Here is a 119,672-nt window from a genome sequence, read left to right on the forward strand (position 1 = left end):
CGTTTATGTTCAGTTAATGGCAGTACACGTGTCGTCACGTCCAGCAGTGGGAACACGCTGGGTGAGTGATCTGTTTTTAACACCGCTGAGGTTTTTCGCCACCAAGGAGACAGCGATGTCCAATTAACCCTTTCCAACCACAACCTCATTCATCAGCTTTACCTGGAGCACAGTCAGCTCCGCCTGAAAGCACCTCCTCTCATCAAAGTCTATAGCTACAGTGTTGTGTAATTATGATGTATTATGGCTTGACGCTGAAAGCTTGCTTGCGCTTGTTAGCCACGACAGACACGCATTATTGATGACGTGGTATTTGCTTAAGCGCGATTAGCCAGATGAAATATTGAAATCATCTTACAGTACTGTACATCCCTAATGGCCAGAAATCAGAAACAATGTGGTCAGTGCACATGTGCTTCTATATACTTTTACAAGCGAGAGACCTTTTCGGCAACGGTCACATTTGACTTATGAAATGAAACAGCGGCCTCCCTCCCACCCACGTGCACAGATTGATTTCCAGCGTAGGGGAAACTCAGCGGCTTACTGTGTCCAGTGTTTTCAGAACACTGATCAAATGGCTGCGCCGATGCCTTCAGTGATTCAGGAGGGATCATGCCGCTGGGTCATCTGCTGGGCTCCATACCACCTCCAGGTTGGGCCGTACCACCGGTGAGGCAGTCCCACAACGGGGCCCTCTCCATCAACTTTGTATTTACCCCGTCCCCCCGGTTCACCCACTCGGCCTGCACGGGGTCTCTGTTCAGCCTGCCAGCCCTGCTGAGAGCAGAGGCCTGTAAAGGCAGCTCTGTGAGAGAGAGCCATAATCCATCAGACTTATATGTGTGTGTGTGCGTGTGTGTGTGTGTGTATGTATGCTACAGTATGTGTGTGTGTATACAGGCATGTCTGTCCAAGCTCTTGTGTTTGTCCATCTAAGTGTGTGGGTGTGTGCAGGCATTATGTGCTACGTAGCTAGTGGGTGCACGCATGTGCGTGTGAGGTTCATGCGCCTGACTGCTCAATCAAAAGAGTTGTGGCTGAAGGTTCTACAGCACACAGAGCTGGTTCCCAGCTGTATATGTTTGTACCGCTACGCTTTGCTCGCTTCATATCACAGGCTGGCAATGAACATAGACTGAAATGGACTTTAGATGTCCCGGGGGGCGACGGTATGTCATGTAATTTTAGTTCACTTACTCAGAAGAATTTTATATTACCTAAACATGAAATCCGGGCCACTTATTTGTCAAACACTTACTCGGACGTTGTTGAATCGGTCCAACTTCTTAAAATGTCTTTCTGTAGTGCCGGGTGGCAGGAGCTGCCGCGATGGATCGAATGCGACTCAAAGTGAAAATAACACATTTTACCTTCTAATCAAGACGTCAGCCCCCAGTAAACACACAGACTCTCCATTGAAATATGAACCATTTCAACGACTTCTGTGTAAGTGTTTGACAAATAAGTGGCCCGGGTTTTATGTTTGTTAATACAAATGCTTCAGAGTAAGTAAAATATAATTACATGAAATACCGTTGCCCTGGGTGATCTGAAGTTCATTTCAGTCTACAGTATGTTCATTTGCCAGGCTGTGATATGAAGCGAGCAAAGCGGAGCACTTCGTATACAGCCCGGGAACCAGCGATATGGAGCCAAGTCTTGTACTCAGGCAGCTTAGAGGAGTGTGAACTGAATGTTTATAGTTCAGTATGTGTGTGTGTGTGTTTGTGTGTGTCTGTCCATCTGTACTACAGTATGTGTGAATGTGTGTATGCTTGTGCATAGGGGTGCATTCGTGAACATGTGTGTTGGCAGCTCAGAACTTTCCAACCAGATAAATGAACTCATCCTTGACCCCGACCTGAGCAATCACCCACTTACTCTGCCCACAACGCACCCCACTGTCATGTTTTATTATAGGCTCCCACAACATCCCCCCCCCCCCCCCCCCCCCCACACACACACACACGCACGCACAACAAACAAACACACTGTACTGTATCACACTTAGCCGTGTTGGGATCCAGTACATACATGCATACATAGCATACAATACAGTATACATATTATCTATACATCTCTCACTACTTATGTCCACGTATGTCCTCCCATCCCACCCACCGAGCCTGTCCTCCCCCCCGGTGCGGAGTGATCGACGAGCCGGGCCCCCTGTCCCAGTGCTGCGGCCGGGACTCTACAGAGAGGGGGAATAAAAAAAAAACCCTAGCCTGTTCTGTGTCTGACTCCAGAAAACAGCTCCGATGGCCAAAACAAACACCCCACTAAGGCACCCAATGGCAAGCCGGGTGGCTGCTCCTATCGTGGTGTGAAAGGTTTCCCACGATGGAAAGAGGAGGATCCTCCAAATAGCTGAGGCGACGGACGGACGGACGACATGGCCGAGAGACGGAGCGAGGTCAGGAATGAGAGGTGAAGTGGGAGGCGGAGCTTCAGGGATCACTGAGTTTAATTGTGTTTCTTTTTTTGCTCCAGTTAATTTGTCTGTCGTTGAGGCATACAAAAAAAAGTACATCACGGTTATCAGGAATGCGACCTTTGCCCCACCGGCGTTTTTGATGTGCAGTGGGCATGGACGTGGCTAGATTATGGTAAAGCAAGGGATGTCTTTGCCTATAGTCTATAGGTTAGCCTATAAATTAGGTTTAGGCATGAGGTCTCCAGTTAAGTTAAGGTTAGGGTTACAGCAGGTGTTACGTTTTGGGTTAGCTATGGGTTAGGTTTATTAAGATGGTTTTATATGAAGAATTATGAGCCACATAAACCTGAGCCAGATAGAGCAGTCCAGATGTTCAGCATGTCATGTTAAACCCGAACAGACCTGACTGGTCAAATGATAAACATGTGGATTGAGGTATGACAGGTCTCGAGTAGAATCCCTGACAGTTTGCCCCAGTGACCTGTCAGAGAGCATGATGGATTCATTGCTGCTCTTTTCTTGGGATTTCTGGTCAGGTCAGGTCCAGTCTGCTTTTAGACACACGGGGAAACAGGAAAAGAGCCATTGTGGCTTCATTCTTTGCACCATATTCACTTTGACCACACAAAGAGCCCATTCGAAGGAGACTTTTTATGTGTTGTGCGGTAGGCAGCACACACAAAAACGATTTATGGTGCGTCTATTCAGGGCCGATGATGTTCATGCTGTTTCTGGTAGGTGGTCACGGGGGGGGGAGGGGGTCATGGCGATTGGTAAATTATAACAGGTAAATATTTATCATAACAGCCTCATTTGTATATTTTTTAAATTAACAGTTTTTTTTGTTTTTTTGTTTTTTTACATTTCACATTCACTTACTTGGACATTTAAGTGGAGAAATTCAGGTTTTGCACTGTAAAAATATCATGAATTGTCTCCATTTATATTTGAGATATACGATTCGAGATTTTATTTTTAATGTATTTTCTTTCCTATTATATTATTTTCTTTCATATTTAGTTGATACAACAAAAAGGCCATTGCAAAAAAGTTACTTTTAAATATAAGTTGAGACAACACATTTGTTTTTACAGTGTAATAAGGGGTTAGTGAATCAGGATTAGGAGTTACATTAAGTGCACTATTATTACAATGAGAATACATACTGTAATCACAACATACACATTTCTGCTGAGATCTATTTAGAAGAGTGATTTAGAACAATTGACAAAATATCCTAAATACCAAACATCTGGTGTTGGATTTAATAACTATATCCTATAACCTAATAATAATAATTTAGCCTATAAATCAATACTTATTAAAAAGTCTTCTACATTTTCTAAAGAAATATTGTGCTTGTTTCTCCTTGAAATATTGAATCAGTTACATTATTAAATCCCTCTCTCGTGGCTCTTCAATTTAAAACATTTGAAATGTTTTAGAAATGTTTGATCTTTTATTATAAAGATGTCTCTATTTTCAATATAACAAGGTAGAAATAACTATTTTCTGACTTGTTTGGGGTTATAACTTCTTTTTTAACTTCTTTGTTTGAAATGTTGAAACATAATTTTTTTTGATGAAATAGAGCTTGTCTGTCTGCAGCAAATAATATGCCTTAAAATTCACATTTTCAGTTCAATCCAAACACTTCGCAAATCAAATCGTCAATTTACAGTAAATTTAAATAAACGACTGTTCATGGGCAAGTCATTATTATCCTTCTGAGTCTTACTATTATTACTATAACTAAAGTAGATAGAAAATAACCAAAATGAAACATTTGAATTTCTGGATTTTTTATTTTATTTTTTTTAACTTTGCTGCTGTGACAGAAATATGGCAAGTCATGACAGATCTATGTGTGTACATGTGTGTGTGTGTGTGGGGGGGGGGGGGGGGTATGTGTGTGTGTGTGGGCATGGTGGGAGAGAAGGAAGCTGTAGTGAGGTATATAGGAGAGGACCAGGTCTGACTAACAATGGCCCACACACATCCTCTGGCTGTCAGAGACTTGAAGACCCTACTACACAAACACTTCTGACTCAGGACCTACAATCCCCCCCTGTTCCCCAGTCTTCCAGGGTTTGTTTCAGGTTTGGATGCTTGTCTAAGAGGCTTGAATGCATTCCTTCGCTTTTTTAATTTTATTCTGCTGAAAAGGGTCTGGTTTATTTTTAGAACTATCTCTCTCTCTTTCAAACATGTCCCCCCTGACTTGGCAGAGATGGTATGAGAGCATTTTTGGTGAAGGGGGGATAACCACACAGATATACTGTAGCCAAATAGGAAAGCTTCCTGTCTGGTAGACAATCGAGGAATGCTCGGTCAGTAGGGGAAAGTTAGGGGAATACGATGTCTACTTTTGTTTTCTACTGCCTGTTCCCCTACATACCCCTTTGGGAGATGTTCAGAGTCGGCACCCTCACTCCCTGAAAGTATATATCCAACACACAAGCAAGATTATTTTTAAAGGTCTCATATTGTGGAAAAACTGCTTGTGCTTGTGCATTTTGGGTCTCTGATGGGCTTACTAACACTGTGAAATAAGACAAGCCAGTCAGACTTTGCACCCAGCCCGTATTCACAAACTGTGCCTTTGGACGTAGGTCTTTATGTGATGTCACACAAAAAAAGCTCATCGCAATGCGTGGTCCTTGACTCGTGTGTACATGTGAAAAACATGCATGTACAAAATGGGGCTTCCTCATAAAGATTCTCTTTTCTACCTAAAGTTGGACCTAAAATATGTTTCTGACAACATTTCTTGATATAATTTTTATTCAATGTTTTAACACAGATACAAACAAAGCAGACAAAGTCAAGACATCACGACAAATAAAAAAAATATATATACCCCCCGGCCCCCACCCAAAAAAAAACAAGACAACCAGTCACTCCTTCGTGTCTCTTACCAGTGTTAGACATATCAAATCAGAGATTGAGAAATATATCTATAATAGACAGTCTTTTTACATGGCTTTGTGTAAGGGACAGCTTCACAGTTGCCATTCAGTCCACATAGTCCAGATATAATCTTTGTACAAAGTACCATCAGGCCATCAAGAGTCCCTTCAGTTGATGCCTTTAGACTCGAGCAAGGAGCCAAGGGAAGAAACACCACACAACAAACACATAGCAAAAACAAACAAAAAACAGTGCTCTATAAGTTCACATTGTTTTAGATATCTACAATATGTATTGTATCTATCAGATCGCCCAGTCGTTTGTTAGTTTTAAGATAGATAGTCAAGAAAAGGTTGCCAAATGTCTTTAATTTGCTGGGCTGCCCTGCGTTCTCATAGCGTTGAAAATGCATTTCTTTGCAATTACCATACCATACTGTATAGTCTGTATCTCAGAGTAATTGAAATTCTAAAGGCGCGTTGGATATGATATTGCTGGATCTTGAGTCATATTTGATTTGCAACACCTGGTTTGACAGTTTGATCTGAATTCTTTGACGATACAGGCTCGTACAGCATTGCTAGATGTACGATAATTATTGTATTTGTACCATCAAGGCAGCTCGCTCGTTTACACACAGAAACAGCTTGTTGAGAACAGGAATGCAACAGAAGGTTATAGAGGCTGCTAGAATACATAATTTTCTTTCCAGCTAAAATATTTAAAGACATGTTTAGGGGACCTCAAAGACCTATTTAACTTGTTGAAAAGGACTACAATAGGTAACCTTTAATGTTTGAAAACAGGAGCCATCCACCTCTACTCTCCCTTCCCCATACACACACACGCTGCAGCAGAGCACACATCAGCATTGGGGAAAACACTCTCCTGATCGCCGCGCCGCTCAAAACCCACTTTTCCAGAAACTCAGCAGAAAATTACTGCAGAGTGGTTCCATGCTGAGGGTGGGTAACGCATCCACACCTGTATCCCCCCTTCAACCCCCTGCCCCCCCCTCCCTTTCTCTCTCTCTCCTTCCTCCTTTTACATCTGAAACCTTCTCCCTCTCCATGTCTGGATAACTGCCACCCTTAGTTCTAAGACAGCTCTCTCAGACACCAATTTGCAGGACAACGCTTCCAAAACAGAAACCAGCATACCGTTTGACTCCCTTTCACTGTTTTACAATGTCGGCCTTCTCCCTCAGAGAATGCGATGTCCTGCCAGTGAGCGCCGCTGTGAGAGAAGCCCTCAGCGTTTTAATGCACCGCTTGGCCCATACGCTTCTCTCTGACGGGTCGTTGACAGGGTGACCTGAGCAGAACTCTTTTTTTCCTGCCCAAAATCTGACTGTTACTAAAAAAAAAAAAAAATTAAGTTGGGCCCGTCAGTGAGTCCAGGCAATGCAAAGTCGACCACCCGTGCTGCAACGGGCAAAAATAGATGATGGAGTTTGCTGTGGTTACATAGTGCTGCACTAACACGGCAGAATGCTGACAGAGGAAAAGAGAACCTTCCTCTCTTAAACCAGCAGATGGCGACTTCAGCTCTGGAAAAAGAGAGGGAAAAAAAAGATAGATTATTAGGCCAACATGACCTCCTGTTTTCTCCAAGTGTCAAAAATAACATCTCCCATTACATTCATGGCTACAAAAGAAATTTAAGCAGGATGGTATGAAAAACGCCTGCCAACCAGAGCGGAGACCAACTTTAATGGCAGAGGCTGGTAATGGTAATAACACTAGAATAAATTGCTCATATTCATTGCCTGTTGCGACCAAGAAAAATAACATTTACTTAGTCAAGGTCTGTGTCCTGCGGGCTGACAAGAAAATGGCATTAGCTGACTTATACTTAATATTTCCCACAATGCCTTTTGTGTTGGCATAGTTAACAAACTAAAAACGTGTGATGTCCCAGTGGTGCCCTGTAGCTCGAGCAAAGGTCACCTGACCACCAGTGTTGGGACTAACGCGTTACTTCTTTGTAACGCGTTACAGTAACGAAGTTACTTTTGGCGATAACTAGTCTCTAACGCATTACTTTTGAAATTCAGTAACGCTACTTACGTTACTGAATGGTTTGTTAGTTCGTTACTGCGGTCTTTTTATGTAGATTCATAGCGAGCGTCCTTATTTCGCCTGTGTTTGTTTTGTTTACTGTAGAGAGCGTCTATTTCTTTCCGTAGCCTCATTTCTGGTTTTCGCATTTCTGATTGGCCACTGACAGACGTTCTCTGACGTTCTCTGACCAGAGAGCGTCAGTCAGTGGCCACTGGCCAATCAGAAATGCGAAAACCAGAAATGCGGCTACGGAAAGAAATAGACGCTCTCTATAGTAAACAAAAGTCAGGAGGACGCTCGCTATGAATCTACATAAAAATAACGCAATAACGAACTAACGAACCATTTAGCAACTACTTGGAGAGATAATTAATATACAACATGGAAACGAGATAAAGAACATGTTTGAGGCGGGGCTGCTGGAGTCAGCTGGACTAACGTGTTACATCTCGACCGGACCACCGCAGACTTTGGTGAGTGCATGCCAATGTGTTCACTGAAACTCAAGTTGATCAACGGATTTTGACTGTACGAAATCTGCCAGGGAATCTCATAATACTAATCAAACAATATAAATATAGTCCTTTCATGCACAATTGATATCCTAACTATTCTAACGTTGCAATGCTTTGATTGATATCTTAAACACCGTTGCAAGATGGTTATAATGAAACGCTCCGGCGACATCAAGGCTGTTCCTTCAACCGGCGCACTTCTTATTATATCGACTCGGGACAACATTTGTTTGTGTCAGATTTGTGAGTACAGTATGTCTTTGATGCAGCTTGGTGAGATCAGTATGTAGTGAGTACAGTATGTCTGTGATGCAGCTTGGTGAGAGCAGTATGTAGTGAGTACAGTATGTCTGTGATGCAGCTTGGTGAGAGCAGTATGTAGTGAGTACAGTATGTCTGTGATGCAGCTTGGTGAGAGCAGTATGTAGTGAGTACAGTATGTCTCTTATGCAGCTTGGTGAGAGCAGTATGTAGTGAGTACAGTATGCCTGTGATGCAGCTTGGTGAGAGCAGTATGTAGTGAGTACAGTATGTCTCTTATGCAGCTTCGTGAGAGCAGTATGTAGCGAGTACAGTATGTCTTTGATGCAGCTTGGTGAGAGCAGTATGTAGTGAGTACAGTATGTCTCTTATGCAGCTTCGTGAGAGCAGTATGTAGTGAGTACAGTATGTCTTTGATGCAGCTTGGTGAGAGCAGTATTTAGTGAGTACAGTATGTCTGTGATGCAGCTTGGTGAGAGCAGTATGTAGCGAGTACAGTATGTCTGTGATGCAGCTTGGTGAGAGCAGTATGTAGTGAGTACAGTATGTCTCTTATGCAGCTTGGTGAGAGCAGTATGTAGTGAGTACAGTATGTCTGTGATGCAGCTTGGTGAGAGCAGTATGTAGTGAGTACAGTATGTCTCTTATGCAGCTTGGTGAGAGCAGTATGTAGTGAGTACAGTATGTCTCTTATGCAGCTTCGTGAGAGCAGTATGTAGCTAGTACAGTATGTCTTTGATGCAGCTTGGTGAGAGCAGTATGTAGTGAGTACAGTATGTCTCTTATGCAGCTTCGTGAGAGCAGTATGTAGTGAGTACAGTATGTCTTTGATGCAGCTTGGTGAGAGCAGTATGTAGTGAGTACAGTATTTGTGTTTGTATAGACCACATTGCTTAGCAGAGTTCAGTGATGTGAATGGAAACTGTAACTGAGGGGTACAATTCCCTGACTGTATTAATCAAGTACTGATATCATTGAATCACTACCGTCTATGTACTCCTGGCCAATACTGTACATAAGTATTTTAGATTAGAACACTCCAACAATAACACGGTTTTCCACACAAAATACTCGGTTACAATATTTATTACATAAAAGGGATTATTGTTACATGACTTAGTTGCGCTTATAAGGCAAATAGAATGTGCAGGTAAATCAATAGTGCATATTAAGGATTATCTCTATGGTTATTCTGGGATAGGGGGTACTACCGGTTGTAAGCCAGCAGAGGGAGGCAAAGCTCTAGGCAAGTCAATGGTTCACGGGGGCGATGTCATCCCTGGAGCAGCGGGGAAAGCAACCTGGTCCCAGGATGCGCGCCGTGTAGGTGAGAGCCGTGGAGCCTCTGGTACAACAGAAGCGGGCTTGAGTGATGTCTCCACGGGCACGTGGATCCCACAGCAGTGGGTGTAGGCGGTTCTTTGCTTCCAGCAGCTTAGTGAAGAATGAAGAATAATAATCCTTGCCCGGAGAGTGGCACCGCTGGCAGGGTGTAAATCCTCCGTGGTGCTGCTGCTCCGGTGTAAATCCTCCGGTGCGGTAATGCACGGCTGAACTTGACGTTACTATACTATTAGCACGGGCAATAAGTGCTCTATTATAGACGCACAATTACTCACTCCACGTGGTCTTTGACTCGTAATGAAGGTTTACTAATAAATAGAGAACGATACGACAAACAGACGTATTAGGATAACACGAGACTATCTTGAGGCAATGCGAGCCCTGCTCTGCCCACGTTGCGTAGTGGGTGAGACGTTGCTTGGATAACTGAACCAGACTGAACTGAAGGCGAACTGGAAGAGAACGGCAAGGGGAGTTCTGTATTCGCCGCGCTATATTTATATGTGCGGGGGGTAAACGATGGTGCCAGCCTGCTCACTGTCTCGTAGCCTTGGGCGAAAGCGGGCATGTTTGGGCAAGTCCTGGCGGTAGCTTTCAAGTCAGCTCGAGGGGGTATGGCGCTGGCGCCTAGGGGTCGCTTCCAATAGGAGAACGAATATTATGGTCTGTCCTGCTACCAGGTAAAGGGATATTCCGTATATATTGTACAAGGAATATACAGGGGATATCAAACGATATGCAGATATTATACATGGGATCTCAGGCAATAAATATATATATTCGGTTTAATCTGACCCTTTGTAACAGCCGCCCCCTAATTAGTCCCACCTAATTAGCTAAGCAGGGACAGATTAACCGCACTGTCCACTACTCAATGTCTGTGAGGGGTCGGGCAGTTCACAAAGTCAGGGGTCATGGTCGTCGTTAGGCGAGTCGGGGAGCCTTGGCGACTCTTATCAGCCTCGCCACGGGTCGGTTGTAGATCCGCCCTTGGCCGAGCACTTCTGCCACTCTGACCTTTCCGTTGGCACCGGTGGTCTTATCAGCCTCGCCACGGGTCGGTTGTAGATCCGCCCTTGGCCGAGCACTTCTGCCACTCTGACCTTTCCGTTGGCACCGGTGGTCACTTTGCTTACGCGGCCGGCCGGCCACGCAGCTCGGGGTGGTGACTGGTCTATGGTCATGACGACTGGACGGGATGGAGGGGGGCTTAGGAGGAAGCGGGCCTGAGACTGCTTTGATCTGTGCTTGGCTGTGCTTTCTCCTCCTCCTCCGTCTGTTTCGTTTGTTCGCTCTGTACCCCGTGTGAGGAGGGGCCGGTCCCGGCCGCCCCATCAAGGAGTCGCTTGGGGTGCTGGGTTCGAGGTCAGCTACGTCTGAAGCGCAGCTGAGGGGGGTGGAGTTCCGAACTCCCTCTGGTACCCACGGTTCTCTCACGGGCCTCTCGCTTAATGTCAATAGCCTCTGCTGTATGGGGGAGAGGCCGGTGTCGCTCGCCTCTGTGTGTAGGCAGCTAGTGGCTGCTGTTCGGTTGAGAGATTTAGCGAGGGGGCCTTGTAGGGTCCACCCTAGGCGGGTCTCGACTGCTGCAGGACAGCCTCGGGTTCCGGTATGGACCCGGTCTATCGGGACGATGAGGTCTGCATGGTCTGAGCCTATCAGCAGGGTCGGGGTAGCGCCGTCTATGAGCGGGATAGGTAATTGGCGCAGGTGCACATATTTATCCATCAACTTGGTGACAGGGTAGGTGTACTGCGATAGTCCTATTTCTTGGCTGGTGAAAGCATTTGTGATCTTGTACCGTCGCTCTGGCTGCCCGCTTGCTGCGATAGTGAAGGAGACATTCTCGCCCTTTATCGTCTTTAAATCTCTTCTTATTGTCCGAATCGTCATTTGGTTCTCGCTCCCCCGCAGTCCCAGCTGGGCCGCAGCGGACGCGAGCAGAAGGGTCTTCTCTGACCCGTCATCAAGGACGGCGTAAGTGTCCATGACTTTGTCCCCGTGGCTCAGGAGCACTCTGACCACTTTGAGGAGCACTCGGGGGGTCTCGCTGTGCTGGTCAATGTGGAGCACTCCTGTGGGTGGTGACGTAGACTCTATGTGGCACGAGTCGCACCTTGACTCCCAGTGTCTGCCGTAGCAGTCGGGACAGAAGGGAGCGGTCTGGTGGAACTTTGGTGCTGGTGCCACCGCCTCGGCGTGGTACATTACCGCGACGGGCCCACTCTGTTGTCCTGGGTGACGCTTGTTGATGTCGTGCAGGACCTCCAGGTGGGTGCCACCGCACCTGCTGCACTTTTTCTTCAGGTGGCACTCAGCTGCTAGGTGGCTGCGCGCGCAGCGGAAGCAGCGGCGGTGGTCCTTGACCCACTGGCTCACATCATCCGTGGTCAGCTTCTTGAAGTCTTCGCACTGATGGAGCCGATGTTCTCCCTCACAGTACTGGCACTCGATCTTCCACTGGTCCTCTTTCGTCGAGGGGGTGTTGTGGTTGGAGTGCTGCGGTACTGCTTCGGCTTGGTGCATAACAGTCACCGATCTTCTTCCATCATTTATTCTCCTGGGTCCCTCTCTGGAGCTTGGCGTGCTCCGCCCGAAGGTGTCCAGTCGTAAGCTGCTGACCTCTCTCGCCAGGAAGTCGGCCAGATCAAGGAGGGATGGCTCGGGGCCGTCGGGGTCGCGGTAGTCCCTCTGCCGCCGAAAGCGCTCCTGTCTTGCGGGTGGCAGCTTCTCCAAAATCCTCTCGACGTTAGAGTTGGCGTATAGCTCATGCCTGCCCTTCTCCCGTTGCGCTCCCAGCATCCCCACCAGGGACTGCACTTTGATTGACAGGTCGTCTAGTGAGCGATTGTCTGTGGCTGGGGGTAGGCGGTCAATATGCCTTATCTCTTCTATTACGTAATCCCATATACGTCCATATCTCTGGTCCAGCGCTGCAAGGGCCGCTGTGTATGGGGTCGTAGAGGTAGCATAGGCTAGCGCTATATTGTGCGCTCGGGGCACTTTCAGGTGCTGCAGTAATATTGCATACTTGTGGCGTTCATCAGCGACATCCACCATCATTGTCTCTAAGCACATCCGGAGCTCCGTATACTGTGCTCGATTCTCATAGGCGAAGTCGGGAATTGACGGCGTGGCAATGTATGATGTCATGGATGACTGGCACATCGGTGAGCGTTGGGGGAGAGGCCTCCTAGGCGAGTCTCCTCTTGCGTGTCGTCTTGGGGTGGTACTTGGTGGGTACCGAAGGTCGGGTACCCAGGTGCTGTTCCTCGGGGCTGACGGTGCGTCAAACTCACCCGTGGGTTGAGTCGGGGGTTTGTAGCGCAGGGCCTCAGGGCTGACTTCTGGGCTGTACTGGACCTCCTGGTCCTGAGTACGTTGCTGCTGGTCGGGGCTGTACTGGGCCTCCTGGGCCAGAGCACGTTGCTGCTGGTCGGCTTGACACTCCTCCTCTTCCTCCTCATCTCCCTCTGCTAGGACCTGGAGTCGTCTGTTCAGTCTCTCGGCGTGGTTCGGTTCTGTACCCCGGTTGCTAGGTCTCGTATGGACCGGCTGGGGAGGGGGTTCAGAGACGTGGACAGGCTCCTCCTGTTGGCGGGGTCCCGGGTCGCTTCGTCGGGTAGGGGAATGTGTCCTAGACCCATGTCTGGACGATCTCTGGGAGCTCCGTGCGGAGTGAGGGGGTGTCGCCATGGCAACCAGTTTGTCCATCAGCTCCGCCTGCAGCCGGTCGCGCTCTGCCTCGCGCCGGGCATGGGCTGCGTCGCGCGCGGCTTCGCGCTGGGCATTGGCGATGTCGCGCTGCGCATTGGCGCTGGCCTGGGCAGCGTCGCGCTGTGCGTTGGCGGCGTCGCGCTGGGCATTGGCGCTGGCATGGGCGGCGTGGAGCTGTGCATTTGCGACGTCGGCGCGGCTTCTCTCAACGTCGCGCTGGGCATTGGCGCTGGCATGGGTGGCGTGGAGCTGTGCATTTGCGACGTCGGCGCGGCTTCTCTCGATGTTCTCTTCTGTCTGGAGGCGTCTGGTCTCCAGTCTTATTCGGTCGTCCTCGCTCCTTTGTTGCGCCTGGAAGCGCTCTCGCTCACCTGCGTAATGTTCGCGCTCGCACGTCTGTTGCGCTTGAAGTCGATCGCGTTCGGTGGAGGCTGCCAGGGTGGCGATGAGTGCTTGCGCCAGCATCTTGTCCGCCTCGCTGGGGGAAGACGCCGTTCGGGGCGATCGGCTCCCGGCAGTACTGGTTGGAGATCCATTCTCCTGTTGCGTACCGAGGAGATCCGTCTCCTGGGTGCGCGTCTCTTTAGGGTTGTCTTCCTCCCGGAGGTGATCGGGGGCTATTTCTTCGGTATTGTCTGGGGGTAAAGTCGTGTCAGTTCCCTCCTGGTCCCCACCGTGAGCTTGGTCAGTTACATTAGCACCCACTAGGGCCTCTGTGGTCGGGGTAACCTGGTTGTTAGGGTCGGACATAATTTTACTTTCTACTTTTTCCGCGTTTAACTTCCCTTTAAAGCTAGGTATTGGACTGACAGAGTATGCCTCTAGGTAGGGAGGTGGCTGTCGTCTGCGCTGCGGGCGATCTAGCTTAGGAGAACCGTTTGTGGAGTGTTCGTCATCGGCCATGTCAATATTAATATTATATCAATATTACGCTAATTATTATCTCGGCTATCGAAGGACCAATTGTAACTGAGGGGTACAATTCCCTGACTGTATTAATCAAGTACTGATATCATTGAATCACTACCGTCTATGTACTCCTGGCCAATACTGTACATAAGTATTTTAGATTAGAACACTCCAACAATAACACGGTTTTCCACACAAAATACTCGGTTACAATATTTATTACATAAAAGGGATTATTGTTACATGACTTAGTTGCGCTTATAAGGCAAATAGAATGTGCAGGTAAATCAATAGTGCATATTAAGGATTATCTCTATGGTTATTCTGGGATAGGGGGTACTACCGGTTGTAAGCCAGCAGAGGGAGGCAAAGCTCTAGGCAAGTCAATGGTTCACGGGGGCGATGTCATCCCTGGAGCAGCGGGGAAAGCAACCTGGTCCCAGGATGCGCGCCGTGTAGGTGAGAGCCGTGGAGCCTCTGGTACAACAGAAGCGGGCTTGAGTGATGTCTCCACGGGCACGTGGATCCCACAGCAGTGGGTGTAGGCGGTTCTCTGCTTCCAGCAGCTTAGTGAAGAATGAAGAATAATAATCCTTGCCCGGAGAGTGGCACCGCTGGCAGGGTGTAAATCCTCCGTGGTGCTGCTGCTCCGGTGTAAATCCTCCGGTGCGGTAATGCACGGCTGAACTTGACGTTACTATACTATTAGCACGGGCAATAAGTGCTCTATTATAGACGCACAATTACTCACTCCACGTGGTCTTTGACTCGTAATGAAGGTTTACTAATAAATAGAGAACGATACGACAAACAGACGTATTAGGATAACACGAGACTATCTTGAGGCAATGCGAGCCCTGCTCTGCCCACGTTGCGTAGTGGGTGAGACGTTGCTTGGATAACTGAACCAGACTGAACTGAAGGCGAACTGGAAGAGAACTGCAAGGGGAGTTCTGTATTCGCCGCGCTATATTTATATGTGCGGGGGGTAAACGATGGTGCCAGCCTGCTCACTGTCTCGTAGCCTTGGGCGAAAGCGGGCATGTTTGGGCAAGTCCTGGCGGTAGCTTTCAAGTCAGCTCGAGGGGGTATGGCGCTGGCGCCTAGGGGTCGCTTCCAATAGGAGAACGAATATTATGGTCTGTCCTGCTACCAGGTAAAGGGATATTCCGTATATATTGTACAAGGAATATACAGGGGATATCAAACGATATGCAGATATTATACATGGGATCTCAGGCAATAAATATATATATTCGGTTTAATCTGACCCTTTGTAACAGAAACTGTCAAGTTGATCAACCGATTTTGAGTATCTGGGGCATGGGACTTGGGAGCAATCTTTTTTTTTTTTTGTTTTTTTTTTTTAAATAACGAAATAGTTACTTTTCACAGTAACTCATTACTTTTAGGTGTAAGTAACTAGTAAAGTAACGAAGTTACTTTGAAATGAAGTAACTAGTAAAGTAACTGAGTTACTATTTTTCAGTAACTAGCAATGTACTCCTCCTCATAGACACCCCCCTTATGTCAGGGACTGGTCACGTTTTAATCATTCCTTCTCTCTCTCTTTCTCCTTCTAGCAAGCCTGGTCCAAAATGTAAAAAAAACTCCCGACCGCTAAGAGCCACGGTCAGCGCCACACCTCCGCCCACTCCAGCACCTCACCCTGTCGTTCCCATGGCAAGGGCCACCGCTGGGCCAATCTGAGACCGGCCACCATGGACCTTGGTGGTCTGGAGTTCCATCCGAGGTGGCACGGCTGCAGGGAGTAAACAGGACACTGTGTGAATGGATGGAGGGAAGGAGGGATGAGAATGTAGAGTCAGCAGCCTCCTCTCTTTGCCTGCCCTGGGCAGAGGAAAGCCTATAAACCTAGAGATTGGGCGCTCACACACAGAGTGGGCTGCCCTGAAACTCAGCTTAGAAGAGAGGGCTTTGGCTAGACAGAGGGGGTAGTCAAAGCACTGGGGGTATAAACTTCCTGAAAGCACATGTTCACGTTTTCATTGTCTATAATAGATGCTGTTGATTATGATTTAATGATTTGATCACAGCAAAACCATTTTTTCCCCCCCATTATGGATATATTACTGTGCATGTAAACAATACGGTTCCTTACTCATATGCTCCACAAACCCAAGCTTTTATGATTCTGACTTGGTTAGGCTTTTTTCTCTTGACCAGATGGATAACTAAACAGCCATGTGAAAGTTATTATGTAAAGAGACAACTTTGAATAAATTGTCCAGGTCTATATGAAAAAGCGAAATCAACTTGTTTCTCTTGATGAAAGACATTGCATTGTCCACCAAAATGAAATACACTTCATGGATAATCTATACAGAGGTTTGGAATTCATGGGTGCGCGGGTCCAGGGGGACAGCGGAATGAGTAGCCGGTATTCACATATTATACACGCCGCCTGTTTCCAATAATATTACCCTCACGGGTGATGACAGGTTGAAAAGTGATTTACCTGAGCGAACTTTTATTACAAATCTTTTCTGCACCATTCCCTCTACTGCCTGAGGAGTCTAGCCGGTATCACGGCGGAGCTAAAGCTCAGTACTAAATAGCTCAGGTGGGTTCCAACTGCTTTTTTTTCTTCTTTTTTACACAAGCGATGGAGATAGATGAGGTGAAATCAGACAGAAGATTAGCGACCGGGATTGTCCCTGAGGTGAGGCAGACGGGTTTAAGAAATGAAAACGGGGTCATCTTACTTTACCCCTGTATGAGGAAACTGAAAGCTCTGAAAGTTCAGTTCCTATACCAACTAATATCCCTGCTTTCACAGCAATATAACTGCTCGGATTAAAAAAGACAAGAAAAAACATATAAATCAAATAGTTATAATTATTATTAAAGGAAATGAAGAAAAAAAAGGAATTGGCTTTAATAGCCGAGTATGACAAGCAAACTGTTTCCCCTCAGTCCAATTGTCCTTTGAGGAACACATTTTCCAATGGCTTTTTTCATTATTTTCTTTGAGAATCCACATCCAAAGCAGTGTACTTAGTCTGTGTTTTGATAGATTCCGAACCCGTCATCTGGGTTTTGTCTCTGTATTTAATACGCCGAAGGGGAAGACAGAGACGGAACCCCTTCCACCAGGAAATATAGGTATCTATAGGCCTTACTCCCCACTTGAATCCTGACAGCAATGGCAGGTCTGGTGAACTAATGACATACTTGTCTTTCTGGCATGGGGAGGGGGCATACACCACCACAGGGGCAGCCACAGTCCTAATAGGCAGTTGGAGAGAGAGAGGCAGACATAAAATAAAACGACTGGGCCACTCACAGAAGAATGTAGAAAATAATGTAAATGAATACTCAAAAAAAAAAAGACAGAATCGCCAACGATTTTTCGGATTGACTCATTGAGAGGTTATGAATTGGGGGGAGGGGGTTGGGTCCACACAGTTAATCTGAAATCGATCATATTTCATGTGGACATGTGCTTCCTCTTTCCTGTATTACTGAAGCGTGTAATAGAACGCACACTGTTCTGACTTGCTTCCTCTGAACCCTAAAGCCCCCAGAAACGGTGTGTAATATGATGTGAATGCTTATGAATTTCATATTTCAGTGGGGGGTCGGGGGGGGTGAAGGCAGGTGAAAAGAGGGCTAGAAAGTTGAAGGATTAGAACCCCCCCCCATACTTATATTTACTGCATATTAAGGGACGTTCTTCTCTTGCCAATAAGACAAAGAAGTATCCTGATATCTTTGTGGCTGTTGGATCACTCAATGATACGTACCCCTGGGGTTCTGGTTGACCATTCTGCTGACCTTTGTTATTCACATACAGTACAGTTATCTCAATATAATTGTTGGCCATACGGTCCACAGTTTTCTCCTTCTCTATAAAAGAGAGGTTTTAGCTTTGTATAATTGCAAACAGTCCTTAGTGGAGGACTTAATGAATGTAATGGATGCAAGCATCATTAGGAACGTGATTCAGGCAATTAATTTGATGAAACATTGCTCTGGCACAGTGCCCGTGTTTGATGTCAATGGGAGAGAGGTTACCACAGGGTGATTCAGAAGATGTTGACGTCTGCAGTATCAGGGAAAATGTCACTTATACCAATCAAAGTTCATCGCAGTGATTCTTCGACAATAACGTTATGTTTTCCCCCCAGTCCGCCATGAGTTGGGCCGACTGATCCTGATTCCGATAAGCATTTCAACCCCTTGGGCTCCGAATGTCATACCGTTACACGCATGCGGTTGAGGTGTGTTGAGCACACTAATTCATGCATGTCAAGATAGTTTTTAGTAATTAATGACCTCTGCAGCGTCCGTTTGACTCAGGAAGAGGCGGGTGGGGTGCGGTGTGTGTGTGTGTGGGGGGGTTCGAGGCAGACAGGGAAAATTAACAGCTGTGTTTCATAAGAGAAAGAGCAGAATCTAAGGCATGCCTGATTTGAGAGCCCATAAATTACTTCTCTTCTGGTGTGTGGCCTCCGTGCTGTGGCCCCTCGTGTGCCGGAGCGCAGAGCATGAAATGACTCTAAATTGGCTGTGTTTGCCCTCCGAGGAGAACTCTTTTAGATCCTATCCTGGTCCCTTGGAGAGGCAGTCCACAGGGTCGCTGCTTATTCAATTAGTGCTGAACCCGACGGTTCTGAACAGGGGAGGGCAGGAGAAAGTGTGAGAGAGAGGAGAGATCTGTCAGACACTGATTTAGCATATTTGATATTTAGGAGCGGAGGAGTAACAAACAGCTGAGACAGGAATGTTGAAGGGAGAATTTTGAGAAGACAGTTTTTCCTCTGGTGTGGCGGCGCTACCTGTATGCACAGGTTAGGTCTCTGGCCAGAGGGTGGCGCTTTGATGACACCCACGACTGGGTGTTATTAATGACTTGGAAGAGGCTTGACATGAGGTTCACCGATCAAGGATCCACTGGTTTGATGAATAATTCATGTTTCATGCAGGTTTTGTTATTCATTACAGATTGTATGCAGGATTCACAATTGGCCTCCCTTTATGTGAAAGTGGATTTTAATTGATAAGTATTAACTGCATTTAGATTACATTGGTGGGAGCAGGGCTGATTTAGAATTGTTTTCTTTTTTCATTAATTTCCAGAAACAATCCTAAGATTTCATTTGTATGAATCCACGTCTAACTTTAGAAATACCCCGCTGTCCCCATGCCATTCACCAAAATACGATACGTCCTTGAGTCCGTCTCACTTTACCCTCCTGGATGTGATTTTCACAAGACTGTCTCCTTCCTTGTCTGTAGGAAAAAGAGGAGTATTCCTGTGTTACGGTGGAGCTGATAGACAGTGACACTCAGACTAAACACGGCAGAAGTGATGACAAGGCCTGTGGAATCCGAGCACGGAAGGCCCACACCCCCGGCCACCGCTCTGGTGTCACTCTGGACCTTTACTGCGGCTGAGTGACTAGATGCCACGTTTGCTGCTACCTGCAGCTCACTTACCCGGCGCCCGCCCTGCCGCTCCCGCGAGGTATGCAGACAGGCGCGGAGCGAGCCGTGGTTTAACTAAGAGATTATACTGAATATACTGTCAGAAAATATACAGTAAAATTTACATTTCACTGTATATTTGTGGACTGTATATGTTTGAATGTATATACATATATATATAATCTTTTTTATCCACTTTTTCTCCAAATTGTTCTATTTTTTTCTCCCATCCCAATTTCGTATTTTCCGATTCTTCCCTCCCCTGTTTTGAACGTTGCTAGACTATGCCTCCCACTGGTCGGCTGTAGTGAGGATAGAAGCCTTGCATCACGTGTCCCCTCCGGTACACGAGGAGGCAGCCTGTCGCATCTTTTCACCGCAGCAGCTCGAACTCTCGTCGAGGAGTAACGCGTGGGAGGCTCACGCTGCCCCCGATACTTCCTGTTTCCGCCGCACCGGCGTCACCCAACCGACCTGTAGGAGTCGCTGTCCACAACGTCCAATCCCCACCCACCGGCTTTCCCACCCTCTAACACTGCCAATTGTGTTAGTATGACGGCCGGCCAAGCCGGTAGCAACGCTGAGAGCTGGGCTCGATAGTATATACATATTTTAGAGTGTATATCTCTGACTGTATATTTACCGTAGTTTTCGGACTATAAGCCGCGGCTTTTCCCCCCATTTATCGACCCTGCGGCTTATATAGCAGTGCGGCTAATCTATAGATTTTTACAGCTAACTGGGCGCACTCCCTCAGCTCTGTGACCGTCAGATCAGACTCCTAAATCTGCTGCAGCAGTGCACGCCTTGCCCCTCCTCCTCCGCCTCACATAACCACGTCAACAAACCATTATGGCAAGAGGAGTGCATGAGCAGCTCAGGGCTCCTCTTTCAACATGCTGCCTACCTACTGTACCCGGCGCTGCTAACTGGCTATCGTTATGAGAGCCAACGTTGCTACCTACTGTACCCGGCGCTGCTAACTGGCTCTATCGTTATGAGAGCTAACGTTGCTACCTACTGTACCCGGCGCTGCTAACTGGCTATCGTTATGAGAGCTAACGTTGCTACCTACTGTACCCGGCGCTGCTAACTGGCTAACGTTATGAGAGCTAACGTTGCTACCTACTGTACCCAGCGCTGCTAACTGGCTAACGTTATGAGAGCTAACGTTGCTACCTACTGTACCCGGCGCTGCTAACTGGCTAACGTTATGAGAGCTAACGTTGCTACCTACTGTACCCGGCGCTGCTAACTGGCTAACGTTATGAGAGCTAACGTTGCTACCTACTGTACCCAGCGCTGCTAACTGGCTAACGTTATGAGAGCTAACGTTGCTACCTACTGTACCCGGCGCTGCTAACTGGCTAACGTTATGAGAGCTAACATTGCTACCTACTGTACCCGGCGCTGCTAACTGGCTAACGTTATGAGAGCTAACGTTGCTACCTACTGTACCCGGAGCTGCAAACTGGGAGCTGCTAACTGTCTAACGTTATGAGAGCTAACGTTGCTACCTACTGTACCCGGTGCTGCTAACTGGATAACATTATGAGAGCTAACGTTGCTACCTACTGTACCAGGAGCTGCTAACTGGCTAACGTTATGAGAGCTAACGTTGCTACCTACTGTACCCGGAGCTGCTAACTGGCTAACGTTATGAGAGCTAACGTTGCTACCTACTGTACCCGGAGCTGCTAACTGGCTAACGTTATGAGAGCTAACGTTGCTACCTACTGTACCCGGCGCTGCTAACTGGCTAACGTTATGAGAGCTAACGTTGCTACCTACTGTACCCGGCGCTGCTAACTGGCTATCGTTCCTGTTTAAACACATTTTAATAAATGAGAGCTTCCTCAAACAGCCATCTCTTTCCCGACAATCGCCTCTGTGCACAAACCCTTACATATGGTAATTAAACATTAAAACACCTGCAGTTTATAGTCCAGTGCGGCTTATATATGTACACATCATTCAATTTAGCTGCTGCGGCTTATATTCAAGTGCGGCTTATAGTGCGAAAAGTACGGTAAATTTTTTATTCTTATTTTAGATTTTTGACTAACTGAAAGTTCATTGTGAGCGATCTGTGGTGCTGAATTTCCCTCGGGATCAATAAAGTACGTATAGCACTTGTGTCACTAACAGTAACAGCTTGACGCCACAGACCAGTTCTAAGGAGGAGTAATATATAAAATGAGTAGTAGACCAGAGACAGCAAGAACAATAACCGACAATTTATTTAAGAAACACAGCGCTATGAGACAAGACAACATAAAACAGGTATGTAACGTAAGGTATCCCTTTAGTTCCTTAACACTTTGAATGCCCAGCAGGGGGTGCACATTTAGTGCTTGAATGCCCAGCACCACTTCAATGTTAACGTTAATATCGCCTAATCTATGTTTTAAATTATGTGTCTAATCTGCCCGTCGCATTATCAATGACCCATTTCCAGTCAACATTGTCGAAGCGGATTGTTTTTTTTATCGGTTCATTTCCGTTTTATATCATTTTGAAAAGCCCTCGTTTTCACGGAAAAAAGAAGAGATTCCATGATAATCTCTGTGTACTGGAATATTCTAGAACGTTGTAATTTTTCGGCCTATTTATGAATAGTTTTCAAATAAACACTAGATTATCGATAGTATATGTGTACATGTGCACGCTGGTGCCGCGCCCTGAAAATCGATTCTCTCAGTTCCTGATCGCTTTTACAGTCAAAACAGCCATATCACATAAAGGGGGAAAGCTTATATCTCCGTGAAAACGGGTCTGATTATCCTAATACTGGTAAAATAGATTCCTTACCTGAGATCAGATGGTATCCAAATGGATTATTCCAATTCCTGATCGCCATTCCGAAAATCGATCCTTTTTTTTTATCCACTTTTTCTCCCATTTTTCTATTTTTCTCCCATCCCAATTTTCATATCGTCCAATTCAACCCTCCCCTGTCTTCGAACGTTGTTTCTTGCCTCCCACAAGCCGGCTGCAATGTGGACTAAGTCATACATAGCACGAGTCCCCTCCGATACTCGAGGTAACAGCCGTTGCATCTTTTCACCTGCGCGGCTCGATCTCTCAGCGTCGGGGGTCTGGGCTTTGGAGGGGCCCCGCCCCCGTCGCTTCTTGATTCTACTGCGCAGGCGCACCAACCGACCTGTAGGAGTCGCTGTCGACAACGCCCGATCCCCACCCTTCAGTTTCCCTCCCCGTAATACGTGTAATGTGTATTACTGTGGACGACCAGCTAAACTGAAAGCAATGTGGAGAGCGGGGCTCGAACAGGAGGCATCCTGTTCGAGCTTAGTCTCCAGCATTTGTTGCGAGCGCCTTGCCCACTGCGCCACGTAGCCGCCCCGAAAATCGATCCTTTTATTGATCCACCGCGTATACTGTACAACACATAATCCAGAATGAAGCTGATCGACTCCGGTCACATGCGTGAGAAGTAAAATGTGGAGTCCGGGTTTTTTTTTCTCATGCCTTTTCATTGAGTCCAATCCAAAAGGGTGAATTACCATCTGGGAGACGATAGGGGGCGCTTTTTTCACATCTGAGTGCCTGGAGTGGCTGATTTACCAACGGTAGACTCGGTTGATGAAATATGAATTCAGATCGCTAAAAAAAAAATAACGAATATTCTCGTTATGGGCATTCAACCCGCGGGGGGTAAACCCGAGAAAACTCGGGTTGGGCATCCAAAGTGTTAATTAACCCTTCCTTGCCTTAGGAAAGTTTTGTTTGGTATCTGGTTTCTTGGTCGATCAAATCAACCTATTTTGTTTCAGACATCTGATGATAATCACTAGCTAAAAGCTAGATTTAAAGTTGGACGTTAGTTGTATCCTTTTTGTGAGTTAACTCATTATCTTTTCTTCTGCAGGTGCAGATCGGTTATTATATTATTTTCAGTTAGTAGGTAAGTATTTTAACTTAAACCTTTAAGTATGCAGGGAATGCAAGTACCCTTTTAGGTGAAATTACCCTTTAAACTCTTTCAGGTGAAATACCAAGCAAATCACCAATGAAATTCACCTACAATCAATATCAATATAAACAATGTACATCAATCAAAATAAACAAAATACAAAAGGTATAAAGGTTCTTGGAAGTCCTTGTGAATCAAGTTTGTTAATCCCAGATCCACTTCCCTCACTGGTAGGCCTTTCACACCGGCCGTGCTCCGCACCGGTTAGGTTCCCGAACGTAATCTCGAACCGGCCGGCACGTTCACACCGGGAATAATTGGTTCGGAACATGAAAAATCGGTGCTCAGTGTTTTCTTAGAGGGCTGAACTAAAGCCCCTGTCATGTTCCGAACCAATAATTCCCAGTGTGAACGCGCCAGCCGGTTCGAGATTACGTTCGGGAACTAAGGCTGAGCCCGAACGTTCGTTCGTTACGCTGACATTCGGACTTTAATTAATAGGTTCGAACGTTCGGTGAAAAAAAATAAAGGATGCGCACAGGGTTGAGGTGATGTGAATGCGAGGCGCTCGGCTCAAACAGTATGGTCTGCCGGGCTGCAGCGGGATACTATTTCTCAACCAGAGCTCTATTTTGATTGACAGGCGATTCTGCCAATTACGTCACACACCGCTTGCACCCGCCTCTGCTGTTACCACCAATCGGCAAGCGTTTATTCGTTTTTTACTTCAGGCAATGCCGCCATTGTTCTGCTTGCGAGAAGCCTCAACAGACTTACCGTAGCTACCGGGGAGCCGTAGTTAGCTCCCCGCCGAGGAAGTAATCGGTAACAAGGTTTCCGTAGGTGAACCTGCAGAAGGATCATTAATGAATACCAGCCTTTTTCGGCCACGGAGCGCGAGCTTCATGGCGGGAGGTGGTTGCGTTGGAAACAACAACAGACCCGTCCACCGTCTACCTCGGAACGGTGGTAGGGCGGACGGGCGGCAGGCGTGTTGGGAGCCCGTCCGACGGGTCTGTTGAGGAGCCGAGGCGTGCGCCTCTCCTCCCGGCTCCCCGTCGACCAAGAGTGAATACCTGTTATTGAACGTGTAACACTAACTATATAACGTTAATGCCACAAAACGAATGCCTTTGTTTATCTAGCCCCTTACGTGACTGCAAGGGCTATTGTTTATCATAAGTAGTAACTTTTGATGCAGTAGCTTGTTTATTTTCTTCTGAGTGCTTTGTTTAATTACATGTTTACATGAACAGCCACCACTGTAAAGAACATGTTTTTCACCAATAGACTATGCAATGCCGCCCTCCGTAGGATCTATAATAATACAAAAAAAAAAAAAAAATTATTTTAAAAAATCGGAACCGGCTCCGGCACGGAGCCCAGCCGGTGTGAAAGGCCTGTGGGAGTGAGAAAGGCAGTTCACAATCCTACCCGATTGTTGAGGCAACGGTCTGTTCAGGTAGGCCAAACCGTATGCAGTAACTGAGATGTCTGTTCTGGGTTAGGTCTGAGGTCCTTGGGTGAGGCTCGCCATCTAGTGTCGGCCCGACACACTGTCTCCTCCCGCATGCGCACACGTGATGAGTGGTCGGTCGTCAAACTCCTGGGAACTCTTCCCGGGGGTAGAAAACCTGGCCTGCATAACAGGCCATGCAGAATAAATAGACTGCATTTGACTTATGCAAAAGTAGGCTACATTGCCACAGCACGTGGAAACATCCCACATTCTATAGTAAACTCTCAAAGGCAAAACGAAAAAATATATATGGACCATGTCCTTATCATACAACATATCAATACAATTATAAACACTCTAAAATAGTTTATTGTTTCCATTTAACCAAAATGAGCTTAGAGCTTTGCTAGCATGGCTCGTGGTGAAGCTAACGTTATTAGCTAGTTAGCATTGCTTGCTAACAAGGCTCGCGCTGGAGCACATAACGTTATTAGCTAGTTAGCATTGCTTGCTAACATGCTCGTGGGGAAGCTAACGTTATTATACTGTAGCGACCCTGGGATTTGGGTGGTTGGTCAGTCGAGCATGAGGACATGTGCCGAGGGTGCGGAGCACACAGCGAACTGTGTCGTGTACAGAGCCGTGGTCGAATGGAACTCTCTGCATTGGTAGAGCCATGATGGAAATGGAACTCTCTGACGGGGTACTGTGAACTGTGTACGGTGTACGGGGTACTGTGAACTGTGTACGGGGTACTGTGATCTGTGGGTACTGGGTACTGTGAACTGTGTACGGGGTACTGTGAACTGTGGGTACTGGCCGGGTACTGTGAACTGTGTACGGGGTACTGGGTACTGTGAACTGTGTACGGGGTACTGGGTACTGTGAACTGTGTACGGGGTACTGTGAACTGTGGGTCTGTGAACTGTGTGGGTTGGATTTAGCTACTGTGTTTAGCGGGTATTGGGGTGGGGCTAGCAGTTAACGTAGCATCTCCCCCGGTGGTTAGGTGTAGCCTAGCATTGTGTGGGGTGGGAAGCAAGACGTCTCTGTTATTTGGGAGGGCGTCTCTCTGTCGGTCTGGGAACAGGAGGACGCGAGCAACCTGGAACCAATGGGATTTGGTGGTTGTCGTCTCTTGGGGCCTGACAGAGAGGGTTGCAGCCGGTAACCAAGAGCACGACGGGGCTAGCAGTGAGCGTGGCGTCGTAACCGGTGGTTAGGTATAGCCACCGGAAGTGTCGCGTGGCTAGCTGCTGGCCTAGCATTGTTGGGGGGGGTTCATTTTGTGGACTGGGGGTGGTTTTGGTTCGTCCCTCGGGGCGAGGGACTTTGTTGTGGGGGGGTAATGTAGCGACCCTTGGATTTGGGTGGTTGGTCAGTCGAGCTGTCACTCTGCACTCCGACGCTATTGGTCGCGCCAGCCGCGGGTTGACAGAGTCGAGAGTGAGTGGGCTAACCTGGGGAGGCTACCTGGGGTGCGGCCTCTTAAGGCATGGGAATGTGTAGAGATGAGTCACTTGTACTGCAACCTGTATGAGAACCGTTGTAATAAAGCAGTGAACTGAGAACTATCAACCTGCCTCGAGAGTAGTCAATAACGTTGGCTAAACCAAGCAACGTTACAATACATTCGACAATGAAACAGCACAATATTGATAAAACTCACCAAAATTGTCTTGGGAAGTGGTATGTCTTAACAGGTTAAACTAATCAGTTCTACCTTTACCACATTACCTGTGGTTATTCACTTGAGTCTTTTTAAACGAATCAGTTCTACTTTTACCACTTTACTTGTGGTTTTTCACTTGAGCCAAAAATGTGTTTGTCACCTGTCATCTTTATTAGAGATGTTACTTAACACTTCTGCGCCAATAACATATACTCGTTATTGCCTGCCATCTCTTGAGTGCCAAAAATGAGTATACTCGTTATTTGGTCCGTTTTTCAACTTTAACACATCCAGTGCCAATCACGAAAGGTCGCTGTGGGCCGTGTGTGCCAGCGCTTAATGAATGGGGATACATGCCGGTGTTTGCAGTGCTAAAACTATATTAAATATTATAGCTATGGATCTAATAATATAGTCGATTGTCATTGGTCATTTGATCATCACCAACGGAATACGTTACACAGTACATTACAGACACACGCTCCGATCGCGGGGAAGGAATTATTGGATCAACGCAAGATTGATAACATATAGCCCTTACCTTGTCTATGATGTACTGCAAAAAGAATATTCCAATTATCTGATCGCCATTCCAAGTACTGATCGCGATTGTGTTTCCAACGTATTCCAGCATTGAACATGAACGGGGAGGGCCCGACCCTCGTCGATGCATCCGTTATAAGCGGTTGCCTTGCCCGAGTAGTTAGACCCCGCCCGCACGCCGCAGCTCGGCCCAGACACCAAGCCACATCGTTTCAAATGGAGTGCAATAGCGGCCGCAAGGCGTTAGGCGGCGGTATTGGACATTTGCGAGGCTGCCCAATTAATTATCAATGGAAATAGCGAATAAAAGAAATAACGATCGAGAAACGTGTTAATCCGTGAATGGCACTCAACCGTCGGGCGCCAGGAACAGGTTAATCCGTGAATGGCACTGGATGTGTTAATATTCTATACACTCTCACGGACCTCTGTGTTATCATTGGAACTCATGCTGAGACCCCGAGAGTGCAATGCCGTGGTGGTGTGTTACATTTTATATGATCCGGGCGGAGATTTTTGACCCCGGCAAGTGAAACGGTTCATTCGAGCAACTTGGCGCGTTTAGCACACTTATGAATATGCATATTTTGTGCCATTTCATGTCAGGGACCCGATGGACATCAATACTGGAAATCGCGATCAGACAATTGGAATATTAATTTTGGGATACCTCCTAGTAAAGGTAAGGACTGTATGACATCAATCCTACTTTGATCCAACAATGATTTCACATCGATCGCAACGATCAGCGTATGTAGTACCTCGGAGCCTACATATCCGAGGACTTGACATGGACCACACACATTAACAGTGTTGTGAAGAAGGCACGACAACGCCTCTACTTCCTCAGGCGCCTAAGGAAGTTCCAAGTCAGCCAGAAGATCCTTAAGAACTTCTACTCATGTACAATAGAGAGCATCTTGACCGGCAACATCACCTCCTGGTTTGGGAATAGCACTGCACAAGACCAAAGCAGACTACAAAGAGTGACACGTTCAGCCGAACGCACAATTGGAGGGGGGCTCCCCACCCTCCAGAACATTTACTACAAGCGTTGCAAGGGCAAGGCTAAGAGAATCATTAAAGACTCCAGTCACCCGAACAACTGCCTCTTTGAACTGCTGCGGTCAGGCAAGCGATACAGGAGTCTCAAGGCGAGCACAGAAAGACTCAGAAGAAGCTTCTATCCCCAGGCCATCAGGCTGCTAAACGAACAATGAATGAACACTACACAACAACAACCACCAAACGCACATAGCACACACATCCACACGCACACACTCACTTTAAACAAACACACTGTAGCACCCACTCCACACACTTATAGCACACACCCACTTTAAACAAACACACTGTAGCACCCACTCCCCACACTTTATATTTATGGATGAAGGATTGCACTACAACTCGTACACCTTACTGTAAATTGTACCTAAAATTGTACCTCATCCCATTTCTGCTTTGCACTAGATAGTACTGTACATTAGTACACTGCATAGTATTGTGTATTGTATATTATATGGTAACTCAGAACATTGTACATATGTCTATACCGAACACTGTGACCTCATTTTCTTCTTCTAAATTCATGCTATATTATGTTATTATGTTATTTGATACTATCTTGTCTAGCACAGTCTCTGGAGCGTAACAGTAAGAAGCATTTTGTATGAAAGTATTCTGTACTTCTGTATGACAACTATTAAAGAACTTGAACTAGTATTCAAAACGTATGCCGTTGCTGACTATCAGAGCATCAAAAAATGACCCCCCCCCCCCCTTTGATGCATTCATGATGAAACATAATATATATACCTTTGATTTGGAAATAGTAACGTGTCCAGGCGAGCAACGCGAACGCCTTTAGCAAAATTCACATAGCGCTCCATAACGCAGCTTCCAGGAATTAGCCCGGATCACTCTGAAACTATACGATATTCACCACGGGATAACAGCGAGCGTATACATGAACAAATTTACTTTTTTTTACATGTTGGAGAGATAGCGACTGTCAAATGAGCCATAGTATTGTCTCCATAGCTATAATATAGATATAGCTCTGCAAACATTGTGACGCACAGTGAAAATGCCTATCTTTTAGCGTAGCCCATTGACTACAGGATGAGGATAATAGCTGGCACTGAATGAGTTAATGTTGTAATTTATTTATATATAATTTTTTACAGTATCTCTACTGTATGTGTATATGAGTGTGCACGTGCAGGTGTGTGTACACACACACACATCTGTCTCATAAATACATACAGTACAAGGAATCTATAGCCACGTGTAAACATATACATATGTGTCGCTCTCTACTGGTTCAATTAACGTTTAAGTAGCAAAAACAGAGACTGAGTCCATTTTATATATATATATATATATTTTTTTTTACAGTGCATTTTGTTAACAGAGGCTGAGAGTCCACTTGATTGTTTTTGGTTGTTTTATTTATTTAGGATATTTAAAATGTCTTCCAATTCCTATGTTAAATATTCTTTTGTTAATATTCTCTAGAAATAACTTTATTGCACTTTGAAACGGTTTCCTTGCATTATTATGCTATTATCATTATATTAGTGAAATTTCTTCTCAAAACTGCAATAATATCGCTTATCGCAATAATTTCTGGGACAATTAATCGCCCAGCTAAATGTGTTATCGTGACAGGCCTAGATGAAGGTGTAACATAGTAACACAGGAGGACAACAGATGAAGGTGTAACATAGTAACACAAGAGAACAGATGGTGTAACATAGTAACACAAGAGAACAGATGGTGTAACATAGTAAAACAGAACAACAGGTATAACACAGTAACACAGGACAGATGAAGGTGTAACATAGTAACACAGGATCAGATGAAGGTGTAACATAGTAACACAGGACAGATGAAGGTGTAACACAGTAACACAGTTGAACAGATGAAGGTGTAACACAGTACAGATGGTGTAACATAGTAACACAGAACAGATGAAGGTTTATACAATGGCATGCACATTTCTTGATTCTGATTGGCTGAAACAGTCAAGTTAGACGTTGTTATTTCGTATAACACACTCTACGTATGTGGGGTGGAGGGGGGGGGGTTGGGTAGGTGGGGAAACTGTACATTGGAGGTGGTTGGGTAGGCGGGGTGGTAACTGTACATTGGATTATCGACGAAACCTTACTTGGTCCCAAGAAGAGGGTCTCGTGTATTATTGGGTTAGGACATTTACTGTACATTGGAGGGGGTTGGGTTAGGACATTTACAGGGGCCAGTTTCGAATTGCAGTCTCCCGTAGGTGCTCTTTGAGAGTGGTTTTGAAAGTGGGTAGTGATTCACATTCCTTTACAGCTGTGGGTAGGGCATTCCACATTGATGTGGCATAATTGCGAAACGTGTTTAGTCCCTTGTTTGAGCCGTATCTGGGTTTAACATGGTTTGTGGAGCTCCCTCTGGTGTCTACTAGTAACTAGTGGATCTACTATTGGATCTACTTTCTCTGTGGATGGTTTTGTGAATAAATCTCCATTATACACAATTACTGTGTTTATTGTATAGCAATAAGGTTGGGTGAATTGGGCCATTGTATAAAAGCATTACATCACTTGAAGTTGTGTGTTATACTCATTAGATCACGCTTAGGGGGGGTCTAACGACCCTCCACTGCGTTTTGGGCCTAACAACCACCCCTAGGCGTGATCTAATGAGTATAACACACTCCTGCACGTGATGTAATACTTAATTGTAGCACCTCCCTCTGCTTCTAGACACGGAGGCAACTTTTTTTTCTTTTTTTTTCTACTTTTTCTGTGGATGGTTGTGTGAATAAATCTTCATTATGCTTCAATTACTGTGTTTATTGTATAGCAATAAGGTTGGGTGAATTCGGCCATTGTATAAAAGCATTACATCACTTGAAGTCGTGTGTTATACTCATTAATCACGCCTAGGGGGGTCTAACGACCCTCCGCTGTGAGTCGGGCCACGTGTATGCCTTCTACGAGTTTTGCGCTCTGATTGGCCAGGTCATGTGACATGTGCGCCAATCGTGGGACAGCAAGTTCTGCGCCTATTTCCGGGTCCAACAGCCTGCAAACTACCTGCCGTTCTATCGCCATGCTCTAAGACAAACTCTAACCTTAACCAACTTCGAAAGAGTGCCTAAGCTTAACCGTCGGAATCAGGGCAGGCGTTCTATCGCCATGCTCTAAGACAAACTCTAACCTTAACCAACTTCGAACGAGTGCCTAAGCTTAACCAGTGTAGAAACTTGCGGTCCCACGATTGGGCGTACATGTCACATGACCAGAAATGACCTGGCCAATCAGAGACACGGAAACGCAGTTCTGTTGTAGAAGGCATTCAGGCAGTCGGGCTTAACAACCACCCCTAGGCGTGATCTAATGAGTACAACACACTCCGTCACGTGAGGATCCGGTCCCAAAACGGCATCTGATCATAAATCAAATCAATATTTGAGTGTTGCAATAAAGTTTGCGATTTTAAAATCAAACGTATTCAAGTATTAACATCACCAACATGTCATAAACGCATGTAGAATGTATATTATCATCAATACGTTAGCTTAGCAATAGGTTAAAAGTGCCATTAGATAGTTTTACCTTCTCGATTTGCTGAAGTCTATTCCAAGACGGCGACCATTTAGAAATTTTTGAACCATGCCATTTTGTCGAGGGCATGCATAGCTGTGGATCAGCATTGGAATTATTCCGAACTACACTTCCTGGCAAGTTCTATGGGGGTTCAAAGTTCAGCGTTCTGAATGAATTATGTCAATAACTGTTATTATTCGGGATAATAAGCCACAAAAGGTAACGTTTTTGACAAATATTGAAACGCAGTTAGTTTCTCCTCCCTATTGTTAGCATGTAGCAACAATTAGATCTGAAATTAGTTTCAAATGGTTGCACTGTGGTGAAAATAAAAAAATACAGTAAATTACAGTAGATCATTATCTGTTCTTATGCACGCCTGGTGATACTAAATCCAAATTGAACTCGGGCATTTGAAAGATAATATATGTATATATATATAAATGTGCGAATTGGCTATAATAAGGTAATTTATAAGCATCGTATTCTATAATAATATTTCAAATTGCATTGGTCCGGATGGGAGAATTCAGTACTGTATCTACAGAAGCATTTTGTATAAAAGTATTCTGTACTTCTGTATTAACTATTAAAGAAACTTGAAACTTGAGAACCTTTTTTTACACACAATCTCAAGAGGGTACTGAACGAGATCAGTGGCAGTTTTTTAAGTTTGGTCATTATTATCATGGTGTTATTCACTGTCAAAGATGCAAAGAAAAATCATAATTCATATTCTCCTTTGTTTCATCACAATTTAAGCAAGCCTAGTAATAGACACAATATTTCTGACACTGTGAATACATTCCCTGAGGTCCATAGATGTCCCTAGATACCAAGAATATGCAAATGGCCCTTGTAGAAGTGGAGGAATATTCCATTTACCTAGGTATATATTTTAGGCGCAAATATTCCACGGGTGGAACAGGTTAAGTAACATAGTAACACATAGGGCTGACCTTCGAATTTTTTTTGGCATTCGAAGCTTCGGGGCCGAGATTCTATTTTAATTCGAAGCTTCGAGATAAAAAATTAAATAATAATAATAGATTTTTTTATGTTGTGGGATTTGTACAGCACTTTGTTCAACTTTGTCAGTGCTGTAAAGTTTAAACCTTTTTAAATCTTAGACAAACTAAACACTTTGCTTTCATGAAATATTGTAAGCCGTCATTTGAGGCTTTATTCAAGATTGTTTATTGTCATATGCAGTTAAACAGACAGTTTGCCATACAATGAAAATCTTAATTTGCTAGTCCACCCTTCACACAAAATCACACAATACTTAACTTAAACATATTTAAATTAGAGGTGGGCATAGATAATTTTTTTTAATCTAGATTAATCTATCTGCAATCCTGGATTTAATCTAGGATGAGCCCATCTCCCGTTTCCAAAATGCATTACAGACTGTTTGAAAAAGCTGTTTTGCTATGATAATTGGTAATGAAATATCAAAATAATGTCTTGTGTTTAATAAATTGTTTTATTCAGAAGTTAACACAAATAAATAATATTACCAGTACAGAACAGTACAGTATCTAGCACACTCTCAGGAGCAAAACAGAAAGAAGCATTTCAAACTTGAACTATGTGACATGGCTTGACTCAATCAGTCCAATCTCTATCTCTATATGATGTCTCGGGGCGGTCCTCGTTGCGACGGGTGGGAACTCCGCCCCGACATAGTCAGACAGATCTGGGATCGGTTCGGAGGCCTCGGTAGATCTGTTTGCGAGCCGACACTCTCACAAGTGCCCCTTGTGGTTCTCGGTCAGTCGAGCAGATCATCCCCCTTTGGGGGTGGATGCCTTCTCGACCTTTCCATGGCCGCCCGGTCTTCTGTACGCCTTTCCTCCTGTACAGCTGTTGGGTCAGCTGTTGGAGCGGATACGGAGGGAGCGCAGGACGGTGATCCTGGTCGCGCCGGACCGGGGTATGGCAGTGTGGTTCCCGGTCTTGATCCAGCTTCTGGTCGCTCCTCCTTGGGTTATTCCTTGGTCGGCGACCTCCCTTTCACAGCACAACGGGTCACTGTTCCAGTACCCGATGTTGGGCCAACGCCTGTTGGTGTGGCTGGTGGGAGGGTGAGTCTGGAGAGGATGGACCCTTCTGTGGTTGATACCATCCGGAATGCACATGTTCCCTCCACTGTCGCGCTTTACGCGGGCAGATGGCGTATGTTCCAAGAGTGGTGTAAGGCGGGGGGCTGGGACCCAGTCTCCTGCCCCCTGGATGCTGTCCTGAGTTATCTCCAGTCTCTCCTTGGTAGACTGTCGGCTTCGACGGCAGCGGCTATATCCTCCTATCATGAGGGGTTTGAGGGGACTGTCTTGTTCAGCCACCCTCTTGTGAAGCATTTCCTGCTTGGCGCTCGACGCGTTAAGCCGGTGCACCGCTCTTTGGCTCCGACTTGGGATCTTCAATTGGTGACTTGGGATCTCCCCATTTGAGCCGCTCGAGCAGGCACCGTTGGGACAGCTGTCCTTCAAGACCGCGTTCCTGCTGGCTGTCACCTCCGCTAAACGCGTGAGTGAGCTGTTGTGGAAAATGTGTATACGGGGGTGGAGGTAGGAAAGGGGTTAGTCTTGACTAGTTTAATATAGGTCAACTAGCAGGGCTCAAAGACACTAGGGCGACAGTCTGGCTGATGTTCTTAAAACAGCCTCAAGATAGGCAGATGGACATTTCAGTACATCATATCGTGTGCTCTAATCTTGTGTCTTTTCTCTCTTTCATACATACACAGCACACACACACAGACACACATACACACACATACACAGCACACACACACAGACACAGCACACACACACAGACACACAGACACACACATACACAGCACACACACACAGACACAGCACACACACACAGACACACAAACACACACAGTCACACAGACACACACACACACACACACACAGACACACACAGTCGCACAGACATACACACCGACACACACACACACACACACATTCCCTGTGTCACAATACACACATACAATACACACACGTCTGTACACAGACGCACACACACACAGACACACACACACAATACACACATACAATACACACACGTCTGTACACAGACGCACACACACACAGACACACACACACATACACACACACACACACACAAACACACACACACACACACATCTCACTCTCTCTTCGATGTTCTTAATGTTTTACATCATATCGTGTGTGTACATCATATCTTGTTTATCTCTCTTCGATGTTCTTAATGTTTTTATCTAAATCTATGTTCTTCTTAATGTCTTTATCTCTCTTCATGTTCTTAATGTTTTTATCTCTCTCCGATGTTAAATCTACGTGTCATCTTAATGTACGTCATGTCATATTTGACATGATATGACACGTCATCATATCTGTCATGTGGGGGCAGGACTGAGAGGGGATTTAGGGGACAGGCAGAGGGATTGAGGGTAGAGTGTTTTTTGTTCAAGCTGTGGTGATCCTCTGCTCGATCCATAGCTTTTGCTGTTAAGAACTTCTTTTCCTAAATAAATTACCTACTTGTTACAATTGGAAATATCGTCTCCTGCTGTGTTAAACAACCATCAGCCACAACATTTGGTGACCCTTGACCTGTAGATCGCTCCACCGGGCCTTTTCATACGGCCAGTTCCTGGAATCTCCCGTAGACATTCTGCCGGTTGTCGACAAAAAAGGTAAGCGTTGGGCTTGTTATTATAAATATCCGTCAGAGTTTCTGCGGGAGGAAAAAGTGAGCTGGCTGTGTGAACTGGTTTTCGGATATGGACGACTAGAAAATGAACACGAGTGGTGAGGTGTTTACACTAGGGCGATTCCTCTTTTAACGGGCTATAAGTGCGCCACTAATCAATTTTAATTGCATGTTTTCGACCTCTGGTCAAATTTTGCTCCATCTGTTCAAACTTCTCCTTGATCCCTTTCCCTGATTCCTTTACGACACTCTCCACATTCCTCACCACCTTGTTATAACTGTGCCTTCTGTCCTCTGTAGATAAGACTCTCAATTTTCAAAACAAAAACCGGTGCCGCTCTGCTGTTATTCAAAACACACTATTACAGCTGGCATTCTCTGTGTCAAACTAATTACGTTTACGGATACACTATTGTTCGTTTTCTTATTGGCTTGTGAGGTTGTTGCTACAGAGAGGCTAGCTGTCCTACACACACACACACACACACACACAGTCACACATACAATACACACACACACACACACACACACACACACACACACAGTCACACACACGTACACACACACAGTCACACACACGCACACACACACAGTCACACACACACACACACACACAGTCACACATACAATACACACACACAGTCACACACACACACACACACACAGTCACACATACAATACACACACACAGTCACACACACGCACACACACACAGTCACACACACGCACACACACACAGTCACACACACACACACACACACACAGTCACACATACAATACACACATACAATACACACACACCCCCCCATCGCTTAAAAAGTTAGCTATTACACCCCAATAGGACGCACCAGGTTGGGAAAAAAGTAGGGTTTGGATCAGAGATCAGGCCCTGATCTCTCTCTCTCTCTCTCTCTCTCTCTCTCTCTCCTGGGTTTGCTGACCCCTGTTGGTGGGCCAAGGTGTAGCATACAGACTCATCACATCTCTTTCTCTCTTGGGTTTGCTGACCCCTGGTGGTAGAAAACACACACACACACACCGACACAGTCACACACACACACACACACAGTCACTACACACAGACACACACACACACACACACACACACACACACACACACACACACACAGTCACACACACACACACACACAGACACACACACACACACACACACACACACCGACACACACACACACACACACATTCCTGTGTCCCGGTAGACAGCGGGTTGTGACGCACACACACACAGTCACACACACACACACACACAGTCACACACAGACACAAACAGCACACACACACACACACACAGACACACACACACACACACACATTCCTGTGTCCCGGTAGACAGCGGGTTGTGACGCACACACACACAGTACGCACACACACACAGTCACACACACACACACACACACACAGTCACACACACACACACACACAGTCACACACACACACACACACAGACACACACACACACACACACACACAGACACACACACACCGACACACACACACACACACACATTCCTGTGTCCCGGTGGACAGCGGGTTGTGACGCACACACACACAGTCACACACACACAGTCACACACACACACACATACAATCACACACAAACACACACACACACCGACATACACACATACACACACACACACACAGACACACACACCGACATACACACACACACACACACACACACACAGTCACACACAGACACACACACACCGAGTTGTAGTAGCGTTGTAGTTGTAGATCTAGGTTAACTGTGTCCTGGTAGATCTAGGTTAACTGTGTCCTGGGGTAGAGTAGTAGTAGATCTAGGTTAACTGTGTCCTGGAGTAGAGTAGTAGTAGATCTAGGTTAACTGTGTCCTGGAGTAGAGTAGTAGTAGATCTAGGTTAACTGTGTCCTGGGGTAGAGTAGTAGTAGAGTAGTAGTAGATCTAGGTTAACTGTGTCCTGGAGTAGAGTAGTAGTAGATCTAGGTTAACTGTGTCCTGGAGTGGTAGTTGTAGAGTAGTAGTAGTTGAAGTACAACCACACACACACATACACAACACAATAAACACACATACACACTAAACAACGATGCATACAGCAGAGGACATACTGTTAGACCGGAACCCGCTCATAAAGAACCTAATTCTCAAGGTTGGTGTCCGGTGGCAGAGGCGTACAAAGGCCGGGGACACAAAATGGCCTTCCGGAGGTACTTTTGATCTCGACGTATGCGAAGAGATGAATGTAATGATTCGTAACCACAAGCCAGGCGACAGCAGCAAAAAGAGGTTGAAAAAGAGGACAGAAGAGTTGGGGGTAATGAAGCTCTACGCCCAGAAGGGGAGAGCATACAGGCAGGAAGCTTTAGCGCTAAATCAGAGAGAGACGGATATAGGGAAACCAACATCCCCACCTTATGTCACGCAATTGCCGGTGGGCACTGTGACAATAAGAGGAGAATATGAGGAGACGGAATTAGGGACCCCCGCTAGGTCAGAAACCCCCGCTAGGTCAGAAACCTCCGCTAGATCAGAGACCTCCCTTAGGCGAGATACCCCCCCCAAACTGACCCCGCAGGATCTCTATCCGAAAGTCCTGGCGGCATATGGCGAGACAGTACGTCGGAAGTTGTATGATGCAGAGGAAGAGGAGGTAGAGAACCTGGGCAGGCAGAGGGAGGGAGTCGGGAGGAAGATAGAGGAAGAGGCCCGTCAAAATATGGCACAGCAGACATCAGGGAAACACGGGGCGTGTGGCCACACCAAACTGTTGACTGATGAGGAAGATGAGAACGACACGAAACCAGCACAGGAGAAAGGAAACATTACAGGAACCCTGACTTTCGCCCCTACATTCCTGGGAAGTGTGACAAGTACAGGCCAGTTTCCCCTGCTAATAAAGGGGAACGATATCTTTCACATGCCATGGTCACCTCTAGACATCGATGGCATAATAGCAAGACTACCGGACCTTTCAGAAGGAGCCTCCAGGTGGATCACGCAGTTTGAGGAAAATACGTCATCTTTTCTGCTAGCAGTGGGTGACGTCAAATCCCTGTTGACGCGCTTGCTAGGAATTGGTGCCTGCCGGGACATCATGGGTGATACATCGATGCGAGTGGCATGCGACACGCAGGCCCATGATGGAGACATATTCAACGCGCATAGAGCGGCGTTGTGGTACAAACTCAGGAATCAATATCCATCACGTATTAATCCGGCAAAACTGGCGGGCAACCCCATAATGGAGACGGAAGGGCCTGGCACCTATGTGAACAAAATACTGAAGGAGTGGAGAGGTGAGCTAGGACACAACCCAGAAATAGACCCGTTGCAGAGGGCGATGTTTAGAGAAAGTGTGATGAGAGGGCTTCCAGAGGTGGTTAAGAATAGACTGGAAGACGTGGTGGGGTTAATGGACATGACTTATCCTTTGTTCTGTGCACATGTAACACATAGTGTGGAGAAGCAAAGGGCTCAGGAGCAGAAAGTCAGGGATCAGGATAGAAATGACTCAAGGAAGTTAACTCAGCAACAACTGCAGCCCCAAAGGAGGTTGCAGGCAGTAATGGTGTCATCTGCTACCTCTCCACCCATGCAGGACCAGGGACCCCCGCCTACACCTCAGGTAGTGAGAAGCTATGGCTATAGTTCACAGAACCAGGCGTCCAGGCGGCAGGCAGGGAATGGGCAATCAGGCCCACGGTTTACACAGGGACCGGGGAACGAACAACAGTTTCCCCGTTTCCACTGTTGGAACTGCGGCATGCAGGGACACAGGGAAATGAGATGTAGGCAACCATACCGTCCCGGCTCGGAGTATGGAAGACCCGTGCGCCAGGGGGAGTCACAAGGGCCCCACGACCAGGGGGAGACAGGAGGGCCCCGAAACCAGGGGGGTAATCACTAGGGGTGCCCAGAGAATGCGACGGGGGGAAATCAAATGATTGTGGTTTCCAAGGGAGCTGAGCAAGAACCTATTCTGCAGGTCCTAGTGGAGGGCAAATTAACAGAGATGATGGCAGACACTGGAGCAGGTTTTTCCTGCATAAAGCAAAAATACGCCGCTCACTTACCCCAGTCTGGACAGTATGTTCGGACGGTCGGATTCTCGGGAAAAACACAATTAATACCCACATCAGATCCAATCTCTATGACGTATAACAACAAGACCATAACAATACCTGTATTAATTTCGGACAGCACCCCGCGCAATCTCTTGGGACGAGATGCAATGTGTAAACTAGGCTGTAAAATCCTATGTACGCCTGAGGGGATTCAAATTGAACAAGACGTGTACCAAATGATGCTACAAGGGACGGGGGAGAAAGAGGCCACTGTGTTCTGGCTGGGCAACATAGATGCAGAGCTGCAAAGGGTCTGTGACCCCTGGGAGCCATTTCTGAAAACCCAACTGCCTCAGTCTAGACAAACAAACATGGAGGCACATTGCACACTACAATATTTGACGAATAGTGACCTAGTTAGGAACAAGGCATGGTTGCAGGGACAGCCCGAGCAGGTGCAGATTAACTCATCTACGATAATTGTAGGGAGACAGGGCGCGGCGTTGAGGGTTAACACGGGTAAGTATCTACGGGAACAACATAGACTAAGAGACGCCGCCCCACACATCACTCTGAGAATAAATCCTGGTTACGAATCCGAACATCTAGGTTCAATGATACAGGAATCCGAGACTCAAAGGTGGGTCTCCACGGAATCTCCGCTAATTTGGAACAGCGCAGATGGGAGTTTCATAAAAATAATGATTTCCTTTTCAGTTTTGGCAAAACCGCAAGTAATCAGATTACCAGGAGACCCTTGCGTTATTCCAGAGGCGGATGCTTTGCTGGAACAGGACATGTTGGCGCGCACCCCGGAACGGTTGTGGTCAAAACACGACACAGATGTGGGTCTAATATTGTCGGCACAGCCAGTGAAGGTCAGGTTAAAGAAGGGTTGTAGACCACCCTTTATCAGACAGTATACAATGAAGCCAGAGTCGGAGGAAGCTATATCACATCAGATTGAGGGACTGTTAAAGGGGGGAGTGCTCGTCCCTTTCAAATCCAGATGTAATACACCTATCCACCCAGTGCTAAAGGCGGACAGGGCTAGGTACAGACTGGTACACGATTTGAGGGCGGTGAACGACGTGGTGTCTGGACCAGAGGCGGAAGTCGCTAATCCACACACCCTCCTGACAAACATCCCGAGTAGCTCGCAGTACTATACGGTCATTGATCTCACGCAGGCATTCTTCAGTGTTCCATTGGAAAAAGAGTCTCAGTATCTGTTTGCTTTTACCCACAGGGGGAAACAATACTCTTACACCCGGTTGCCACAAGGGTTCGCGCACTCGCCGCATTACTTCTCGAAGGCGCTCAAGGAAGACTTGCAAGGAGTGTGCGACACACTACTCAGCACGGTTTTACTGTATGCAGATGACATTCTAATCTGCTCGGATACACGTCAGCAGTGCCATGAGGACTCCATCAAAGTTTTGAGTGGATTGGCCGTGGGAGGCCACAAGGCATCCCGTTCAAAACTGCAGTACTGCCAGCCAAAAGTTGAGTACTTGTCTCGCGTCATTCAAAAGGGCATAAAAAACATCTCACCCACGCAACTCGAAGCTGTATCCAAGGCACCTAGGCCATTGACGGTCCGACAGATGATGACGTTTTTAGGGATGACTGGGTACAGCTCTGAGTGGGTGGAGGACTATACGATAGCGACAGCGCCGTTGAGGATGATGATAAAAGAGGCGGGTACAGACAAGCTTCGCGCTCCCTTGACATGGACCGAGGAGGGGGAGGACGCGTTCATAAACATTAAGCGTCTGTTGTTACAGGCCCCTGCCCTGGCGCTGCCGGATTATGAGAAGTGTTTCCACCTATTCGTCTCACATAGAGCGCAGCATGCGACAGCTGTCCTGACTCAAACACAGGGGGTGAGTGGGAAAAAACAACCGATAGCATATTACTCTAGAGCTCTTTCGCCGGTAGAGCAGGGTCTGCCACCTTGTTATCAGGCCCTGGCCGCAGCACATTTGATGTATGAGAAGGCAACGGCCGTGACAATGGGATATGACATTTGCATTTGGACACATCACAAATTGGCAAACTTGATTGAAAGAGGCAAATTTGTTCTGACCAGCCAACGGCAACAGGCTTACATGAGGCTCCTGCAGTACTCGGACGTTACGATAAAAACATGCCACGGCAGTAACCCGGCGGATCTGGTACCACTCCCGAGCGAGGGTCAACCGCATGAGTGCGAGGTGGAGGTACAGGCTTTCGTGAAACTCCGTCCTGATTTGGGAGTCGACCCGCTCGCGATAGCAGAACTCTCACTTTTTGTGGATGGGTCCTGCTATCGGGAGGGGGAAAATTTAAGGTCAGGATACGCCGTCGTACAGTGCAAACCTAACGGAGAAACACTAACAAGAAAGGCCGGACAATGCATGCAACCATGTTCGGCCCAGCTTGCAGAACTAATAGCACTAACAGAAGCATGCATAATAGCTAAAGATCGCACGGTTAACATCTTTACAGACTCTGCGTATGCGCATGGCGTATGCCACCTATTTGCGGCCATTTGGAAGGCAAGAGGCTTTAAGAAATCGGACGGCTCACCGATCCTTCACCACAAGCAGGTTGTGGCGCTTATTCAGGCTGTAAAGTTGCCCAAAAGCATTGCTATCGTAAAGTGCCAGGCACACAGAAAAGACCTGTCTTTTGTGACGACGGGAAACAACGCGGCGGACGAGGCCGCGAAGGCGGCGGCTGCGGTGCCGTCCACGGCTGTTCTGATGTTTGCGGCCGAACTGACGACTGAGGTAACTGAGGATAATTTGAGTGATCTTCAGGACTCAGCCACGCAGGCCGAGAAACAGTCGTGGACGGAGAGGGGGGCTGTAAGGGGGGCAGATGGTCTGTGGAGGAGTCATAACGGTTTGATAGTCGCCTCCATCGATCTTCTGTCCTTGGTGATACCTGAGGCTCATGGTGTTGATCACTGTGGAAGAGCAGAGACCCTGAAACGAATCACGAAAATGGGATTTTGGTCCCCAAAGCTTCAGGCACAAATTGACGTTACACTAGCCAGGTGTTTAACATGCTTACAGGGCAATGTGCGCAAAGGAGTACCGACAGTGGCGGCTTACACACCCCTCCCTGAGGGACCATTCAGACATCTGATTATGGACTATACAGACATGATAACGCCAGTGCAGGGCAAACGATACCTCCTGGTAGTAGAGGACTGCTTTAGTCGCTGGATTGAGGCCATTCCATCTAAACACAAGAACGCGGACACAGTGATCAAGTTCCTGTGTCGCGAGGTCATTCCGAGATTTGGAATTCCCACGATATTACAAAGCGATAATGGCCGCGAGTTCATCGACAAGGTGGTTAAAGGGCTGATGCAGAAATTAGGTATAAGACAGCGCCTTTCCTGTGTCTATAGTCCCGGGTCGCAGGGGAAGGTGGAAAGGGCCAATCTGGTAATTAAAAACAAACTGTTGAAAATCTGTATGCAAACTAAGCTTAACTGGATTGATGCTTTGCCACTTGCTCTGATGGCTATTAGAAGCAGCGTAAACCGCCAAACACAGCTAACACCGCATGAAATGCTTACAGGCCGCAGCATGCCAGCACCGCCATTTAGACACCTGGCTAGGGGCCCGGCATTAGATATTTTTGAGCAAGATCTGAAAAAATATCTTCAGCAAGTGACTAAAATACATGAAGCTGTGTTTCGACAGGAGCAGAGAAAGGAGGAAAAGGGGGTGAAGGAGGCGGAGAAGGAAGCCACCAAACCGAGACTGATCCCTGGGGACCTGGTCTTCGTAAAGGTCCACAAGAGAAAGTGGTCATCACCCCGGAGAGAGGGCCCGTACGAGGTGATCCGATCGACTGGAACGGCAGTCCAAGTCAAAGGATCAGCGACCTGGTTCCACTTCAATCACTGCATAAAGGCCAGCGGCGATCTCTTGGGGGATACAATCGATCGCAGTTATGCAGAACCCGACATGGAGGGTCCGAGACGGCAACTGGAAGGTGCAGTGCCTGCTGATGCTCCCGCAGATGTTGGCAGCAGTGTGCGGACGGTCGGCCGGGCACAACGACGTCATTGAGAACCGTCACGGTCGACCCGTCCTTGAGAATGACGGGTTTGAGTGGGTAGGAGTCCCACGGGGTCCCGCTCAGGCTCAAGTACCGGCAGGCTTTCATGACCAGGCTCAGAATCAGGCGCCCCCTCTGCCCTCCATCGAGGAAGGGGGGGAGAAGATAAGACTACAACCAAAAGGGGTGTTTCCCGTAGGACCGCAAGGGCATGTTTTTGATTTTGACCATTCCCCCGTTACAGGCGGGGATACTTACCATTATACTAACGAGGATCGGGTTGTGGGGGTAGATAGGAGGGTTGAGCCTGTCCCGAACCAATCACAGGGGACAGGGGTGAGGGGAAAAAGGGAGGTCAAGGACACTGAGTCGGAAGAGGTGGGGGGACAGGATATGTTCCAGAGGACAGCCGGAACGTTGAGGGACTCAGTGGGCTCACTCTGGGCCAGGTTGAGGGGTTTGCTTCCTTCCGGGGAACAAGATGGGGGCGACTATGACTATGACGAGGAAGACCCGGAGGCTGACCCGATGTATAGGGCGGCTTTAGGGAATGAGTGGTTTAAGTGGGTCCAGTACACGAGCGCGCAGAATCAGATAGAGGATTGTTATGTCTGCTCCAAGGCACGTCCGGATAGGCTGCTGGTGAAGGGCACGAAGTTCAGTTGGGCTCAGTGTGACAGGGACGCAGAGGCATGGGAGGGGCCCCATAATAGTCGCCCTTGGTGCGAGGCAGAGTGTTTGGGGTTTCTCGGCTCTAGTCGTTTTAAGGCGGCAGGAAACGTCACGGATTTCAAGGATGTCACTATGCGGGAACGTTGTAGGAAATTGGATGTACGTGTGCAGGGGGTACCGACGGGGTTGCCAATACCCAGAGGTGTCAAACTATGGCTGACCAAGGATTTCGAGTGCTTGCAAAAGGAGGGGACCCGGGACGTAGGGGAGGTGGCAGAGGGGCGGTGCACTACTATTTGGAGCATCACGACTAACTGCACGAAAGAAGGAAAGTGTGGACACGGGGTCGTGTTAAAGGGAGTGGATACCAACCCACGGCCTGTAGCTTGCCCTTTTCATGTCCAGGATATGGCACTGGCGGACCAATACTGGCTCTGCGGCGGTAGGAGGTTGAGGAATACACTTCCTTTAGATTGGTCAGGTAGATGTGCCCGGGTTCAGGCGATCATGCCAATGGTGGTCCTACCATTATCAGTGACGGAAGGACCTTCTGAGTCTCCTATCTCTCGAACGAAGCGTAGCTACAAGGCAGACCCAAGGGTGTATCTGGACAGCATAGGACAGCCAAGGGGCATTCCAGCCGAGTTCATGGCTAAGAATGAGATTGCGGCAGGGTTTGAGTCTATTCTGCCATGGATATCGGTCAATAAGAACACCGGGTGGATCAACTATTTGTTTTACAATCAGCAGCGGTATCTCAACTACACCGAGGAGGCGTTGGATGCAATGGGGGACCAGATGCACGCGACCAGTACGGTGGCGTGGCAGAATAGACAGGCTCTGAACTGGTTAATGGCGGAGAAGGGTGGAGTCTGTTCCATGTTTGGACAGTACTGCTGCACATTCATTCCGACGAATGTGGGGCCAGGGGGAAAGTTCTCCGAGGCCATGGCTAAGCTGAAGGATTTGAGGGAGGAGTTGAGGGGGAATTCTGGCCGGAATGAAGAATGGTGGGGGAGTGGGGTGTTGGAAAGATTGGGACAGTGGGGAAGCTTAGTGATGCAGACGGGGATATCCATTGGGGTGGCAGGGTTGATATTGGTTCTCCTTTTCTGTTGTGGTATGCCTCTCTTGGGTAGGCTGGTAACTTCACACGTAACGAGCCAAATGTTGATGGTGGGACAGAAAGAGATTGAGCCACAAATCGGGCCATGTCCTCAGCTTTATGCTGCCTTAGAGGGAGACGAGGGGATAGAGGATTAGGGGTATGGTGAGGTAGGGACATTTTCTTTTTGTTGGTTCTTTCCTTTAAGAGTGACGGGGGATGGTCTGAGTGCAGTTTTGTTGGTTTATTCCTTTAACTAGGAATTTTAGTCTGATTTTCTAATGATCCTTCGGCATAGAGATTGCAACCATTGAAAATCATTGCATTATTTTTTATTTTTTTATTATTTTTTGTTTATTTTACTCGTGGTCCTGGTCAAACCGGAATGGGAAGGGGCATCGGCAGAGTGTCGGTTCTGAGCCTGAGGAAGCATTGAGAAGAAGTGTTCTGGGGATCGGTTCTGGGGACTGGAGGGACAAAGGGGGGGGCTAACGCAGTGGGCAAGATGGGCACCTCCCGTCGAAGATGGGGGGACACGTGGTGAGGTCGGTACCAGCGCCTCCCGTCCAGGCATGGGGACATGCTTCTACGGGGACTGGAGGTGTGGCGTGGTGGTTGCTGTATTGGCAAAATGTGACTTTTGGCAATACGGTGAGGAGACTATGGCGTGGGCATGGAAGGGGGGCTGAGCGATGGACACTGGGGCTCAATGTTATGGAAGAGACAATGTCATTTTTTTTTTGGGAGGGATGTTCTATGTTTAGTTCTGACGGTCAACTTCTCCTTTCCCTGATGAGAGTCGCGGTTTCCGGCCGGAACTGTGGCTCATTTGGTAAGCGGTGGAGGTTGGGGGGATTTGTCTGTCAGGTTAGGATTATAAATTGGGGTATTTTGTTGATGTTTTATTATTACTCTTGTTTGGAACGGTTTTGTGTTTTGGTAAGAACGGTAGTCAGCCTTTGTTGGTCCGTTAGGGGTCCAGTGAATGAAGTAAGGTTTCTGGTTTAGATTAGGCATTTAAACTTTAATTATATAATTGTGGTTTCTCGTTTAGTTAGACGTTCACATTTTCTTGGTTATATGATTTGGGTGGGACTAGGGATAGCCCCAAATGGGGGAATGTTGTGGAAAATGTGTATACGGGGGTGGAGGTAGGAAAGGGGTTAGTCTTGACTAGTTTAATATAGGTCAACTAGCAGGGCTCAGAGACAGTCTGGCTGATGTTCTTAAAACAGCCTCAAGATAGGCAGATGGACATTTCAGTACATCATATCGTGTGCTCTAATCTTGTGTCTTTTCTCTCTTTCATACATACACAGCACACACACACAGACACACAGACACACACATACACAGCACACACACACAGACACAGCACACACACACAGACACACACATACACAGCACACACACACAGACACAGCACACACACACAGACACACAGACACACACAGTCACACAGACACACACACACACACACACAGACACACACAGTCGCACAGACATACACACCGACACACACACACACACACACATTCCCTGTGTCACAATACACACATACAATACACACACGTCTGTACACAGACGCACACACACACAGACACACACACACAATACACACATACAATACACACACGTCTGTACACAGACGCACACACACACATACACACACACACACACACAAACACACACACACACACACACATCTCACTCTCTCTTCGATGTTCTTAATGTTTTACATCATATCGTGTGTGTACATCATATCTTGTTTATCTCTCTTCGATGTTCTTAATGTTTTTATCTAAATCTATGTTCTTCTTAATGTCTTTATCTCTCTTCATGTTCTTAATGTTTTTATCTCTCTCCGATGTTAAATCTACGTGTCATCTTAATGTACGTCATGTCATATTTGACATGATATGACACGTCATCATATCTGTCATGTGGGGGCAGGACTGAGAGGGGATTTAGGGGACAGGCAGAGGGATTGAGGGTAGAGTGTTTTTTGTTCAAGCTGTGGTGATCCTCTGCTCGATCCATAGCTTTTGCTGTTAAGAACTTCTTTTCCTAAATAAATTACCTACTTGTTACAATTGGAAATATCGTCTCCTGCTGTGTTAAACAACCATCAGCCACAACAGAGCTCTGTGCTATTTCGGTACGTCCAGAGTGCCTGTCTTTTCGGGCCGATTGCGGTGCCACTCTGCGACCTAATCCTGCTTTCATGCCTAAGAAATCCGGAGTTCCTTCCGCTCCCGGGATATTATGGTTCAGGCGTTTCGTCCTCCTCCTCACACTAGTGAGTTAGATGCGGGCCTTCACCTGTCATGTCCGGTCCGTGCTTTGGGAATTTACCTCAGCCGTACTCAGGACTTCAGGGTTACAGACCAGCTTTTTGTCTGTCACGGTGGTTCTCGTGCCGGTAAGGCACTGTCGAAACAGCGCCTGTCCCATTGGTTGTGCGAGGGCATTGCCCTCTGCTACACGTTGGCTGGGCAGGATCCCCCTGGGGTGGCTGCCTCTGCCGCTCTCCTGGGTGGGGCTTCGGTGGAGGACATCTGTGCTGCAGCTTCATGGTCCTCCCCGGGCCCCTTTGTAAGGTTTTACCTCATGGACATGACCGGGGGTTCTGTCTCCCAGGCGGTTCTGGGGTCTGTGGCCTTTCCTGCTTCCCATCCTTTGGTAGGGTAGAAGGAGTGTGTGGGTATGGGCCACAGTGTGTTAAGTCACACGTGGTTCCGCCTGTGCTGTGTGTTCAAGGGGTTCTAGTTCCTCCTTGCTCGCACTCCGGTGGAGTTGACTGCGCCCCCCCTTCGTTAGGAAGGATGGGGTGACAAGACTCCCCAAACCCCTTGATGTGGGCTTACGGGTCCTCAGGGGGTACATTGGTCGGGCCTCGCGTCCGCTCTAACCCATATCTCGATAGGCTTAAGAGCGGGACGCGATAAGCCAAGTACGATATATAATGATAGGTTATGTATATAACCTAGTCATATGAGTACTGGCTGAGCGTCCCGCTCTTAAGCGGCCCTGAGTCCCCTTGAGGGGTCTTTTACTGGAAACGAGATTTTGGCGAGGAAGAGTGTATTGGTGACCATGCCTACTGTCTTATAGGCTACGCCTCCATAGAGGCGGGACCCGGCAGGTGTGGGTGTACTGGTTTTTATTCGTGATGGAGTACAATAGGTACATGAGATGAGGTATATCTCGATAGGCTTAAGAGCGGGACGCTCAGCCAGTACTCATATAACTAGGTTATATACATAACCTATCGTTATGTTGAAAGATGAGCTCTGAGCTAACAGGGTCTGGTAGCTACGGTAGGTAGCTAACGTTAGCCAGCTGCTCATGCAATCATTAATGCTAGCAGAATGAATGGATGTAAACTTTATTTAACATATCGCAGAATGGGTACAATACAATACGGCTCAATACAAACAATTGTTAAGGGAATGCAGACTGTTGTAGCTTGGACTGGGGTCCTTATAACAATAACTTGACAACACATGGTAGCTGCAGCTATTTGGGACAGCTCTGTTGTGAGGGCACGCAGATGTCGATATCTACTGCGCATTGGCGTTGAGCAACAACAGCTCCGCGCAGATTACACGACACGTTGTTGGCGAGTTTTGGCGCTTTTTTTTTTGGCGGAGCTCCGTCGCGGCAGCATTATGTAGCAGTAATCAGCCCTTTTTTACTATCCAGAACTAGCTCAATTGGCAGCGCTGCATTGCTGTGGATCCTATGGCCCGTTGCTGGCAAGTTCGATTCCCTTCAATTTTTATTTATTTTTATTTTTTAACGTGCATTCGCATTCTTTCGCCGTTAAGTTTAGGCATAACTTTAAGCATTGTTTCGGAGTTGGTTAAGGTTAGGCATTGTTTCGGAGTTGCTTATGGTTAGAAGGGTTAAGTTTAGGCGCTGTTAAGGAGCTGGTTATGGTTAGAGTTTGTCTTAGAGAATGGCAATGTTTCGGAGTTGCTTATGGTTAGAAGGGTTAAGTTTAGGCACTGTTAAGGAGATGGTTAAGGTTAGAGTTTGTCTTAGAGAATGGTAATAGACAGCCTATTTCCGCGCTGCAGCGCGAGGCAAGAGACAGCCTACTGTATTTCCGCGCTGCAGCTCTCTCGCGCTGCAGCGGTCACATGGGCGTAGTGGCCAATCAGAGAAACGCTAAACACAAGTTGGTTGCCGAAAATATTCACGGAACAGGGACAGCAAACGTATTCAAAACGTATTCAAACCGAAAACAAAAACACCTAGTCTAACCATGGCCTCAGACTCCTATATCACCTGCCTGATGGCAGGAGGTTGAAGAGTCTGTGTTGGGGGTGTGTGCTCTCCTGGTGGCCCTGGTAGAGTAAATGTCCTGTAGTGAGGGGAAGGCTGCTCCAGAGATGTACTGAGCAGTTTTAATCACTCGCTGGAGTGCCTTCCTCTCCTTAGCAGTGCAGTTTCCATACCAGGCCGTGATTGAGCTGGTAAGGACACTCTCAACCGTACTTCTATAGAAGTTGCTGAGAATTTTGGGTGGCATGCCAAAAAGCGGAATCATCGGAAACATTACATATCTCTTGTCGTGGAATTAACACAACATTATGCATACTTTTGACAATAAATAAAATCAGAATTTGTTATTACTTGCTTGCCTGGGTAAATAAAGGTTACAGAAATGTAAAACGTTTTTTTTTTTTTGAAAACCGATAGATATTTTCCGATATCACATTTTAATGCCAATATCGGCCGATAATATCGGTAGGCCGATAATATCGGACATCCCTAGTTTTAACCCTATCCACCTACGTCTCACCTATGTACAGAGGTGTGTACTGTACACTCCTCCGTGGGTCAATAATCATCTCCTTGGTCTTGTCTGCGTTCAAGGAGAGATTATTGTCCTGACACCAGGCCACCAGTTCCGCCACCTCCCTTCTGTACGCCTCCTCAGCTCCTCCAATGATCAGTCCGATGACTGTAGTATGTAGTATAAAAGCAGCACAATGAACACAAATCTGTCAGTGCCGAGTCCGACCTCATCTTAAATAACAAACAGCATTGCTTGTTGTAGTTAACAGAGAGGCAGAGTTGATTTTGCACACAAAGAAAATAATTATAAATTTTCTTTTTTTTTCCCGAATTTTATTTTCCCATTCGAATCCCATGCCCATCGAACGAAGCTTCTAAGTATTTAAGACAGCCCTAGTAACACAGGACAACAGATGAAGGTGTAACATAGTAACACAGAACAGCTGAAGGTGTAACATAGTAACACAGGTAGGGATGCACCGATATGAAAATTTGCAGCTGATACCGATTGTTCAACTAACACAATCGGCCGATACCGATATTTGAAAAAATAAATAAATAAATAAAGTCAATATTAATATATTAATACTGTATATTTGTATGTCTCTAAATGTTTTGATGAATTTAAAATGGAGGACCCTTATGTAAAAAAGCCGAAAGTCTTTTTCTGGTCTTCATCCTCCAGTCTTAGCACTGTTGTTGTATTGAGCTGTACTGTATTGTACCCATTCTGCAATCTGTTAATAAAGTTTTCAATCAATCAGAGAAATGTATAGAAAAGCTTTTATTATAACAATATAACAAACAATTATATTATTGTTTATGAAAATGTGTTAGCCCTATGCTTGACTATTATTTTAGGCATGGCAACAAATAAAATAATAATAATAAATTGAATAAATAAAATATTAAATAAATAGGCTACACGTCTCTCTTTTTGTGTTACAAATTGTGCTCACCGATATGAACATAGGCCTCTTTACTTACTTAAAAAGGAAACATCAAGAAATATGTTTATGGTATTCCATCATGCCATGTGTGTTTTTTATATATTTTTAGGGATGCTCGATATTGGCTTTTTTACCGATACCGATATTCCGATATTGTCCAACTCTTAATTTCCGATACCGATATCAACCGATATCAACCGATACCGATATATGCAGGGTTTCCCCCCCCAAAAAACTGAATAATTTCAGGTAACTAATAATTTCACTGGATATATATATAACAAATATTGTTATTGTTTTTTTTTTTTTAAACCGATACCGATATTTTCCGATATCACATTTTACTGCCGATATCGGCCGATAATATCGGTCGGCCGATAATATCGGACATCCCTAATTTATAATGTTCATGATTATTGCTGAAGTCTGAGTCATACAATACCCACTGGCTTTCATCTTCAACAGACTAACTTGACTAAAAAGACAAAAAAGTTTATGAGTTTTAAGAGTTTAAGAGACAGCACTCACTGTATCTCTCTCAAACAAAGCGCCATGTTCTCCAGTAATATCTCCATAATCTGAGTTTGCAATGCATGTGTCGTGTCAGGTACAACAGAACAATTTTGATTGACACGTCGATTCTGCCAATTACGTCACACCGCTAGCACCCACCTCCTGCTGTTTTTTTTTCTTTTTTTTTTTTATCTTTTCCCCCCTCCTTTTTCCTCCAATTTTCTCCCATCCCAATGTTAGTCGTTATGCCAATTCCCAATCCCCTTCCTGGTCGCTGCGCACTTACCCCCCACAGTCGGTCTGGGAGAGTGGAGGCTATCACGTGCTTCCTCCGACACACGTCTAGCCAATCAACCGCTTCTTTTCACCTGGCAGCGCGGACTCTCACTGAGAGGGTGTAACGTGTGGAAGGATCACACTACCCCCCTTAGATCCTATCCGCGCTGAGCAGGCGCCCCGACCGAACTGTAGGAGTCGCTGTTTACAACGACCCGGACCCACCCCGCCAGCTTCTCCCACCCTCTAATACTGCCAATTGTATTAGTGTGAACGGCCAGCCAAGCTGGTGACAACCCCAGAGCTGGGAGCTGGATTCGAACAGGCGAATCCAGCGTCTCCGGGGTTGGTGACAAACGCAATCTCCGCTACGCCACCTGACCGCCCTCACCTCCTGCTGTTCTTACCACCAATCGGCAAGCGCTTATTAATTTTTTACTTCCTGGAAGTCCGCCATTGATTTTCACGAGATCAACAACAAAGCTAATAACGTTAGCTCCCCGCGGCCCACGAGTAGATTACCAGCGCTCTGCAGGAGTACTACACGAGGCATAATGATTTTACTGCAACGAATGTTATAATAAAAGCTTTTCAATACATTTGTCTGATTGAAAACTTTATTAACAGATTGCAGAATGGAAGTGAGAGATATGAATGAGTAATGCTTGCTATGGTCGACTCGGGTAAATATGCTGATGTTATTGAACGTGTAACTATATAACGTTAATGCCACAAAACGAATGGCTTTGTTAATCATAAGTAACTTTGATGCAGTAGCGTGTGTGTGGGGGCGGCGTTTTGCAGGTCGCTTGACTAAAACCTTTTTCAAATTTTGAACGTGTGGACCAGATTGACGCGACACAAATTGACGGATATTTATCGGCCACTACCATCGGCAAATCTTAGCTTATCGGCCGATAGGCCGATGGCAGTCAACAAGGCACTTATCGGCCGATACCGATACCTGACCGATATATCGGTGCACCCCTAAACACAGGAGAACAGATGAAGGTGTAACACAGAACAGATGAAGGTGTAACACAGGACAACAGATGGTGTAACATAGTAACACAGGACAACAGATGGTGTAACATAGTAACACAGGACAACAGATGAAGGTGTAACATAGTAACACAGGACAACAGATGAAGGTGTAACACAGAACAGATGAAGATGTAACATAGTAACACAGGACAACAGATGGTGTAACATAGTAACACAGGACAACAGATGGTGTAACACAGGACAACAGATGGTGTAACATAGTAACACAGGACAACAGATGAAGGTGTAACATAGTAACACAGGAGGACAACAGATTTGTTTATTTTATGGAACCCCATTAGTCTACACTCATGGGTGAAAGACTATTCTTCCTGGGGTCCGAACACACTTTACAGTACATTACAGCAACAAAAAAAACACAAGAAACACCTTAGCCTAAGCACACTCAACATATTCAAAATCTCACAAAAAGAAACACAAAGGTTCCATCCACAAATACAATACTAACTAAACTAACAATACTAACTAAATAAATCAGTAACTGTTATGGGAAATGTTAAAGGACAAAAACGATGAGCCGTTTGTATAAATCCTTCTGAGTCGTTATTAATAATAGAAAACAGTTTATTTCATCTGTGGCCACAATGAAAGGACAGTTTACAGACAGATACATCATGTTCACACACTAGTGTCTGGCCATAAAGTGACAACGAGGTCTGGGCAGAACATACATTAATACACACTTGCAAGACGTAACATTATACATCAGATATGATGATAAAGTAAATAAAAATGGTTCCCAGATACGGTAATAAATAATAACACAACCTTGCTTTGGCTGGCTGGGGAGATAACCTTGGTACCTTGGAGTCTCTTAAAGAGACACACACATTACACTAGCTGATCACACTGAACCAGTCAAGCCGTAAAATGATAAAATGATATCTCAACACAGATCTATAATGACATGATAATATTTTCCACGACATAACTCAACTGCATTTCATTCAACATTCATAACAGCATCATTCAACTTTTTCTTAAAAGTACATTTGTTGCTGATCATCATTATCTTCACAGGCAGGGCACAAAATTAACTTTTTGACTCACCGGCCAGTGGCGGGTAGATGGGAAAATTCTACCCGCCAAGCATATTTCTTACCGGCCAAAAATAATACGCATTTGTGTTGCATATATAAATGTTTAAGTAGATAAGCTATTACGTTGAAGAATACACACTTAAAGAGGCCAGAGTTAAATTTGTACTCTTTCTCTCTCTCTCTCTGAAGTCTAAACTTCACAACACTAATCTAAAACCCCTCCCTACCTCCCTCTCCAAAACCGTTCCTACAACAATTGTTTTATGTTGCATGATCATGTACATTTATTTTGTATTATTTTTTTAACATTTGAATATCAACATTATCTGGCAATCCTCAGTAAATACTATCAAACTCATGTTATCTGGTCTTCCGCTCGCTCACACACACACCACACACACACACACACACACACACGGACACGGACATGTTTGTATGTTGCACGGAACTTCCTGGCTTACCGACTAGTAAACAAACAGCCAACGTGATCATCACACGCTCTCCGTCTCTTATTATATGTGAACTAAAGAGTACAAGGTTTACACAACAGCCCCCACACGGTTTTTAATTTTATTTGTACCTGTACTACCTGCTGTCAGCTGTTATCTCTCTCTGTGAGCTTGATTAGCTAGCGTTAGCGCCGCGGCTAATCTTAGGTTACGCTGAATTAAATCAATGACTAGGTTCTAAAACATTGGAGTCGTTTTTACTGCACATAGAAGCAGCCAAACAGCGCGAGCATTTCGGGAGCATATGACCAAAACTCAGGCAATTTCGAGCCCTTAAGGAATCAAATAGTCTGCCATGGCTACATGCGTGGCGCTAACGTTATGCGCAAAAACGGGAACCGGTTTTCGATCCCCATCCCTACCCGCCATGTGGCGGACAGACCTCTCAGTGTCACTCGCCAAACCGAAAATCTGCCCAATTTCGTGCCCTGTTCACAGGTATACAATCCCAGTATGTAACGGAACGTAAACCAAATGCGTCCACATTTTTATAGGATTTTATCACATTTTCATAACAATAGCACCCTGCGCCGTTTCCATTGAGGTTTCTTACAAATTAACGATGCTATATGTTGTCCTTTATATGCCGATTATCATTAGAATCTTAAATTGTACCATATGTCCCCCTTTAGACAACATATGTAACGCTACCAGCGCACTTTTGGTAAGATAATTAGTTGACCATTCGCAGTCGCTATACCGAGGTCGCAGTAATAGTTTACCGCTGTTCAGATCACGTCGAAGAATATAGACACATCCCAGTGACCTGCGACCTGTGCTAAGGATCTTGGGAAATGCAGTGTTGTAGTTTTCAACATTTTCACCTTTTAATTTTAAACCAATGCTGCCATCTACTGACAACATAAAGTGTTGTCTAATCGTCACCTTGAGAGCCACTTCCGTATACTAGCGTGGCCCCAAACCCATTCTAGAGATTCCCACTTTTTACTGGGAGTGGGCGTGGCCGTATTTGGTCCCAGACAATAAGAGTGGCTGTATGTCTGGTGACATAGCTATGTGGTGGGTTGTAGTTCTGACCACAAAGACTTAGGTTTACAAATTTTATAAATATTAAACAAAAATGTTACAAGGCTGCATGCCAGCCTCTGATCCACTCTAAGCCAAGACAGAGCGGCATGCATTCCCTCAACACTGTGTGGAAATCCAACCTCCCCCATCAAATCAAGCTCAACTTCTTTCATGCAACAGTTGAGTCTGTCCTTTTGTATGGCAGTGAATGCTGGACCTTGAAGCCCACCCTGCAGAAGTCCTTGGATGGGTGCTACACCAGAATGATGCGTGTGGTGCTCAACATCAACAGGGATGAGCATGTCACTAATGCAAACTTGTATGGGGGGGTGCTAAAGGTGAGCGATAAAGTGGCAGTCAGGAGAATGAGGCTGGCAGGTCACTGCCAGAGACACTATGAGATGCCAACCAGCAAACTTGTGCTGTGGGAACCAACACACGGGCATCGATCACGAGGACGTCCCACGTTAACCTACGTGGACGTACTCAGGAGAGATGTGGGAACAGAAAGCACCGGCGAGCTAGCCAGATGCATGGAGGATCGGGATGACTGGAAGCACCGATGGAGGGCCCGTCCGAGGACGACCTAGATAGATAGATAACACTGCTCCTCACAGAGCAGCGGAGGGCGAGACGTGCCGCTCTGTTCTCAGCGAGCTGGTTTCTCCAGATCCCGCTTTGAAGCACTATGAAGGTGTAACATACTGTAGTAACACAGGAGAACAGATGAAGGTGTAACATAGTAACACAGGAGAACAGATGAAGGTGTAACATAGTAACATAAGAGAACAGATGAAGGTGTAACATAGTAACAGAGGACAACAGATGAAGGTGTAACATAAGAGAACAGATGAAGGTGTAACATAGTAACACAAGAGAACAGATGAAGGTGTAACATAGTAACACAGGAGAACAGATGAAGGTGTAACATAGTAACACAAGAGAACAGATGAAGGTGTAACATAGTAACACAAGAGAACAGATGAAGGTGTAACATAGTAACACAAGAGAACAGATGAAGGTGTAACATAGTAACACAAGAGAACAGATGAAGGTGTAACATAAGTAACACAGGAGAACAGATGAAGGTGTAACATAGTAACACAGGAGAACAGATGAAGGTGTAACATAGTAACACAAGAGAACAGATGAAGGTGTAACATAGTAACACAAGAGAACAGATGAAGGTGTAACATAGTAACACAGGAGAACAGATGAAGGTGTAACATAGTAACACAAGAGAACAGATGAAGGTGTAACATAGTAACACAGGAGAACAGATGAAGGTGTAACATAGTAACAGAGGACAACAGATGAAGGCGTAACATAGTAACAGAGGACAACAGATGAAGGTGCAGGGGTGTAAAGTACTTGAGTAATTGTACTTCGTTACAATACTTAAAGGTCAACCTCCACGTTGTATTTTTGTTCAATAAACAATGTGGACTAGGCCAACAGTGGCTTTCATGAAGGGAAAAAAAAGTATTGAAATTGACCCAGTTTTAGCGTTTTTATCAAACATTTTGTCTGCCCAACACAATCACCACGCACGTGCATATTTTAATCAATGGTTCATAACGTGCGTGATCGTCACAACAGGTGCAGGGCACCAGGGGGCGCTGAGAGTCACACAGCTAGTGGCAGGCAGAGAGCCTTGCTACCATAGATATATGCTTGCTACTACTAGCCGAATGAAAATGTATCTGTTTCACCTCACTATTGCTCCGTGATTATAGCCATCCATCCATCTCTAAAGCTAACCACTATTTGTAAAAGCCACAACCACGTTACCATATTTGTAATAATGTAAATCATTGTGTCGTTGTACACATATTGTGTTTATAACGTTAGTAGATAACATAGCTTAGCTTGGTAGCTATTGTGCTAACAACATATCCCGACATCCGGCTCGCTGGCCGGCATGAACGGCCGACCCAAAATGGTTCTCTCCTCTCTGTACACCCGTCCCCACGGGTGCCCTTCCGGGGGGCCCATGGACGCGACAGCGGCGGCAGCCGTAGGGTGCTCGAGCCCGTAAAGGCTAGTGTTACACGATAGCTATGAGCTAACTAGCGCTGCGGGCTCCGGCGCCCTGCGGCCGCCGCTGTTGTCGAGTCCACAAGCTCCTCCGCGGGGACGGGGGCACACAAAGAGGAGAGAACCACCCGCAGGGACGGCGGGCTATAGGCTAACGTCAGTGAGTGTAGTAGTCCCGACTGTAGCAGGGACGGCGGAGATATAGGCTAACTGTGATGCACCGAGTGAGCCACCATTGATCTAGTACTATGACCCGGACGCGTGTACCTGTTCCGCAACAGTAAGTGACTTCCGGGGTAGGCCTGATTGGCCCCGACAAGGCACGTGACGCGGCAAACTCAGGACGCGCAACGAGGCTGCTGAGAGCTGTCGCGCGGAAATAGGCTGTCTATTGCCATTCTCTAACACAAACTCTAACCTTAACCAGCTCCTTAACAGCGCCTAAACTTAACCGTTCTAACCTTAACCAACTCCGAAACAATGCCTAACCTTAACCTTAACCATGCCTAACCTTAACCATAGAAAGAATATTGCCATTCTCTAAGACAAACTCTAACCTTAACCAGCTCCTTAACAGCGCCTAAACTTAACCGTTCTAACCTTAACCAACTCCGAAACAATGCCTAACCTTAACCTTAACCATGCCTAACCTTAACCGGCGAAAGAATACATGTTAAAAAAAAAAGTTTTGATGGGATTCGAACTCACCAACAACGGACCGCAGGATCGCAGGACCGCTGCTCTGCCAGGTGAGCTATAGCGCCGAATGAGAGTCATGGCGTATTTGGACGGTTACGTAATTCCGTAAGCTCTGCCGCTCGGCTCCGCGGAGCGTGCCGCGCGGCAGAGAAAGTTGCGCGTCACGTGCCTTGTCGGGGCCAATCAGGCCTACCCCGGAAGTCACTTACTGTTGCGGAACAGTTACACGCGACCCGGACGGACATAAGGCATACGTTTCCTGAAGTGACGTCACGGCCGTGCTAGGTGCTAGCGTCTTATAAGCTTTTAGATTCGGCTCATTAATATGCACCTGTTGTCCTGTTGTGACGTCGGCGTTTGATAAGCTTTTTTGATTCGCGCGTGCATGTTATTCGTGCGTGGACCTTTTTAACTCTTTCAGAGTGGCATTTCCGGTGTCAAATGGAAAAAAATAAATAATGAAATTATATACCAATGATGTAAACTACCCATAATTGATCAGTAGGGTTTAACCTGGAGGTTGGGCTTTAAGTACTGTTTTGGGTAGGGTTGGGCATCGTTTGGATTTGAACGATTTCGGTTCCGATTCTCCATTTCGATTCCTGTTCTAAACGATTCTCGATTCCGATTCTTTGAGGTGCAGGTCAAAACAGGTCACAGCTTATTTCGCAGGAGATTTTTTTTTCAGAACCGGAAGTTAGGAACCGGTTCCTATTAGAACCGGTTCTCGGTGCCCAACCCTAGTTTTGGGGGATTTGTACTTTACTCGAGTATTATTAGGTTTGTATACTTTGTACTTTTACTCCATTACATTTCAGAGGAAAAAAAACACACTTTTTACTCCTTACATTTAAAATGCAGACCTACAAAGTACAAATCTCGCAGGTCCAACCATTTTAATTAGTATATTTGAATTGTTTATCTGGCCAAACTAACGTTAACGTTATTAATCCTGCGACCGCAGGTAAACAGCCAAACAAATCCCCATCAATCATTAAACACCTGTTATCAGAAGAATAGACCGTCAGAGTGACAAGCCATAGAAGATGGCCACAATGAGTGATGAAGAGGACGAACCGGTCGGCGACGGCGTGGACGGACAAGACGAGCATCCATGGCCCTATCTACATAAAGAATACATAGTTCAAGGACTCCAACCTTATAGTGTTGTTGAGTTGCCATCATTCAAAAACTTGATAAATGGTTTGCGACCAAGCACTAACGTCATTACGAGGCCCACTGTCCGCTCGAAGATCAGCAAAGCTGCTCAAACCATGAAAGAGAAAGTCACTGCTGCTATGAGTGAAGTTGAATGGATCGCGACAACAACAGATTGCTGGACAGCCCGACGAAGAAGTTTCATTGGGGTAACCGCTCACTGGATCGACACTGAATGCTTTGAAAGGCGTTCTGCTGCACTTGCCTGCAGAAGACTTAAGGGTTCCCATACTTTCAATGTTTTGGTCAGTGCCTTAAACGACATTCACTTGGAGTACAAAATCCGCATTATGCTATTATTCAGGATACACCATTCTGTTTTTAATATTGTCATATTATTCAGGATACTACAGTATTCGGTCTTTAATATTGTGATATTATTCATGGTGTGATGTGAATGCCGTCCATGTTAGTTTGTCCATGTTAGTTTACCTTCAATGGAGAAGTGCATTAAATAATTTTAATGCAAAAAAAGTGTCCTCTGTTCTTTCATTTCCGCAGTCTATCACAGAACACATTCCATTGTGGGCAGAGTGTATGCTTGGTTTCATTCCAGCCTTGCCTAAACACCAGCTGATGATTTCACTAATTGGCTCACCTCTTCAACTAAGGGTGCTTTCACACCAGAGCTGTTTGGTCCGGACTATCGGACCAGAATTCGATAGTCCGCTTTTTTGGGGTGGTGTGAATGCGCAGTCTAACTCTGGTGCGGACCAAACACGCAAACTCTGGTCTGCCAAAAAACATAGGTCTCGGTTCGCTTCATCGGACCAAATATAGGAAGTCACCTGATAAACTGTGCATCTTGGGTAGAACGAAGAAAAAAACGCTGCGGCTTATTATTATTATTACAGCGGCGCGCGGCATTCACTGCAAAACAAGCACACTGTAAACATGTCTCCTGATAAACTGTGCATCTTGGGTAGAAGGAAGAAAAAAACACTGCGGCTTATTATTATTACCGCGGCGCGCGGCATTCACTGCAAAACAAGCACACTGTAAACATGTCTCCTGATAAACTGTGCATCTTGGGTAGAAGGAAGAAAAAAACACTGCAGCTTATTATTACCGCAGCGCGCGGCATTCACTGCAAAACAAGCACACTGTAAACATGTCTCGTGAACAGACTTGGGCGAATGATGAAGTGAAAGCCCTGATCGACATATGGGCAGAAGACCAAATAAAACAGCTGCTTGTGGGCACTCACAAAAACAACGAGGTGTACAAGTTGTTTAGCGAGAGGATGGTGGTAATGGGTTATAATCGAACGATGGATCAATGCCACGTCTATGCTACTATCACGCTTCTTGCGCCGTTTGTGTTTTTGCGGATTTTACTTCCTGAAGGGGAGGGATTTCCACTCTCCATTGTGTCCAATAGACGAGCGCCCTTTTCGACCGCGTGACATTGTTCAGAAAGTGTGGTGCGCTTGACAAATTGCAATGTGAATGCAGACGAATACTTCACCACCAGAACCGCACCGAGTCCACCAAAACTATATGTGAAAGCGCCCTAACTCACCTGGTGCAATGTATAGTTAAAATGAAAACTTGGCCCACGATGGAATGAGTTTGAGACCCCTGGTCTATCCCTTTAAAAAGAAATGTACTTTTACTTTTGAGTACTTAAGTACATTTAAAAGTAGGACTTTGACTTTTACTCAAGTGTGTATTTAGCCAGATACTAAAAAATAAATAAAAAATCTAACCCTGACTAACCTTACTGTCATGCACTTGTCCTAATAAACTAACCTACACTGTAACACGCAACATTGTTACTCAGCTGATAGAGTTGTACCCTTCTTGCTGTCTTGTCGTACAGAACTTGTAAGTCGCTTTGGATAAAAGAGTCAGCTAAATTACTAAATGTACTTTGACTTGAGTCAGATTCTGAGACCGTACCCATACTTTCACTTAAGTATAATTTCTGGGTACTTTTTACACCCCTGTGAAGGTGTAACATAGTACCACAGGACAACATATGAAGGTGTAACATAGTAACACAGGACAACAGCTGAAGGTGTAATAGAGATACATCTTTATTGGGAAAATGTATGTGAAAAACACAATGGAATTGAATTTCAGCCTGGTGATGAACCCCACATGACCTCACAGCCTGGCGATAAACCCCACATGACCTCAGACAATAAGATGGTGTGGGCGGCACCCTGGTGATGAACCCCACATGGCCGTAGCCAGTAAGATGGTGTGGGCGGTACCCTGGCCTACCAATGCTGAGCAGGGGGTATTGGGACACCAAAATGGCGGCACGTAAAATACAAAATTGTTGCCACAAAACAATACAAGACTGCCACAACTCAATAAATCAGCCGCTCAAAATATAAATTTTATGTTAAATAACACCATCCACAATGGGACGATATGCTGGTAATTACTCACTTTGTTTATGAGCGACTCAGGCAGACACTGACTGGCTCAACATGCACCACATTACACAGCATGCAACCAACACTCTGCTCAGCTGCTGGTAAGAGCGAGAACCTGGTGGACCACCGTGTGTCACGCAGAAAGCTGTCCCGATCACCGTGTGTCACGCAGAAAGCTGTCCCCACCACCCTGGTGGACCACCGTGTGTCACACAGAAAGCTGTCCCCACCACCCTGGTGGACCACCGTGTGTCACACAGAAAGCTGTCCCCACCACCACCCTAGTGGACCAGTTAACCACAGCGTCAGTGTGTCTGGGTCCATGTGAGCAAGCCACAGCATGTCTGGGTCCATGTCAGCTAGTCACAGCTTCAGCGTGTCTGGGTCCATGTCAGCTAGTCACAGCTTCAACGTGTCTGGGTCCATGTGAGCAAGCCACAGCATGTCTGGGTCCATGTCAGCTAGTCACAGCTTCAGCGTGTCTGGGTCCATGTTGTCAGCTAGTCACAGCTTCAGCGTGTCTGGGTCCATGTCAGGTAGTCACAGCTTCAGCATGTCTGAGTCCATGTCAGCTAGTCACAGCTTCAGCATGTCTGGGTCCATGTCAGCTAGTCACAGCTTCAGCATGTCTGGGTCCATGTCAGCTAGTCACAGCTTCAGCATGTCTGGGTCCATGTCAGCTAGTCACAGCTTCAGCATGTCTGAGTCCATGTCAACTAGTCACAGCTTCAGCGTGTCTGGGTCCATGTTGTCAGCTAGTCACAGCTTCAGCTTGTCTGAGTCCATGTCAGCTAGTCACAGCTTCAGCGTGTCTGGGTCCATGTCAGGTAGTCACAGCTTCAGCATGTCTGGGTCCATGTCAACTAGTCACAGCTTCAGCATGTCAGCTAGTCACAGCTTCAGCATGTCTGGGTCCATGTTGTCAGCTAGTCACAGCTTCAGCATGTCTGGGTCCATGTCAACTAGTCACAGCTTCAGCATGTCTGGGTCCATGTTGTCAGGTAGTCACAGCTTCAGCATGTCTGGGTCCATGTCAACTAGTCACAGCTTCAGCATGTCAGCTAGTCACAGCTTCAGCATGTCTGGGTCCATGTTGTCAGCTAGTCACAGCTTCAGCATGTCTGGGTCCATGTCAACTAGTCACAGCTTCAGCATGTCTGGGTCCATGTTGTCAACTAGTCACAGCTTCAGCATGTCAGCTAGTCACAGCTTCAGCATGTCTGGGTCCATGTTGTCAGCTAGTCACAGCTTCAGCATGTCTGGGTCCATGTCAGCTAGTCACAGCTTCAGCGTGTCTGGGTCCATGTCAGCTAGTCACAGCTTCAGCGTGTCTGGGTCCATGTTGTCAGCTAGTCACAGCTTCAACGTGTCTGGGTCAGCTAGCCACAGCGTGTCTGGGTCCATGTTGTTAGCTAGTCACAGCTTCAGCATGTCTGGGTCCATGTCAACTAGTCACAGCTTCAGCGTGTCTGGGTCCATGTCAGCTAGTCACAGCTTCAGCATGTCTGGGTCCATGTCAGCTAGTCACAGCTTCAGCGTGTCTGGGTCCATGTTGTCAGCTAGTCACAGCTTCAACGTGTCAGCTAGTCACAGCTTCAGCGTGTCTGACTCTGGGTCCATGTCAGCTAGTCACAGCTTCAGCTTGTCTGGGTCCATGTCAGCTAGTCACAGCTTCAGCGTGTCTGGGTCCATGTCAGCTAGTCACAGCTTCAGCTTGTCTGGGTCCATGTCAGCTAGTCACAGCTTCAGCGTGTCTGGGTCCATGTCAGCTAGTCACAGCTTCAGCTTGTCTGGGTCCATGTCAGCTAGTCACAGCTTCAGCTTGTCTGGGTCCATGTCAGCTAGTCACAGCTTCAGCATGTCTGGGTCCATGTCAGCTAGTCACAGCTTCAGCATGTCTGGGTCCATGTCAGCTAGTCACAGCTTCAGCTTGTCTGGGTCCATGTCAGCTAGTCACAGCTTCAGCATGTCTGGGTCCATGTCAGCTAGTCACAGCTTGTCTGGGTCCATGTCAGCTAGTCACAGCTTCAGCATGTCTGGGTCCATGTCAGCTAGTCACAGCTTCAGCATGTCTGGGTCCATGTCAGGTAGTCACAGCTTCAGCATGTCTGGGTCCATGTCAACTAGTCACAGCTTCAGCATGTCTGGGTCCATGTTGTCAACTAGTCACAGCTTCAGCATGTCAGCTAGTCACAGCTTCAGCATGTCTGGGTCCATGTTGTCAGCTAGTCACAGCTTCAGCATGTCTGGGTCCATGTCAGCTAGTCACAGCTTCAGCGTGTCTGGGTCCATGTCAGCTAGTCACAGCTTCAGCGTGTCTGGGTCCATGTTGTCAGCTAGTCACAGCTTCAACGTGTCTGGGTCAGCTAGCCACAGCGTGTCTGGGTCCATGTTGTTAGCTAGTCACAGCTTCAGCATGTCTGGGTCCATGTCAACTAGTCACAGCTTCAGCGTGTCTGGGTCCATGTCAGCTAGTCACAGCTTCAGCATGTCTGGGTCCATGTCAGCTAGTCACAGCTTCAGCGTGTCTGGGTCCATGTTGTCAGCTAGTCACAGCTTCAACGTGTCAGCTAGTCACAGCTTCAGCGTGTCTGACTCTGGGTCCATGTCAGCTAGCCACAGCGTGTCTGGGTCCATGTTGTCAGCTAGTCACAGCTTCAGCATGTCTGGGTCCATGTCAGCTAGTCACAGCTTGTCTGGGTCCATGTCAGCTAGTCACAGCTTCAGCATGTCTGGGTCCATGTCAGCTAGTCACAGCTTCAGCATGTCTGGGTCCATGTCAGGTAGTCACAGCTTCAGCATGTCTGGGTCCATGTCAACTAGTCACAGCTTCAGCATGTCAGCTAGTCACAGCTTCAGCGTGTCTGGGTCCATGTCAGCTAGTCACAGCTTCAGCATGTCAGCTAGTCACAGCTTCAGCGTGTCTGGGTCCATGTTGTCAGCTAGTCACAGCTTCAGCATGTCTGGGTCCATGTCAGCTAGTCACAGCTTGTCTGGGTCCACGTCAGCTAGTCACAGCTTCAGCATGTCTGGGTCCATGTCAGCTAGTCACAGCTTCAGCTTGTCTGGGTCCATGTCAGCAAGTCACAGCTTCAGCTTGTCTGGGTCCATGTCAGCTAGTCACAGCTTCAGCGTGTCTGGGTCCATGTCAGCTAGTCACAGCTTCAGCTTGTCTGGGTCCATGTCAGCTAGTCACAGCTTCAGCTTGTCTGGGTCCATGTCAGCTAGTCACAGCTTCAGCATGTCTGGGTCCATGTCAGCTAGTCACAGCTTCAGCATGTCTGGGTCCATGTCAGCTAGTCACAGCTTCAGCTTGTCTGGGTCCATGTCAGCTAGTCACAGCTTCAGCTTGTCTGGGTCCATGTCAGCTAGTCACAGCTTCAGCTTGTCTGGGTCCATGTCAGCTAGTCACAGCGTGTCTGGGTCCATGTTGTCAGCTATAGTCACAGCTTCAGCGTGTCTGTCCACATCAAATGGTAAATACATTTTAGATAACGCCAACTATATTCCAACGTAACAAATGTTCTCACGCTTAACAACTCAAGCCTCACAAGATTTTTTAGTGTGATTCATGTTTCAGCACTTTTAGGCTACATTATATAAATATCTTACCCAGGGAAGATTGGAGCACAAATTATAAGTGAAACCCTTTTTATTTTATTTACCAAATTTACACTTGACTTTTTTGTGTAGCATCCTTGATGTTTTCTGGAATCTTGTATTTTTTTTTTTTTAAATGTCAAATAAAATAAAATAAGACAAAAAATTGTTGCTTTAATTACAGCAAAAAAGGACAGAAAAAGAAGTCTACCAAATATAATGTGGGCAGAGATCAGTAAATGTGTACTGCATGAACATCGACGTTCAAACTAGAGTTGAAATACAATTTCCAAGAACAATCTAATCCCACATAGTTTGCCACAACACATCAAGATCAAATTTAATAAACATCACACACAATTTAAAGAGAAAATTGAACAAAGCAGTTATGCATTAAAAACGCCTGTGGTGGGGCGGCTAGGTGGTGTAGTGGGCAAGGCGCTCGCCATCAACGCTGTAGACGCTGGGTTCGAATCCAGCTCTCGGCGTTGCTATCAGCTTGGCTGGTCGTTCACTTCATACTAACACAATTGGCAGTGTTAGGGGTGGGAAAGCTGATGGGTGGGTCCTGGGCGTTGTGGACAGCGACCCCTACAGTTCGGTCGGGGCGCCTGCACAGAGAGGGTAGGATCTGGAGGGAGGTAGTGTGACCTTCCACACGTTACACTCTCCCGGTGAGAATCTGCGCTGCCAGGCTGGCTGCCCATGTGTCGGAGGAAAGCATGTGACAGTCTCCGGCCTCCCGGACCAACAGTAGGGGGGAGTGCGCAACAACCAGGAAGGGGGTTGGGAATTGGCATAACGACTAACAGTGGGATGGGAGAAAAATCGGAAAAAGGAGGGGGGAAAAAGATAATAAAAAAAAACGGCTGTGGTGAACTGAACTCTCATGCATCAACAGAACACTGCAAACTGCATTAAAAGAATGCCTGTGGGTCAAATAGTTCTCTTGGGAAGACGACCAGAACATGTAAATGTCAAATGTCCACAAAAAATAGTTGCTTTAATTACAGCAAAGGACAGAAAAAGAAGTCTACCAAATAAAATCTGGGTCGTGATCAGTAAATGTACTGCATGCACATCGACATTCAAACTCGAGTTGAAATACAATTTCCAAGAACTATCTAATCCCACTTAGTTTGCCACAACACATCAAGATCAAATTTAAGAAACACCACACACAATTTAAAGAGAAAATTGAACAAAGAAGTTATGCATTAAAAACGCCTGTGGTGAACTGAACTCGCATGCATCAACAGAAATTAAAAGAATGCCTGTGGGTCAAATAGTTCTCTTGGGAAGACGGCCAGATCATGTGAATTATTGTTTGCCCATTGACCAGGGAAGAGTTCTTGGTGCTCTTAAACCAGGAACGAGCTTATTAGTGGCGCTTGGCTCCGGTCTGCAAAGAAACCAGAAGATTTTGGGTTAAATGAGCAAAAATAAGAAACTGCATGAGTCATGTTGAAAGGGAGAAGTAGGGGACTAACGTTGGAGTGAGCGCCAGAGACACGCCCCACACCCAGGGAGGAGCCGCGGGAGTGTCTTCCACCTCTGAAACAAGCACAGCACACAGTTTTACAAGCACTGGACTCATGTCAATGTGTGTAGAAAGTTCTAAATTCAAGATGGTCCTGCTCAGGCAACCAGCCCTGAAGACACCAAGGGTTAAGAACCATTTATTACTATGGTAAAAAAAAGGGCTCTGGGTTAAATGATGCCTGCAAATAGTCAATATAGATCATCTGCAAATAGCCAATATAGATAATCTGCAAATAGCCAATATAGATAATCTGCAAATAGCCAATATAGATAATCTGCATTGCAATCTCTATCTAGAATCCTATATTTCTCAATAGATTCTTTTTTTTTTATCCACTTTTTTCTCCCATTTTTCTATATTTTCTCCCATCCCAATTTCGTATCATCCAATTCAACCCTCCCCTGTCACGAACGCTGTTTCTTGCCTCCCACAAGCCGGCTGCAATGTGGACTAAGTCATACATAGCACAAGTCCCCTCCGGTACTTGAGGTAACAGCAGTCGCATCTTTTCACCTGCGCAGCTCGATCTCTGTGTCGAGGAGTAACGCGTGGGAGGCTCACGCTGCCCCCGACACTTCCTGATTCTACTGCGCAGGCGCACCAACCGACTTGTAGGAGTCGCTTGTTCACAACGTTCGATCCCCACCCTTCAGTTTTCCCTCCCCGTAATACGGCCAATGTGTATTACTGCGGACGACCAGCTAAACTGAAAACAATGTGGAGAGCTGGATTCGAACACGCGAATCCTAGCGTCTCCACACTGGTGGCGAGTGCCTTGCCCACTACACCACCTAGCCGCCGCACATTTCTCAATAGATTCTTTGAAACATTCCAACTTGAATTACATTCATAAATGTCTAAAGTTTTATGGACTGGCATTTGTTATTTTGAGCTTGGTTAACCTGTTCCACCCGACGGGACCGGATCCGGTCCCAAAACGGCATCTGATCATAAATCAATAATTTTCAGAGTGTTGCAAAAAAATTTGCAACTTTAAAATCAAACGTATTCAAGTATTAACATCACTAACATGTCATAAAAGCATGTAATAATAATAGATCAAATTAATATAGCGCCTTTCATAGAACCCAAGGTCGCTTCACAATCAGGACAAAAAATAGGGCAAGGAAAATAGGGGGGGGGGGGGAAGAGGGGATGAGGGAAGGTAAGGGATAATGGACCTAATCTAATCTAAACTAACTGATGGGGAAAAGCCTTGGTGAAGAGGTGTGTTTTTAGAGCGGATTTGAAGGTGTCCAGGGTTGGGGTGTTGCGGATTTCGGGGGGGGAGAGAGTTCCAGAGGGTAGGGGACGCCACGCTGAAGGCTCTGTCCCCAAAAGTCTGTAACCTGGTGCGAGGGATGGAGAGGAGACCTAGATCAGAGGATCGTAGGTTCCAGGATGGAGTGTACTGATGTAGAATGTATATTATCATCAATACGTTAGTTTAGCAATAGGTTAAAAGTGCCATTAGAGGGGTGGTCAGGTGGCGTAGTGGAGATTGCGCTCGTCACCAATGCAAGACGCTGCGGTCTCGACTCCCGGAGTCAGCATTGCCTTGGCTTGGGCTGATCGCTATACTAACTTGTTTGGCTGGGTTAGGGGGAGGGAAGCCGTGGGTGGGAAACTGCCGTTGTTGAGGTCAGGTCTGGGCGCTTGCTCAGCGGAGGCAGGACTTGAGGAAGGCAGCGTGACCTCCCACGCGTTACACTTCACCAATGAGAGCCCTCGCTGCCAAGTGAGAAGAGAGCCACTGGCTGTCACCGCACGTGTCGGAGGAAGCGTGCGGATACTTCAGGGTTCCCTTGTACCGACCAGTAGGAGAACATGCGCACAACAACCAAGTAGGGGAGGGGGGGGAATTGGCACAACGACTAAATTGGGATGGGGAGAAAACAGAAAAATCGGAGAAAGAGATATATATATATATTTAAATTAAAAAAAAGTGCCATTAGATAGTTTTACCTTCTCGATTTGCTGAAGTCTATTCCAAGACGGCGACCATTTTGAAAATGGCGAACCATGGAAATTGTTTTTCTGCTGCCATTTTGTCGAGGGCATGCATAGCTGTGGATCAGCGTTGGAATTATTCCGAACTACACTTCCTGGCAAGTTCTATGGGGGTTCAAAGTTCAGCATTCTGAATGAATTATGTCAATAACTGTTATTATTCGGGATAATAAGCCACAAAAGGTAAAGTTTTTGACAAATATTGAAACAGTTAGTTTCTCCTCCCTATTGTTAGCATGTAGCAACAATTAGATCTGAAATTAGTTTTAAAATGGTTGCACTGTGGTGAAAATAAAAAAATACAGTAAATTACAGTATATATCATTATCTGCACACCTGGTGATACTAAATCCAAATTGAACTCGGGGCTTTTGAAAGATAATATATGTATATATATATAAATGTGCGAATTGGCTATAATAAGGTCATTTATAAGCATCATATTCTATATTCTATAATATTTCAAATTGCATTGGTCCGGATGGGAGAATTCAGTACTGTATCTACAGAACCTTCATTTTAATCATCTTCCCTTTACTAATTTACTTAGATTTCTTTTACACATGATTTCAAGAGGGTACTGAACGAGATCAGTGGCAGTTTTTTAAGTTGGGTCATTATTATCATGGTGTTATTCACTGTCAAAGATGCAAAGAAAAATCATAATTCATATTCTCCTTTGTTTCATCACAATTTAAGCAAGCCTAGTAATAGACACAATATTTCTGACACTGTGAATACATTCCCTGAGGTCCATAGATGTCCCTAGATACCAAGAATATGCAAATGGACCTTGTAGAAGTGGAGCAATATTCCATTTACCTAGGTATATATTTTAGGCGAAAATATTCCACGGGTGGAACAGGTTAAAAAGTAGTTAAATTCCTCAACAACTTGGATCAGCATAAGATCGTACATAGTAATCTTTAATGTAATAGTAATAGTGTCAAATGCATTCTAACCTTTCTCCCAGTCTTCATCCATATTGGGGTTTGTCCAGGTACTGACAGGGACCTTCCATTTACTTTGCATCTCTTCAGTTCCCACTGTGAGCAACAGAACATCATCATGGTTAGACTCACTCCCAAGACCCAATTATTATTTTGTAGGATTCTACATAAAAAGGTCAGTGTCTGTGTGAAACAAAATAACATATCTTACAATCTTCAGTGTTAACGGTGCTCCTGTGCATACAGTTGGCAACATGGTGAGCGAGCTCATGCTTTGGCATCAGGTGGCGAGCGTTAAAGGGACAGGTTTTCATCTCACTGGCCAGTTTCGGGTGATTCTGCAACAGATTAGATTAAAATGTATCGTCATCCTACAGCTAGGGATGTCCCGATCCGATAACGTGATCGGGAGCCTTAGTTTTGGTTTTAAATTACATATCATCATTCATTTATTTATTGTCACACAGAGCAGAAGAATTTGCCAAAACAAACGCATTTCCTTTGATTTACACCGTCGCACGACAGTGACGTATGCCGGAAATAGCAGACCTACAAGTTATGCCCACCTGATGACTCGGAGCAGCTAGACAAAATGTGCGAAGTTTGGAAGCATTTTAAAATTGAAACAGAAGCCAGTCCAATAGCCAGTTGCAATGTTTGCAACGCAGACGTTCCGCGTGGAGGAAAGAACAGAGCTGCATTCAACACGACCAATCTAATACGCCACCTGAGAAACAGCCACAAACAACAACAAAGGAATGGGGGGAGGCGGCTGGTGCTTTGCCAAACAGCTGTATTGATTGCAATGCCTCGCTTGAATGAAGTTAACATTCGCCTGGATAACGTCAACATTCGCTTTGTGAGGATTATTGTCGGCGTTTCAGACCAAAATGGAGCAAATCATTACGTAAGTCGAACACTGTGAATGTATACTAATGTGCAAACAGATTGAAACTTTGAATATTTCTCATATGAAGCACATTCTCAGGGGCTCAGGGTGAATGTAATGTGAGCCACGGTGCTCGAGGGGCTATTGAGGCAACAGAGGGGCTTGTCTCGCTTTGCCAGTTTCTGACAAATGCGTCAAATCGGTTACTAATGTGAAAGATCGGATCGGGAAAGATCGGTATCAGCAGATACTCAAAATCACATGATCGGGATTGGATCGGGAGCAAAAAAATGCGATCGGGACATCCCTACCTACAGCACAAGTACAGTACAACAAAAAGACGTTTGGCATCCAACCAGAGTGCAAATTTAGCAGTAAAGTGCAACAGCAATATACAATGTGCAGGTGGTTAAACTGGGTACAAAATATACAAGTTAGTAGGGGTGTAACGGTACACAAAATCCACGGTTCGGTACATACCTCGGTTTTGAAGTCACGGTTCGCTATTATTTTCGGTACAGTAAACAAAATTTGCTTTTCATTTATCTATTTATTTATTTAACTGTATTAAACAATATAAAACGAATTGGCCATAATTTACTGAGCAAACTAATGCTTACTGCTGTAACCTACTAATACCACTTAATGTAAATCTGAAGATTATTATATAGCAGATGCCTTGGACAACTGTAGCGTGTGCTTGTTTATACAGAGCCCCTTTCATGAGCAAGCCCTGCTTGAATACAGGGGCAGGGCTTGCTACAGTCACGAAAGGGGCTAGTTTATACAGAGCTGGTATGACTTGCTGGCTGAAATACGGACGAGAGGGAACTAGGTAGCGGGGCTCTATTACTTTTAACATGTGCTTAAACCCTGTGTTCTCGACAACGGAGTATGGTCGCAGATCTGCTGCTATAAAAACACATATGGCGTTTGTTATTGCTTTGGCCCGGTCTGAATTAATAGCGAGATGCTGCTTGAATGCCACGGGGAGCTGGGTTTGCTTCTTCGGTGTACCAGTGATATTCACATTAGGGTGATGCCGTTTCAAATGCGTGATAAAGTTTGCAATAAAGTTGAACAATGCCGGCAACGTAGCTCCTTTCGTGACTGTGATGCAAGGCTTGCGTCACAAGTGTGCATCACAGTGACGAAAGGGGCTAGCCGGCACGTAGCTTTAGTGCGATCCACCCGTCTTTGTCCATTACTGTGGTTAACTGGGAATCCGAAATGATCCCAAACGGGAGACTTGAATGTTGTGGGAGCATCTTCTAGCTCTGGCTGGTCAGTTAGTATTGACTCGCCATACTAAGGCTAATTCTAATATGCTATGCTGAATTACAGCTCTCGTTCAGTGTAGCTGTGCGCTGCGTGGGATGAACAAACAACATCCGGTTAGTAGTGAACGTTATATTAGGGCCGCGGGGATTTAAGTTCAGCAAAAAAAGGTTCCATACCGTTGCAATCATTCGGTGCACAGCGTGTACTGTACCGGAGGACCACATTGAGGTGGTACAGTACGTATCTGCGTACCGTTACACCCCTACAAGTTAGTACTACTGAGGCTACGTTTAGACGGAGAGAGTCTGAACAGAAACCGCAAAAGTCGTCTTACGGTTTCACTTTTAATTTTGCGTTTAGACTATCGTTTTGGGATGGAATTCTCCGTGCAGACGAGGCTGTAACGACTCCAGACGACTGAGCCCCGCTGTCACACGATTGGCGCATATGTCACATGACGTGCTGTGAAGACCCGCCCTACTCTGCCTCTGATTCGCAGACTGTGGGTGGGGAATGTGATTGGACCAAAGCAGAGTCACTCACAGACAGTGGGTCCAGTCACGCCGCGGGACAGATTCTTGTGTATTTAAAAGTACTGCCAATGTAGCCTTCAGGGCCCTCATTCATCAACGTGTGCGTAGAACATGTTCTATTTCCACACGTAAGCACAGAATTTAGAATGAGTGTACGCACAGGGAAGTCGGGATTCATCACACGTGCGTACGCAGGTTCTACGCACACCTGTCATGATGAATATGACTTTGATCCTACGTTTGAGCTCGTGCACTGTTTTAAGTATTTGCATACCAGAAACGCCCCGATTAACCATATACGGTAATGGAATACACCCATGAAATGTGGAAAAATTTACTAAGCCGAGGGAAGCGTGTCATGAAACAGGCTGACAGACGTGTACACTTACGGTGATGTCGGATATGATATCTATTAACCATTGCTGCCTGGGCAGCGCAAACACTAATAAATACCGCGCTGGAATATGACTGCCTTTTCCCGTGTTGTTTGATTAATACCCAGGGATTAAAGTTCTCCTCAATTTTATTCCAAATCGCGATGGATCTCCCGTCAATTCTCTACCTGCTGCATATGATTTCTAGAGGCATACTACAATCTATTTTGATGTCAGTATTGGGTAGCCTATATAAACAATAATACGAGAGCATATACAAGAACAATGAATCTTACTGCCATGTATGATGTAGCAGATACGCCATGTGTAGCCTGCCTATATGTGATCAATACAAACATGAACTTGAATTCCATCATGTCTGTGTGCGGGTCACTGCGGGAACTCACAAGGCTGTTGTCACAATGTAAATAAGAACGTGCACTGAAAAGTTACAGTATGTAGTTGGTTGATTATTTGTATGACAGTCAGTAAACCCTTGCAAAAAGTATCCGTTTTATTTAATGAATTGAAAACATTCAGCATCGCCTTCCTCCCGGCATCCAGCAATAACATGTATCAGGCAAATGCGCATCACAACATTGACTGAGTGGAATCCCTTTCTATTCACATAACTGCATTTGTGATGGAGCTTTGACAGCTACAGTAACAGTCTATTGCTCGATCCATCTCCAATATCACGATGGACCGTGCCGGTGGCAAAGACCCGAGGGTGCAGAGGATCTTGAATGAATTCCATCATCATATATATATGTTGTGTGTCTGTCCACTATGTTTGTTACTTTGTTATCCCCCCCCCCCCCCTATCTATGTAAAGCGACCTTGGGTCTCTTGAAAGGCGCTATATAAAATGAAGCTATTATTATTATTATTGTTATTATTATTATCATCACATCTGTGCAGGAGCTCACAAATAGACTGTTAGTCTCAGTGAAGTTTCAACGGAGGTCATCCATTCTAACCAACAAATTGAAGTAGAAAGCATTTCGTGACCAATCTTATTTGGAAACATGACACACAAAATAATTTGCTTTTTATTTGAAACAATATCTAATCGCGTTTGGAGGTTGGTGTTTTGCGTCTGCCCCCCCGTGCCAAACAAGCAGGCCAACCTCTTGTTCGCGTGTGAGCCCGTTATAATTACACTACTGTCGCTATTTTACAATGAACTATAATGAATTACGGGTCATACAGAAGTTGAACACTAATGCACAGAAGCTTATTTCCGCCTTGAAACTAATGCAGAACTGAGGAGTGCTTATGCGTAGTAACGATATTCTACCACTGGGCGTCAGCTAAGTGTGCTCTGACCTGTGCCTAGACGTAAGCACGGAGTCAAGTTCAAGTTGAAATTGATGAATCCCACTCTTTGCTTAGAAATGATCGTACGCACAGGGTAAGCACAAATCTGTGCGTAGAACACGTTGATGAATGAGGGCCCAGGTGATCGCCATGGATAGAATCAGACATGCTTTGTTTACGCTTCTAGGCTACTGACGCATGCCTGTGATGTAAGCAGTACACGTGACGAGAGCCTTGACAACCCTTTCGTCATCGTTTTATGCGGTTTGACAGTTTAGATGAGAGCGCAAAGTTTATCGTTTCTAGGAATTCCACCCTGGAAGGTAGTCTCACTTTTTTGCGGGTTCACCCCGTAAAAACGCAGTTTCCGTATAAACGAAAGGCACATCCGAAAAAATATTTTTGCGGATTCACCTGCTAGCGTTTCCGTCTAAACGGGGCCTGAGTGTCAACGTGGCAGAGTTCAGAGAGATGACAGCTAGAGTCTGCTAGACTTAAGGAAAACTCCAACATTTTGGGAAATTAGCTTATTTAACATCTTCCCTGGAGTTAGACAAGAAGATACATACTTTTTTTGTCTATCTGCATGCATTAGGCTTAGGGCAGTGCTTCTCAAACTTTTTCTGTCAGGCCCCCCTTTGGCGGACCAAAATATTTTGGGCCCCCCCCCCCCCCTCGCCCCAACAAAATAGTCATGAAATGGGCCATGTTTAAATTTATTGAAATAACACCAATATCGTGACCTTTCAAATTGGCCCTATATTTTGTTTTCAGAGCTGTCATGGATGAAAAGCCAGCTTCACACAGATACTGTATGTGGTGCTGAATGGTATCAACACCTTAACTGCTGCATCATGAGATACTTGGTGGGCCATGAGATGAGATACTTGGTACTCAGCACCACACTCTGAAACTAGCTCTCTAGGTGGTATCAGATGAGATTTCAAAGAGTTCTTCCAAGAGTTTGGATGGAGATGTGTCAGGAAGCTGTCTCAATGTTGTCTGTAAAGTTTTTTTTTATCCAGAGTAACTTGGTGATCCTTTTGTTTTATTAAATAATGATTTTCAGATTTTGAGAAATGGTATTTTCATGGAGAACAGTGCAGCTGCAACAGATAGCACTTTAGTGATAATTTTCAGTAATCAAAAAAAATTAAAAAAAATTAATAAATATCAAGGCCCACCCTGTCATGCCTCTGCGCTCCCCCTGGGGGGCGCGCCCCTCACTTTTAGAAACACTGGCTTAGGGAACGCCCGCACCGTTAGCGTAGCTTAGCTTCATCACTGGAAGTGGGTCAGACTTTTACCCTGAAGTTCCCTACAGTCACGAAATACACTCCAAATACAACTCCAAAATGTTCCTGTAAACATGTTGTGACCTGTGTATTTACCACGTGGAGAAAAAAAAAATTATTGAATTAGACATTTACGTTTTCTAAGCAAATATACTCAGAATTTTTTTTGCCTAACCACTCCTCTCTGCGCTCCATTTGGGGGGCCTTGTTTCCAGCTGGTGGTTGGATTGGTGGCATGTCATCCGGAATGCTGGCTGGCACATGCCTCTGGTTGTCAGAGTAGGTCTTCCTCAGGTGCTCCTCTAGTTCACTTATGGGTACTTTGAGGGTCCCAGTTTTCTCCTTGACAAAGAGGTCTTTGACGAACTTGTATGGATCTCTGTAGAAGGCGGTCCTCGTTCGCTCTTTCTTCTTGTGTTGCTTTCTCAAGCATTCTGCTCTTCGCAGTGTTGCAAGACGCTGCTTGATGTCGCCCTGTAGTGCCTCAAGTCCTTTCCTTTCCACCTCTGTGGCCTTCTTCCACTGCTTTCTCAGGCACCTTCTTTCTTTCACAAGTCTTTCAATCTCTTGTCGTCTCCTGGACTTGAGATGGGCTGATGGTTCCTTCTGTGTCCTAAGGTTCTTTCTTTCCATGCACCCTTTCAGACCTTCTAGAAGATGGGCAAGGTCTGTGTCTTCCCACTCCTTTTTCTGGCAGGATTTAGGCCACAAGATTTGAGGCTTTCGTCCGTTCATCTTCCTCTCTACTGCTGTCTGTGGCTGGATGGGCTCTGGACTCATGTCCGTTGGTGGATCTGTGCTTGATTGAGCTTCGTCTGGGGTTCTGATACCCTGTGGACTGTGGTGAATATCCTGCCGCTGGGCTTCACAAGACTGATTTGGCCTACCTCTGAGGAAGTAGTGGTCAATGCGAGGCCCCTCGCTAAGCTCTCTCAGGCACTTTTTCCTGTGTCCTGCCAGTGCGGTTACTCGGTCAACTACTGTGCTGATCATTTGATTCGTTGTCGTTTCTGTTCCAGGGTCTGTTACCGTGTGGTCCGCTGATGAGTAATCTTCCGCCCCCGCTCTCGCAGACTCAAGGTGTGTTTTTCGTTTTAAACGTTTCGTAGCCATAGTTGGGTGGATCCAAGTCACTGTGTAGTGAAAGGCTCCTGCCAACACGGGTAGCTAACCCATGCCAGCCCCGTTGGGGTCTGTTCCCTCCTGTCAGTAGGGCTGACCTTCGAAGCTTTTTTTGGCAATCGAAGCTTCGGGGCCGAGCTTCGATTTTAATTCGAAGCTTCGAGAAAAAAAATAAAAAATATTAATTATAATATATATATTTTTTTGTATCTTATGTTGTGGGACTTGTACAGCACTTTGGTAAACTTTGTTGTTTTTAAATGTGCTCTATAAATAAAGTGGATTGGATTAATTAATTAAGTAGCCCCTTTCGTGACTGTGACGCAGCCAACAAGGTTTCACTCGGCTGCGCTGCCTGGGTGCAGTGGGGCTGCTCTCACAGCCAGCGACATGACATTACATAATTATGTTGCAACCTTCGTCTATCAAGCAAACAATTATATTATATTTAATTTATTATTTATAATTATATCAGACAATGCACCTACAAAAGCAGATGATTACAATTAAATTAGCCAACTTGGTAACACATTAGTCATAGCAGCATAGGCATAGCCTTATTAATGTTTTGTGTGGCGTCGCCGTCGTGTACGATATTCCCTTGGAGATGCATTTTGGAGGCAAAAAGAAAATTAAAAAAAATTTACACTTTGATTTTTTTTATGTTCGAAGCTCATGCCATCGAACGAAGCTTCAAAGCATCAAAGTATTTAAGACAGCCCTACCTGTCGGCTGTCTCTTCAGGCCGTCACCAGGTCTTTCCCAGGTTGTCAGCTGCCCTTTCGCAGCAGTCACTGGTTTTGACACCAGACACCAGGATACTTTTTTTTTTTATCCACTTTTTCTCCCATTTTCTATATTTTCTCCCATCCCAATTTCGTATCATCCAATTCAACCCTCCCCTGTCACAAACGCTGTTTCTTGCCTCCCACAAGCCGGCTGCAATGTGGACTAAGTCATACATAGCACAAGTCCCCTCCGGTACTTGAGGTAACAGCAGTCGCATCTTTTCACCTGCGCAGCTCGATCTCTCAGTGGCGAGGAGTAACGCGTGGGAGGCTCACGCTGCCCCCGACACTTCCTGATTCTACTGCGCAGGCGCACCAACCGACCTGTAGGAGTCGCTGTCCACAACGCCCGATCCCCACCCATCAGTTTCCCACCCCCTAATACGGCTAATGTGTATTAGTATGAACGACCAGCTAAACTGAAAGCAATGTGGAGCGCTGGGCTCGAACAGGCAAGCCCAGCGTCTCCGACATTCGTGGCGAGCGCCTTGCCCACTACGCCACGTAGCCGCCCTCAGACACCAGGATTCTTAATAGGACTAGTTGTTAAAGATCCCTAAATATTCAGCACAACAATTGAATGAGGTTGGAGTGAGGTGGAATTTGGCAATGATCACGTGGTGCCACCAGTACGACACATTTTCAGTTGTGTTCCCCGACCTCAGAGATATGGCAGTCTATTTGCAGAGAGAACATAAGTAACATAGGTCAAAGCTCCATCAATAAACAAATTCAGTTATGTGAATAGAACGGGATTACACTCGGCCAATATTGAATTCAATTGTAATGTTATTACTGGGGTATCTGTAATTAAAATATCACTTAAATGCAGGTGATCGGGGTTATCCACTGAAGCCATGGTTAATGACTGACCAACCCAACAGGAGCGCAATTATAAACAGGCTCACAAGAGCCATTGTAGTTTCAGTGCTGAAAGTTTGGTGTCTGTGCTCATTTGGCACGGGGGGGGCAGACGCTGACACCCACCTCCAAACTCTGCAGCAATTCCGTCAAGAGGATCATAAAGCAGTTTGAAGTAAGTCTACCCTTGCAAGTTCTTAAATCTAACCTCAACAAAAAAAGGCATTTATTTTGCAGTATATGGTATAACGCAAGGCTTATCAAAATAAATGGTTTGGTTCCGGTTGCCGACCGACCCTGCCGATTTAGGTGCGACCCAATTTATTTTATGAGTTAAATTTTTTATTTTTAAATAATAATAATAATTTTATAATAAAGTTTCATAAAAATCTTAGGGTGCTTTCACACCAGAGTTGTTTGGTCCGGACTATCGTTTTCTCGGATAGTCTGCTTTTTTGGGGTGGTGTGAATGCTCAGTCGAACTCTGGTGCGGACCAAACACGCAAACTCTGGTCCGCCTGAAAACGTAGGTCTCGGTTCGCTTCATCGGACCAAACGCGGACCAAATATAGGAAGTCACCTCTCACGAGCAGAGCGCTAAATTACTACCTAACCAATCAGATCTGCGATATGAGGTAGCGTCACGAGCAAAGCAATGTGTGTGGACAAGAGGCGGGTTGCTACATTTACTGTAGGGAGGGGCTTTTAGACCCATGTTTTTTTTTGCTTCGAAAAGAGGGACATCCTCTCAATATGCGGGACGCACATTCAGTAAAATTTGCGCGTGCGCGCACACACGTTAGGGCTCGCAGTCACAGTCACACACAGACATTTCCACTCTCTATTGCAGTGGTTCTCAAACTTTTTACACAAGTACCACCTGACAACGTAGCTGGCTCTCCAAGTACCACCATATGACCGACGTTAAAATACAGTCTATTCAGCTATGCACAGTTCACGCAGGAGGCAAATGTATTCCTAATACCATTATTTATTGTTAACTTTTGTCAGATACAGCCACAATGTACAAAGGGGTAGCACTAGAACTAGCAAACTCTTTCACACAACTCATACAATGCAAGGGGCATTGAGAACATAATAACTAACATTCTCACATAGCAAGTGAGAAAATTAAGAACAACTGTATTTCAGCAAATGTACTTCATTCTCTCTCTCACACAGCAAGCAATTGTCCTACGCGCGCACACACACACACACACAAACACACACACACAGTTATCTCCTCCATGCAGCACTTCACAATGGGCATCACACATTATTGTATATATATATATATATATATATATATATATATATATATATATATATATAAAAAAAAAAAAAAAAAAACACATTCAATACATTTTCGAATTGTAACCATTTAAATGCCAGTTTGTGTGATGGCATCAGAAATTATTGTTAAAAAAACACAAAAAGTTAAATATTTTCAATATATGAAATGCAAAGTAAATTTTTCTGGGGGGGATTATTACAGGCTAGGCATGTGTCAATGATTAGCAACAACACAGAGTATTTAATTTTTTATCTGACATTACAAAAAAATCTAAAAATAAAAATGGTTATGATCAGGGCTGAAGTTGAATAAAAGATTTATGACTGTTTAGACTAGGGATGCCCCGATCGATCGGCCACCGATCGTTCTCGGCCGATAATCAATATAAATATGCGATCGGTGAATTCCGATAATGAGTCATATTCGCAGATTGCGGAAACCGATCAAGCGGAGATCTCACTCGCTGTCTGTCTCAGACACACAGGACCTGCAAACTGCCGCTGCTCCTCCTCCCTAGCACCGCCCGCACCCGTGTCAAGTTTGTAAACACAGAGGGCTGAGAGGAGGCTCTGCTCGAGTCTAACGTGAGCTAACGTTAGCTACCTAGCTATCGTTACTGTTTAAACAAAATTACCCAGTCAACTATTCACTTTTAGTAGGCATTGTCTAACGGTATTTAGCCGGCTAGCTACTGATAGCTCCTGATATCAACAAATGCTCCAGCAAGTCTAGTAGACTAGTAGTGCATGTTGATACCTCTGTTAGCTCACGTTAGCTAGCGCACGTTAGTTCACTGTTCAAAACGAAATGTCCCATTGAACTAAATAGTTCACTGAGGCGTCATCTTAACGTTATATATCCGGCTAGCAGTAGCTACAGATAGCTCCTGATATCAATGTCTTATAACATTGACTCGATGCGTATTCGAGCTGAGGGCATGTTGAATGTGATTTATACCAATACTAGGGTCCAGCTGCAGCGCCGGAGAATCCTGGCCGTAGCTGGAGGCTACTAATACACACAGACAGTGGAGCTGTTTGCAGATAGCGAGCATTTTTACTTGTTGCGTGGTGGCGATGTCTCGCAGATAATACAAGTACAAGTCGAATTATATAATATATATATTTTATAAAAAAAATAAAAATAAAAATTATATAAAATAATTTTTATTTTATTTTTTTAATCAAAAATGATCTGTATCAGATCGGTATCGGCCGATATGGCTCACGACGATCGGTATCGGTGGCAAAAAACGTGATCGGGCATCCCTAGTTTAGACTGCATTACTCTCTGTCACAGTGACCTCCTGGTTGTTCCCCACTTAGGTTATCTAACTATCGCGCCGCCACAACTAGAAACACTGGCCTGGCCTGCTTCTAAGTTCAGTGGCCTGACTGCAAAAGATTATAATAATAATAATAATTTTTTATTATATTTTTCAAGTACCACCAGCAGTGTCCAATAGACAAGCTCCCTTTTCGACCGCGTGACATTGTTCAGAAAGTTTAGTGCGCTTGACAAACTGCAATGTGAATGCAGACGAACCAAATGAAGAATGCAACAATGTTGCAACTTCACCCCCCGAACGGCACCGAGTCCACCAAAACTATATGTGAAAGCGCCCTTAGTTAAACCATTAGTATTATGGATATTAAAGATGCTGGCAGAGTACATGCATCCATGTTGTCGTGAACATTTTAATTAAATAAAGAAATCCCCTATCCATAGTCGCCATGATTTTTTTTTATTATTAAATAAATAAAAAATGCCCTACCTACCCATGGCCTTAACTGACAACCAACAGGAACCAAACAATTTATTTTGTTAGGCCCAAGCACAAAATAGTGTTTTTTATTCTCCATTGGGTTGCACAGGTAGCAATTTCCTTCAGTGACTCGTTAATTTCAGTTATTACAGTGCAAATGGCGGGTCAGCTTGTCATTTATTTCTGTCAATATGCTGGTTCTGTAGGACTGCGTCAGTCAACACTCCTGGGTGTCCACTGGAATGGGCAACTCAGCAGAGTAGTCTGTGAAATTGACAACTTCATTGGATTTATTTATTCTCATACGATTAAATATTGTTTAAAATAAAAAGCTGGATGTTATTTTGTGTGTCATGTTTCCAAATAAGATTGTTGCTTCAATTTGTTTGTTAGATGACCGCCGTGATCAATCTCGCTCTCAGTGAAGTTTCTTTTTAGTTCGCTTAGCTATTATTCCACATTCCACAAACAGGCATGTTCCCATGGGGGTGTTTAATTACCATATATGGTTGATTAGGGGCGGTTCTGTATGCAAATACTTAGAATCGTGCACAAGCATAGACAGTAAGAACAGGTATTTAGCAACACAGTACTTGAGTCTGAGAATGAAACGGGTTTAGGTGTCTGGAGTCTGAGAATTAATTATTTTCCAGCTCAATTACAAACATTTGCACTCAAGGCTACTTACCTTGCTGCACTTAATAAGATGGTAAGGAATGCGGCAGGCTCGGATCTGGTGGTTCTGATCATATGGACACTGGCAAAGCTGATCTGGGTCGCCGTTATCGGTTCCATCTATGGATAGTCAGACATAAGTACAGTATGTGCAAACTTGCATTTGTTAAATAATAGATTCCAGCATGTGGTAGTTTGTTCACCTGTCTCCTCCCATGGTTGGCTGGTTTTGACAGCATTGATCCGGCTGGGGCTGCAACTGGTTCCATATTGGAAGGTGGATGACATCTTGAGAAAGCTGGTGCTGCCGGATAATCCCACGTGCGCACACGTGATGAGCAAGTGGTCGGTCGTCGAACTCCTGGGAACTCTTCCTGGGGGTAGAAAACAGGCCATGCAGAAAATAAGCTATTTATCATCTTTCAATGTTTTAGAAATAAATAATCAAAATAGACTGCATTTGACTATGCAAAAGTAGGCTACATTGCCACAACACGTGGAAACATCCCACACAGTTTGTGACTGCAACTTGTTCCTGTTCGCGGACGACTCAGCCCTGCTGTCTCTGACAGGGACAAGTTGCAGGTTGAAAAAGCCCTCAGCTCTGAACTCGGCAGAATCTGCACATGGCTCGCTGATAACAATCATTACACCTGGGTAAAACACAAGTCCATTCTCTTTGGTTCAAATAAACTCAGCAAGAGCGACGGCTTCTCAGTTACAGTGGGTGACAATATTGTCACAAGGAAAGATGAAATTACATACTTGGGTTCCATCCTAGAGGCAAATCTTTCCTGTGACAAAATGGCATGCAATGTAATCAAAAAAGTCAACCAACGAACTAGATTCCTGTACCGGATCTCTTCTCTGGTAAACAAGAATACCCTGAAGACTCTGGCAGGAGCACTCATTCAAGGGTACTACGACTATTGTTACAAAGGATCAGATTAAACCGAATATATATATTTATTTATTGATATATATTGCATAGTATTTGTATATCGTTTGATATCCCTTGTATATTCCTTGTACATATACACGGAATATCCCTTTAGCCCAGATCATAATATTTCATTCTCCTATTGGACAGTGGTCCACCGGCGCCAGAGCCGCGCCTCCGGAGTCAGGTTCAAAGTCACCGTCAAGACATGTCTGTGCATGCCCGGCCTTGCCCAGGGATACGAGACAGAAATGTCGTTGGCACTAGTTTGTTCACCGTGCGTATAAATACGGCGCAGGTGAATACAGAAGCGCTTAGTCTAAGAGTTACCCAATAAGTTGAAGCCTCACCCACGATACAACGTGCGGTGAAGTATGGCCTGTTTGGCCCCAGAATAGAGCATTGAGACCGCGTGCGAATTAATAACTGAATTGTCAGAGTTTGGCGCTATACCGTCGAGTGCGACATATTTCTATTAAGTCAATAATAGTCTATTTGTGTATAGTGTATCGTGCGGCTAAAGTTCTACAGTGACCAGCATCCCCAACGCTTCCTCGTATTAGCTAGAGTTCTTATCCAGGCTGGGCTGCTTTCATTGCGCTTTCACCCGAGGAGACCTAGACGAGAACCGTGTGGACATGTACACTGGATTAATCTACCCGACGACTACATAGCCCTTTGCGGCTGGAATATATTTGCTTTGGTCCTGTGATTTATGGAGCGGAGAATCGCCGACGCCTGCACGTGTTGGATTTACCCCGCTAGGAGCCAAGTCGAGTCGGCGCCTCAGAGAGCCTGAGGCCGGCTAGCTTTCTTCACTGTGGAGCTACAGTCTACGGAGAACAGCTGTATTCGTCTGTGGATCAAGAGGCTATTGCACCGTCTCCTGTACCTGGAGTCTCCTTAGTCATCGTTGACCAGACTCTCTACTACCGACAGATCTTCTACCCCTGCTGGCTTACAACCAGGGGGACCCTTCCAGTATCCCCGCTATATTACTAGTGTACCATAGATATAATTCCCTAAGATTCAGGTTGTATAACTACCTCCTGCGTAACCAGAGAATGGACATTCATTGTTGATTTGCCTACGCACATTCCTTTGCCTTACAAGTGCATTCAAAGTATATCAAGAAGTATTATGTACCTTTTGCTGCAATAAATACTTAAAGACAACTTTGTGTAGAACCGGTTCATTGTGGGAAGTGTTCATTATATTCATATATCATGTACTGTATGGCCAGTAATTAAAGTACATAAAGCGGTAGTGGTTTAATGATACCATACTTATCAATACAGTCAGGGAATTGTACCCCTCAGTTACAATTGGTCCTTCGAGCCGGAGGGTAACTAGTGTAATATTAATATAGTGGTATTAATATTGACATGGCCTATGATGAACACTCCACAAAACGGTTCTCCTAAAGTAGATCGCCCGCAGCGTAGACGGCAGACACCTCAGTACTTAGAGGATTACGTTGCCAATATACTACCTAGCCTTCTACAGACGGTAAACGCGGAAAAAGTAGATAGTAAAATTATGTCCGACCCTATCGCCCAGGCTACCCCGCCAATAGAGGCCCTAGTGGGTTCTAACGTAACTGACCAAGCTCACGGTAGGGACCAGGAGGGACCTGACACGACTTTACCCCCCGCCAAGACCGAAGAAGTAGTCCCCGGAGAGCTCCAGGATAAAGACAGCTCTCCAGGGATGGAACTCTACCCGCTACAAGAAGAGGAGAGCACCCCGGAGATGGATCTCCAGGACTCGCCACAGGAGAACAGATCTCCAACGAGTACTGCCAGGAGCGGATCACCTCAACCAGCGTCTTCCCCCAGCGAGGCGGACAAGATGCTGGCACAGGCATTCCTCGCCAGCCTAGCAGCCTCAACAGAGCGCGATCGACTCCAAGCCCAGACGCTTAGTGAGCGCGAACATTCTTCCATGGAAAGAGAACACCTTCAGGCGCAGCAACGGAGCGAAGAAGATCGTATACGTCTAGAGATTAGACGCCTTCAGACGGAAGAGAATATGGTAAGGGAGCGAGCCCAAGCCCAGCGCGAAGCAGAGCGCGACCTCGCTCTCACCAAGCGCGAAGCCGAGCGCGACCGATTACAAGCGCAGATAATGGAGCAGCTGATCACCAGGGCAACACCCCCTCCCTCCGCACGGGGTTCCAGGGCCTCGTCAAGACAAGGGTCAAGGGCACCCTCCCCTACCCGATCAAGCGACCCTGAGCCCGACCACCAGAGAGAGCCTATACCCCCCTCCGAACTCCTTCCCCGACCGGTCCAAGCGAGACCCAGCTACAAGGAAGAAACGGTCTACACCGCGGAGAGGCTAAATAGACGACTACAGGATCTAGAGGACCTGCCAGAGGAAGAAGAAGAGGGAGAGGAGGAGAGTCAAGCCCGACAGCAGCACAGTACTCCACAGGACCAGGAGGTCCAGTACAGCCCAGGCTCTACCCCCGCGGCTCTGCGCTACAGACCCCCGACTCAATTCACGGGTGAGCTTGACGCACGACCAGCCCCGAGGAATAGTACCTGGATACGCGGGCCATGGTACCCAGCAGGTACCAGCCCACCAAGAGGCGTAAGAGGAGACTCGCCTAGGAGGCCTCTCTTCCAACGCTCACCGATGTGCCAGCCATCCATGGCATCATACATTGGCACACCGACGTTTCCGGACTTCACCCACGAGAACAGAGCACAGTACACGGAGCTACGAATGTGCTTAGAGACAATGATGTCCGATGTAACTGATGAACCGTACAAGTATGCTATCCTACTGAAGCACCTCAAGGTGCCCCGAGCGCACAATATAGCGCTGGCCTATGCCACCTCTACTACCCCATACACAGCGGCTCTAGCAGCACTCGACCAAAGATATGGACGCATATGGGACTACGTAATACAAGAGATAAGGCATATTGACCGCCTACCCCCAGCCACAGACAATCGCTCACTAGATGACCTGTCTATCAAGGTACAATCCCTGGTAGGGATGCTGGGGGCGCAAAGAGAAAAGGGTATGCACGAACTGTACGCGAACTCTAATGTCGAGAGGATTTTAGAGAAGCTTCCGCCCGCCCGACAAGAGCGCTTCAGGCGGCAAAGAGACCACCGTGATCCTAACGGTCCCGAGCCATCCCTCCTAGACCTAGCCGACTTCCTGGCGAGAGAAGTCAACAGCCTACGGTTGGATACGTTCATGCGGAGCACCCCAAGCTCCAGAGAGGGACCTAGGAGAGCAAACGATGGCCGAAGATTGGTGACCGTCATGCACCAATCAGAATCAGTACCGAGCAGCAAGAACCACAGTACCCCCTCGATGAAAGAGAAGTGGAAGATGGTGTGTCCGTACTGCGAAAAGGAACACTGGTTGTCACAATGTGACACGTTCAAGAAGATGACCGCCGACGAGGTGAGTCAATGGATAAAGTCCAACCGACGCTGTTACCGATGTGCGCGCAGTCACATGGCAGCCGATTGCCGCTTAAAGAAGAGGTGTAGTCGGTGTGTATCTATCGTTCAGGATGTGGGAACGTTATACTTTTTCATTCACATATTCATACTAAAATACAGTCTAAAGTATAAATATGTTTTTATAATTTTCTGCAGCATTCTGCAGAACGTGATTTATAGCCCTAAATGCATTATATTGATGATCAAATACAGTTTGATAGCGATTGGCGCGAGATTTTTTTTTTCAAATGGACGTGCTTCTAGAAGTTACTACTTATCATCTGATGTTGACCGGATGGGGGGGGGGGGTCGTTTATAATTCCGTGGCCAACGTTAGATGATTCATCTAGTGTGGGTGATATGATCATTAGAGCAGTTTGTATCGAACGCGGTAAAAAAAACGCTGAAACTCACCGCAACTTCCTCGTAGCGTTGGGCGATGAGCGTGGAGCAAAAATATTCCTATTATGGGATGTTGAAATATGCGATCCATCTCCAGGTTGTATAATAGTATATACGTCCAAATCATGTTGTTTATCGAGTTATTGGTAACGGATCACTATCCATTGTGTCGCGCTCGAGTCCCGGGACCTATAGCGAGTGATCGGACCGAATTTGGATGAGCATCAGTTTCCGTTTCCGGTTTGGGCGATCCGCCGATCGGCCACCAGATGGCGCTCTTGAACCGTTGGAGAGTTGAGAGGGGATCAACAGTAGATCTCAAGTCTCCGGGGGAGAAATATGATTGCGATCACAGATTTTTGAAATATTGATCTCAATGACGTGTTACGGCGGCATTGGCAGAATTAGCATGGCGGGGAATGACGAGTTTAGGCGTCCTTGGCGAAGTGTTAATATAATTTTTTTTCGATTAGTCGACTAATCGAAAAAATTATAGACAGATTAGTCGACTACCAAAATAGTCATTAGTTGCAGCCCTAGTCCCGACTAAGGCTGAGCCCGAACCCTGTTTTTAGGGTTCGAACGTTCGCCAGGTTTATCGAACGAACGTTCGAACGTTCGTTTTTTGTAATTTTTTTAATAAATTTTTTTTTGTTACTTTTTTTTTTTTTTATATATATATATATAATTTTTTTTTTAATTATTATTATAGATCCTACGGAGGGCGGCATTGCATAATCTATTGGTGAAAAAACATGTTTACAGTGGTGGCTGTTCATGTAAACATGTAATTAAACAAAGCACTCAGAAGAAAATAAACAAGCTACTGAGTACTGCATAAAGTTCCTACTTATGATAAACAATAGCCCTTGCACACCGCAGTCACGTAAGGGGCTAGATAAACAAATGCATTTGTTTTGTGGTATTCACGTTATATAGTTAGTGTTACACGTTCAATAACAGGTATTCACTCTTGGTCGACGGGAAGGAGAGAGGCGCGCGCCTCGGCTTCTTCCACCGTCTACCACTGAACGGGGGACGGCAGAGAGACAGAGAGACACCGGCGCGGGGGTCCCGCCGGGCTCCCAACACGCCTGCCGCCTCGGCCAGAGTTGTTTCCAACGCAACCACCTCCCGCCATGAAGCTCGCGCTCCGTGGCCGAAAAAGGCTGGTATTCAATACTATTAATTAATGATCCTTCCGCAGGTTCACCTATGGAAAGTTGTTACGACTTTTACTTCCTCGGCGGGGAGCTAACGCTACGTTAATGCTTCTCTCAAGCAGATCAATGGCGGCATTGCCGGAAGTAAAAAAAATAATAAACGCTTGCCGATTGGTGGTAACAGCAGAGGCGGGTGCAAGCGGTGTGACGTAATTGGCAGAATCGCCTGTCATTCAATCAAAATTGTTCTATTGCATTGGTTGAGACTAGAGCTCTGGTTGAGTATCCAGCAACAGCCCGGCAGAGACCATACTGGTTGAGCCGAGCGATCTCACTCGGGGGACGCGCCGCTTCACATCGCCTCACCGTCGTTGCGCCTGCTTTATTTTTTTTCACCGAACGTTCGAACCCATTAATTAAAGTCCGAATGTCAGCTTAACGAACGAACGTTCGGGCTCAGCCTTAGTCCCGACCCATATAAAAATATGTCTTAATAAAACGTGCTTAATTAAGTCGAATTCTGCCTTTGTCTCCATCAACTACTGTTGTGAAGGGCCAGATTAAACTGAGAATCTACCTTTATTGTTTGATATACTTTGTATATTGTTTATATATATACACGGAATATCCCTTTACCTGCGTTCAAACCAGAGTAATATTCGCTCTCCTATTGGACAGCGCCCCCAGGCGCCAGCCCCCAACGGCAGGTTCAAAGACAAGTGCAGGCATGTCGGAACATGCCCGGAGTCAGCGTAGTGATACCAGACAAGGACTGAGGTTGGGACTAGATATTCACTTAAGTATAAATACAGCGCAATGTGCGCACACCGTGCTTAGGTTTGTGTCTTCGTTCAGTACCTTACCCACCTTCACCACGAGTCAACGTGCAGTGAAGTGAGCAACCTTGCGTCTAACAGAGCATTGAGAACCGCGTGCGAATAGAATGGTAAAAGTGTCAGAGTTTAATGAAGTAACGTTGAGTTCGACTTAATCTAATGTGAAGTGAATAGTCGTTCATTTATTGTATATCGTGCGGCCACAGTTTGTTCGTGTGTAGCATTACCCAGCGGTTCGTCGTGTCTTTAGCTAGTGTACTTAACCAGGGTGTGTGGTCTAAATACGTCGCCCACACCCGAGGAGTCCTAGGCGGAGAACCGTTGGACATGTACACAGGAGAATCGGCGTCGGCGATTGCAGAACCATTACTGGTTGGATTATATTGATTTGGAACGTGGTACCCGGAGAAGAGCATAGTTGATTTCCACTATCGTTTGGGATTCAACCTCGTGAGGATTACAACTCGGGCCGGCCTCGTGGACGGAGGCTGGCTAGCTGTCATCAATGCTGTCGAGCATTTGGATTACAATTATTACTTTGCTGCTGATCAAGGGAGTTTACAAGGACCGACTCCTGTACCTGGAGTCTCTTTATTCCTCATTGAATCAGACGGAGTACCCGAACATTCCTCTACCCTCCAGGCCTTACACCCCCGGAGGGAACCCATTGTCTCCAGGCGGTACCAGTGTTGCCCTATATAGTTGCTACTATACGACAGGTGGTGTCAACTTAGACCCATCGTAGGATTCCTGCTATTCTTAGTGACTCATGCTATTGACTGACTTTACGTATATTCTTCGCCATACAAGCGCGACCCTAATTCTCATTCTGTAACCTAACGTTGCCTAATAATAATAAATTACCCTCAAATACTATTTCTTTGTCAATGCCGTGTTCTTGTGGGTGTTCACCATCTATATTTGATGTACTGTCTGGCCAGTAATTAAAGTACATAACTAGCAGTGGTTTAATCTATCACAATCTTTAATACAGTCAGGGTTTTGTAACCCCTCAGTTACAACTACATATAAATATTTATATAATTGTTTGCTTGATAGACGAAGGTTGCAACATAATTATGTAATGTCATGTCGTTGGCTGTGAGAGCAGCCCCACTGCACCCAGGCAGTGCAGCCGAGTGAAACCTTGTTGGCTGCGTCACAGTCACGAAAGGGGCAACTTAATTAATTAATCCAACCCACTTTATTTATAGAGCACATTTAAAAACAACAAAGTTTACCAATGTGCTGTACAAGTCCCACAACATAAGATAAAAATATATATATATATATATTATAATTAATATATATATATATATATTTTTTGGTCGAAGCTTCGAATTAAAATTGAAGCTCGGCCCGAAGCTTCGATTGCCAAAAAAAGCTTCGAAGGTCAGCCCTAATGCATTGTCTAACGTCATCTAGCCGGCTAGCAGTAGCTACAGATAGCTCCTGATATCAATGTCTTATAACATAATTTACATTATTCGTTTTTGCAGCTGAACATTGGCCAAAATATGATGAATTGAAAATGAAAATGGGGGACCCTGATGTAAACAAGACAAAAGTATTTCTCTGGTCTGCATCCCCATTGTGTGTATTGAGCTGTACTGTATTGTACACATTCTGCAATCTGTTAATAAAATTTTCAATCTATCAATCAATTCCCTTAACACTTTCGCGGCCACTGGGATGAGTCTAATTAATGTCAAGAGGACCGTGAAATGTAAACAGACGTGGGGCTGTTTGTAGAGCTAAATCTATACTTTATAGTATTGCTATCTGTCCATTCTCATTGTGAATTGAGACCATAAACCGTTCCTTCAAAATGGCTTAAAGAAAAAATTATTCATCAATACGTTCTCATTTCGGTCTAGTATATTTCCTGGAAGGCGAGATAATGGGCTAATAGCTAATAACGTTAAATCCAATGGCATTTCGGTTATAGATACGCTCCAGTTAAAACTCAAACTGCATATGATCGGATTATTGATTACCAATAACCGCGTTAGGCCAGGGTTAGAAATTAAATTTTTTTTTCAAGGGCTTTTTTTGCCCCCCTTAATTGATTTTCGGGGCTTTTTTTTGTATTTCGGGGGCACTGAATTTTTATGATAAACGGTAGGGGTGGGACGGTTCACAAAATGGACGGTTTGGTTCGTATCATGATTTTGGGGTCACGGCTTTCAGTTCGATATACGTTAATTTTTATTAAAAAAAAATTAACACTCAAATCTAAACATGCTTCTCATTTATTAAAAATAAAATAAAAGGTTTACAGTGTTTACAGCCTTAAATAATGTTTGGCACACAAAGACCGAACTGACTGAAAAATATAGGCTACATTTGTCAAAGTATTAACTTAGTGCAAACAAACAATATGCTCAGCCAGCACTAGACTTTCCTTTCTTTAATATAAACACACAAAAACAATGTCAACCATGTTTAAATTCCCTGATTGTCAGTTCTTAATGGAAAGATTCGTTTTCTGCTTGAAATTATTATGTTTCTGTCTACATTTATTTAGACTAACATTATTTAAATATTGAGTGCAACTGTGGTGGATTACGTAATTCGGTGAGTTGGAACTATCTATGGGTTGGCGCCGGGTCCCCACGGACATTTTAGCGTGTGGCACCTTCAACTCCGGTAACGTTAGGAGGAGTTCATCATGGAGTTCATAACATCAACATGCAGTGGGACAGCGGTAAAATCGCAAAAATACGCCCCATTTTAACTCTGGCTGATGCTGAAACCCTGATTCATGCTTTTGTCTCATCACGTCTGGACTACTGTAATGCACTTTTTTCAGGCTTACCTAATTCAAGCATCAAAAATCTTCAACTCGTGCAAAATGCGGCTGCACGGATACTAACTAGAACTAGAAAATTTGATCACATCACACCAGTTTTGTCCGCCCTACATTGGCTTCCTATCCAAGCCCGCTCTGACTTTAAAGTGCTACTCCTCACCTACAAAATTTTAAATGGGCTTGCACCGCTCTATCTATCTGATCTCATCTCCCGATACTCGCCCGCTCGTGCTCTGCGCTCACAAAATGCGGGGCTTCTATCGACCCCTGGGGTTAAAAAGAAATCCGCCGGCCACAGAGCCTTTGTCTACCGCGCTCCCTACCTGTGGAACAAATTACCTGCCGTCATCAGGGGCGCCTGCTCTGTCGAAGCTTTTAAATCCCTGCTTAAGACTCATCTTTTCTCTCTCTCCTTCAACCTACCTTGATCTCACCTGGTCGGGGACTGACCTTTAGATTAATCTGTGTAGTTTAGTTATGGTACAGGGTACTACATGGTACCACTGGGTAGTTTACTATAGGGTAGTTTAGTTAGGGTACAGGGTACTACATGGTACCACAGAGTACTACTTGGTACTGCATGGCATTACAGGGTACTACATGGCTTACATAGCTCTACATGGCACCACAGGGTACTACATGGCACTACAGGGTACTACAGGATACTACGGGGTACTACATGGCACTATGGGGTACTATAGGGTACTACATGGCACTACGGGGTACTACATGGTAGGGGTGGACGGTATAAACGGTATACGGTATAAACGGTATGAATTTGCTCTACGGTATGGATTTTGACTATACCGTCTAAACCGGTAGTGCAGCTCTAAAATACCAATGACGTCAAGTAACCACAGCGCGACTATTTCACTCGCATTTGCCCCTAAAAATAGATAGAATTAGTCATAGATAATAGATATGTGCGAACTGGAAAAAGTTATTTAGGAGGCTTCGCGCAGTGGGCGTGCCAGCCCCTACCGCACGCATGTAAACACGGATCTAGTAGTCTAGTGGGACGGGACACGGGAGCTCAGCTGTCGGCGGCGTCTCCCTGAGCTAACGTTAGCTTAGCTACCGTTACAAAATGACCCAGTCAACTATTCACTTTTAGTTTAATACATGATGAGGCATTGTCTAACCGAACGGTATCTAGTCGGCCAGCTACCGATAGCTCCTGACATCAACAAACGCTCCACAAAGTCTAGTAGAGAGAGACGTGTGTGTGCTACCTGTTAGCCGTTAGCTCACGTTAACGCGAGTTAGTTCACCGTTCAAAACGAAATGTCCCATTGAACTAAATAATTCACTGAGGCGTTGTATTAACGTTATATATCCGGCTTAGCCGGATAGCTCCTGATATCAATGTCTTATAACACTGATTCGATGCGTATTCGAGCTGAGGGCTTGCTAACGTTATTCCAATATAATAGGGTCCAGGTGCAGCGCCGGAGAATCCTGGCCGTAGCTCTGCTCGAGGCTACTCGAGTATAGGTCCAGCTGCAGCTCCGGAGAATCCTGGCCATAGCTGGAGGCTACTAGAGTACACACAGACAGTGGAGCTTGTTGCGTGGTGGCGATGTCTCGCAGATAATACAAGTACAAGTCTAATTATATAATATATATATTTTATAAAAAAAAAAAAAATTATAAAATATTTTTTTTTTATCAAAAACGATGATACCGTGATATATACCGTTACCGTCTATGCTTCAAATTATACCGTGATATAAATTTTAGACCATACCGTCCACCCCTACTACATGGCACTACAGGGTACTACATGTCTGCTCCTTTGCAGCACCACAAACATGGGAACTCTCTAACTCTCCCCCCCCCCCCCCCCCCTCCCTCCCCCTTCTCTCTGAGTACCCGTCTCCTGGCGCTGACCAAGGTGATGGATGCCTCGGGGTCTTGGCCAAGCTTGTAGTGACTGCTCTACATGCACCTCCGAGGCATTGGATCAGTTATTCACCGCCGTCTGTCCGTGGTCCTGTCAACTGATTAACAGACTGTTAACAGATTAACAGTCAACGCGGTTTCATTGCTGGGTTAAGTACTTCTATTCTATTCACATAATACGCTTACTTCATATATCTACTCCATTCACATATATGCCTACCACTTGTATCTATTGCTATGTCCGCCTACTACAATCTCATGAGCTGTCTAACGCCTGTCCCGTCTCCCTGTCTTCCTATGACTTGCTGTCCTGGAGTGTTGACCGGAGTGTTGGACGTCCCGTGACGAAGGCCGGGAGATTGCGACCCCCTCTGCGTGCCCCCCTGTCTTCGGAGGTCTCGTAGTGGTGACCGGAGTGCCGGATGTCCCGCGATGATGTCGGGGAGTTCGCGACCCTCTCTGCGCCACCCCCCTTCCCCCTGTCTCCGGCTGTCCCTGAGCAACGACCGGAGTGTTGAATGTCCCGTGACTAAGACGGGGAGGACGTGACCCTCTTGCGCCGCCCCTGTGCCTCAAATAGATCCGCTATCAACTCTATCTTTAATCTTTCAAAATGTTCAGTTGCTATCGCTATTAGCTCTATCTTTAATTTTTCAAAATGTACAGTTGCTATTGCATGCACTCATCTGTGTTTCACCACACACATGAGTGCATGCTTACCAACTGTCCGTCTGCAACACTACTATCACCGACATCTAAGAAGGGAGATCCCCCCTTGAACGGCCCTTCTAAGGTTTCTCTCCTCCACATTGCCTGTGGAGCTTTTTTTCCCTATTGTTAGGTTTTAGTGAGTTTTTCCTTACCTTCGCGTGGGGTATGTCTGGGAGTGCTTGCATTCTTTCATTTATTTGCATTCATCTAAAAAATGTTTGGACCCTATGGTGTTCTTGTTCTGTTCTTGACTTATTGTTATGTTGTCTTCTTGACTTGTTTAAAGAAGACCTGTACGGCCCATGGGGACATTAACGTGTGTTGTCGGGCCCTATAAATAAATTTGATTTGATTTGATTTGATAATAGTCCCGGTTGGAGTTAGTAAAACACAGTTGTATGTTAGCCTTCTTGGATGTTGAATAAACGCCTATCATTGTCTTTAAACACCCCGCCTCTCAGACTCCCATTTCCTCCTCCGCTACAGTAGCTAGTAGTAGCTACGGTGACATTTCATTGACTGTATAGTATTAGCTTGCGGGCTGCGTCGGGCTACCATAGTTAAAACGTGCATTGTTTTGTACAAACTGCTAACGCTATGGCAAGATGTGTGTATGCCTATGTAATGTTAATGGCTATGTTTTTAAAGTCGTAATGAAGATTGATTTATATTGTGCGTGCCATTTTTACACAAACTGACTAGCACCTGGCTGCAGCTGGACCCTATTCTCCACTTGCACAACCTGAATATAGGGACTTCCGGCTGACTTCCGGTTGCCAATAGCACTTCCTGTCCCATCCAAATACATTGGTTTTAGCTACTTTTCTCCCCTTATTTAAACAACTTTGTCGTCACAGAGAGGCAATGAAACGTTTGTATTATTATAGTATAGAATGTATTTAATAAGCAAACGTTTGTCAGCAGGGTTTTTGGGCTGTATTTCATGTAAAAACGTTTACTGTTAGTTTCCTTGCTCAGCCAGCATTAGCTAACAGAAGCTAGTGGTTAAACAGGCCGGATTAGCTTTGAGCTAACTATCTTTCCCGACCCATGTATTCATTCCATTCTAAACATAACGTTAGTTTACAAAACATGACCTGTCTATATAACGTTGAGGAACAAATTATAAGTGTGTGGGTGTGTGTTTTGATGAACATTGGACTGCAAACAGAAAATGCATCACAGTTAGACAGTAGCTACTGTTAGCTGTCCTTCCGGATTAGCTTTGAGCTAACTATCTTTCCCGACCCATGTATTAATTCCATTCTAAACATAACGTTAGTTTACAAAACATGACCTGTCTATATAACGTTGAGGAACAAATTATAAGTGTGTGGGTGTGTGTTTTGGTGAACATTGGACTGCAAACAGAAAATGCATCACAGTTAGACAGTAGCTACTGTTAGCTGTCCTTCCGGATTAGCTTTGAGCTAACTATCTTTCCCGACCCATGTATTCATTCCATTCTAAACATAACGTTAGTTTACAAAACATGACCTGTCTATATAACGTTGAGGAACAAATTATAAGTGTGTGGGTGTGTGTTTTGGTGAACATTGGACTGCAAACAGAAAATGCATCACAGTTAGACAGTAGCTACTGTTAGCTGTCCTTCCGGATTAGCTTTGAGCTAACTATCTTTCCCGACCCATGTATTCATTCCATTCTAAACATAACGTTAGTTTACAAAACATGACCCGTCTATATAACGTTGAGGAACAAATTATATAGACGGGTAATGTTTTGAACAACTAACGTTACGTTTAGAATGGAATGCATCGGCAAAGATCCGTTAGCTCAAAGCTATTCCGGCCAGTTTATCAACTTCCTGTCATTTAGAAATATGATTTTATAGTGAAAATCATTACCAAAACGTCCGGAAAAACCTAACGGGAGCATTATAGACGGTCATACAAATGTACAAATGCTATAAGGTGGCAAGAAATGCACTATAAACAATACTTTATGCATCGGCAAAGATCCTTAGCTCAAAGCTATTAAGGCTAATGCTGGCTAACAAGAGGCTAGCGCAAGAAACGACGCCGCAAAGTATTGTTTATAGTGCATTTCTTGCCACCTTATAGCATTTGTACATTTGTATGACCGTCTATAATGCTCCCGTTAGGTTTTTCCGGACGTTTTGGTAATGATTTTCACTATAAAATCATATTTCTAAATGACAGGAAGTTGATAAACTGGCCGGAATAGCTTTGAGCTAACGGATCTTTGCCGATGCATTCCATTCTAAACGTAACGTTAGTTGTTCAAAACATTACCCGTCTATATAATTTGTTCCTCAACGTTATATAGACGGGTCATGTTTTGTAAACTAACGTTATGTTTAGAATGGAATGAATACATGGGTCGGGAAAGATAGTTAGCTCAAAGCTAATCCGGCCTGTTTAACCACTAGCTTCTGTTAGCTAATGCTGGCTGAGCAAGGAAACTAACAGTAAACGTTTTTACATGAAATACAGCCCAAAAACCCTGCTGACAAACGTTTGCTTATTAAATACATTCTATACTATAATAATACAAACGTTTCATTGCCTCTCTGTGACGACAAAGTTGTTTAAATAAGGGGAGAAAAGTAGCTAAAACCAATGTATTTGGATGGGACAGGAAGTGCCATTGGCAACCGGAAGTCAGCCGGAAATGGCTACTTTGAGATTGTGCAAGTGGAGAATTGGGCTGCCGTGCTGCTGCTGCTGCTGCCTGCAGCCAGTGCAGAACACCGGCTCTGCCAAATGAATTTTTTTATTTGCGCGTCATCTGAACCGTACGATACACAGACGCTCCATTACCGGATAAATATATATATATAATTAGTAAACTGTCGGGGGCATTAAGTGCCCCCCTTAACTGATTTTCGAGGGCATTTTGTCCATTTTCAAGGGCATTATGCCCCAAGCCCCCGTTAATTTCGAACCCTGGCGTTAGCCTCATTAGCCTCATAGGCCTAACGCCTGGATGGCTATCAAAACAAGGTCCGATCGGGATGTACTTTACGTGAAAAAGATCTTACCATGGTCCGGTGGGATCCCCCCGAGCATTTCCCCGTTATCGATCGCCATCTGGTAGATCGATATGTCCATTGGCTGATGATAAATCCCCTTATTGCATGGTGAAATCTGCGATGCAAAACGTAATCCAAGGTACAGGCTACACATCTAGAATCCTGCTAACTGAAATCTCCATTGAAAGTAAAAAAAAAAGACTGATCCGTTCAGCCACAGGGCACACTGCATTATCGCGATAGCGCCCCTAAGAGGATCTGGCCGGTAGGGTAAATCTGCAGTGGCGCTCGGCGACCTTGAATAGGTTATTAATAGGGATGCCCCGATCACGTTTTTTGCCACCGATACCGATCACGATCGTCGTGAGCCATATCGGCCGATACCGATACCGATCGTTTTTGATTAAAAATAAATAAATAATTTTATATACATTTTCTTTTATTTAATTTTTTTATAAAATATATATATTATATAATTAGACTTGTACTTGTATTATCTGCGAGACATCGCCACCACGCAACAAGCTCCACTGTCTGTGTGTACTCTAGTAGCCTCCAGCTACGGCCAGGATTCTCCGGAGCTGCAGCTGGACCCTACAGTATACTCGAGTAGCCTGCAGCTACGGCCAGGATTCTCCGGAGCTGCAGCTGGACCCTATTGATCATATTCAACAACATGCCCTCAGCTCGAATACGCATCGAATGAGTGTTATAAAACATTGATATCAGGAGCTATCTGTGGCTACTGCTGGCCAGCTATATAACGTTGATACAGCGCCTCGGTGAACTATTTAGTTCAGTGGGACATTTCGTTTTGAACAGTGAGCTGGCGTCAGCTAACGTGAGCTAGCTGAGGTATCATACACGTCTCTACTAGACTTGCTGGAGCGTTTGTTGATGTCAGGAGCTATCGATAGCTGGCCGGCTAGATACCGTTCGGTTAGACAATGCCTCATCATGTATTGGACTGGAAGTGAATGGTTGACGGAGTCATTTTGTAACGGTAGCTAACGTTAGCTCAGGGAGACGCCGTCCTCCCGTCCCACTAGACTAGACCCGTGTTTACAGGGGCTGGAGGGAGGAGCAGAAGCCGCACCACTGTGTGGGAGTGAGTGCAGCTCCCGGTGTCTGAGACAGAACTCAGCGAGTGAGATCGGTTTTGAAATAAAGCATCATCACCGATCGCATATTTATACTGATTATCGGCCGATAACGATCGGTGGCCGATCGATCGGGGCATCCCTAGTTATTAATATGGAATAAAAGCAATAACAACTGGCCACGGATTTATCCGTGCTTATGTCCACAACGGGTGGAATCGAAACACGGAGATATACGTCCTTGGGCGCCATTGTGTTAACAATTGTGTGAATGAATGAATGAAAACTTTATTTAACTTATTGCAGAAATGTGGATACAATACAGTAGGGCTGGGCGATATAACGATAATGATAATTATCTTGATATATTTTAATAAAATCTATATAAAAAAATTATATAAAAAAAAATCAAATCAAATATTTTTTTTCTGACCTGCAACAGGGCAGTTTTAAAACCAGAGACAGTGGATAGACTTGTCTTTCTTGCCTGCAACTTAAAGTAATGGCTTTGCTTGTCCAAATGACAATACTGACCAAATTGAGATTTATTTTTATTTTATTTTGTTTGCTTTCTAATTTAAAATACAGTTTGAAACCGTCTGTACACAGTAGGCTATGTGTGCTAGGAGAGCTAGTCTCCAGTCATGAGTCACGGTGCACATGTGCGGTGGTTTGTCCACCAAAAAAGCGCCAAAATATAGAAAAGAAACTAGCAGAGCCAGAACTGTTCAACTCCCCTGGAGCCACAGCCAGCAGAGAAGCCAGTTTACTTTCGCTTTCAAACCAGCTGCAGCCTGATAACTGAAGTGTGAGGGGATGTAACACTAAAGATGGCGGCAACGACAAAGAATTGCTGCAAAATAAACATACATCTGTTGTTTAAAAAATAAATAATTTTTTTTTAATATATATTTGATTTTTTTTTAATCTATTTAATTTTTTTTTTAATTTATATCGTTATCGCGATATAATTTTTGGCCATATCGCCCAGCCCTACAATACAGTACAGCTCAATACACACAATTGTTAAGGGGATGCAGACCAGAGAAAGACGTTTGCCTTGTTTACATCAGGGTCCCCCATTTTCAATTCATAGTGACATTTATGACATACACAACATACATGACATCATGACCAGTGGTGCGTTATTGAAATCATCTGGGGTTGCACGCACCTAATGGCGCCACGTGCACGCGCGCTCCTGGCACGTGCGCGCGCTCCTGCGAATGCGCATTTAATGTCCCCTCGCTTGAGCACAGACTAAAGACAGTGCCTAATTGCCTCTACGAATGGAATGTAACACATGTCATTCACAACAAGTTAGGTGTGAATGTATCTGAGAACGTATTTAACACACCTGACGCTATTGATATGCAAATAGCGAGTACTTATCTGCAACCCCGTCCCATGAAGAACGCATGCCTGATCATGACATTGTGTGTATTGAGCTGTACTGTATTGCAGGGGTTCCCAAACTTTTCAGGCCGCGACCCCCAAATAACGGTGTCAGAGAGCCGCAACCCCCACTATTATAGGAGGTAAAAAAAATGGAAATGTATGGTTGAAACATGCAAACGTTCAAATGCACACACACTACTAAGCATTGGAGGCTTTTAACCAGGGCCGGACTGGGGAAATCATTCAGGCCAGGAAATATAGTGCAAAATATAGCCCCAGTCAGGCCAGTTTTTAAGCAGGGGGTCCCCCACCAGGAATTTTTTTGTTACAAAGACTTCATTTCCTGCATTCTGGTGCAGTAATTCTTTTATTTGTACCCTTTAAATGCCAGTGTTTGTGATGGCATCACAAATTATTGTTAAAAAACAGGCTAGCATATGTATGATTAGCAACAACAGATTTGTATGGATTTTCAGTTTTTTTGTAATTGATAAAAAATACAATATTATTCAACTTCAGCCCTGATCATAACACCACATATTCATTTTATAATTCTAACCCTTTAAATGCCAGTGTGTGTGATGGCATATATTTGCAATATCTCAAATGCAAAGTAGATTTTTCTGGGGGGGATTATTACATGCTAGCATGTGTCTGATGATTAGCAGTTTTTTGTAAGGGTCCCGCCTCCACCAATCACATGCGGCTCCCTTGTGCGTGTGTGTGAGAGCAAGAGAGAGAGAGATATGGCTTGTTCAAGATGGGATAGGCGGACGCAGATCTGCGCAGGTTTTACTACTGCCTCGCCAAGCGCGTTGCATGACGGTTAGAATGTTGTCCGATTTGCTCTGAAAATCTGACGAGGCGAGGCGTGGAACTCCCGCGGGAGCGAGCCACAAGCAGCCTTCAGAGCGAGGCGCCACAGTACCTCTGACTCGGTTGCTCCCGGCTGGGAAGCGACTTGCTATGGTCGGGCAAAGCGCCTATGGCTCAGAAAAGTTGTCAGTCACCAGCCACGTGACAGCCAGGGAGTTATGAGACGTTTGATTGATTGAAAACTTTATTATGTTATGCGTTATCATCATATCATCATGATAAACTTCAAGCTGTCAGACACACACACACACACATGCGTCGTCTGTTTTGCCTCAATACTGTATATATAATTCTGTTTTGCCTCAATATACACAGTATACATATATATATATTGATGCAAAACAGAATTATTCAGCAGTGTGTTGTGTGTGCGTGCGGCCAGGAGCGCGCAACAAGATGGTATACATTATGGTATATGAATAGTATATTCCACTATAGCAGTATATATGGTGTGTGCTGTACATTTGAATCTGATCTAATTTTGCCATCGCATTATAATGAGCTGGACAGGTGTGTAATGTGTGTGTGGTGACGTGAAAGCGTATCTGCCATACGAGACTAGGCGAGAGGCTCTCGTGAAATCGGCAGTGTCCGCCCTTTTAACTCCTCCCCCGGCTTCACTCGGCTACTCTCGTCTACTAGTCGAGGCTAACCGAAATCCATCTCGAACAAGCCTATTGTTCTCCAACTTGTGTGAGTTGCAGTGATCTCCTGGTTGTTCCCCACATAGGTTATTTAACTATTGCGCTGGTGCAACTAGAAACACTGGCCTGGCCTGCTCTAAGTTCAGTGGCCTGACTGCATTAAAAAAAAAAAAAAAATGGATAAAAAAAAAATCAAATCACCCCCCCCCCGCTCGCGACCCCGACTTTGGGAACCCCAAGGTATTGTACGGTACCCATTCTGCAATCAATCAATCAAAACTCATTCCATAGTAAACTCTCAAAGGCACAACGAAAAAATATATGGACCATGTCCTTATCATGATACAACATATCAATACAATTATAAACACTTTGAAATAGTTTCTCGTTTCCATTAACCAAAATTAGCTTAGAGCTTTGCTAGCATGGCTCGTGGTGAAGCTAACGTTATTAGCTAGTTAGCATTGCTTACTAACACGGCTTGCTATGGAGCACATAACGTTATTAGATCGTTAGCATTGCTTGCTAACATGCTCGTGGGGAAGCTAACATTATACATTGATTAGACAATGAAACAGCACAATATTGATACAACTCACCAAAACCGTCTTGGGAAGTCTTAAACAGCAACACCAACTTCGGTTTTGTAGACGGGGGAATCTTTTATGACCGTTTGATAGTTATTATCAAGATGCTTCTGTATAGACCACCGCAACACTTCCGGGATTCTGAAATCGGGGAGGAGATAGGGGGGGGGAGCAGGTGAATGAATGTGATCCTCTGCATCTGCTCTGAGACAAGCGCAATAGTATCCAGCTGCAGACGACAAGCGGGGCGAATCTGAGACGATTTAAAGGGGCAGTGAGGGGTAAATTAAAGGGATTTGTCAAAATATTGTTGACCTCACATGAAATATATATATAACCCAATAGCATTAACTATTTATGTTTTTAACACAATAGCATGAACTATTTATGTTTTATCTGTTACTTATTCATCTGAAACCTGGGTTACATACTTCTATTCTATTCTATGAATGGATGGTAGTTACTTAGTTGAGACCTACTGGAAAGTGTTACACTGTGTCCTTTATGCAACATGTTATCATTTCGCAGGTCCCATTTTGACGTTTTTCCACTCGCAAATGTGTCAGAGGGCCTGATATTTTCCTGTGTTGGGATCAAGTAAAGGTCAGGCGAGGAGCAGGAGGTAATGGGTGGAAAAGGGCTGAATGAATGTCAACCATGTGAAAGGTTTTTTAAATGTTGCTGTTGTAGTGATTGTACATAATTCACACAGAACTGTTGTTGGGAACATTGGTTTCCCCCGAACGTTATATACCCGGTGGCACTTCCTACCCCCGGCATTCATTCTATCGAGTGAATGAATGAATGAATGAAAACTTTATTTAACAGATTGCAGAATGGGTACAATACAGTACGGCTCAATACATTCAATTGTTAAGGGGATGCAGACCAGAGAAAGACGTTTGTCTTGTTTACATCAGGGTCCCCCATTTTCAATTCATAGTGACATTTATGACATACACAACATACATGACATCATGACATTTATGGCATAGGGACATATACAGGTATATAGTACTGTTACATTTGTGACATATATGATATGCAAATATACAGTACTGTTACCCATAGATCCTGACAGAGTATATACATATGATGGGGAGGAGACTGTACATTAGGAGGGGGTGGGTGGGTGGGAGAGAAATATACATACGGTGGGGAGAGAATATATACATACGGTGGGGAGGAGACTGTACATTAGGAGGGGGTGGGAGAGAAACATACATACGGTGGGGAGAGAATATATACATATGGAGGGGAGGAAACTATTAGGTCTATTAGGAGGGGGGTGGGGGTGTTTGGACATTACGGTGGCCAGTTTCGAATTGCAGCCTCCCGTAGGTGCTCTTTTAGAGCGGTTTTGAATGTGGGTAGGGATTCACATTCCTTTACAGCTTTGGGTAGGGCGTTCCACATTGATGTGGCATAATTGCGAAACGTGTTTAGTCCCTTGTTTGAGCCGAATCTGGGTTTAACATGATTTGTTGAACTTCCTCTGGTGTTGTGGTCGTGGTATTCACTGACCTTTGGGAAGTATTTTGACATGTACATGGGTACCTTAGTCGTATAGTGTATCTTGTAGACCAGGCCCATTGCAAGTTGCTGTACTCTGTCGTCTACTCTAAGCCATCCTAGGTAGTCAAAGTGGGCAGGGGTGAGGTGGGTTCTAGGAGTAAGGTCAAGTAGTAGTCTGACCAGTTTGTTTTGTGATGTTTGTAATCTTGTTTTTAGCGCCTTTGAGGTGCTTTGGTACCATGAGGTGCAAGTCGTAGTACCCTTGAATGAGTGCTCCTGCCAGAGTCTTCAGGGTATTCTTGTTTACCAGAGAGGAGATCCGGTACAAGAATCTAGTTCGTTGGTTGACTTTTTTTATTACCTTGGATGCCATTTTATCACAGGAAAGATTTGCCTCTAGGATGGACCCTAGTTATGTAATTTCATCTTTCCTTGTGACAATATTGTCACCCACTGTAACTGAGAAGCCGTCGGTCTTGCTGAGTTTGTTATTTGATCCGAAGAGAATGGACTCTGTTTTACCCAGGTGTAATGATAGTTTGTTATCAGCGAGCCAGGTGCAGATTCTGCCGAGTTCTGAGCTGAGGGTTTTTTCAACCTGTAACTTGTTCTTGTCAGAGACCAGCAGGGCTGAGTCCTCCGCGAACAAGAACAAGTTGCAGTCACAAGCTGACGACATGTCATTTGCATAAATTAGGAACAGTAGTGGTCCTAGTATGCTTCCTTGTGGAACACCACAGCTCACTGTGAGGGGGGGGGGGGGGGGGTAGAGTACCGTTTACCTCCACCATCTCTCCCCTCAAGGTAGTATTGCATCCAGCTCACTGATAAACTATCAAAACCAATAGCTTTTAGCTTGTCAATCAGAATGGAGTGATTGACAGTGTCGAAGGCCTTTTGTAGGTCCAGCATGACCATGCCGCAGTATTTGCCCGTGTCCACCTCTTGTTTGATGTGGTCGTTCAAATAGAAAAGGCATGTGTCAGTGGAGTGGGATGTTCTGAAGCCAGATTGGAATTCGTAGATTAGATTTCTTTCCGCTAGGTACTTTTCGACCTGTTCGTAGACTATTTTTTCCATGACTTTCGAGATGGAGGTAAGAATAGAAACAGGGCGGTAGTTGCCTGGGTCTAATTTGCTGCCCTTTTTGTGCAGAGGGGTCACTCTCGCTATTTTGAAGTCCTTGGGGACGTGTCCCTGTTTTATGGAGAGGTTTATTATGTGTGTGATGACTGGGGTGATGGCGGCTGCTGAGTCTCAGAGGAATTTGGAGGGGATGTTGTCATGGCCAGTGGCCTTGTTAGGTTGGAGGGCGCTCAGTTTTTTGAGTACCTCGTCTGTTGTTACCATTTCCAGTTTGAAGTCGTCTTTGCGGACCCCTAGGTTTTTGTAGTATGCTACTATGTGTTCTACCCCATAATGCCCTGAGTGGGAGGGTAGTTTGTTTACCAGTGTTGTGGCTATGTTTGTGAAGAAAATGTTTAAGTAATTGGCTACATCCTGCTTGTCTGTGATGAGCGTGTTGTCCGGCTTTATGTTTATGTTTGAGAATCTGGCTTTACTGCAGCCTAGTTGATTATTGAGTAATTTCCAAAGTTCACATGGTTTGTTTTTGTTTTCCTCAGTTTTGTCATTGATGAATTTTTTTTGCTGTTTTGACCATGGTGTTTACGTAATTTCTTAGTCTGTTTCTTTGAATTTTTTGTTCAACCACGTGGGCTTGGAGTTCACTGTTTGAGCTTTTGGAAAGCTTTGTCTGACTTTTATGAAGTTCAGATTTTTAACCCTGGTGGTTCTTAGGGGTGCCATGTTGTTAAGTATTGTTGTGAATTTAGTTTTGAATCCAAGCCATGTTTCTTCAACCTGTGTACCACTGAGCTCATCTGACCAGTCCATGCTCTCCAGTTCTTGGTTAAAGGCCTCTCTAGAGTTGGTTTTGAGGTCCCTAGGTGCGATTGTTTTGTGACAGCCTGCCTTTTGTTTTAGCTTTTTGCGGGTACAGAAAATCATATAATGATTGATCACTTAACCCGCATGCTATCACCCCTTTGTTGGAGATCATGGACTTGTCAGAGGTCAGAATGAGGTCAATGGTGGTTTGTGTTGAATCACATACCCTTGTGGGTTGGGTGATTAGCTGGCTGAGGCCGTGCAGATCACAAAACCTACTGAAGGCCTTGAAGACGGGTGCTGCTTTACATAGCATATCCGTGTTCCAGTCCCCAATAAGAATCTTTTCTATGCCCTCCACCCCAGCTAAACACCCATCAAGTGTGTCATAGAAGCCACTGTGTTCTGGCTGTCTCTAGATTGTGCCTACTAGTACTGATTTTGCCCTTTCAAATAAGATTTCAATCCAAACAGTTTCAATTTCATCATGGTTAAGGTCAGTACGGTTGATGGATTTGGTATCTTTGTGAATATACACACAGACGTCACCTCCATACTGATTTCTATCCCTCCTGACTATTGAATAGTTCTCGATTTCAATCTCTGGATCCTGTACAGATGAGTCTAGTTTTGTTTCTGTGAAACACAATATGTTAGCCTTACCGTTAAAAAACAATTGTCTGATTTCAACCAGTTTAGGTCTCAGGCTGTTTGTATTTAAGTGAAATATATGAAGTCCATTTGTGTTGGTTATCAGATTGATGTCGTCAGGTTGGAAGTATTTTTTTTCTTCTGTGTCCGGTCCTGCGGTGGGTGAGTAACCTACTGTAGCATGTTGTTGTTGTACTGATGAATATTAAAGGCGTTACGTTCAGCTTTGAGACACCGCCTCCGACTCCCATCTCTCAGCGCTACACTGGTGACCCCGACGTTAGTCTCGAAGAAGTTTCCGAGACCGAGACGAACATAGCAAAGTATTTTCACGTAGTCTCGAGCCTTGACAGCGCTACAGCAGCGAGGACGGTAGGATTCATTACAGCTCCGCCTGCCCACAACAAATATTAGGCATTTAAGACGCACCTCCTTAAAATTTTCGGGCTGTTGCAGTCAGAGCGAGCCCGACGCCTGTTTGCTATACGAGGCTTGGGAGACAGCAAGCCTTCGGAGCATATGGAGATGATGCTGAACCTACTGGGTGCTGAACAGCCTAATTTCTTGTTTATCAAGCTGTTCCTCAGGCACATGCCGCCACAGGTGCAGACGGCACTCGCCAATACAACGATTACTGATCCCTGTGCTTTGGCAGAGGAAGCAGACCGCTTCTACCTAGTGTTAGATCCTGATCAATCTGGCCAGTATCACGTCTTCTTGTGTTATCCTCTCTCCATCCAATTCCTCTGCGTTGTGTAATTTTAATGGTCCTGACGTCTCATATACTGGCTGAATATAATCCTTATCTCTCCCCGTTAGTACGATCCGCAAACCATAATAATTCTCCACCTCCGTAAGAATTCGACACTTCGACACAGCGTAATACCTTATGAGGAAAAGCGTTGTTTATTGATATAAACAGAAACCTCAGCTCAGATGTTAACAGATTGTATTGTCCTTGAAGAGTCTATTCTAATGATCTTTCGGTGTGTTCAGTCTATTGTCCTTTTGCTATTCAGTCCACTGGTGGTCAGGCCTGGTTTTTAGCCTAACCCTCCTCGCGTTAGCCGAAGCTAATGATGATGTGGCATCCTTCCTCCCCCCCCCCCTCTCTATGAGAGGAGAGAGTCTCTTGGTCTCTTCCCTCCTGTGGGATTCGTTTCCTTGGTCTCAGTCAGATTTTAGTCTGGCCCTACCCGGAACCACCGTCAGCTTTATAGGATCTTCGTCATAGCTATGATAGCCCACCCCTTTCTGGTTGTCATGTGCCGCGCTGTCATGACAACCGCGTTTAACCTTTACACACATCAAAATGCAGTTTTCGACTGTTTTCATTAAGGATGTCACCCCCCTCCCTCGCTCTATGCCTCTGTGTCCACGTTATCTTTGTTGTGTCTTAGATCGGAATTCAAAACAAACACCCTCCTAACGCGGCCTGTGCCTGTGAAACCACTGGTTCACCACCGTCAATTAGGGATGCTCGATATTGGCTTTTTTACCGATACCGATATTCCGATATTGTCCAACTCTTAATTTCCGATACCGATATCAACCGATACCGATATATGCAGGGTTTCCCACCCCAAAAAACTGAATAATTTCAGGTAACTAATCATTTCACTGGATATATATATAACAAATATTGTTATTGTTTTTTTCTTTTTTTAAACCGATACCGATATTTTCCGATATCACATTTTACTGCCGATATCGGCCGATAATATCGGTCGGCCGATAATATCGGACATCCCTACCGTCAATATCATCCCGTGATGATAATGATATTACCCTCTTAAAGCGTCTTTTTATTAAACCAAATATACATTGAAAAAACCACCATTTTCTCTCACTAGCCACTCGGCACTTAGCCCCAGAGGTGCTAGCCCCTGTGTTATTACCACGCGCGTTTCGGCGCGAGAGCGACAAAATGCCGCCCACCTTGCACTTTTGTCAAAGCGGGAAACGCCAACACCTGCGCTCAGTAGCGGCCGTGAGCGCAGGTACGTCGAACAGGCTACTATTTATTAAAGACACACTCTCCGGTCGAAAATGTCTCTGCAACACCGGAGCGCAGAGGAGCGTCCTGCCAGCGACAGTGGAGGACACCGCCGGCGGTGATGGAGGTCCACGTCTGACGACCGCCAACGACAACCCTATCCGCACCTACAGTACGAGGACCGTGGAACTGTGTTTTGGGGGTCAGCGGTTCACGTGGGATCACGGCCGACATTTCGTTCCCACTACGCGGATTTCCTTTGTGCACATGGGCTCCTCGTGGACGTTAGACACGGCCGCCTAATAGACGCCCAGACATATGCTTCGTTGACATGCATACGCGATGAAGTGGTATACAGCGGGCTAGCCAGCTCACTCGCAGAAGATGACGTGTACCAACACCTACTACGGGAGTTTCCCAGCTTAACACAACCTACATTCTCTGCCGCAACCACCAAACACACGGTCGAGACTGAAGTAGCTAGGGCCCGCCGGCTCAATCCTGACAGACTAGCAGTCGCTAGGTCAGAGTTCGCCAACATGGAGAGGTTGGGGATTATCCGACGTTCAGATAGTCCCTGGGCCTCGCCGCTGCACATCGTCCCTAAGGCTGACGGCGGATGGAGACCGTGCGGTGACTACAGACGCCTCAACAATGTTACTACACCAGGCCGCTACCCAGTCCCCCACATCCAGGACTTCTCAGCGCACCTGGCGGGTAAGCTGGTCTTTTCGAAGGTGGACCTGGTACGTGGTTACCACCAGGTGCCGGTGCACCCCTCGGACGTCCCTAAGACGGCGGTGGTCACACCCTTCGGACTGTTCGAATTCCTGTGGATGCCGTTCAGGCTTAAGAACGCGGCACAGTCTTTTCAGAGGCTAATGGACTCGACACTCAGAGACATGCAGTTTATTTTTGTCTACCTAGAAAACCGATGATTTTTGTCTAGTTTTCGCTAATGAAAAAAAGGCATTTTATATTTTTATATTGTAAATAATGCAATGATATTTATTAAGTATAGTCTAGCCAAAACCCTATCAGCTGATTCACAATAAGTTCAGTAGAAGGCTAGAAGCCCAATAGTAACCAAACATTCATTGAAATGGTCAATAGATTCAGAAATAGTCAGACATGGAATGGAACATATTCTGATTTAAATTGCTTTAAATTATTTTTTACCAACAAAGGAACATTAGGATAGTGTAAATACACAGTACACACTGATTGCAATTCTCACTGGGACCTACTGTACAAATTTCACACACGTCACACACACATTCCCTTTTGTCCCTCGAGTCGTACCGTAGATCGCTGACGTCACTTTAAACTTAAAATGGCGGCCCCCATCAGAGCATTCGGCTAATAACATTAGCTTAGCGAACCTGCCACCGCACTTCTATGTGCATAAAGTGTGGTAACAAAATATCACAGCCCCTAAGACTGGGAGCATTCTAACTCTACTGAGCATGTACCCAACATTATATGAAAAATAAAAAGTCATTACGACATTTTAGTGCACTTCAAGCGCTAAAGGGATTCATAACTTATTATAGCAGGGTCAATCTCAGTGTTTGTAGGCCCTACTCGTCTGTTTCTTTTCTTTTCATACCAACATTACCTTTTTAAGTGAACGTGGTCTTGTCCTTGTTGTATCCATGTGTAATGTTGATAGTATTGGGTGTACACAGATGAAAGAGAGCAAGTCTGTGTCTGGGATATAGGTTCCAGGCTAATACGTTAGCTGTTCTCGCAGCCTAGCCATCGCTTTTAGCCTCCGTCGTCTTAAATGCTATGTTCTTTTGGTAGAACTGTTCAGCTGCCGCAGGAGTGTTGAGAGAGTAGCAGATTCCGTTCATGGTTATTGGTATAAGCTGTAGTCACGAGAGACATGGGACACGGTTTTTAGCCTCACGTATGTTATGTAGCTTGGCTTTTAGTGGGACATAAACGCTGCAGAGCTTAACCCGGAAACGGAAATGGGAAATGCTGAAATAATAACGTGACTTATTCTAAAATTTATAATTATTTTGTCTCATCTTGTTTTAGTCAACATAAATTAAGAGAGAATTCGTCATGGTTTTTGTAAACTACATTTTTGTGTCCTCAGTTGTGGTATATTTAATGAATAATTTAGTGACGTTAGCGTCACATGGTCTTCAATAACGTGACGTCACGTCTCGTTGTCGTTGCGGGAAAAAGCTTTGTTGACGAAGATCTTTCGTCATCAATTTCGTTGACTGTTATACAGCCAGACATTGCGCGTCCCGGGGGATTTTATCCCGGACGCAACGACCCCCTGGTCAAGTCAAGTCAAGTCAAGAGTTTTAATTGTCACGGCATACAGGTATACAATGAAATGCGGCTGGTCTTGCCCGCGACGATGTGCAATACAGTGGTACAACATATAATAGAATCCAATAAAAATACAGTGGTACAACATATTAAAGAATCCAATAACAACAACAGTGCAATAAACAGGTACATGGTGTGCCATCTCGGTATCTGTACATAGTATTTACAGAGCATATAGGACATGCTAGGTAGCTTTAGTAGTGCAATACACTGTTCCTGATGTTATACTAATTTAAAGTGGCCTTTCCTCTGGCCATAAGTGTGCGTGTGTGCGGCATGAGTGTTAAAGTGGCTGCTAGTGTGTGAGCGTGGCCGGCCAACGCTCCTCCCTGCGGGAAGCCGCTCAGACTTTCGCCCCGATCCCCACTTCGCAGCATGGTACCCTGCACACGGCGGAGTACGTTTTTGTTCTCCACAACGCGCACCATGGGCCCCTACGCCCCCCTTACGATGGCCCGTTTAGGGTCCTGCAGCACGGTGATAAGGACCTTATGGTCGACATGGGTGGTAGGATGGAGACCGTGTCAGTAGACAGGATCAAGCCCGCCCACGTGGACGTTTCCCAACCCTTAGAGTTGGCCCTACCCCCCCGCAGAGGCCGTCCGCCGTTACCCCGGCCCGGGACCCGCCTCCCACTGAGTCACCGGCGACATCACCAATGTCAGTGCCCCCGGGTGTCGGAGAGGGCAAGGGTGCTTGCGACGCTCCCCCCTCCCCGCCACCGGCTTTCCTCGCTCGCCACAGCCATTTCGTGCCCCCGGGTTGATCCGGCTAGGGCTGCAACTGGTTCCATATTGGAAGGTGGATGACATCTTGAGGAAGCTGGTGCTGCTGGACAGTGTTCATTTTGTCAACTAAAATGAAGATGAAAGATGTTCGTCAACGAAGGTTTTTTTCATGACGACAACGAGACGTGACGTCACGTTATTGAAGACCACGTGACGCTAATGAGACTAAATAGTTTATTAAATATCATTGACCACAACTGAGGACACAAAAATGTAATTTCTCTTCATGTATATTGTTGACTAAAACAAGACGAGACAAAATAATTATAACTTTTCTTAATGCCATCGTCCCGACAGAGCAGTGTGACGGGGAGCTCTGTTATTAGCATTAGCTGAAGAGCTATTTGAAAAGCTAGTTTTAGCTTAACGTTACCTTGGCTAAAGTTGGGACTATTCATAATCCAGCTGCAGACCTGCAAGCAAAGTACAGCAAATTGGCAAAGGAGTATTCCAAGGTAAATCACTTTTTCACCAGTAACGTTACATTGTTTGTATTTCCATCTAGCTTGCGTTAACTAGTGGCTAACCTAGCTCACGCTAATGTGGCTAACTCAGTGGTCGGCAACCTGCGGCCTCGAGGCCGCATGCGGCTCTTTAGCCAATCAGCTGCGGCTCCCTGGCCCAATTTTAATTTTTTTTTATTTTTTAAAATTTTTTTGGATATCGATGTCATACTGTGACACTTAAATGAAAAAAAATTTCATCAACTAAGATATTTAGTCAACAAAAGGCTTACCTGTATGCCTGATATGTGGTGCGAAATTTGCGAACAACGAAAAATGTACTTTTTATTTTATAGATTTTCCACAAATAAGGGAAGGACTCTAATAGAGCTGCATAGTTCAGGGTTTTATTTCAAAGTAGGTTTACAGATGCAAGTGTTTTTTCTCCTTTTCTGTGTTTTATTTCAAAGTAGGTCTACAGTACACATGGTAGTCTTTTTTCAAAGTAGACTACTTTTATTTTATAAATGTTCCACAAATAAGGGAAGGACTCAAATATACCTGAATAGTTCAGGGTTTTATTTCAAAGTCGGTCTACAGACACCAGTGTTTTGTCTCCTCTTCTGTTTTTTATTAAAAAATAGGTCTACACAGCCAGTATTTTTTCTCCACTTCATAAGAGTTTGAGGTTTTCCTTTGTTATAACAGGTAAAAACAGCAATTAAAAAGTCAAAATATTTCTTTTTGTTGCTTTATAATCCCATTAATGCAACAAACTGTGTGCTATAAGTATAAAGTATAATAAATCGCAAATTACTTTGGGTATGCGTCAGGCGTTTTATGCTAAATGTGGGGTATGCTTGGGGATATATAAAATGTTATACACTGTGTTATCTTCATTTTAAGGGTAAATAGGTTGTGCGGCTCCCTGAGCATTTTATTTTGTGGGACGGGGGAAAAGTGGCTCTTTTGATAGTAAAGGTTGCTGACCCCTGGGCTAACTGATCGACCTCTCGCACACAATTAATGACATGTTGCGGACAGCCATACCGGTGACAATGTTTAGCTTTTAGTGCCAAATGATAAGAGTCTGAGGCGGAGTCTCAAAAGAGAATGTTGAATATTTATTGTGCATTAAAAATCACAACAGAGCCTCTGTTACTAGTTGACCTAAACAGAGCCTTCTGGAAGCAAGTGCAACAACGTATAATGTCCGTGTGGAACCAATGTGCCAACAACCTTTCCGTGGGTGAAGCATAGTTGAGCATAGTTGTCATTTAATGATACTAATACTAATCTATACAATCACCTATTGTTGAATAAATACCATTACTTTCTAGTTCAAGTTCAAGTTCAAGTTCTTTAATAGTTGTCATACAGAAGTACAGAATACTTTCATACAAAATGCTTCTTACTGTTACGCTCCAGAGACTGTGCTAGACAAGATAGTATCAAATAACATAATAACATAATATAGCATGAATTTAGAAGAAGAGAATGAGGTCACAGTGTTCGGTATAGACATATGTACAATGTTCTGAGTTACCATATAATATACAATACACAATACTATGCAGTGTACTAATGTACAGTACTATCTAGTGCAAAGCAGAAATGGGATGAGGTACAATTTTAGGTACAATTTACAGTAAGGTGTACGAGTTGTAGTGCAATCCTTCATCCATAAATATAAAGTGTGGGGAGTGGGTGCTACAGTGTGTTTGTTTAAAGTGGGTGTGTGCTATAAAGTGTGTGGAGTGGGTGCTACAGTGTGTTTGTTTAAAGTGAGTGTGTGCGTGTGGATGTGTGTGCTATGTGCGTTTGGTGGTTGTTGTTGTGTAGTGTTCATTCATTGTTCGTTTAGCAGCCTGATGGCCTGGGGATAGAAGCTACTTCTGAGTCTTTCTGTGCTCGCCTTGAGACTCCGGTATCGCTTGCCTGACCGCAGCAGTTCAAAGAGGCAGTTGTTCGGGTGACTGGAGTCTTTAATGATTCTCTTAGCCTTGCCCTTGCAACGCTTGTAGTAAATGTTCTGGAGGGTGGGGAGCCCCCCTCCAATTGTGCGTTCGGCTGCACGTGTCACTCTTTGTAGTCTGCTTCGGTCTTTTGCAGTGCTATTCCCAAACCAGGAGGTGATGTTGCCGGTCAAGATGCTCTCTATTGTACATGAGTAGAAGTTCTTAAGGATCTTCTGGCTGACTTGGAACTTCCTTAGGCGCCTGAGGAAGTAGAGGCGTTGTCGTGCCTTCTTCACCACACTGTTAATGTGTGTGGTCCATGTCAAGTCCTCGGATATGTAGGCTCCGAGGTACTTGAAGCTGTTGACTCTCTCAACCGGTGCCCCGTCGATGCTGAGGGGGCTGTAGTCCTTGACCCCCGACCTCCTGAAGTCCACAATCATCTCCTTTGTTTTGCTGACGTTCAGGGAGAGGCTGTTTTCCTGGCACCATCCCGCCAGGACCTTGACCTCTTCCAGGTAGGCCCTCTCGTCGTTGGCAGAGATCAGGCCCACCACCACTGTGTCGTCAGCAAATTTGACGATTGTATTGCTACTCCGCTGAGCCACACAGTCGTGTGTGTACAGGGAGTAGAGGAGGGGACTCAGAACACAGCCCTGGGGGGCCCCTATGTTGAGGGTGATGGATGAGGAGGTGCAGTTGCCTGCTCTCACCACCTGGGGTCTGCCAGTCAGGAAGTCCAAGACCCACTGGCAGAGGTCATAGCCCAAGCCCAGGTCCCTGAGCTTGGCTATGAGTATGGAGGGGACTATGGTATTGAATGCCGAGCTGTAGTCGATGAATAGCATTCTCACATAGTTCCCCTGCCTCTTGTCCAGGTGTGATGCTGCTGTGTGCAGCACATGGGATATGGCGTCCTCCGTGGACCTGTTGGGGCGGTATGCAAATTGCAGGGGGTCCATGTTGATGGGGAGGGAGGAGCAGATGTAGCCCTTTACTAGCTTCTCGAAGCACTTCATGGCTATGGAGGTGAGAGCTACAGGGCGGTAGTCGTTGAGGCAAGCAGGCTTGGATTTTTTGGGTACAGGGATAATAGTGGACTTCTTCAGGCAGGTGGGGATGACAGCCTGTTCTAAGGACAGGTTAAATATGTCAGTGAATACTGGGGCCAGTTGGTCGGCACAGACTTTTAGGACGCGGCCGGGGATGCCGTCTGGACCTGCTGCCTTCCTGATATTCACTTTTTTAAAGGTCCGCCTCACCTCATGCTCTGTTACCCTGAACACTGCGCCTCCATCAGCAGCCGACCCCCCCCCCCCCATTGCCGAGGCTTGTGAGCTGGTGTTGTTATTACCAGCATCAAACCTCGCATAGAAGGTATTGAGGTCATTTGCTAAGGAGATGTCACTGTTCAGTTTGAGGGAGGCGCCTTTGTAGTCTGTTTTAGTTATTTAGTTTAGTTATTACTCAAAAACAGTATATATAAAACAGTAGCTGTAAAAAAGAATAGAAAAACAAAGTTTTATCATTTATATAATATATTTTTTTTTGTACATTAACTAAAAATAGACAAAAATGTCATCCTAGACTAAAACAAAAAAGACAAAATTGAGACAAAAACTGACTAAGACTAAAATGCTCAGACATTTAGTTGACTAAAACTGACTAAACGAAAAATAAATGAAGATGACTAAATATGATGAAAACGAAAAAGGAGCACTTGACACATGACTAAGACTAAAACTAAAATGAAAATAGCTGCCAAAATTAACACTGCTGCCGGATAATCCCGCGTGCGCACACATGATGAGCGAGTGGTCGGTCGTCGAACTCCTGGGAACGCTTCCCAGGGGTAGAAAACCTGGCCTGCATAACAGGCCATGCAGAAAATAAAAGCTATTTATCATCTTTCAATGTTTTAGAAATAAATAATTAATAAATAGACTGCATTTGACTATGCAAAAGTAGGCTTCATTGCCACAGCATGTGGAAACATCCCACACAGTTTGTGACTGCTTGTGACTGCAACTTGTTCCTGTTCGCGGACGACTCAGCCCAGGTCAAACTATCTTTTTCGTTTTTTTATGTGCAGCAAAACACGTTTTGAAAATGAACACGTCATGTTGGCTGACGGTGTTGCTAGGTACAGAAACACCACAATACAGGACACTGAAAACATGAGAGCTCTTTCTTCAAACAAATCCTTGACTTTCTCATCCCCGCTGGATGACTTTGTGGCTCTTATGTCATCATCGGGGTGCAGCATGTATATGTTGTTGTCAATGAGCTGGTGAGCTGGGGTGTAAAGTACTTGAGTAATTGTACTTCGTTACAATACTTAAGTACTGTTTTGGGGGATTTGTACTTTACTCAAGTATTATTAGGTTTGTATACTTGTACTTTTACTCAATTACATTTCAGAGAAAAAAATACATACTTTTTACTCCTTATATTTAAAATGCAGACCTACAAAGTACAAAGTACAAATCTCACAGGTCGAACAATTTTAATTAGTATATTTGTTTCTCTGGGCGAACTAATGTTAACGTTATTAATCCTGCGGCCGCACTTTATTTAAAAACAGCCAATCAAATCCCCATCAATGGAAAATTAACCCGCCCATACCCATGCTGATTGGTCCTTGTGCAAGACTAGAAAGCGGGGCTCTTTGATTAAACACCTGCTATCAGAAGAGTAGACAGTCAGAAAAAACATTTAACTTTTACTTTTTAGTAGGCCTACTTAAGTACATTTAAAAGTAGAAACTTTTGGACTTTTATTCAAGTGTGTTTTTAGCCAGATACTCTGACTTTTACTTGAGTACGATTTTGAGACGGTACCCATACTTTCACTTAAGTATAATTTCTGGGTACTTTTTACACCCCTGCTCTTATGTCATCGGGGTGCAGCATGTATATGTTGTTGTCAATGAGCTGGTGACTGAGCTTGAGTGGGGATGTGTTTATCCAGGCTGATCACCCCGCGGCACTTTCAATAAGGTTTCTGCAGCGTTAAACACATGGAAGAGAATTATGTCTTTTGGTGAATGCATGATATCTGGTACTTCCATTGTCTGGGGAGCTAAAGTTAAGCGGTGAGTCATGTCTCAAAACAAGACGGAATTAGTGTGACAAACCAAAGGTGCGTAATAAACAAAGATCCCATTGAAGAGTGATATCTGATATCTATATTACTTTATGAAACATAACACTGCAGGTCTAATTCGTCTTCTGCAAGACAGTGAGTCAAAACTGAGCGGGGTCTGTTTCTAATAATGTTCTATTTTTAATCATTTCTGGTGTCTTAAAAAAAAGAAAAAGAAAAAAAAGAAAATAGCACAGGGTAAATCAAATATCCACGTTGTGATTTTAACCTGAGTCAAGGTAGAAGCTCAATACTTTCTTTGGCAACTCGCTGGTTCAGGGCTCGGCACACAATCCTTCCCCCCACGACAGAATGAAAAAGAACGAAAACCTCATTCAAATGAGGTACAAATGAGTGTGGTCCCAACAGAGCCAACTAGAGAGTTCTACGTTCTGTGGTGGTGCCAGTGCTCAGCCAACCAGCCAGCCAACCAGCCAGCCAGCCAGCCAGCAAGCCAGCCTCTGTCAGACCAGGCAGTCCAGAGTGCATAACTTAGCGGAAACCAGGGCAGTTATGATTGAGTTCCTGTTATTGACTGCTCTTTTCTGGAGAGCATGGCTTCTGCCAGCTTCTATTCACTTATCCTCACTCTGCCAGCAGTCAGAACACAGAGTCACTGTGGAGACCATTTACAGTACAGAGCAACAGGCTGCTAGAGGTATAACATGGGCCCCTAAACCATGGCTTCCAGCTCCAAACAGTCGTCCGTCATCCCGTGACACACACACATGCGATACACATGCAATTTAAGATTAGAATGGTACCTTGGGGTCCCTGTAGAATGTGCTGTGCTATAAAAGGGGATCTCTCTAGGAGGTCATGCGTCCCACTATGGCTTCTGTGTACAGCGGAAGAAGCAGCCCATAAGCACCCCTCGCTGGCGGTAAATCAGCTGGGGGATTGGGAGGATCCCGTCCCGTTCGGAAGAGGGATGACTATGTGGAATGGGGAGCGGTGGAGGTTAGCAGGTGAGAGGTAGTGCGCTTGCTCACCGTTTGGCTCTAGTCCCAGCCCGTAGTCAGGCAGGCCGCTGCTAGCTAGCTAGCTCAAGGAACCCCGTGAAAGATGTGTTTTGTTGTACAATCTGTTGCAGCGCTGTTGCCATCTGGGTGTAGACCTCTGGTCAGCGTTGCGTGGCTCTCCCTGCCAGAAATAATAATACTAAAACAGAAAAGGCTCATTCCGCCTCCCCCAAGATGAATTCACAGCAGTAATGATATTAGTTCAGAGAGAATTAGAGAGGTAGCAGCCCCCCCCCCCCCCCCCCCCCCACCTTTAATGTAAATTTTAAGGGCATTCAACATCTTAAGCCCATTTTGTAAAGGGACCCAAGGGATGAGGAGTTAAAACAGGCATTATGTGTTTTGGGCAGCTGCTTCTTCTGGGTGGGACGACAGGGTTTAAAAATGGACTCCATGGTGAAACACTTGTGTCATCCTTTGAATTCAGAACAGCGGTAAATGGCCAGAAAGGAACCTGTTGTAAAGCCACATTTAAAATGTACATCGATTCTCAGGGCTGAGAAAGAGAGGTTCGGTTTATGTTTCCCCACAGAATATGGTATAAAGCATTTCAGGCGGGCTGTATTGTTCCCTGTGTGTGTTTATTTGTGCCAAAGCCAAATACTTTGACCCCTGTCTACATCTGTAGATTATTGTAGGGAGTTTAATGTCCCTATATTCCCCGCCCCCACCTCCCACCCTCCCCTCGGCCACTCTGAACCAGTGTGATAATGAAACTGTGTATCCGCTCTCATTATCATCCAAGGCGAGGATGGAACACATGTCTCCGATTTCTGGTATTGAAACTGTCCCTCCACACGCACACACGCACGCACGCACGCAGGCAGGCAGGCAGGCAGGCAGGCAGGCAGGCAGGCAGGCAGGCAGGCAGGCAGGCACGCACGCACACACACACACACACACACACACACACACACACACACACACACACACACACACACACACACACACACACACACACACACACACACACACACACACCTCCTCCACTCCCCCCATCCCCACCCATATCCACATCCCCTTCCGACTATAACCTTCTCCAGTTTGGCACCGGAAGTGAGCCTGATATGGGGACTACATTATTGAATTCTCAGGTGGGCCACGCGAAGATTGCGCACTGATTGCTGAGCGGCAGTTTGAGTAGATTTTGTGTGGTCTGGAGCTCTAGAGTGATTGTCCTGCGGGGAGTCGCCCCCCCCGTCCGCCCACAGAGCACAGCCCCTGGGTCGCTCTCACAGAGGTATAGGAAGTGGGGAAGCGGGTGTTTGTACGCTCTCCCACTTTCAGGATTAAACACCTTGAAAACACAGAGAAATCTCCACGGAAGGGTCTCTTGTTCAATCCGTCGGAAGAGGAAAGGTAACCTTTACCTCGTTTTCGCTGCAGTACATGTTCACATTCCTCTGTGAGGGGACCAGAAAGGTCTGATCTAAAGTCTCTATTGATTCCAAATCGATCACGGAGCACCAGGAAGCCACCTGTTTCAGCACAAACACAACCATCCATTAAGCGCTGCAGGCCAGTGGTGCTGATTGCTTTGCCCCTGACCCCAGCTGCTTGTTTACTCAGGGCATGGTTGCCAGTAGGGGACGTGGGGTGGAGGGGAATAATTAGAATTCCATTGAGTGGAGTTGTGGTGAGGGGTTTTAGCCCCCCCCCCCCCCACACCCTCACACCCCCCATACACACACAAACAGCCAGTCAGTCTCGGTGTGAATGGCCGAAGCCAGGCTCCTGACACACCGCCAGCCTGGTAGAGAAGGACTGTGTTGATACAGCTGGGCCAGGCAGAGG

At 45.4% G+C, this 119,672-nt stretch overlaps 1 protein-coding gene across 2 annotated transcripts; it reads right to left on the reverse strand.

Moving 5' to 3' along the window:
* Nucleotides 1-64,755: 64,755 nt before the first annotated feature.
* LOC311238820 (gametocyte-specific factor 1-like) lies at nucleotides 64,756-102,271 on the reverse strand. 2 transcript variants are annotated; one of them, XM_084327021.1, is made up of 7 exons: nucleotides 102,132-102,255; nucleotides 82,469-82,635; nucleotides 82,279-82,385; nucleotides 70,280-70,406; nucleotides 70,081-70,164; nucleotides 67,056-67,119; nucleotides 64,756-66,967 (listed from the first exon to the last, which is right to left on the reverse strand). In XM_084327021.1, exons 2-7 carry the CDS (start codon nucleotides 82,551-82,553, stop codon nucleotides 66,886-66,888), a joined length of 549 nt encoding a protein of 182 aa, XP_084183147.1. In that variant the 5' UTR covers nucleotides 82,554-82,635; nucleotides 102,132-102,255; the 3' UTR covers nucleotides 64,756-66,885. The 2 variants fall into 2 exon arrangements, with proteins under 2 accessions (XP_084183147.1, XP_084183146.1); XM_084327020.1 differs by having other exon boundaries at nucleotides 64,757-66,967; nucleotides 82,469-82,639; nucleotides 102,132-102,271.
* Between the last annotated feature and the right edge of the window lie 17,401 nt (nucleotides 102,272-119,672).

This window comes from Notolepis coatsorum (genome assembly GCF_963971535.1).
Source record: "Notolepis coatsorum genome assembly, chromosome: 13".
Lineage (NCBI taxonomy): Eukaryota > Metazoa > Chordata > Actinopteri > Aulopiformes > Paralepididae > Notolepis > Notolepis coatsorum.

What these genes read in the sequence shown, in the direction of transcription:
- LOC311238820 (XM_084327021.1), bottom strand. Translation starts at nt 82,553, where the DNA reads ATGTCATCCACCTTCCAATATGGAACCAGTTGCAGCCCCAGCCGGATC. An exon ending in CCAACCATGGGAGGAGACAG is followed by an intron (nt 82,386 to 82,468) that starts GTGAACAAACTA and finishes GACTATCCATAG; the next exon opens with ATGGAACCGATAACGGCGAC. An exon ending in CACCGTTAACACTGAAGATT is followed by an intron (nt 70,165 to 70,279) that starts GTAAGATATGTT and finishes TGTTGCTCACAG; the next exon opens with TGGGAACTGAAGAGATGCAA.